This window comes from Corvus cornix, chromosome 3 (assembly GCF_000738735.6).
Source record: "Corvus cornix cornix isolate S_Up_H32 chromosome 3, ASM73873v5, whole genome shotgun sequence".
In the NCBI taxonomy this organism is placed as follows: Eukaryota; Metazoa; Chordata; class Aves; order Passeriformes; family Corvidae; genus Corvus; species Corvus cornix.
In genome coordinates, this window is record NC_047056.1 from 51,992,398 (window position 1) to 52,136,194 (window position 143,797).

Genomic DNA, 143,797 nt, shown 5'->3' on the forward strand with positions numbered 1-143,797 from the left:
AATACACATGGCATACAGTGAAGCTTTCCCTTCAATAGTATTTGATTTAGTTTAGCTTAGGTTTTAATGCCTGGTCTGATGCTGAAGCCTCCATCAACTAATCCATTTTGTTTTCTATTAAAACAAGAACTGGTCCTTGAAAATACCTGCACTGAAACATTTGTCTTTCCCAGGACAGTCTGGTAATCTTTTGTTTATTACTGTATCCCGCAGCCGTAGGGAGGAGAGAAGATCCAGCAGGCAGGAATTGTGCAGCAAGATTGATTTATTTAATTATTTTACAAACTCTTTCATAGACTTTTTCTTCACAGTCTAATTGGTCAAAGGATCAGCCACCCTTGGGGATGATTGGCTAAAATCCTAAAACATCCATTGTCAAAATATTTTCCTACTATACCATAAACAAGGCTTTGCAAGGTCATAGGTGTTCATAGTTTATAGAACTCTGCTGCCTCTTCTGTGAGAGAGAGAAGTCTCTCAGGGGCTTAGAAAGAAGCAGGAAAATTTCTTGCTAGCAGCATTTTTGTATCCACATTTGTTACTCTGTGTTAAAAGTCAGTGAACACTTGATAAAACCTTTACATGCATTTCTCCTTTTATCAGTTGAATTCTTTAGCCTGACCATTATTATACTAGAAACCCATGGTTATAAGCTCCAGGACTAGTTCATTTTAATCTGTTCTAGTGGGTTTAATAGTACATGTTATCTTGCCACTGTTCATTCTGCATGCTGCTTGTAGGTCTGGGAGACCTCCCCGTCAAAAATGTGCAAGCAGGTTACAATGTTGAACTGCTTCCTTCTAAAGCCAGTGGGTGAAGAAGGTACAAGAAGCCACTCACATACTAAATTTTGTCATCACCCTGCAGCATCGACTTTTTCACCTTAAATAGATTTCTTGCCTTCTTGCACATAGGTGCAAGCGGAACAATTTCTCGTGGTCATCAAAAGATCTGCAAACAGCAAATAGCCTTTCGAGTCTTTCAGCTAGCAACAAAAATATGGTGTTCATTTTATCTTACCTTATCTTATCTTATCTTATCTTATCTTATCTTATCTTATCTTTCTAAAGGTTTCCAGATGAGACAATTTCCATCTTAAAACATCTTCCTCATGAGGGAAGGTGGAGGGGCAGGTACTGATCTGTCTGGTGACAGTGACAGGACCCAAGGGAATGGAATGAAGCTGTGTCAGGGGAGGTTTAGGCTAGTTATCAAGAAAAGGTTTTTCATCCAGAAGGTGGTTTGCCACTGGAACAAGGTCCCCAGGGAAGTGGTCACAGCAGGAAGCCTGATGGAGCTCAAGAAGCAATTGAACAACGCTCTCAGGTACACGGTGTTTCTTGGGTGAATCTGAGGGCTGTCCTGTGCGGGGCCAGGGGTTGGACTTCAGTGATCCTTGGGAGTCCCTTCCAACTCAGGACATTCTATGATTCTGTGATTTCGGAGTGGTTATATCAGCTGTGAATCACCCACATGGATGATGGAAGTGTCATCCCTGCTGCAAGCGTGCTGACATGACAAAACCAACCCAGTGCAATTAGGAGAGGAGCACAGAAGACACAGGCACACGGGCATGAATCTAGGAAACCATCAATCTGCGTTGGTCTTGCACCATGCCTTAAAAACTTCCAGTGCTGAAGAGGAGGAGCTCACGTATTTTAGCTCTTCACTATGGCTGAACTTAGAATTTTGGGTTTAATACAGTAGTGAAGCCGGTGTCTGGGGGTCTCTGCATCTCAATGCATTGAGCAGTAGAGTAGTAACAGCTTCAGTAATCCTGGCAATTCGCTATGCAGTATTAATATTTCAGTGTGCACATTTTGTAATACTACATGTGCGGATTGTGTGTTTCTGCTGAAATTTTGTGAACCTCACTGAAAAACTGCCATTAAATGGCTATACTATAAAATACAGCAGAGAAACCCAGCTGTAGTATTTTATGCATATTCCAAAGGGCACAGTTTAACCTGTCAGGTATCTTTATTTATATTTATGTTTCTTGCCTGTCTTGTGAACCAAGGTGAAGGGGGAAATGTGAAATAGAAAATATGGAAATATAGAGGGCTTTTTGGACATTCAGAGGACAAAAAGTTAGTATCACACAAATTGGCCTTTTAAAATTTTATTAACCAGCTCAAATAGCAAAGGATATTTATTTAGCCTTACTTTTCATCATACAAATCCTCTTTAACTCTAGTAAAATGATATACTTGAGTGCGTTTTACCTCAAAGCTTCTTGCTCTTCCTGTATATATATATATATGAACCACTTCAAAATTGTCTGATTCTTTTATGAAAGTAGAATAGATTTTTTTTTCAGTGTGGTTTTAATTTTTTCTTTTTGTTATTGAAATATTTTCACTGAATTATATTTTAAATTAGCAAAGATAGACAGATTTACTGTACTAGCTGACCCATGTCAGGAAACTGATTTTACAGCTGAATTCACATTTTGGCATAATGATGTGTTGGAGACACTATGGAAACCTGGACAATGTTGGTATCCTCTTCATGAACTTCCATATGAAATATAATGTTATCATTACTTTTTGAAACAAAGGATTTTTAAAGTTGAATTGATATAAAACAAGAACAAAAGCAATTTTAGGTTCATAATATCTTGTTAATTATTTAGCTATTCATCAGCAATATTGTTACTCAAGAACAAAAATAAGGAATTTATTAGAATAAATGTACACAGAATGTTCTGAAAGCTAATGGTGTCCTCACCAATGTCTAGTGGCAGATTTTTTATAATGTCATGTTATAATGTCCTGGGTTTATTGGAGCAGTATTTTATGCAACCATTGCAATCTGCAAAGATTTCAAATACTGACTTACTGCAATGAAATATCACCTTCCATTTTCTGCCCATGGTTTAGATAGATGTGTGTATATAGCTGTGAAGCTCAGAGAATTGAAAACTAATGTGGAAAATTGCTGCGAGGTTTGCCTTACTGTACCTTTTAAAGTTCCAAAGCCTCCTCCTTGCCATCAAAAATCCTGGCTGTCTTCATGTTAGTCAAAACCTAAGCAGATGTTGCTTTCTGTACCAAGGCCAAGGATTGTATCCTCAGTATATTCCCAGGGAGAGACTTGTCTGAGGCTGTTAACAACTGTTAAACAGAAGTGGAACTTCTTAATATTGGCCAAATAGAAAATCTGTTGGGAATGAGTTTTGGACCATGTATTTATTTGCAGTTCTTTTTTGAAGTAAATTGTTATATGAATGTAAAATTTGCTTAAAATCTATTTAAAATCAACTGAGCTAGCTAGCTGCAGAAAAATGCAATCAATTTAAAACTACAAAAGTTAGCTGTTTTGTTAAATTATCTGGGTCATTCTGGAAATCCTGAGCCTTACTTGTAATAAAATGAAAATAAGTGCATTATCAGCAATTGTGTTAATTAAAATATTAGAGAAAGATTGTGTAATTTTGATGACTCATGTGCAATGAAATCATTCTATCTGCCAAATAACTAGACAAGTCTATTTTATGGAAGACAATCAAAATAAAAATGAAGGAGGTTAGTAATTCTCATGGATTATTATGCTGTGATTCCTTCCGAGATTTAAATAAATTATTAAGAAAAACAACAAAAAAATTGGCTCTACTTGGAATCACACAGACATATACAACTGGTTTGACTTTTCATACACCCAGTAAATGGGGATGCTGGTGTAGATATCCACTTCAGTAGCACCCAAACTATCCATGGTCTGAATGCAGTATAAATATATTTGTGCAGTACTTGTTTTACTGTGATTATGAATCTGCAAGTACACAGCCTATAGCCTGAAGCATGTAAATTTGCACAGTGCTGTTCCATGCTACACAAGATGAGGGGCAAATTTATCTCCTGAGATGATAGAAGTATATCTTCACCACAATGCATTTCAAGCCACAGCCATGTTAATAATTACTGTTCTCTCTTGCAGAAAGACGTTTTTGCTTTTCCAGAAACCTGAGCTGGTCTGTGCAGCCCTGTGCATTCTGCATCTCATTTCTTGCTCCAGCATGAGCTGTGGAACTGCTTTATGACCTCAGAATGCACCATGTACTTCTGTCCTAAAAGTAAATTGTACAGGAAGCAAGAGAGGGGTAGGAGGTATACAGACATTTAAAACTGAAGTTAGTCTCAGCAGGGAAACCAGAATCAAGAGCTGTCATTCTTAAACAGTTACATGGATCCAAATATCGTAATCATATGTATGGAGAGACTGGATGGATGGATTTCTAGTGCTGTTGGACAACTTCTCTCTAAAGTCACATTCCAAGGAAAGTTTTCAAATTAACTTTTGCTAGAATTAGCACAGAAATTTAATCTTACCTAACCATGTCTTATAAAACTTCAAAATGATCTACAAAATTTTAATTTTTTCCTTGTGTGTATTAGGGTACAGTTTTCAATTATATCTTCTCACTTCATTTTTTTCCTTGGGATTCTTGGCTCATTGTAAAAAGTAAAAAGTTTGGATTCAGTAAAAGCTTTTTTAGCATTATAAAATATGGAAAGGAACTATGACAGAAAATATGTTGGGTATGATCTTTGCCATCTACAATAATAATTCTGAAAATTGTATTCACTCAGTTAGAAGAGGGTCCTGTACTACAGGCATTATTGCCACTCAGAATTAGAAACAACAACATAAAATTTGGGTTCTTTACAGAAGCAAGGCCAGACCAAGCAGAAATATCTTACTACTCAAACTTACTATTAATGGAAATAAATAAATCTTGCATTTACTTTTAATGGAAGTAAAATTTCCATCTTACTTCCATTTAAAATGGAAGCATCTTACAACCATAAACGTAAGGTGGATCTCAGTAAAGTTCACAGGTCTGCTGCTCATTGTACTAGGACCAATTTTTCTAAAAGGCATTTATACCTGCAAAGACACAATACATAAAGTTGCGAGTTATGGAACTAACTCAGGCATACTGAATTGCCAAAGAACTTTTGAAAGATTATCAGAAAAATAATACTTTCTCTAGAAAAGTGACAGGATACAAACAGATCTGCCAGCATAAGCAGCACTCTTTTAAAAGATAATGAATCCTCAGTGCATTCCAATCATGGAAAAAGAGTGATAATTTATTCTGTATACTGAAAGGCAAAGAATGAGTTTTGGAGTGCTGCCTCAGCTGCTTTCAAATCCTAAAGGGTGAGAAGGAGTAAACAGGAGTATTCTTATGTCTGAATAGCAGGCAAAACATATGCCATAAAAGGCCTCTGGAGCTGAAAATGGTCCCCCAGGGAAAGAACTCAGAGGGGAGATTTGGTAATATAATCATAAAAGACATTGGGGGAAAATAGAGGCCTTTTTGTTGTTTCATAAAAACAGAATGCATCTACTTCTCTCCCACAGTGCGAGTGAGCCTTTAACTCTGGAAAGGTGTGATGAAAAATCTGCCACACCTTGGCACAGAGCCGGGATGCTCTGGCTCTACCCCTGGCTCTTCTCTGACAGTGTTACAAAGCTGCCTTTCTTTCACCCAGAGAGGTCTGCAGCAGCCAGCTGACCGTGCCAGTCTGAATCTCTGCAGGGAGAGAGAGCCAGAGCACAGTCTCTGCAGTCTCAGTGTGGCTCTCCATTTGGAGACGGTCGGTGGTGCAGCCCTCCAGTGGTCAGCTACTTGGTACACCTCTGCAACAACTGGACCAAAATCCCAACTCTGTGCCATTTATAACTGAACCACGAGGCACTGCATTTTCTCCATCGCCTCTGTGTATTTCATGGCCAGTACCAAAACAGATCTGTCCAAACAACTGACCTTTGGTTGATGTTAACAGTTAATAATCATTTCACAAAACATTTCCATGGTTGTTTTGGTGGAGGATAAATGCCACAGATGTCAAATCTCTATTTTTTGACAAAGAAATTCTGCTAAAAATTGTGCGAGTGTAACCCAGAAGAAGAAATTCAGTCTTTACACTTTGTAATAACAGTTGTGGGACAATTAAAAACAAGTTAGTAGAAGCTGTCAGGCAGGAGTGCCACATGTAGCAGGAAAGCCAAGAGGCTTGGAATAGCTCCACTGTTCTCTAGGGGCTATTTGAACCAAAATGTGCTCTTTTAATCCACTTTGCCAATCTAAGTAAGCTTACACATTAAGTAACAATTAATGTTGAAATTGTTTTCAGGATTTGTTTGGTTTGGTTTTTTGTAGAAATCAGCTAGTGTTGGCCTCTTAGAGAAAAAGTAGGAGAAAGTAAGGTTCTACAAATAGTACTATGATGAAAGCTGCTAATGAGTGAGATCCAAGAATCAGCTGGATCTATGAGGATTAGAGATGCAACACAGCACATCAGAACTGCCATTTTCGCTCAGGAGATGGAGCAGTTAGTGCTCCTTAAAATAATAAGGAAGATAAATGGGCAGATCCCTGCAGTAAATCTGCATGGTATGTCAGAGATTAGCCATGTGGGTTTATGGATTTGCGAAAGCTGCAAAAGTGTAAGCATAGATAGAGTGAACAGAGGGGCAAGTGTATGTGATGGAGACAGAGAGTCTGGAACAGCAGCTGAAGGTCAGAAAAACTCTAGAGGGAATGAATCCGTCTAGAGCTGTCAGGTCAAGATCTCCTACTTCAAGTGTCCTGGGTTTCATGCTGATGACCTGTCTGTAGGTCAGGATTAAAATGATAACACTGTGCTCATGAGGAGGCAAGTGCCAAATAGCTGTTCTGTGGCAAGCCAAGCCAGAAAAAATCTCTACTGAAGTTGGTGCGGTTCGTATGTGTTAATGTGTGAATGACTGGAGAGTCTAGACTTGTGACCAAGATGAAGTATGTGGTAAGTGATAAACTTGGAGTTTCCTGGGCACACAATTGAAAAATCTGGTGGGTTTCCAAATGCTAGTTTTAATGACTGTGGGTTTGTTGCACATTTGTGGGAAACAACATAGAACAAGTCCCAGATAGTTCCTGAAAGCAGCTATGGCAATAATCCTTCTGGTGAATGGACTGGGTTCCATCTTAAAACATTTGAAGATTTTTGCCTCTCTATTCAAAATGAAGGTGTACTTCTTTGGAAACTAAACACCTCCTGGTGTTTTACCACGTAAACTCATTGACTAATACACACAAATCATCTCTTGTCTTCAGTGACATGAAGATTGGTGGGGTTTGCAAGTCTCACTGTATCCAGTCACCATATTTGCGGCATTATTTTGGATAACTCGAATTTAGTGTCTTGTTTTGTAAAATAACTTTAGAAGCATTGCAGCTGTATTTTATTGATCATTATCCCTTTTAAAACCCCCATGGAAAAAGTCTTGTCAATACCTCTGTGTAGTTTTCTATTATTCTCATGAAGATTTGTACTTTTTCTGTTTTGTTTTCCTGCTGTTTGTTACTCTTTCATACATTTAAGTTTCTTGTATAACTGACTGTCCTCGTCTCAGGTATCAACGTAAGTTCCCAACCTCTCTCCATAATAGAACTCCCCTGTAATCATGTCAGATCTAAAAATCTGTTGTTCCAGAAGTCACACAGTGTCCAACTCCCCAGGGTAGTTCCTACTGTGAATACATTTCGGTTATAAAGACCAAAATCTCCTTCATATGGTACTTCAACCATCTGATCATTCTTTAGCACTTTCACTGTTAAGTAACACGAGCATATCACTGAATCTCATCTAAATCTCTGAGAATAGTTAGCTGGTATCTAATTAAATAGGAAACATTTATTGTAAGAACATTAGGGGAAAAGAAGTGACAGTAAAGTAAAAAAAGAAAAGACTAGTTAGCCCCCTGCTCTGCACAGTCCTCCCCCAAAAAAAAAAGAAAAAGTCAGTGAAGCAGAGACCAGTATTCAAGGATATCATATGGCAAGTAGGAAATAAAAGAAAACATTTTGAAAAATGCATACAAGAGGAAGAACATAAAGAGCAGGACTGAAGGCTAATACCAGCATCAGAATCAGGCAGATTTATGAGGAACCACAGGCCTTTTACTGGAGGAAGGACAGGAAGGAAGTATTTCTGCCAGGGACAAGCACCTATTTCTAAAAAGCAATGAAGAATTCACTCTTTGTAATAAATTTCAAGACTAATGCTCTTCCAAGGTTCCTATTTAATTAAAACCAGGCTGACAATTCCCAGACAGAATACAGAGGATCTTCAGTGATGCCATCAGATTAATCCTTCAAGGAAGTGCTGAGAGAAATAAAAATCAGGATTTTCATGCCTTCCTGACAATGTTGACTGGATACCACTTGCTATTCTCAAGCTACTCTGTGCAGGAGACATCTATACCATGATTCCCTATTCAAGTGATAAGAGAGATTATTGCTGCAGAAATCCAACAGACTTTTAATATTCCCTTAATGTACATTTTGTGTGATCTTTATACATTATAATGCTGACAAAAATGAATCCAGCTTCTTCTGGGTTTGAATTTGCACTGTGAACAATACAATTCTATTTTCTGTCCTTTCCATCAGTCTCCTAAACATAACGTAATACCCCCCTCTTCCTCAGATAGCAGTCTCTCCAGAAGTCAAATTATACTCATTTTTTACTAATTACATTTTAAAGTTTGGCGCCTTAATATAACCATTATGAATGTAATTTTATTGGCTCTTAACTCTGCCAAAAGCAACAAGTATCCATTCCTGTAAAATGTGACATGAACTGTTAATTAGACTCAGATGTTCAGCTTTAGTTTCCCATTTTGGAGCTATTAGGAACATGCTAATTGTAACACAGCAGGTACATAATAATCTGAAACTCTATTTCATAGCAATTACAAAGAAGTCAAGATAAATGTTTGAATTACAAATGGATTTAAAAAACATAGCGTGCTTAATGACTGCTTACACATATTACAAAACTTGACTGTTGCTAGTAGTCAAACATTTATACAAGTTGTACAACAGAAGATGCATTTTGATGAGAAGACAGGGACATCTGTAGTGTCACTGCATCTTCCAGCTCCATATATACAGGACACGATAAGCAAATGTCATCCTTGGTACAGAAGATGGAAGCATCTTGCTCCTAATAGTCACTGTTCTCTGGCGCCATACAGGCACAAGTGTGACAAGAACTGACAGGGGGCAATCATACCCATAGGTTTGACCGACCTGATGACATTACAGCTCTAGAAATGTGTTAGGAAATACCAAGATGACTCAGTATTTCCATCTATTGGAGTTCTGACAGCTTTGTGGCAAAGTGCTGCATTGAGTGTGACTTTGATGTGGAGTAGCACTGCTTTCTACTGGCTCCAGTAAATTCAGTAAGCAGAGTATTCAGAAATAGCTCTGTCCTTCTTAAGATTGAGCATTAAAGTTGTTTATTTCATTAGTTGTAAACTGAAAATTTCCAGGTGTTGGGTTTGTTTCCTTCTTTCTTTTTCACCTTGCCATCACACTTCTGCCCAAGCTCAGAGATTTTTTTTCCCAAGTGACTGTTTCAAGGGAAAGAGACGCAGCTGGGTAACCACAATAATTTAAACCACCTTTTATTACAAAGCAGCCTTGAACATGAACCTACACCTTTACAAGATAAGCTGATATCACTACAGATAAGAATACTTGTATATCACCATAACAGAACACTATGTGCTGCAGCAAGAAAAGGGCAGATCTCTAGCATGCAGACATTCAGGTTCATTAGAAAAAAAAAAAAAAGGAGGGGGTGGTAAAGCAGTAGAAATATTTTAAAAAAATACACACACAAGCTAAAAATTTTTTCATAGGAGGCATTACGTGAACTAAAATACCTGCTTTTTCTGAAGGACCACATTTTGGCTAGCTTGGATCCTCTGTGCTATCTTATGAGAGTTTGATACATTTCTGACTGTTTCCTGTATCTACCAAATTTTCATAATTCCCACTACATTTTATGATGCCTTTGGTGAATATAAATTTCATTGGCCAGAGATTCCAGGCATGATAAGAAAAAAATCTCAGTACTGGAACTTCTTTCAATATATAGTGGGCTGGCTGAGGCCTTGCAGGACCAGGAGGGAAATGTTCAGAAAGATGTGACCAAGGAGTGTAAAGCTCTTTGAGAGGGGTGACCTTCGTATACGCGAATTAATAGCAACACCTCTGACATTCCCCATGCCTGAAAGGGAAATATCATTCAATGGCATTAGAAAATTTACAGAAATTGCACTTCTTTTGTGATTTCTGAACTTTGAAAGTGGAGTTGGAACAGATTCAGAAGGGGTTTCCTCGCTTTTTAGAGTGTAACTTTTGAAAATGTTACTTATTTATTCTCTTTACTCTTCCATATGAAGTCAGTGTTAACACACTTAATTGTCTATATTTACTTGTCATATTGAATTCCTCTGAAAGAGATTCTTAATTTCCTTGGGATATGGAACATTCATGGCTCCTTTGAGGCTATATCCCTAATATGCCTCCTGCCTTACAATGCTTAGCAAAGCAAAACTTCCCATGTATACTCATTATTTTTTCTCTGCTAACAGATACAAAGTGAAAGGTAATTTCTTTCTGCTTCTTGAAAAGGTTTTGTGGTAAATAAATAGTTGTATTTCACCTAACTGCAATATAGAGCAATATGCAAACTACTCAGAGTCACACAGAATTGTCAGCATTATCAAAGGCTGCTGACATGATTGAACTGAAAACAGATACTCTGACCTCATCCTTGATGGCTTGACACATTTTCCCATGTGCAGTCATTTAAAATCCAACCAGAACCCTGGTAAAAGTCCTTTCCATGTCTGCTCAGTGTCACCCAGTGCTCTGCATATTGGTAGACTTCGTTTAGGATTCCTGACTAAATTTATCTCCCATTCCCATCACTTTTCTGAAAATCAGCTCCTTGGCATCTCTATAGCAGAAACTGGGAACGTGTAAGTGGAAATATATTAAATTATCTCCCCTTTTCCCTTTCTTTTGCAATAGTGTTGGTAGTAAGATGCAAGTGTGAGTCAATGTTACAGCTTTCCCCAGAGGATGTTGCCCTCAGTCTAATCCTTTCATTAGAAAATATATTTGATGATCAGATCCTATTGCTTAAATCTGTTTCTTCACTGTGAAATCATAAAAATGTAATAAATCTGTTTTAAGAAATAAATATTTAAAATACTCTTAAAATTCATATTAATGGAATTCTGAAAGAAAATAGCATGAAAAAGGTAAGACAGGAGTTGCACAAATGTAACAGGGTAGGAAAAATGGAAGAGAAGCATAAAATAAAAATGAAGCAGCATTTTTCCCCCTCTCCCCTGCAAATGGTAGAGCAACTAAAAGGAAGCAACAGAGCCTGAAAATCACAGAGCAAGCATAAGAAAAATGGAAACAGACAGAGGAAATTAATAATTTCCTGTACAACCAGAACAATGTTTTCAAGATAAAAAATCAGCTTACAAATGAAAACAACAAAGGGAGAAAAAAGTTTCTAGAGAACATTCTTTCTTCTTGAAATGCTAAACAGCCCAGATTCTCTCTATGTTCTGAAAGAAACCTTTTCAAGAAAAAGCTTTGTGATTGGGCTGTATTTAGCTAATATATTTTCTTGGGGGTCTTTTTATACAATCAAGTAAGTCTGAAATGTATAAAAATATTTAGCTCAGTAGATATATCAGAGTAACTGTTTTTCATGTGGGTACTAGGAATAGACAGCTAGAAAGCTCTTTGCATAAAATTATGTGTGCTTCTTTATGGTAGTTGTGTTATTTGCATTAAATAGCAAGTTAAGGATACATTATATTAAATTATCTAGGACATTATTAACACATGAATAAAACATGCTTTTGATAATGTAAGGTAATACTTTTGGTCTGTGAGAGTCCCTAAAATTTAATGGAGAGGAAAATACACTTCAAGGAGCAAAACACAGCATGGGCCAACATACAGTGCTATCACTCTGCTCACATGGGTGATACTGATTTGCATCAAGTGAGGGTTTGGAATTAAAAACTTCCCTTTCCCATTGACGGTCACCAAGAAAAGCAGATGCAGATACTATTTAGGGACACCAAGCGATGTGGTATAAGACAACTGATCTGTGGCCCTTGAATCTCCTGCACTTTGTGAGCAACTCCTGAACAGCTCCCACTCCTGGGCGAAGTCACACAAATAGCAGTGTGGTTTTGACGTCTAATGGTTGCCAAGCTGTACAAATTCCCAGCTTTGGGAACAGCTGAGCCAAGCACAGGCTAATGAGTCTGATACCAGTGGCTGTCATGATGCCCAAAGGGATTTCCAAGCATACACTGCAGACCTCACGAAAAACATATGTCTTACATATATGCATTTGGGTTTAGGGTCACAGTAAATGGCTGGCACAGGCTAATGGACAAAGTCTGAGGTCAGTGAGACAGAGACTCAAGGCAGACAATTTGTTCAGGCTTCAGATTTTAATTCTCTTGCACCACTGGAAAACTGGCAAAAGTAGCTTCAAGCTTGTTATTCGAGAACTAAGCGCTCAGTCAGAATCAGCTAAATCTGTATTTTTCCTTCTAGCTAGGACTGTATCAGAGATAAAACTGCAACTAGTGCAAAAGAAGATAAGAAGTGTAGGGTTACTTTTTCTGTGCTGTTGTACTTCAGTACTTCTGAATGTTAACTTATTTTGATGATCACTAAAAGTTTTAAAAACAGTTGCAAATTAATTTCCTGGCCAGAGGAAAATGGCAGATAATTTGTATAGCCTGTAGAGCCTCCCACTAGTCATGCTTGACAAGCAAGACATGATGAGTTTCTTTAGCTTCATTTTCCCTACTATTTTTACATGAAAATGAGGGAAGGATGTGATGTGATTGCAATGCACATGTGAGAAAAGGAGAGGAGGCACTGAAATTTTCCTACTTAATTAAAAATCATAGACTTATATAATATTGAACTTCGGTCTACTGTAGATTTTAATTCTTAAAACAAATTGAAAATAATTTCTGTTTAAAAGGAATGAAAACCATAGAAATAAAGAATATATAGAAAATTTTCTGTTTGCTTAAGATTGTAAGGGATATCATCTGTCCCTTATACTGATTACACTGTATTTACACTGAGCTCTAATCTTCAAAGCATGTGTTGGCCCTCAACTCATCCCGTCAGGAGTCCTTTATTCTTAACAAAATGTAATACTAAAAGAAGTTGATAATAGTACCAAATGAGGTGTCCCAAAGAATTTCGTGGATTTTTAGCTAGATTTTTAGCCACAAGTCAGTCCCAGCAGCTGTCTGAGTTTACTTCATAAAGACAAGGAGTTCAAGCCTGAAGAATATTTTAGCCACTAAAGGCTTTTACTGATGCAGCTGCAAAAAAATTTCTAGATTTCTGCATTATTTATCTAACATTCAGTTCTGAGGGTCTTTGGACAACATTAGTGGTGGAAGCCATTGGAAGTCAATGAGACACTTTTGGGGTTCATTAAGGTAGCAATTCTGTTTAGCTTAATTATGTAATGGAAAGATGACACAAATACTTTGCACAAACACAAAAATATGCAGGGATTACAATTATTTGTCTTACTTATTAAACCTCCTATTTGGCCTCTTTGTTACAAGTTTAATTTTATAAACTCACCATGCGTGTCATTCCATGAGTCATGGAGTAGTTAAACTGGTAGACTACATATAATTTTCATCTCCTGTTGGAGAATTTACTGGGATTCTCCTGTATGATTGGGTGTGTGTTTTTGTTTGCTGAAAATGCTCTGAAACAGTGTAAAACAATCAAAATTGACAGCAAGTAAAACACTGGGGGGTTGATTCAAAGGTCATTAAAATCAGTAGAAAGTTTTCATGGATGTCGCAGTTTAAGACATTACAACAGTAATGCAGGTGACACCAAGTTGGGCAGGACTGCTGATCTGATGGAGAGCAGGAAGGCTCTGCAGAGGGATCTGGACAGGCTGAATCAGTACACCAAAGCCAATTGTATGAGTTTCAACAAGACACAGTGTTGGTGACTGGCCTTGAGTCACAACAACTCCATGCAGCACTTGAGGCAGAGTGGCTGAAAAGCTGCCTGGTGGAAAAGGACCTGAGGGTGCTGGTCAGCAGCTAAACATGATCCAGCGTGTGCCCAGGTGGCCAAGAGGGCCAATGGCACCCTGATCTCTAACAAAAACACTGTAGCCAGCAGGGCCAGGGCAGGGATTTTTCGCCTATACTCAGCACCGGTAAGGCCACAATTAGACTCGTGTCAAGTTCTGGGTCCCTCACTAAAAGAAAGACACTGAAGTGCTGGAGCAAGTCCAGAGAAGGACAACAGAGCTGGGGGAGGGTCTGGAGAGTCAGTCCCATGAGAAGCGGCTGAGGGAGCTGGGATTGTTTAGCTTGGAGAAAAGGAGGCCCAGGAGAGACCTTATTGCTCTCTGCAACTGCCTGAAAGGAGGCGGTAGCCAGGTGAGTGTCAGGCTCTTCTCCCAGGGAACCAGTGACAGGAAAAGAGGACATAGCCTCCAGCTGCACCAGGGGAGGTTTAGGTTGGGCACCATGAAGGATTTTATCACTGAAAGAGTGGTTAAGAATTGCAACAAGCTGCCCAGGAAGGATGTGGAGTCACCATGCCTAGAACTGTTCAAGAAACATCTAGACAGGGCACTTAGTGCTGTGTTTCAGTTGGCATGGTGGTGTTTGTTCAAAGGCTGGACACAGTGATCTTGGAAGTCTTTTCCAACCTTAATGAGTCATTTCCTCTATGATTCTGTGATAAATACAGAAGAGTTTTATAACTTCATTTTAATTGTGAAAAAAGTTTAATGGATTTGTATTTGTTGTTCTGAATTATATTTCTGCCTAATATTCCTTGAGTATGAAAAAAATAAAAACTCTGGGGTTTTTTGAATAATTTTAGTAAGATGAAAACTCTTCAAGAAAAATTAGAGTTCACATTGTTTTGCCTACAAAAAGTGAATATACACCACTCTGATGGAAACCTGATAAAAACAGAGGATGCCATAAGAGGCGCCCATGATTAAGGTCTTTATTATAGAATTGTTATTACAGTTGCCAAGGGTGAATGACTCTTTGCACGCATTAAGTACAAAGTTATTTTAATTTTGTTTATACTTTCAGTCATACTGTCTCTATACTTTTTGATTAGACACTCCTGAAATGAGTGCTATGAATCCATCAAAAAATCCAGTTCTCTGGAGTGAGGAGCTTGTAAGACACTTTATTTCACACCTCGAGGAAAAATGTTAGTCATCATTAGGGCTTACAGGGAAGTGCTTACAAGAAAATTAGCACCATGAAAGTTGTCCTTTAACTTACCAAACAAGGTCTGAAAGCAGAAACAGGAGAAGACTTAGGTAAAATGGACACAATTTTTTTTCCCAAGCCTATATTTGCACCCCTCAATAAATAAATTTTTTGATAGAATTTGAAGAGTTCATGTAGTGACTGAGGATATAATAGATTTTATAAGTTTTGTAGAAACAGCATCTTCTTAGGTGATGCTCACTAAAGTCAGAAAATAACAGAATTAAGAAGAAAGCTGTCAATAAACAGGACAGCGTAAAAATATTCAGTGCCTCATGTTTTGTTCATAATATTATATATGGTTATATCCATGTATTTATATATTATATGTATATTATATTTTATACCTAAAGAGTACACATACAACATAAAACATACATCTATACACACATATGCATATAATTTGATTATATTGCATGATATATAACATATCAAAAAGAAATTATATACTATAATCTGCTATTTGGAGAGAGACACACTCATATACACATACACCTATACATGTTCTGCATTTATGACATTTGAAATCTTGACCTTTACTTTGATTTGAGTATCTTTGAAACTTTGATCAAAGACTCTTCTTCAGAAAGACTTGCCTCTGTAAAAAATCCCTATTTCTGGGGATTTCATAATGCTGGGAAAACCTTTATAGTTTCATAACATGTATGCGTATTTTCTTTGCCAAATAGGAATATTTTTGGCCCAGTTTTAGGTAATTTTTATTAACGTTATCACTAGTAAATAGTAACTTGGCACATAAGCAAGTACTAAACCAGTGTGCGGTGAAATTTAAACAGCCAAGACCAAAGTAAGAGACAGCAGGCAGGTTATTGGCATAAAAATGTTTCTAAATTAAGAACACTTAGAGTAATTTTAACTGTTTCCAAGAGTCCAAAACTCTAGTAGCTGAATCCAAAATAACAACTTTCCTCTGAACCTTAATGCTTTGGCTTCAAAGAGCTTTGATTTATTAAAACACACACAAAATAAAGGGGATGGGGGTGAAGGAACTTTTAAAAATATTTCAATATTCCAAATCTTTGCTGTGTGTTCAGATAAATGCTTATATGCTTTGCTCATGAGTCTCTGTGCTGAATTTCTACCAGCAGCAGTTTGTTGCCATAAGAAGAACACCACAGACGAGAATATAGTGAACCAGGTGATAGAGTGAACCATGTACATCTGTTTGTCTCTGGAGACTGGATTGCCTGTATGAACTGGGGACAAATGAAACCAAATATAGCTATCCAGTGTTAGTGTCTGCCAAAACCCAACACAATTTGGCTAATTCTTTCCTCCTGATATAATTATCTGTTTAGCTGAAGAGTTACCATATTCATTATAACTCTGAACATCTCCTCAATCTATATTAATTATATAGATAATATTATTTAAAATGCAGAGCTCACAGAGTCACATCACCAGTCAAGGAAGCACATTAGCCTCAGGCTAATTGCTCAAGTAAATTGTTGGGCTTCTGTATGTACAATTTAGATCATAATTCTGTTCACAACTTGAATAATCACTAACTTTGCCTGAGTTATCCTTTCAGTATAAGTTCCTATTACTGCTTGAAAGAGGGAATTTTCTCCTATGTGAATAAAAAAAAGGTTTTATTTATCTTCAGGTGTCTGTAATTGGAAAGTCATTCCCTGCTCAGTGTCTGTGCTTGTTTATCATGAAATGGAGGCATGATAACAATGAAAGTAGAAACCAGTATGCACACAGATTTAATGGGATCTTGCTTTATAAACCATTTGTAAATCTAAGCAGCAAATGTATTCTATAGCATAAAATGGGACAAATGGCAAGTGATAAGCCAGTTGCAATGCAAAAATTACAAAGCCAATTATATCAGTTATAATTGATAGAACAATAAGCACAGAAAACTGCAGATATATTTAGTTGATTTTGTTGACAATCAACCAAAGTCTAAGTTCATGAATTTTAGCCTTGCAGGGAGGATTAATCTAGATGTGTTTTGCAAAGCAGACTGATAGAGCATTTTCCCTTGCACAAGAAAAAAACATCTTATATATCTGGATACACTAGAAAATCATAAAGCACATGGATAGAAGTGGCCATAATTCTTGACACAGTAATTAAAAAAAAAAAAAAAACCTGGTTTGGCAATAATTCCTGCCATTCCAGATGAGGCAATTAGAACCTCAGCTTAGTAAAAATTTTGTGCTGTTTAAGCTGGCTTATGAAGTGGGTCAGTGGTAAAGGGAAACACGCTATATCTGCTTTAAAATCAATCATGCTCTGTGGGGGGAAGCATGGGACTCTGGAATAGAAACATTAATTAGCAGATTCACTGAAATCAGACAAAATCAGATTTAACTCAGGATACATTTTCAGTGGAAAGATGTGTTAGAAACAAGATGTATAGCTATTTTCTCCAGCAAACTTTTTAATTCTATAAACTCGTCTTGTCACTGGTTGCAAATTAAAATGGTTTGTCTCCTTAGACTTCTCAACACCACTGTAAACACACCTCCCCAAACATGACAGGTAATCTGCACAAATGATCTTCTCTGCTCAGTAGAATTATCTTCTGTGGGAAATGACAGAGCCTGGTGCTTTCTCTGCTTGTACTTCACATTCCCTGAGTTAATTGATCCTTCAGGACAGGAGGCACGTTCTGATCTATTCTTGAAAACACATTCAGGTTCCTTTGAAGTCTGTAGTAGTGCTTCTGCTGACTTCAAACAGCTTGGAAATAGCTCTGTTATGGGTAAACAGGGAAGAAAAATAAGGTGAGCAAGGAAAATTAGCTTGAAAAAAAAGTACTGTTGGTACTGATCTAGAAAGAAAACATATACATGACACAGCATGCGATAAAAGGGTGTTCTCATGTAAAAGCTGCGCCATAAACAATCAATTTTACATGCACAGGCATTTAGGAGGAAAATTTCAGCAAAATTATCAAGATTGCAAGTGGTACATTGCTGAAGTTAATGCTTTAATATAGTTCCCTACTAAGGTAATGTTTCCCAGGCAAGTTTCACACCAACAGACCCCTCAGACTACTGCTACCATTACTCAACCCATCAAGGCTGACACCCTGGAAGCTGAGTGCACCCAAGACTGCCCCTGAACTAACATGTCCTGCCTCGAGACAGCACCTCCTGCTGTGGATGTGACCTCCCACACTTGCCAGGCACAGCTGCTGCACCATGTGAGGTTGCGTCCAATGATAAATGATAAATTAGGAGACCCTGCCTTGGTCTCCATTTGTACCACAAGCATGCTTTCAGGCATATGGAGCATTAATAATCCATGGTATCTGCTGCTTCTGAAGATATCAAATTGACTGAGGTTTCACCACAACCGCACAAATGTTCCAGGTATCCCTGGCTGCTCCCAGTCTGCTCAGATCTGCCCATTGTAAAATGTGTGCCCTTCTCTTTGTACAAAGCCTTCGATAACTACAGAAATTAGGTAACCTTCTGCATGAAGAAGTATTTGCTTGACTAGGACAGTTTTCTAATTCTAGGCTGTTGTTTTGAAAATCAGAACCTTAGAATGCAGCAATTGTGCTTTAAAAAAAAAATATTAAAAATACTTCCCAAGGCTGATTTAAAGACATGGGGTAATAAAGGGTAACTCTGCATTGCAAATATTTCGTTTAGAAAGCCACACTCACAATTCCAGTGCTATAAGCAAAGTCCTGATGTCAACTACAGTGCTGTTCTGACTGTCCATTTGCTCAGGTTTTGCATTTTGGAGCAGAAATTAGGAACAGTGGGGTGTATTACCACTCTCCTGATTATATAGCTGGAGGATATTTACATACATATTTGTATATGGAAGCAGCCTTGCCCCATCTCCTTCAATATGCTTTATGAATTGATCAGTTGAACTGGCAAGTGCTATTGCCAATTCAGACATAAAACCATTTTCCTAAGTATTATCTCCATCAAGCTTTCTTATCCTTCTAAGATAAATCCTTCTCAGTGTAAACTGACTGTTAGGAAATGACCATGAGAGTTTTTGCAGGAAGAGAGGAAAGGAGAGAGAAAAGTATTGCAGGAGATGTACAGAAACCTATTTCCCCTTTTTGCCACTACAAATTTACACACACACATCCCTTAGGTCTCTTCCATGTATTGCTACTGAATACACAGTACACTGGCTTAAAAAGGTAGATTTGGAAATGCTGATGAAAAACCTGAAGCTAGGAAGAACTAGCCCTTTCTTTGGCTTCTAGTATATCTTGAATTTCTCTCAGTTATTTTCATATTAACCTCAGTAATTTGAATTCAGCCAACATGTATTCCAGAAGTAATTCAAACTTCATTTGAAGATCTCAAGAATAAGTGTGATAGTAAAAATGTTTTTCTTGTTAATATTTACTGCTTAACTTGGTGGTTTGGATAACAGAGTAATTATGACTTTTGTAAAAATGTACTTAATTTTCTCATCTAAATTTTTCAGCTTTAAGTCCAGAACATTTACTTTTATTACATTTTACTTTGTTTTTAGCAAGCTGGAAAAATCCTAAAATACATACCATTTTCTCTTCCTGAAGATACTTTTACAACTGAATCATATTGCCTCTCACACTTCCCTAAAATATACAAAAGAAAAGTGAACCCTTCAATTATTTGGAAGAAAGCCATGTTTTACAGACCATTCATCACTTCTAGTCTTAGACCCTCCCTATGTGCAATGTTTCACAATCCTTCTAAAAATATGGATAGCCATGGGATTCAGTGTGTTCCTTCCACAGCAAAAAGCCATTTACAGAGGTTAAGCCATGTATTTGCTAATTCCCTCCCTTTATAAATAAGGATAACACTAGACTCTTAGTCTAACGTGTACATTGGTATTACTTTTTTTAAACCTAGTTCTTGGTTACTGATGAGTATATTGAGTCATGCTGCACTGAAAACCAGTCCTAGAATGTCTTCAATGGAAATTCCCTCACTAGGTACTCCATTCACCTGTTATTTCTTATTAATGACAAGGTTTGAGAGCTTCAGGTCAGCTCTCATCTAATTATCTTGTGCATAAATGCCAGATTTCAATCTGAAGGTCATAAAGTACAAATCAAACTGCTTACTCAAAGGCTTTGTGTTTTACAGAGCTTTTACCAGCCAAAGTCATTATGTCAATTCAAATTCATCTTATATATTGTAAACCAGATATACTCTGGGGTCATTTGTTAGCTTCTAGGGGGTTTATTTCTGTTGTTCTTTTCCCACACAGGAAGCCACAGTGGCTGCCATTAATAGTCTTCTCTTTTATGGATTGAATCCAGTCTGAATTTTTCTGTTATTATTCCCAAGTAGGCTGTGACTCTCCAAGCAAAATAATGTCCAGTCTGCAGGAGAAGTAAAACAGCATTTGATGCTGGTGTCAGAAAAAGATCAGGATTGTTAATCAGTGTAATATATGCAATAGCAGCCAGCACAGTGGATTATCTTTCTAATTCATTGAACCTCCAGGAACTGGGAAAGTTACCACCAAACAACCTAGACACTGCACAAAGACTTGCACATCACAAGGCACCCTTCCACTTAGTAAAATTTTATATCAGTGGAAATGCAACCCAAAGGTTTCACAGTTACTTACCTGTGACCTTATACCTGATTTTGTATGAGCTCTGAATCCAAATGAAAAATTTGAATGATAATCACATCTTTGCTTGCAAACTTTGAACACTATTGATTTTGCGCTTTAATTTTTGTCTCAGTTGTATCAGTCAACAACAGCTTTTGAATGTATAAGCTTGCTTGTGTTGCTATGGTTCCCTTTGCTGTGCTGAGCAAAACCCTGTGAAATGAATTTGCATTTTGCTGAGAGAAATATGTCTTTTGCTTCTTCTCACCAGGAGATAATTCTTTGTGATATTTCAGTCTCTTGCTGAGAACATTGTCTTAAAATTGCAGAGAATTAGGCTTTTTATGAGGTGACAATAACAAAAAATAGATGTGGTTACTCTTAAAACGAATACTATTTTTCACCAAAATGCTGTGTGGAAATGTAACAAAGATTATTTCATCAAGATAAAACAAGAGGAATCAAGCAAAACACAGGACACTGTACTTAATATTTTGTTATAATGCAATAAAAAGGACACCTCAAACTTTGTTTTCTTCTTTTTTTTTTCCTTTACAGATAGAGACAGGAAAGAAAGAACTATGGTATTGGAATAGGTGCAAGGAAGTAAAGAAAAATTGAAATGCCTTTTATTTTTGTAACACTCTACTAGAAATAGGTCAGTTATATATCAAAGAAAACCTTCTCATATTTTAGGTTTTAACCCCAAAATTGAAAATAGAAATAGGCTATTGCTTCTATATAAATTTTGTAAGCCAATATTTTGTGTTACTGTTAATACTGATATAATCTAACTAAAGTGCTTAAATCATGGATTAGGGAATAAAACTCACAAAATATCTACATCTCCTGAAATGACTGAATTTACAGAAAAAAGAAAATCCATTAACTGCAAAACTATGTGATGGTTTGCCAAGTTATTGAAAATGCAGGGGTATGATTTTGTTACTGTATCAGTCTAGAATAAAAAGGCTGCACCCCAGAAGTCTAAAGGAGGCTTGTCCTGGATTGCAGTGTATTCTATTACCATCCTCATGAGCTGTTGAAACCAGGTGGGGCAGTGTTTCCTTGCCTCCTCCCCCCCTTTCTGTTAATGGCCCATCATTGTCCTGCTGCATGACTCAGAGATAACTCCCTCCTGACCATCTTCTGTTAATGAGCCTAATCAACACTTGGCCTCATGACTCATTACCCCATTGTGAGATGCTCCACCCAGAGGGAGGAACCAAGCATTCCATCCTGGATATAATCTGAGACTCTGAACACCAGAGACACCCTTTCCACTGGCTTTCTGAGGACAGGAGCTATACAGCCATCACTGGACCTGCTGGGGAGGAGCAGACCCTTTTTTCTACAGGATCACCACTTCAGGAGGACTGCAGCCACCATTCTATTGGACTGCTACCACCACCCTGACTAACAGGGTGTCAGGTTGTATCCTGACTCTGTCAGTTTAATCCAGTGTTATCTGCCTTTATATTTTTTTTCCTCTTTTTATTTCCCTATTAAATTGTTATTCTGACTTGGTGTCTCCCACTAGTTTGTTTTCAAACTAGTACAGGCTCACTGCTAGGATCCAAGTGAGTATGCAAAGGCATCTATATATCTTGAGGATATATGACTTGCTCCTCTTCTTAGCAGGCAAATAGCTGACAGAATCTGTAACTGGAGCCCGCAGGACACTCTGGGTTTTCTGCTCATACAGGCACACGTATTGGAGTGCTGTTGCTACTGTAACTTAGGGCAAATTAAATGCTTTTCAAAGCAGAAAGGAAGAGTTTAAATTCCTTGCCTTAATGAAACATAGATTTTGGAGTGACAGGAGCTCACATTCTTGACACTCCTTTTCCCTCATCCTTTCTGCCCTGGGGCTAGTGAAGCAAGAACTGGGTATTCACAAGGTAAAGTGGGAGCACTCTTTCTGGTGTTAACAGGTGATGATGCTAGCATGTGGAGCTGCAATTTTTTGTCAGAAGGGCAGAGAAAACTTATTTCTTACAAGCCATCATGCAGAGGAAAGTAGACAGCATGCTTCAAGGATCTCTGCAAAAGGAAAGGCTGTATTAATAAGTGATACCTTTTAACAGTAGGGAGAAATGAACCAAATCCAAACATAATTTGAGATTTAATATTACATTCCATAATACTTAAAGTGTTTTAAATTATTCTTTGTAGTATCTGTCTAGTAGCTTGAAGCTGCTTAATATTGTAGGTCTAGCCATCAGAAGATGGTGACATCTTCAGCTCAAAATGAGAAAAGCTGATGACTAAAACAGCTATGTGTGGTATTGGAAATATTTTCCAATGCTAGACTTAGACTCATAACACCTGCAAGCCCTACAGTATCAGAAAACATTGTTGGAGTGTTTGTGCCTAACACAGTTTCTCTTCTCAGACAGAAATCTGACAGTTCATGAACAGAACTTCACTCAAGCATAAATAAGAGCAAACATCCTCTTTAGCTTCATGTTAAAGGTCATTCTTCTTCAAAAGCTGTCAGGTGCCTGATCACATCCAGCAATTATTCAAGTAGGTAAATCAAGATTTTGTCATTCAGGGAGATGATAATAGAACCACACTGATTAATGTAATTAAGTCTAATCCAGCACAAATTTAAATAGCAGAAGGAAAGATCAATAATGCCAATGTATCAAACATCAGGTCCAATGGTATTCATCGGCAAGGCAGATTATGGCATCACAATGACTGGAATTATCCATTTATTTCAAGATAGAATTTACATCTCTTTATCAGGGACAAAATATCAGTGCTTAAATTTTCTGTTGTAGAGAACTGACTTTAAAAACTGAGCAGACTTTTAAAGTCCTCCTGAATTAATGTTATTTCAGGTTTCTCTGCTACATCTGTTTTTTCACCCCAAGAGATAGAGTATTATTTAAGCCTTCATTAAAAGTCTTCATTGGAAATTTCTTAACAATATAAAAATTTAAACTTTATGGCCCCTTCCACAAATGTGGTGCTGGTTATTTGCACAATTAATACAAGAGCATGAAATCAGATTCTAAGGAGCTACAGGTTCAGGAGAAAAGAATAGCACAGAAAGTGCTTGGATGTAACACAAAAGAACAAGAACAAAATGAATGCACTTAGACCAATCAGATAAACATGTGATTTTGTATCTCTGTGCTCCTGTGTGGGTTATGTATGCTTTCCCTTTCAGATGTCCCCTTAGGCACGTTGCAGGTAAGACTGCATTTAGCTGTTTGTTCACTCACCAACACGCTTCCCAAAAGGCAAGTTTGTGTCTGATTGTTTAAGACTTTGCTTCTGCTTTGAACATGTCTAGTTCCCTTCAAAAAACAGTCTCTAACTCCCCATCCCCCTTTATAGAAGACAAGTGAACTATTCATGCAAAAAAGTGTGTGTGTGGTTGGGAGAGGGGTGGGGCATTAATTGAAAAGGAAGAAGGAGGAAGAAGAATTATTTTTAAAAAGGAATAGGAATAAGTATAGGAATAAGAACAATAAAAAGAAAAAAAATGAGAATGAGAATAAAATTACATAGTACAAGATATAGTAGAAGTAAATATTAGAAATAAGAGTAAGAAAACTAATAAGAATAAAAAGTTGAATAAGAATTCTACCACCACCAAGAAGACCTGATTAAGACCATCAATGAGACACTGTTGGGACCCACGTAGCAGTGAGGTTTTCTACTTAATCTGTCACTCACTTTCTCTCCCCCCAGCTCCTTTCTATTTCTTTCTTTCTTTCTTTCTTTCTTTCTCTGTCTTGCTCGCTCAATAAAACCCGTGCTATGGACTTTGGCACATAGCCTCGTTTGCACCCTAATTCAGGCAGAGGCATTTCTGATAATATTAATAACCAGATCATAACAAGGGGCTAGAAGCCCACAAATCTGGGGGCTGCTCCATGCTACTTCCAGTGGGATCAGCTGTGGAAGGGGTGCTGGGTGTGGCTCTTTGTGACACAGGCATGTTGTGTGAGGGCCCTCAGTGATGAGGGACATTGTGTTGCCCAGAGGCCCTAGTGACATGGCACATGATCAGGTACATGTGGTCTTTGTCACTTTGTTTATTTTATCCCAGTTATCATAATTATTGCAGAATTCTGAAGCCAGTTGTTATTAAAGCCAGTATTATTAAATTTGCCTCATAGAATACACCCTTCGCACCATTGCCTGTAGCAGTCTTTGAACCCTGTGCCATAATTTAAATATGTCAAAAATAATTCTGATTTTTATTTTCACCTGGCATTCCCAGTTACAGAGGTCACCTAAAGAAATGAGTCTACCACTCCCAATGGTTACTCTGTTGAGCTGTGAAAAAATTTCACCTGCAAAACTGAAATTAGTGAATGAAGTTGTGCTTATACCATCAGTTGAGTCCTCACTCAAACAGGGACTGTTTTGTTTTTGTTTTTTATAGATGTATTATAGACATCATACTAACTATTTATGTACATAAGTATATAGGTTTTTTCAATATTGTCCTTGCAAACTATATTTTTCATTTTTTTGTTAGCTTGCAAGACCAAAGTTTTAAGAAATGGTAGTGCAGAATTCTAACACTAATAACATTTAATTAAGTAAAAAGATGATTTAAAAGAAGAACCATAAAGATTTAAGTTAAGAATGTATGTTATTATAGAGGAAAAAATCAGTGTGTTGAAGATGTCAAGGAATTGTTACGCAACAATAGATTAGAATATGATTTTTTATTAGTAGGTGATAAATATTATCAATTGGTTGATATACCATACAAAACTAAAAACAAATTCCGTGGAAAACATAAAATATTTGGGAATAGGTTGCTTTAAAATGAAATTGTGACACTAGAAGGGAATACAAAGAGCAATAAGGATGGGTGAGACAGATGGGATCAAGCCCCTTTTTTTTTTTTTGTTTAGCCATATGTTGCATTAAAGAATATATCTTCACAAGATGCCTACATTAAGGCTGTGATTTCTATTTCATGTGCTGGTGGCCTGAACAAATAGCTGAGCTCAATTCTTTCTTTTTGCTTCTCTTTAACTTTTTGAAATTGTCCCCCAGGGCTGTTAATGAGGTCACTGTTAACAATATAAAAATTTTGAAAGTTTACAAAGCTCATTAAATGTGTTTAAGCAAGTCATTTTTTCTTGTGATTTAACCTTGTGCCTGAATTTCTGTAACATTATACAAGTCTATTATCTGTGAAGGAGCTATGATGACTAGATAAAACAGATTTTTAAAACTGATTTTATTTTCCTTTCATTATGACGCAAGCAATTCAGTGAGAAAAGAATGCTGAAACTCTCTTGTTTCAGTTTCCAGTTCCTTGGTCCTTGAAAAAGGCATTTCCATGGTGTGGCAGCTGAAGTAGAGCAACTAATCCCAGTGATGGAAGAGCATTCTTGTAGCTCTCATATGAGTTAGCAGACTGTGGTAAAGAATGGTAGGAAACCAAGCATGTACCCTGAGCTGGTATCCTGGTAAGAACTACTGAAAAAACCTAGTTATGTCTCTGCTATTCCATGCAATTCCGTGGCCATGATTAACAACCAAAGGTTTTGCCTTGGGGCACAACTGAGTGTCCACTGTGGAAAATAAATTAATAAAATATCTAGAGTGAAATAGAGCAAGAAAATGTATATTTCTGTTACTAAAAGATGAATTCCATCTCCCATGAAGGCAGAAAGTTCTCCTTGCAAAATCATTAATACACCTCTGGGATAAGTGGCCTGAGTCCTGTTAAGCAGCTACCTCTCCTCAGATTGATTCTATTGATTCCATGACTCTGTTTTTCATTTAAACATTTGACTGAAGTGTTAATATTTCAAAATTGAAAAATGAAGTTCTGAGTTATCAGCATCAGTGCATTGACAATTAATGCAACTTGTTAGATCATTTTGTATCCATGTCTTATTTTTATGAGGTTGTCATGGTCACAGATGGCACCCCCAGCTGTGGAATCAATGATTTCAACGCAGTGAATACAGAGAAAAGAGCCTTCTATACACACTTAGAAACTTGGTAGCTAGAAAAATTATTTACCACAGTTTTTATATCATCATTTGTACAAACTGTTATTTAATTACTCCACTGAATTTTGCTGAGCCTTAAAAGTAATTCTAACTTTATCATACTCCTAGCTTAAGCAACAGGAAACAACTGTTGCTGTGTTGATGTTAATTATTAAAAAAATAGCATGTACTATCTTTTCCTGACACTTACGTTTAGCACAATTTTTTCCTCTTCCACACAAAAAAAATGTTTATTCAGGGAAGGACATCTAGAAGTTATAAAGTATCATGTATGGCTTCCTGCTGCTGTGCACTGATCTGGGTCAGCATGAAGACTGTACCGGATAAGACCTGGGAGGACACAACTACGCTGCTCTTCTGTGCTAGATCCCTTCCTGCACTGCAACTGGCAGTCTAGTGCAGCCTAGAGCAGCTCTAAACTTGTTCTTCATTTGAAGCAGTTTTCTCTTAATTTGTACTGCCTCAAAAAATGAGCTGAAATGTAAGAGACCCTGCAACACACTGTCCAAAGATTATTGGCTAGCAATTAACTAATTGTCTGGCAGGTGGTTTTTTGGCAGACAGATGTAGAAAGACAACCAATTTGTTCTGCAAATAATAAAAAACTTGTAGTGATAGTGAGCAGCTGCCAATGGATTAGCATCTGGAGCTTTCAGCAAAGGCACACAAGGCTTCTGTCCAATTCATTGTTTGAGCCTGCCTCTTCAAAAGGTAGTCTTGGGAGTACTTCTCTGCCTATGTCATGGAAGCTGTTGCAGGAAATACCTGCATGTTCCCTGGAGCATGGTTCCTGGAGGATTTGGGCTGACTGGTTTTCATTGACCATGTACTGAGAGATGACGGTATCCACTACCCCCTGCTAGAATCAATATATATCATCACTTTCAGAAAATTAAGGTATCAGGTGATTTGTGCATGATCTGCAGGTTTCCTCCCTTCCCAGTTGCTTCCAGGAGATGAAGACTCCAAAGAGTGCTGCGTGTGTCAGGCAGCATCACCTAGAAATAAGCAACCTCTCTCCTTGCTCCCCAGCTACATCTTTTTCACAGAAAACAATATACAGTAAATTGAAAACAAATCAAGCTGACACGGCAGCTGCCAGAAGTCCCACAGGTGCTGCATGGTTTTATCACGCAGTCATTACCTCTTTGTGCAGCTGTCTTCCTTGAAGCTATGAGAGCTTCTGCATGGCCAAAAGGCATATGTGACAGCAGCCTAGACACACGCTCACCAGGTAGCTCCAGCTTCTCCTAACCCAGCTCCCTGCCTCCAAAGTCACTGCTGCCTGTTCCATATTTTCAGGCTAACCAATCCCAAGTCACTGGTTGGTTTCATCTACCTATCCCAGCCTTTCCTGTCTGTCCTCTTGCATCCTCATGACTTTATGACAGCCTCTTGGCGTCTCCCTCTTCTTCACAGCTGGTCTATCTTTTAACACCTACTTCATTCTAGCTAATGCTGCCAAGCAAATTAATCACTTCCCTCCTTCCCCTTCCATTTGCTTTTGTCATTTACTCAAAAGTCAAGATGATCACAAGCAGATTGCTGTCTTTTTTCCAGTGGGTAACTCTTGCTTCAGATTTAGGATCTACCATTCAGTACACTGTGTGGAAACCACTCGTGGTCCACATTCTGCTAGGATTGTTGGCTTCCCTGACAGGTTCAGTGGAACAAATGCTTTATAAAAGCTAAACCAAAGGGTGGAAGGTAAGATGGGAGCATATCCTATGCATGTTAATCAGAAATCTAATTGGAGAATTATCAGACTTAAACTCATTGTGAATCTCCAGAGAGTGTGGTAGGTTGGAAGAGTACACTACTGAAAAACATTTAGGTGTTGAAGTTCACTGAATAGGTTTCACCTTCTTGTCTACTTACCGCATTGCTGCCCATTGTGATGCTTTCCTGATTTTTAAAATCCCAAATAGGGCATTCAGGGAATCCTTCCTCTCAAAGATGACCATTTTCTTGTGTGTGTCTTAGACAGTTGCAGTCACTTCAGTCATGAGTAATGGACTAAACCCCATGTACTTATGGTCCATCACATTGCTGTTGACACACCAAAAGAATGCCCCTTTGCCCAACAGAGAATATTACTCTTTCTGCAGGGCTGACAGTTCATTTATTTCTCACAAGAAAAATCCTCTCATTGCTAATATTGATGAAAAACCATCAGCATAAAAAAAGAGTTGGCTTTAAGCAAACAGCTAGAGGATTAATTACTTGAGAGAAACATATATTTGGACACCTTTTGGGTCAGTTCTGAGTAGATGAATGCTTTGGAAATCCTGCATCAAAATAGATTATATTTTCTGCAGAGGCAGAATATCTGCCAAAAACTAGTAAAAAGCAACAACTCTGCTTAAAAGTACTACATTAAAAATGTCTGAAAAAATGAGGTTTGAGGTTCATTATGAAGTACTATTCTGGGGAAGTGAACTGGCAAAAAGTTTGAGAGGCCAGTTTTTAGGGGATTAAGTAACTTCAAATCCCATTCAGATGTGTCAACAAAAAGTTTAATTCCTCATGGGTTGCTACCAAAATGTGAAATTCACACTCTTGGAAAAAAAAGCCTTAATTGGAAAAGGTACCACAGTATGTACTAATCAACCCTCTTCTTGACAGTCATTACAGATATGCCAACAGCTGAATGAGCATGAAATCTAGGAACAAGGAAACTGCTGAGAGTTTTGGAAATATAAGGTCCACCTGGGAAAAAATATTTGTTATATGTTCTAGGTAATGAATTTTGTACTTAGGGGAGAGGACTAAGGCTAATAATGCAAACTAGGGACTAGGCTTCTGATTTTCCCCCTTCTCTTTTATGTAATAACCACCTTTCTGCATATTACTCTTTCCCTTTTTAACAGCTGAATAAAATACTTTTATAGATAGGGAATGAGAAATCAAGCAACATGCTTTTTCTCAGTTATCAAAGACACTTTTCAAGTGAAAGCTGAAGCATAGTTTATAACATTTTTTTTTGTTCTAAGTAAGATTTTATTCATCCTGCCAAGAAAGGAGGGAAAAAAAGGAAAATATTTCATAAACTAATGTTTATATGGTTTAATGATACATCTACTTGTCAGCTCAGTACAGGTGACAGTAAGTCTAAGTTTATAAAATGTTCTTATAGAAATAAACCATCAGACAGGTAAAATTCAGGCTGTCAAATCTCACAGTGTTATTTCCTGAATGGTAAATCACTGAGAGTCATAGAGTACACAAAAAGTAACCCATTTATTCATCAGCATTTACAGAAATGAATAAGAGTTATGTAGTAGATATTTTGAGTAGGACATAATGAAAATATTTGCCTAGCATTACACTTAGGCTTAGAAATAGGTAACATGACATTATTTTTATTAGCACTGGTTTCATCCTGCTAATGTTTAAAACACCAAGAAAGAGTAGGAACCTTCAAAGGTAGTGCATGTACACATATTTACAGGACAAGTAGATAAGCCGGTGAAAGAAAAGGAAATAAAATGGATGACACATCTTAAATACATCATGCCCGGGAAAAGACTGCACTGTTGCAGCTCTGTTTAACCTCTTTGTAAGCAACATGGGCAGTGGGATTGAGTGCACCCTTAGCAAGTTTGGCAACACCAAGCTACATGATGTAGTAAACAGGCTCGAGGGAAAGGATGCAATCCAGAAGGACCTTGAGAGGCTTGTGAGGGGGACCTGTGCAAACCTCATGAAGTTAAACAAGGGCAAGGGCGAGGTCCTGCACCTGGGTCATGGCAACCCCTGGTATCAGTACAGACTTGGGGATGAACTGATTGAGAGCAGCCCTGCTGAGGAGTACTTGGGGGTGCTGGTGGACAAGATACTGGATATGAGCTGGCAGTGTGCACTTGCAGCCCAGAAAGTCACCCAGATCCTGGGCTGCATCAAAAGCAGCATGGTCAGCAGGTCGAGGGAAAGGATTCTGCCCTCTGCTCTTGTGGGATACCACCAGGAGTACTGTGTCCAGCTCTGGAGGCCCAACTCAAGACAAATGTAAACCTCCCGTACTGAGTCCAGAGGAGAGCCACAAAGTTGACCAGAAGGCTGGGGAACCTCTCCTACAAAGAAAGATTGAGAGAGTTGGAGTTATTCAATCTGGAGAAGATAAGACTGGAGAAACCTTGTAGCAGTTTTCCAGTACTTGAAGGGGTCCTACAAGAGAGCTGTAGAGGGACTATTCACAAGGGCATGTAGTGACAGGACAAGGGGGGAATAGCCTTTAACTGAAGGAGGGTGAATTTAGATTGTGTATTAGGGAGAAATTCTTTTCTGTGAGAGTGGTGAGGCACTGAAACAGGTTACTCAGAGAGGTTGTGTACTCCCCCATACCTGGAGATGTTCAAGACCAGGTTGGACAGGGTTTTGAGCAATCTGGTGTAGTGAGAGGTTCTCTGCCCATGGCTGGAAGTAGATGCTCTTTAAGGTTCCTTCCAACCCATTCTACAATTCTATGTAATTATCATCTCCATGTTCATCACACTGGAGTAGTGGAACATGTCAGCAGTGACCTGCACTATAACACACCTAAAACTACCCAGGACTGGATGTGTGACTAGGAGGGTGAAGCCATACAAGCACTCAGAGCCAACACATAAATATTTTAAATCAACAATTCTGATGAAATTTACTGCTGATCATCATTTTCACCAGGGCAATCCATTTAGCATTAATTCTTTCCAGCACTTGTGTGTGTGTGTGTGTTAAGGGAGTGTTCGGACTCTTGTCGTGGGCCACAGTTCTGTTCTCCTGAATGGTACCCAGAGAGAGCCTGTGACTGTCAGGTGTATGTATAAAGGATTTTGAGGGAGGTGTAGTTTATCCATCAGCAGTTTCCAATCTGTGCATAAGACAAGCTATAGATGATGTTTTAGGGAATGTAAGGTCTACTCAGCCTAACCACACAGCCCCAGGAGGGACTAGAGCACCAGCACATTGCTGCCTTCATATCTTGCATGCCTGAGAGCCCTGAGTACAAGTTGTCCTCGTGTCAGACTGCTCAGCTGGTGTCCACTATGGGACACATACTGTGGTTGTCAATTCTCCCAAGGCTGTTTTTTTGAAGCAAGGTCAGGCTGTCTCAGTCAACGCAGAAGGAACATTCATGTACCAGGAGCCTGCTGCTTCTCAGTCTTCCTTGGGGCCCCAGTATGAGGCAGTTTTTGAATGTAAAAACTGGAAGAAAGGTATTGAGATAGCTTTTGCTTTCCACAATAGTTTGAGAATTTTTCCAGACATGATCTGCCCTTAAAATTTCCTTTATCTGCTGTCAGGAAAGTAACGGTGTCCTATTTCAGTAAGGCTTTTAAAACAAATATAGGACCTCTTCGGTCAATACAGGATGCTGGGATTTACTTTTAAAAGTAAATAATAGTGTTTTAAGGTCCTTTTTGCCTACCTTCTCAGCTACTTCTCTCTCTCTCTGTCATACTTCTGATAAAGTGCTCATCCAGATCACAGTAAGGGTCCTACCACAAAGACCTACCATTCTTTTTTAAAATAATCACTAAAAAGAGAAGTTTCCTTTTTACTCCTTCTGTATGGTAAATTTTAGAGACTAGCCTTAACATTATTGTATTCTTTCTTCCTGGAAGGCATACCAGTGCAGTAAGAATATCTTGTATTTTTAGGTATTTTCCAACTTTCAGGTCTGAGTGAATGTCCTACCTATATCCCAGCTTCATATCAGCACAAAACTCTGTAACTTGCTACATCCTCCGGCACATCACAGACAGTAGTCTGCAGATGGCTTCAGGAATTTTCCTTCCTAAACACCATAAACAACTTGTAGGCAAAGTTAGTTCTGCATTTCCTGTGAAGTCTCATATATTACCTCTTAAGACTTAAAAGCTGGTCTCAGATGCCTTCTTTCCCCATCCATAAAATTATAATCTTATGAGGACCATTAAATTTTCAAGTTAATGTTCTGTCTTCAACTCTCACCATGGTGAAAGTGGGATTGTCCTGTTATTTGCACCATGGAGTTTTTCCAGAAAGAGCAACACTAACTGCCACAGGAATGAGGAAGTAGAGGAAAAGCCAAGTCTTATTTATCGCTGTAGCCTGGGGGTGTAAAAACAGTCTATCATATTCCTCCCTTTTTCTTTTAAGGCTTTTCTATCATGATATTACTATATAAAAGATTAATTTCTAGCTTTGGGGTGATTTTTTTCTTTTGTGGAGTTGAAAAACTCAATTTAAATAGGAAGAGAAAAATAGTTTTTTTAACTGCTACAGCACAAACTGCAGCATATGAAATTGTCCAGATGTTTCTCATGGTGTGAACAATCAGAAAGTCCGTGTGTGCATTACATTGCAATACACAATTAGAAATGCCTGCTGAAAGGAAGCAAAAGAAGCTCCATCTCTGTCCAAAATCCCCAATGAGGGATGTATTGCTAGATTCTTCCTGTTTGTTCATGTCACGCTTTACCCATGCATTTCCTATAGAAAGGACTCCCCTACCGGGAAGATCTGCATATACAGCATCACATTTCTAGTTCCCCATACCTAAGAAAATACAATGAAGTCCCTGAAGTATGCTTCCTCCTGGACTTTTAAGTCTAGGATGAAACCAAGGCAGGTTTTCAGAGTAATGTCTCCTATTTTGGGGGATTTTAGGGACTTCTTCTCTGGTACCTTCCTATTGTCTTCTTTCATTATTTCCTCATCCCATGACAGAGGAATTCCTCCTTCTGGGTGAGCATGCCATTGTAGCACCCTCATAAGGGCATGTGTAATGCCCAACTTGTTGGGCATGCTGAGCAGCTATTGAATTGCACAGGAAAGTCTGCAGGACTGACTGATCAAACTTTTCCAGACAATGAAGGGAGCTTTGTTTTGAGTTATCAGTGAAGCATGCACTATAGTAGTGGTACAGTATTCCCTGAGATACTCAACCACTTCTGCTTTCAGCACAGGTCTTACAGAGGTTATGCCTTTCTGTCCTGGCAGAACACCATTATTTGCAAATTATGGGGTTCTTCTGTTAATGAGTCTTCAAAAGCAAGAAGAATTTTCCACCTTCTTTTCTGCAACAGTTCTGATGATTATGGGGAGAAAGGACTGTGTACAGAAAACAAAGTGGGTTCATTTATGATTGCCCATAAAACACCTTTCTTATAATTGCAGGACTGTATAAATATCCAGGGATTCAGGCTGTGCACAACTCTGGATGAGGGCATAGACATATACAGAGCAAAACACTGTAGAAGGTGAATTACACATCTATGCTAGGTGGAGTAGGTTGCAAATAAAATGAACACCAATTCTGGAAGAAATGTCTAGACTACATTTGGATGAATAATTACAGCCAGATGAAGCACACACTTAATTTTGATGTTAACTTCATTACATTAAATTAATATAATTAATATTTAATATCTTAATTGATTTATCAAAAGACTGATAGTGATTTGGTTTTGTGGGGTTTTGTCAAGTGCATTTTCCTGGTGAGTCCTGTGCTGTCAGTCATCCCCACTTCTGACCAATGCCATAAGGCAACACACTCTGAAGGGTACAGAACCCCACAGCCGTCCTATGGGAATGTCTACTCAGCAGTATCAGGTAAGTGATTTATTCTGGCTCTCTGCTAGGTGTTTATGGCTTGTGACAATTTTGTATCTTTTCAAACCTATTTGTCACTTAGTGAAAAGGTGCGAAACAGCTGCATTGCAAAATGAGTATTCTCCCATTGATTACACCCTCCACAGTATTTTCTACTCCCTTGTCACACATTATTTGCCACATTTTAGAAAACACAAGAGAACACAGAAGTCACAGACTTGACATTTTCTCTTATTCTTTATGTGTACTGCATGCAAACATTGATCCAACAGGATTACACGAAGGACAGGGGCAAAAAAGGAAAGTTTCAATCTATCTGACATGTCTGAAGGGTGTACCCAAGGACGGTACCTGCTGTGTATGTTCTTGCTTCTGTAAGAAGAGAAAATGTTTTTGCATTAAAACTTTGTCCTGGTTCTGCCATTGTGCAAGCTCTGGGAAAATGCTGAAGTGTTCTGATGTGCCATGGCTTCACTCATTCGGTGTCTGACATTAGACTGTGTCAGAAAGAAACAGTCTTTATTTTCATCTGACAGACTGATGGAATAAGCACTTTTGCTTTCTGCCTTTCAGTCAAATTACTGTGTTGTGCTTGTTCATATCAATATTTTTCACATTAAATAAAAGCCATACATAATGTTGCTAAATATAAAGGCAATTCTCTAGTAAAAATTCTCAGCATACATGACAGATCCTTTAAAAATTGACCTTTTACACATATCACTTCCGCATGGGGACAGTCAAACAGTTTCCTTGATTTAAGATTTATGCCGGAGAGTTTGAACTGGGCACTTTGGGTTCACAGAATCACAGAATAGTCTGAGTTGGAAGGGATTCTCAGAGATTAAGTCCAGCTCTTAAGTGAATGGCCCATAAGGGGATCAAATCCACAACCATCACGTTATTAGCACCATGCTCTGACCGACTGAGCTAAATGGAAATGTTCTCCTCAAAACCAGAAAATCTCTGGCATTAGGCAAAAACTCTGATTTTTCTCTGCTTTTTTGCTTGGATTCAAGAAGTACTGTAATTTTTCTTAAAAGGTTTATAATTTCACATAAAATGTGACATTTTCAAGAAAAATTGTTGATTTTTTGTATAATTTCTTTTCTTGGGAAGAATTTCCATTTTAAAGACAATACTAGTGGAAACCATTTCACAGGACACTTGAGTTTGGTTTTCAGTTGTTCTTTGTTGTTTTTCTGCTTCTGTGGGAATTATAGAAGCTAAATCAGATGAATAAATGGATTTTTAACAGGCTTATTACAATGAACACTTGCCAGCATGTTCTCAGCTTGAAAAATAAAGCTCTTAAGATTTAATTTTTAGCAGCCTTTCACCAAAAGTAAAATTTAATTAGAACCCAATTATACTGAAATTGAGGTAACTGCTGAGGTAGTGCAATGGATACTCAGTCCCATTTGGTCTGATTTATAATCCACAAACACTTTGAAGAACTGCCTTATTGGTTTCTCTATATTTATATGCATTTCCTATTAATATGGATTAGAACTGCATGGCTGCTTTGCATGTATTTGAGAAAAAAATTTAAATAAAATCAGATAAGGATGTCTATTTTACTATATATTAACTATGGCTTTACACTGCCAAGAATAAACATGCATGAATTCATGTTATATTTCAGGGCCTTGAGTTTCTGTTGGAAAGATAAAGAGGAAAGTAAGAAAATCTTTCAGAAACACCAGTATCACATTAATTCCTTTGTACAGAAAATTAATTACATGACCAGAACTTAGAGTAGAAAGCATCTTCATGCTCTCGCTACATAAGGCACAATGTAACGTACAAGAAAATGGAGGATCAGAAGGGTCAAAAACAGTAAAGAAACAGAGGCCTGAACAAATGGCCCTTTTTGACTCATGCTCTAATAATTCTTGGTCAAATTTCAAGTCAAAAAATGCTGCAATTGCTTATTTTTTAATGTTTAACAGGAAATGTTAATTAAATGGTAATTAATTACCTACCTGATTAGTGTTTCCTACAAGGTAATTTGATGTGGACTTAGGTTAGTTTTCTAAGTTCAAGTCATTTTCTCCAAAAATCATTTTGTGTTTTCAAAATGGTTTCTGGAGGATAATAACCTATATTTTAAGAGCAATCTTCTGGATGATCAACATGATGATAAGATTTGGCAGGTTACCTAAATGGCAGTAGAGTAACATGTACTAAATGTTGTGTTACGAGCTAAAAAAACTTTCCTTTTTTTTTCATAATGGTAAGCTCCTCTGACTTCCTCTTATTCTCTTACATACAAGAGGCTTACATATTTATTGTATCTATTTTCTCCAGTTACACATCTGATTGCAGATCTGACATGTCAAGGGAGTTGCCAACAGCTCTGCTTTTTGGCAGCTCAATGTCTCTGAATGCTGATACCATGCGTCACATGTAAATTCTCAGATCACACTTGCATCTACAATCCAAGCACTGCCATAGACAGCTGATGAGTGTTCCTAAGGAGAAGGAAAGACTCTACAACCCACCGTGTAAACAATACTTGATCTGCAGCATTCATACAACCACAGAATTGTTAAGGTTGGAGAAGACCTCTAAGATCATCAAGTCCAACCATCAACCCAGCAGCACCACCACGTTCACCACTAAACCATGTCCTCAAGTGCCGTAGCTACGTTTTCTGAACACTTCCAGGTATGGTGACTCCACCCCTTCCTTTGGAAGTCTCCTTCAATGCTTTACAACCCCTTCTGTGATTTTTTTCCTAATAACCAATGTAAACCCTCCTTGGCACAACTTGAGGCCATTTCTTCTCATCCTGTCACTTGTTACCAGGGAGAAGAGACCAACACCCACCTGGCTACAACCCCCTTTCAGATACCTCTGGAGAGTGATAAGGTCCCCCCGAGCCTCCTTTTCTCCAGGCTAAACAATCCCGGCTCCCTCACCCACTTCTCATAAGACTTGTGCTCCAGACCTTTCACCAGCTCCATTGCCCTTCGCTGGACCTTGTTCCAGCATCTCAACGTCTTCAATTCAGTGCTTGATTACACACTGTTGAAAACTACTGAAAACTCCTTAACAATGTGCTCCTTTTTTTTTAGTCCAATTCAGGCTGTCATTATAAAACATGTTACATCTTTGAAGAGCAGTTCTGAAGTTGGTTAAATTCCTAGCATGTGCTTGTCCATTTGGGAGTCTCACAGGGTGTGATCATCAGCACACCGATCCTCCCATATGTACTGTGTAAGAGGACCATTTCCTCCTCTCTGCACGTAGTCTCTGTTCTCTATTGCACTTCTGGGCAAAAGAGTCAAACTGGGAATTTGCATCTGCTCGGGTTTTAATAATATTATTCAGAAATACATCTTTATTAGCTGAATTTCTGGTCAGCCACTGCTAAATCCTGTCCAGGTATAAGCTGATTTGAAGCTTTGATGTTTAATTGAAATGCATTCTTGAGCCTGTTGTTAGTACTGGTCAGTATGCTGGAACATGCAGCCTGACTTCTTGTGATACAAGCTGTCAGGGTGATGCAGACACTTTGTTCCAATAAAGGCTAAACCCACAAAACTGCTCTTCTCTGTAAACAACACACAGAGCATTCAAGAAAACCATAGTAAAAGGTCATTTTGTAAGTGGCAAAGCAAAGATCTCCAAAATAAGCACATACTGGATTTACAGTGACCCTTACAATGTTTAGCTCCTTCCCTGTGCAATGCAGAAAAGTGCTAGAGGATTGGAAGAGTTTGTGGTCCTAGAAGTAATGATATGTCTCACTCAAACATTAAGAAAGACACACCACTGATTTTAGTCTTTTCTTCTTTGTCAGCGCTCTGATCCACAGCTGAACCAGGCTTCTAGAGCAACCATTTATCATAGAATCATGGAAGGGACCTTAAAAATCATCTATTTCCAATCACCCTGCCATGGACAGGGACACCTTTCACTAAACCAGGTTTCTCAGAGCTCCATCCAACCTGGTTTTGAACACTCACAAGGATGAGGCATCCACAACCTCTCTGGTAAATCTTTTCTGGTGCCTTCCCACTTTCTTTCAGTTTGAAGCCATTCTCCCTTGTCCTATTGCTATATGATCTTGTAAATAGTCTCTCTCCATCTTTGTCACAGGCTTTTTTTTTTCCCTTTTACATCTGGGACTTCACCTAACTGTCATGACTTTTCAAACATCATGGAAAGTGACTTGGTAACTACATCAGTCAATTCCCTCAGGACTCTGGGATGCATCTCATCAGGTCCCATTGACTTACATTCAAGTTCCTCAGGTGGTCATGAACATGATCTTTACTCACAGTGGGATCATATTCATTATATTGAACTGTCTTGAGATCATATACCCTTAGTTCTGAGTATAAATCCAGACTTTCAATCTCATACAAAAACATGCAAATTCTAGTTTGGCTCTTCTAATCTTCTCCCTACATAACCTTGCAATATCCTTATATTCCTCACAAGTTACCTGGCCCTGCTTCCCGAGATGATAGATTCTCTATTTTTCTCTAAATTCCAGCCTAAATTCTCTGTTTAATCAGGCTGGTATTTTTCCCTGATGACTTGTCTTTCTTTCTACAGTTGGGGGCAGCATGCTCCTGAATATTTAACAATTCCTTTTTAAAGCACATACAGCCTTTCTGAACTCCTTTGCACTTCAGAAATGACTGCCAAGAGACTCTGTCAATCAGTGTCCTAAACAGGCCAAAGTCTGCTCGTTGGAAGTCCAGGGTGGAAGTTCTGCTGGTACCATGTTGCATTGGGGATACTGCAACACGCATATATCAAACCAGGAGTCCCGTGGAAAGGAAATATATATGGACAGACAGATTCTTGATAGCTGTTTCAGAGAGATGTTTATTCCTCCAGCCGCATGGCCGGAGCTCTGCCCAGGAACTGTTCCAGTCACGGGACCAAGGGTCCTTCTGCCCGCGCAGGGGAACACAAACCAACCAATGGGAACGAGGCTGAGCAGGGGCAGGGAAACCCCGTGTCTGTGCCCTCAGGGCCCCTCTCCCAGGGCTACACGGCAGGGGAGGGACCCCAACAGTACCCCTCCTTATTTCACCCAGTACTGAAACTCTAATGTTTCCTGGTCACTATGCCCAAGACAACCATGGACTAGCAAATCACCCACCAGTCCTTCTTTGTTCACAAAAAACAGGTCTAGCAGGACACCTCCTCTGGCAGGCTCATTTACCAGCTGTGTTAGGAAGTTGTCTTCCACATACTCCAGGAACTTCCTACACTGCTTCCTCTTTGCTGTGTTATATTTCCAGCAGACATCTGGCAAGTTGAAGTCACCCATGAGTACAAGGGTGAGCAACCATGAGACTTCTGCCAGCTGCTTATAGAATGCCTCCTGTCTGTTCGTGCTGGTAGGGTGGAATATAACAGACTGCGACCACCATGATGTCCACCCTGCTGACCTTCCCCCTGATCTATGCCCACAGACACATGCAGTTCCACCCCACCACCTCTCCTGCTTTGTCTGTCTCTTTGGAAGAGCTTATAAGGTATCCATTGCAGTGCTCCAGTCATGAGAGTCATCCCACCATGTTTCCATTATAGCAAATACGTAGTTTTCCTGTTGTACAATGGCTTCCAGCTCCTTGTGCTTGCTGCCTGTACTGTGTGCGTTGGTGTAGATGCACTTCACGTGGGCTAGTGGTTTTGTCCTCTTACAAGCCTGCTACCCCCTAGGCTGATCTCTAGTGAGCCTGGTCTTATCCGTTTCCCCCTTTGAGCCTAGTTTAAGACCTCTCTGAGGTCTTAAATCAGACTTGAATGAGTTAAGACAAGACAGACTTAAATGTGTCTTGAATGAGTTAAGAAAAATATCTATGGGGCAGGTGTGTTGTAAAGATTTGTGCTGTATTGTAAGTGGCTTTGTTGAAGATAATTATCACATCACAGCGTAATGCTAAATGAGATACCTCAGGTCGGTTGAGAATTTAACCATATTGACATTTCAGGATTCAGCAGTGTATGTAATATTTCTAGTATTGGCAGGGTGGAGTGAGAAGATGCTATCAGACTTATTTTGTACTAGCTCTGGTCTATAAAAAAATAAATGTCTTACACTGAGGAAACAGTAATTACCTCTATTCTCTCATTTTTCAAAGACTGAGAAGGGATGGTAGTTTTCTCAGTCTTTGAAAAAATATTTTTGAAAGAAACCATCTCAAAACACAGGAGGGGAAGATAGAAAAGAATTGATGTTTCTGAAATAAGAAAATTTTCATAACAGAAAAAAAAACCAGATGGCATTTTAACAACTGTTTTGGCATAAATCTCAATGTAGTATGTGAAAAGCTGACATGATCTTATTTACAGATTTCCTTTGTTTCTTTAACTACAGTTAGAAGAAAATACTTCATAAAATACATTCTAGAATCATTTTAATTGTTAGCAAGCAGAGTTGTCTGAAAATAGCTTTATACATACAGCTGTACTTATATACAATGTGTACAGAAGCACAGTAACAGACTTCCAAAATGTGCATATTGGGTTAGCAACACGCCTAGTAAAGCTCCAGACAGATTAAATAATTCCCCCACATCGTGCTACAAGAATTTTAGAGGAGCTATATACAATTTAGTTTACTTACTTGAAACATACTTTAAATATTAAGTCTGGGAAATAATGAGCCAAAACTGTGCTGATTTCCTGACAAGAAGGAGTTATAGTCTACTTCGGAACACCTTCCCTTCACAACAAAAAGGAGCAGACTGTAGCTTGTCATTCTGCCAGAAAGCTGGCTCATGCTGTCCATACCACACACAGCAATTTAAGACATTGAGTGGAGAGCATGAATCAAACAGAAGCATCAAATCTACTACAAATTAGATTATTCTTTTTCCGGTAGGGCACCTGTATCATCTGGTAATGCCCACATCACAAAAATTCATTTAGGAAATAAAAACCACAATGGATTTAGAAGTTCTGTGAAAGGCTATGCAGCGTAGAAAGATTGCCAAACACAATGAGGAGTAAGGAACAAAAAAACCTCAGCAGAAATAAACAGAAAACTTGATTGCAGTCAATGATATACATCAAGAATTGACAAAGGAAGACTTTAAGCTTTAGTGCTTTGCAGGTGTAAAATCTGTGTGAGTAGAAAGGACTCAAGACTGATCAGAAGAGCAGAATCCAAAACTTTATTTGGCATCCAGGAGGAATTAGTGGTATAAAATTAAAAAAGAGTTCTAAGAACATGTGGGCTCACACAGAACTAAGGGATGAAGAAAAAGAGCCAAATGGAGAAAATGGATGAAGCAGTGTTAGGCAGTTAGGGATGTGTCCTGGTTCCAGCCAGAAAAGGGTTCATTTCTGCAGTAGCCAGGAGGGACATGGCCGGAACCCTGAGGTTATTCTATACCACCTCATGCCAAAGCAGGGGGTGGGGGAGGGATGGTGAAGTGAGCGGCCCAGGTAGCGCCAAGTTCCCCATGGTGATCACTCGCATATGAATCCTTCACCTCTTGTTACTAATTTTAGTAACAGTCTGCTATTAATATTGGTGTTGCTACTGTTTGTTGCTTATTTCATTGCTGTTTCTAGTAAATTATTATCATCTTAACCTTTGATATTTACCTTTTGTGCTTCCAATTTCTCCTCTCCATCCCGCTGCAGGGGGAGGGAGAGAGGGAATGGGGAGTGAGACAGCGGCGCATGTTTCAGTGATAACATGTGTTTCAGTGATAACACTAAATTGGGGAATGCCATTCCTAAACTATGACAGAGTGACAATTTTCTAAACCATTCCACACAGATTTACAAGTTCATATTAATCAGCTCCTTTGTATAAAGACTTCCAAGGAGCCGCTGAAGCCACAGGGCAACTGCAACTAACTAAAGTAGGCCATATGGAGCCAGCCTACGCTGAACTTAATAAGTTTTCTCATTTGAATGCTGCACACAACTGTAAGTACATTGCATCCCCCTATAGGTCTCACCAACTGGACCATGCTGGTTGACATTAAGAACTTCAATCTGTTACTTTCCCTGTTGAGTGGTTACAACTGGGGGTTTTTTTTCCAGATAATTAGCTAGAACACTTACAGATTACATCAATATAACTTCTCACTGCTTTAAAACTTGGGGTAAAGATATAACTAGGCTTGAAGAAAGAGGAATTGAGAAAGAAATTTTGTACTTCAGGTGGTTCACAGACTTACAAACAGAACTAAATAAGAGCAAGTGTATATTAAGGACAAAGAGAACAGCAAACTGATACACTGCATTAGCACTTCAGCTTTTTGAAATTATAAGACTAGCAACTAATTCTGAAATCCAATCTAAATTTCTAGTGTACTCTCTAGTATTCACCTTAAAGAAGTCACTGCAGAAGTCACTACAGGATACAGTGTAGTGACAGACACTGTGAGCACCTTCTCTCTGGAGCTCAGACAGAAAAGCTAACGTCTCACCTGGCTTGGGAATGATTATTTGTCAGATTCTATGCCACTGTATAAGGGGGGAATCATCTCTGACACCCCCCTCCAAAAATTTTATATGAACAGCCTTGCATAAGTAGCAGCAATAAGCTTCAGTCATTGTGTCTGTTTGACTACCTGTGCTGACATATGAGCTGATTAAAGAAAAAATAAATTAAAAATTAAAAGTTTAATTGAATCCAAAATGCCTAACAATCCTAATCAGCAATGCTAGCAGATACCACAGAGCTAAAATCATGCAAAATCTGTTAAAGCAAAACACAAGCCTGGATCAATATTCAGTTAAAAATACATATTTTCAGATCAGAAAATCTATACCTTTTAAAGCAATGTTATGTCAGATACACTGCTTTCCTTTATGTTGAACATATATTAGTATCTCCTTTAAAGTACAATATGATGCCAGTCAGTTTTGTTTTCTCAATGAAACATACTGTTCATTCTATCTAAGAGTCTGACTAGGTGTGAAGTAACCTCAGATTGGCCAGAATTTAACAGATCCTCTCTTCTGAAGACTGTCAAAGAACAAGTGCCAGAAGTGAGTTACAAGCTGCAAAGGAGAAGTTCCGATTTATTCCACAGTCAAAAATCACACCCATTAAATCATAATGACATTTCTTGTTTCAAGTTGTGCCCATTCAGTTGTGTCATGGTAGTTACTGGGTTCCTGGTATTGCTTTTCAGGGAAGTCATTTGAATGGCAGAAGAGTTGCGCAAGTGGCTGGCAGATCTCTCTTTCTGAGCTTTCTTCCTGCAGCGAAGCTGGTTGTTGAAATGTCTTCTAAAACTCTCACTGAGAAAATACAGTGCAAATGGGTTGACACAAGAGTTGCAGAAGCTTAGCACTCGGGCCACTAAGGTAACAACCATATGTCCCATCGATGGATCGATCTTATTGTAATGAAAAGATCTGTACATGTATAGCACATGGTTAGGAAACCAGCAGATAGCAAAGAAGCCAACAAAAACTAAAACAATTTTTGCCAGACGCTTCCGAGTTTCCATCTAAAAAGATGAAGAGAACCCAAATAAACAACAGTGAATAGAACTACCCCACATAACAGACTTAATTAAAACTTGTAGCATTTTGTTCTATATTAGCGTTAACAATTATCATAAGTAAGGCCAGCAAAAATGCTTCCTTTGGGGCCTGAATTACTTTTGCTATCTCATTTTACTTTCCTTTTCCTCTTTCAGTTTACTTTCAGTGAAAGATCTTAGCTGTTTGCAGTTACCGAAGTACACAGCAAGAGTGATTCATGACCCAAGGAAACACTGGCTTTTAGCCTGTAAGCATGCACCAAAGGATGTCATGAAATGTAACCTTTTCTGACAAAATCTCAGTGCTTGGCTTGAATCTTTGGTTTTAGTTAGAAAGCTATTTAGAAACTGTTGGCTTCAAAATCTAGAGATATCATGAGATAGATGTTTACTAGGGTGTTAGCTATACAGTGGTACTTATATCCCTTTGTTTTTCACTAAAGGTCTCAGCTTGCACCTCTCTCCTAGAGAAACCACCAAAATTGCATTACACTGTCTGAAGCATCTTAATCCCAGAGTAAGGTGAAAGGTTCCATTAATTGCAATAACATCACAAAATGCACCTTAATTGCAGTGCTAAGGTAAAACAGATTACAATGTAGATACTTAAAAGATGGCAGGACACGAGCCTACACAGTGGTTCCAAACTGAGAGAGGGAGATAAACTGGCCAGGTAGAAGGCACCAGAGAGAGGCAGAAAGTTTATCCATATTCCTCCTAAAAGATTTATTATGTATATCAGGCATGAAAATGTTGCAAAGAAAGGAAAGTTTTCTACTCTGCTCAATTTTCTGGGAAAAAAAAAATCAAGTGAATTTATTCTAACAGTTTTTCAAAATCTGTGAAATTAAATGGTTTTCTTAGGCCTATCTAAACAAAAAACAGTGGGGAATTCAAAAAAGATGGGAAAACTCTAGCAGTCAAATTTGGTAGCGTTTGCATTCAGACAGATTGCAAGAACAGACTAAGAGGTGCAGAAATATAGTGTGAGTATTACACTTGGCCTAAAGAAACATGAGCTGATAGCAAGAGTCTGAATTTATTTCCTCTTGCTGGGAGATATGCAAGTACACCAGAATTTTCTGTTCTTCTGAGCCTCATAGATTAACAAAGAGAAAAAACTAAGTAGAATGAAAAAATATATTCTTACTTTGAAAATACATGTGAGTACAGAAATGTAGTATAAATTAAATATTGTTTCCATCTAGAGGGTTCAGCCAAAAGGCTCTCTATATTTCACAGGAAAATAAAATAATACATGAGGTGCTAATATGTATGCACTTTTGACAAGAAACAGACTAGAGTAGAAATGAAAAGGACATAAAGGAATGTAGTCTTTCTGAAAGAATATGTGCATTTAAGGAGATTTCTGTGAGTATGAAAGTAGTTTTCTAAATTACTGGCAGAGAAAACTGTTCAAAACTGTCTAAATGGGCATAAGTATTTTTCTCTATCAATACTAATGCTTTTGCAAAGTAGTTGAGGCACTTTCATTGCAAAAGCTGTTGTTTGTACATATTTGTGCTCCTGCTAATGTTGCTATCTTATTGCTTCCTGTGCCTTACGGGGAAGATTGGCTTTGTCCAGCATTTTAAAATGCTTTGTCTCAAAGGCATACAGAATCTATACCGAGAGTTTTATAGCATCTATAACAGAAGGGATATTAGAAAAGTGCAAGTTCAGTATTGTATCTGAGAAAGTCAAAAAAGAATCGGTTAATGCTCTATGTTTACATTTCCAACACTCCTTCATCCTAGAAGTCTTAGATCCCCTAAGTAAAATTTTCCCTGCCTATGTCAGTTTTCTCATTTCCAAGCACAAATAAAAAGGGACAATTCACAAAACATTCATGTAAGATTTCTTTCCTAAAATGACTGCCTATAGAAATAGGTGAAGTCACTGTCATTAACTAAAAAACATCATTCCTCGGTAAGAATACAAGTAATGGTTACAGTAACAGCACATACAAACATATATACCAATTTCATTTACTGTTAGGAATGTGCATTGATGGCAATGAATTTATAATTTTCCTTGTTCATATTAATTTACATACTGGGCTTAATACCGAGTAATTGTGAAAACAAGGAAAATTTTCAGATAATCCTTGGCTTAGTTCACGTGGAATCTGAACTAATCCTCTGCAAAATCCAACAATTTGGATGTTATAATTCCTTGAGTTTCATTTATAAATGTATAAAGCACACAAATCTTTTACTGGGATGTAAAAAGCAAATGGCTTACCTGTCTTTTGGAATGCTCGCTGTGTTCCCCAGGGATGTTGTGAGCACTTTTTATTAAACTCTTTGCAATATGATAGTAGTAGATACTAATAATAACAAGAGGGACAAGGAAATACACAAGGAAAAGCAGCACAGAATGGATCTTTGGGTGCATGTCATCTGTCATGGGGTATGGTATGCATGCTGTGAAAGTGGCATTATCTGTGTCATTGATGTGAGCCAGTTCAGAGAACACTGCTTCAGGAACTGCTAGGAGCATGGAGATTACCCAGATGGCAGAGGCTTTAAGACAAGTCCATAGCACTGCACTGGAAGTCTGGATGTCCATGGGATTTACAATTGCTTTGTACCTGAAATTGATCAAAATGCAGATGCAAATTAAAAGGTATTCAAATTCAAATGGGATGCACAAGGTTACTTCATATCTTTGATTAGAATAATGCCATGTTTTTTCTTATTTGAAATGTCAAGGGGCTTGTAATCATTCTTAATCTAATTGCTACCTTTTTTTGTAAACACTCATCAGAGGAGGAAAAAGGAGCCTTGGATACAACCTATGGCTGTGTCCTACGGCCCATTCTGTGCCAGTGTGGTGACAGTGAAGAATCAGCCATGGCTCTACCCTTTCCTGCTCCAAACACCCCCAGGAAATCTCCAGATGTGCATCCTACATCCCGTACTTCCACCTGACTCTTGTACCAGCACATGATCACTTAGTGTTTCCTTCCTTCTTTCCTTGGCTCCTGTAGCCCAGGGCTCTCTCCTCTGCCACCACAACTTTCCCACTCTAGGATGCTCCCAGCCCCCTCAGGGGAATGTATGCATCTTCATAAAGTCAGGCATAAATGACTCCCAAGGGCCTGTGCAGGAAGTATTACTCTTACATAAACATTTCCACATCAATAGTTGGAAGCTGCTGCTCTACACTGCATTTTGGAAAACTGTCTCATAATGTATGATTGCATATAAAACTTTGTGGAATTGATCATTTCATAGCCCTTGCAATGGAAACAGGAAGAATTGCAGAGAATGGAAATTTCACACTGGAGCACTGTAAAATAAATTAATAGAAGTAGACTTTGGTCAGGAATCTTTTTATTAAAAAATAAAAATCATTGCAGGAAGTGATACAAAGTCAAACTTTCCACAAGAAAATGCTCATGCTGTAAGGACAAATATAATTTGAGAAAAATATTTCAAGGATACCTTAAAGTTCTACTTAGATCTTTTATTTAATTTATTTTTTTAATGTAAGTAAATTATGTTTTAATGTTTTTATTAAAAACAAAACCTTAAACAAAACATTTCATTTTGTCTAAGTTGTGGCAATATGGAAGCTCATGGGATTTTTTTAACTTCTTTAATTTTTTTGTTTCTACTTTCAATTTGATTTGGGATGGCTGGGTTTTTTCTGAAAGAGCAGAAGTCTTGAGAAATAGAAAAAAATTACACTTCTTTAATATCCAAAGAAAATTTTACCAGGAAGAAGGGAGTTGGGAGAGATTCATACTCCAGGTACATAAGTTTGTTCTTCCTCAAGTGTTTGTAGTGAGGGGAGAAGTACTTTCAAAGAGTGATTCAGATTTTAGGTATATTAAATCACCCCCTAGGGTGCTTATTTTTTTCTCTGTTAGCTACGCAATGAGCTTAGGTTAAGGAGAACAGCAACTTAGATGCCTCTTCTTTGTGATAAAATTCCATATCCATGCCTGTAGATAGATATACATGCATACAGATGTATAAATATGTACAGGTATGAGCACGTGTTTAAATACTTCCCAAGGATTAGTTTATGCCCAAATATAACATGGATGCTGAAGGGAATGCTGATAAATGGAGCTGTGATCCCAAATACCCCTTAGGGCTAATTTGCAGGTCCTGACAGATAGTTTATAGCCCCCCAACACCTTAAGCAGATGTTTGCAACTGTCTATGCCATGAAAATGTCTGGAGCAGAGCATTGTCGTGGTACGCAAGGAAACCTTTCCGTCAGAGAATGTGTGAGTCAAAACGTGCCTTGGGGTCCTCTTTCTCAGGATTGTGATGAATTGTTTAATCACTAAATAATTAAAAATAATGGCTATTAATGTTCATATCCTCTCTCAATTCAGAGAGAGTTTTTAGTTTATTTTCACCACAATCATGGAGTAGAAAACAAAACTCAGCGAACTGTGTCTGTTAATTTATATTTACCATTTCTGCTAACACACAGTGAGAAACTCCCTGGACACCAAGGTGTAAAGAAAGCCTTTATACTGCCATAGGAAGGACAGAAGCTTCTGCACAAAGCATGAGTACTCCCCAGCACAAACTGTGACCTTATTATTCAATAATTGCTTCCTATTGCTGTCTGCCTTTATTTCATTACATAAAGACAGACCATCTATTTTTGAGGTGACGTCAAGTCCTTGCATCTGCTCATTTTTTTGAAAAGTTTGCATTCTTAGGGAAGAGCTGGTGCGGGGGTTTTGGGGCGGGGGGGCGGGAGGGGCATTGAATAAAAATAGTGGTTTGTACTACGGATTTTTTTCCTCTCCTTTTCCATTTCATTGCTTCAAAATATTTTGACCACAGTCCTATTGTATCCTATGACCCAAGAAAATGACCAGGTCACAAATAATTGTTTTGGCAGCAATTTGGCCTAGTTAATCTCTAAATGGAAGACTTTTTCAGAAGTCTTTACATTAGCAGAGGATGTGACACATATTGGTACTTTAGCATATACTGCTGTTTCAGCAAATTGTATGCTTTTCCCTGAGCCACGACTTACTCCAAGTTGGAAGGCATTGGAGCAGAGTGCCCTTTTTCACAAAACAGCTGAGTTTAGCACAAAAAAAAAAACCCTTCTTTTATTCTACTTGCTACTTTACTGACTACAAGGTGGCACTTTTCTTCCTAGGACTCAGCCCTCACAGTACTCAGTGTCAACGGGAAGAAAAATGCACTAAATGCTTTACAAACCTGTCATCTTGTTTATATCTTTGAAAAGCTATAGAGTGAAAAGAAACAGGTTACAGATAAAATGAAATGTAAACTGAGTGTAATGAGAAGTGTTCCCAAAGAGAAAACCCAACTTTTTCCTTTATATAAAACCAGTGTAAGGCTAAAACATACTGCCAACCATTCAAATTACAAAGACCATATGTTCTATCAATAAAAACCATGTCAGTAAATTAGACTAAGGGTGCAAATTAGTCAAATTAGTAAATAAATTCATCTTTTTTTTATTTGACTGATGAAGAGCAAATTATACGTTTCCATGAAGTTCAGGAAATAATTACAAATATGCTTTTGATTTTAATTAAAAGCCTTCTTGTAAATTCCGTCTTCCTATATCCTCTCTCATTATCACTGCTGACAATGGGACCCAAACTCGGGAAACACTTCCTGTCTTTGGAGCTGTGGTTTCTGCCAACAGACACCAGCATGAACTTGCCCCTTCTCATTCTGCAGACTGATTTTCTTTTGTATAGCATTTTTTTTCCATTTTAAAGCAGTCTCCTCCCTTCTACACAATCCCAAAATAAATTGATGAAAAGAATATCCTCTTCCTCCAGAGTTATAACATTTTGCTACCTTCTAAACTCCATTCTATTTTACCTACCTCTCCTAACCTTTGTTTTCAGAGACTTTCTAAAGGTATTTCTCAGCTGCAATTTAGAATGGAAGGTTCTATTCCTGCCTCTCCTGCATCCAAAATGCAGTTCCCTTCCCACACACTTGATTTCAAAAGAAGCTGCTCCTTGACTAGGCCTAAGCTGTCCTTCCATTGCTTTGCTACTTTTTTTCTAGAGCACTTTGTTGTGATGATCTTAAAAAAAATTTAAAAGAAAAACCCAAAACAACTAGACAATACTTAGGCAGCCACTGGAAAATAGCCTACCATTCTAACTAGATTTGCCTCAATGTCTCCTTGCCCCTTGGATTCTGCATGGTCTTTTGTCCTTAAAAGCCCTTTAGGTCAAGGACTTTATTCTTGTTACTTTTTATATAGTACCTACCACAAATAGGACCCTAATTTATCACCTAGTTTCCTACATGACATCATGTAGGATGAAAATAAATTTAATCATGAAGTGTCATAAGCCAAGCAGAGACACAATTGAGGCAGGGCAGATTCATATTACTTTGCTTTGATTTTCATTTAAATCGTGAAGCTGGAGGAGTTGGTATTATTTGCCATATTATAAATAAGCATTTAAAGCGATGTTGCTATGCCATACTTCTACATTTCCTGCAAACTAGAGTAATTTATCAAAACCATTCATAAGTTAGTTTTTAATTGTGTCCCTGCAGGGTGCTTTCAAATACAAAAATCCTAACATAAAAGCCTATAAATAAATCTGAAAAGGAAACATGGTTGTATGGTCAGTATTTGCTAAAAATACTAATATCATGTCCAGTTGTTGTCCACTTGACTACGGTAGAATGAAATTTTGGATGGGACCAAAGCCCTTTTCCTTTTATGGGCAGTTCAATTGGCCCAACTCCAGTTGAATCATTAAGAGGAGAACAATTTTTCTAGCTGAAAACAGTGTGGGATCATTTGAGGTCCACTGTTGTGGGAGCTTCTTTCACAACACACAAATGAACTGAGATTTTCATTGTTCTATTTTATTCTTATAAATCCTTGCAATGTAAAGCAAATTTCTTTTTTTTTTTTTCAGGTAATATCAATATTTTTATTCTGTGCTTATCTCTTGAGAGCAGAGAATTGTGTTCACCCAGGAACAAGCATCTCTGAGGTCTGATAGTGAATATAATGCAGGCTAGAAGACCATGTGTAAACACACTTAAAATCAATGTCAATGACATGTGTTCTGTGTTTCTCAGGGGGAAAAATCTTAAGATTTTCCTAAGTGGGAAAAGTTTTCCATTCTGTAAAAATACATTCTGTTGAGCCAAAAACTATCAATAACGCTTCAACGCTTGTTGATGATATCTCCACCCTGAAAAGAATCAAACCAGAAGTTTCCCAGGATGGTGGAGGTGTTTTTTCTGCATGAAATACATTACCTGTCATCCACCCAGTGTTTCAGAGGATAAATTTTCTCTTTCCTTTTCATTTTTTCTTCTATTTCTACTTCTGCTTCTTGCTAGTCACCTCACATTAGCCAACTATGCTTCTTACAAGCTCATGCAAATCTTGCAATGCTAGTTCATTGCCTGCAATCTGAATTTTTAGTTCTACTTCTCTAAAGCTATTCATTTATAACTGCACTAGTTAAAAGCACCATCAGTAATTTGTTAAATTCTGCTCCTCAAAGCAATATTAGTAAATTGTTTCACCGCCTATTATTCAGAAAAGTTCTTATGTGTCAGTATTGCCAGCAAATTTATATTTAAGTTTGATAATTTCAAGTCACTGATGAACATATTTTTGCATATCTTAAGACAGACAAATAGGTCTTCATTAGAGTTGCAGTTTCTCTAAGTTTCTACTGTGAAAAGACAGAGGAAAGGGGAGGGGAGGAGAGATGGAGGGAAGGGGAGGGGAGGAGAGGAATGAGGAACCCTATCTAATAAAGATGCTACATCTGTATGAGTAAACTAAACATTGCCATAGCCTGTTTTTAGGCCTGGAGGCCAAGTGGCATTGCCTAGACATCCATGACTATTTAATTAATCTCTTTAATATCCTAGTACAAGACCACCACATCCAAACAAATTAGGCAGTTTACACTTCTGTTGGTAATGGCCCCTGGGCTTGTATTTAATCCTGAAACATGCCTAGAAATCCTTTAGGAGAATACTGATTGACCCAAGTCAAAACCACATCGTGGACCTCTCCAAAACCATTTTGACAAGTGGCTGACTGCCAGTCCTCAGTCCAATGGTCTGATACTGTTGAATATGGGTTTGTACATATATAGATAGATATACACAGACGTATGTATGTGCATAGAAAAAAACCACACACTTTCAGGTGCCTGAAAGCATCATCCAGAAGCCTCACACAATGGCTGGCCCATCCTAACCCACTGTGCCCATTTGTTCTTGACTTTCAAAATAAGCAAGCTGTTGCATTTCCTCTGCTGTGCATGCCAGGAGCTCCCCAGATTCCACCTACTCTGTTGGCACCTAAGCTTCATTACAATCCTGAAGCTAAACACAACAAAGTTGAGGAGTCTGATCTCAAAGTTATGTTTAAATAGTGGCTGGGGCACACCAAAGTCATCAGCCTTCGCAAAACTGCCACTGCAAAGGCAGCTCTGGCACATGCCTCTCCAGGAACAAAATGGAGCCATTCATGCAGCCAGGGTGTCTGGGAGCCATTGCCCATGCCTGCTAGACAGGGGCTCAAAATTAACATTTCACCTGTGAGGAGAGAACCATATTCTTAGCCCTCTGCATCACACAAACCACTGGATATACTGTTTCCCACGGGGCAGCATAAGGAGGCTTAGCATGTGTATTCTCTTGGCTTCTATCGCCTTTCTGGAGCATCTCATTCCAACATTAATTTGGAATTCTGGATTTTGGATTCTGCTCAGGAGGGGTGGATAGGATGAGGGGAAAGTCAGTACCTAGGCTAGATATTAGGCATTAAATGCGCAGCCTGGACAAGCTTACGTACTGTTTGCTTTGTCCCCAAATTATCTATTCTCTTTTTAAAAAAGAGAAAACCACAACTAACCTTGTTTAATTCTTTCAGGGTGTATATTCTCAATATTGAAGAGTCAAAGGACTCTGAGAAAAGAGAAATCCATTTCTCCAAATGGGCTTGATTCAAATCCCCTTGATATCCCTACCCTTAGGCTGACAAGACAGAGTTGCATGCTTGTCTGCATACTTACTGTGTGCTTACTGCATGTCTTCCAGCAAAAATATCTACACCTACTTGAATGAAAAGGATCTCATAAAATCATCACTGCTGGAGCAGAAGGTCAATAAAAACATCAGTTACAGAAACTAAAGTCCCTGGAAGAATAAATCCCAAGTGTAAAATATGCTTAGTGCCAATTTACCTTTATAAAATTTTTGCTGTTGATGAATTCAGTTATATCCAGGCCATGGCAGATAACATACTGTTGTGGAGAACATTACATGGTCTGCTGATTTTTAGAAATCTTGCAAGCCAAGAAGAATTAAATAACCAAACCTCTATTAATATATCTAGAACAGACTTAGATTTTACCATTTGAGAACCTAGAATTGAAATATCTAATTTCTAAATTCAAAAATCAGCAAATTCATTTATTTGCTCCAGTATTATCATGTAGAAGCTCTACTCTGTCGCTTTTAAATGCATTTCCAGTTCAATTTTATTTGTGACTTCTGATCTTGGTCTGCCCTGAAATCAGTGTAGATGGAAAATAAACAAGTACAGACCATGGTAAAAAAGGAAATATAAAAACATTATAGAGGGAAAAGTTAATACAGCAATCCTTAATATACAAGCAATCAAACCTGGAGCCAAAACACAAGCATGAAACTATTAAAAAAAATACTGTGAAAAGCAGTTGGAAAACAATGAAACAATATTTGGGATAATCATGAGATAGAAAAAATAGAACTTTGAGGTGTAATGACACATATCAAAATAACCCATTTCTCTGATGTTTGTACACACACACCACTATGTAAGTTTGATATATGCTCATGCAAAGCTGGAAGTACACAAATCTACATGCAGCAGATGCAATTATGAAAAGCCTATGTGGACTGTTTGTCTTGTAGTTATTTTCTCTGATACCTGAAAAGTTGTGTCAACTTAATTCCAAAATACACTTCTCTTCAATGGACACCAAAGTAGGTTTCCTCTTATTTCCACAAATTTAATGAACTTGTAAGAACTTACCTGCTATTTGTAATTACACTGTCAAATTGGGCTGAATCTCAGCATGGATTTAGAAGTTGCTAGTGGAACATGTTTAGACCTAGGGATTGGGACTGCATATACCTTGTTTCATTAATACATATAAAAACCCATAAAATAATGTAGCACCAGAAATATATAGTCTGTATGAATAGCCCTGCAGCAAAACTCATACAATAATTACACAAGTTTTTCTATAATTAAACAATTTAAAATGAAGATTCAATTAAATTATCCTTTTTCAGGAAGATATTGAAGAGTTCCATCACCCTGCACACATATACAGAGATGTATTATTTTTTCTCTAACAAATTAATTATGTGAAATCTTTTCACTGGAGACAGCATAGGTAGAGCATACCTGATCTTTGACATCATTTCTGAGGATCTGCTAAATGAAGACTTGAGCACTCCAACAGTCCAATTGGTATTAACCCATTGCAGCGTAGTAGATAAGGGAATTGTGTACAACGTTGTGCTTAGGGGCAAACAAGATAAATGAACGGTGATATTCATGTTTGTTAAGAATTGGGCTGGATCTGCTGTTTAGCAGCTATTTTGTCTGTCACAGAAACTGCCTTTCACTGAATTGCTCAAAGCAGCAGGAAACAGGAGGGATGCTTTTGAAGCCGTTTCTCTGGGTTTAGGTTGCAGCCTACAAAAGGCAATGGGACACTGGCATTTGCATTAGTTAAAGCAAAGTGGCTGCTGCCAGCACAACACGGGCACTGCATTGATCACTGACTGGGATGAACACCACAGCCATTTCTCACTTTGCCTTCCTCAGTCTAAGCTGTTTCTGTATGGGTTGGAGAGCACACACAGGACAGGCACAAAGGCAGGAGTTTAACAGATGCATGTGTCTGTATGAAGTTTGAGAAACAGTTGCCTGACTTGGGAGGAAAACATTATTTGCTGAGAAATCATTTTCAGCTGTGCAATGACAGTCACAAAAGGAACTTCTCCAACAGCTAATTTGAATTGCCTGGCTTGGAAAATATTACCCTAGAATCATTAACTCCTTAATCTACTCCAGTCAAAAAATTCTTTCTGCATTGTTGGGGAGGGGGTGGTTCTGCCATCTCCTTTTTTTTCTGGAATATTTTACATCATATTCCTTTTATCTGCATAAAATGGATATAAATTAGTTAGAAAATTTTAAGGTGAGGACAGGCTTCATTGTTTAACTTGACAAAGGTGTTCTGGCAAGCTTTATTTTGTGAGTCAAGTTTGCACATATGAACTAAAAGGCAAGTTGAAAAGTGTGACAGATAAAGCTTGCCAAACCTCTCAAATTTCTTTTGCATTGCCTGTTACTGCATAATTATAACCATACTGCTACAGCCTACAGTGAGAGAAATATCTGGACCATCATTTATTTTAGTGTACTTCAGTAATCCATTCATTTAATACATTGACCTCAAGAGTTAGGGTTTCTAAAATACTTACTTACAGATCTCATAGTTCTACTTGGTCCATCTATTTTTGTTTTCCCATCTACTATACACAGCTAAGGCATTGTTTTTCCTCTTATACAGATAATTTTTCATTTTAGCTGTGATTATTTTTTCTTTATTCTTTGGTTAGTTAAAAGTAATTTTCAAGATGTCATTTACTATTACTTTCCCCATAAGGACTCCTTAGTCCCTGAATTTCAGCTATTAGAGCTCAAAAGGAAATCATGTCCACTTTCCTGCTTCACTACTTTTAATAAGGAATGAGGATTTTATACTATTTCAATCATTGTATTTCAGCCTGAATCAGCATCTGCCATAATAAAAGAAGAAAATATAAATAAATGCTGGGAAAAGTAAAAAGAAATTTATTAAGAAAGTAAAAAGAAATTTATTAAGGTGACATTACTAATGAAAAACCCAAAGAAGTTAATAGGGCAGCTTTTCACACTTCAGAACATTTGCAGAGTCCCCAAAAAAGGAAGAGATAATAGACAAGCAAACTGAGCCAAAACAGATTTTGTTATCCAATGTCATCAGAAGTCAGTACAGAGTGCAAACTTGCAAAAAACATTTTTGGTTGGTTTTTTTTTTTTTTTTTTAATACAGATTGCAGTCTTCGAAATCTAAAACAAATAAAGACATTTTTTAAAAAATAGAAGGATCAAATAATTTAGCAATGCAAACCTATAGAATACATTTTAAGCATCCGAGGCACTGTAGTTAGCTCTTTAAATATGAATTTAAGTTTTCAAACTGTTACCTGTTAATCAAGTATTTGTCCCATCAAAGGTGTTCTTATGTCACATTACTTAGGAAGAAAGAAAATACAATGCTATTCCTGTTGTAGTAGTGTGAGTGACAGCTTTGCTGTCTCCATTAAAGTGCAGCAGAACTGCATTAGAGCTAACACATATAAACCCTTCATTAGAAATAAAATTCAATGTAGAAAAAGAAACAGAATTAAAATTAATCCTATTTTTACAGACCGCATAAAAACCAAGGCATAAATGACAGCTAAAGAGAAAAGAAAAGACTATGTGGGAGAAATCTAAAGCTGTCTGAAGGGGCTTCTATTTATTCCCCCAAAGGCTATTCACTCCAGATGACTTGGCATTTTGTGGGTACCACACAACAATGCAGTAATGGCCAGAGGGGCACATTGTAGTGCCCAGTCTTAATTCACTGCCCCCGAGCTGTCCACAACAAGGTTAAAATTCGATCCAGACCTCTAACTCTGAAAAGCATCCTGGAAGCACCTTTCCACACCTTCCCTATGGGCCCAGTTTGCCTTCTGCATTAAATGTATGGTCCACCATGGACACAAACTGGAAAAACACTTCATGCAGCAGTGAGCAAGTTCACTGGATGGTTCAAATCAGGTTCATCCCTGGCTTCTGCCCTTTTTGCAGTGAGGAGATGCTGGCACACATTTTCTTCATGGATGCCATGCTTCACTCCCTCTGGCAATACTTATCACTGCTTTATTTTTATCCTCCTTGTCAAAGACCACACCAAGTCCTGAGACTTTCTCACCAGCATCCATTACCCCTGGCCAAAACTGCAGTCCAGGGACCCTGGAGAAACAAGCTCATCAAGGCCCCATTTTTCATTTCTTTCCCCACCACATATTTAGAAAGTGCATCCCTGGCCATCACCCACCAGCTCTGGGCACTTTCAGGGTGTGCTGAGTGCTATTGGGAGTGTTCTGTCCTACACTCCCCTTAGTTCCCCTCTTTTTTTTTTCCTCTTACATTTTTGTCTTTCAGCCCTCTTCCTTTTCCTTATTTGTCATCCACTCTATTAAGTTTTCTCTTTCTGTTATCCACCTTCTCTTTCTTCCTTGGTTTTATAAACAAGAGAAATATTATGGTTTGTAGAGGTGATCCAGTTTCTCCACAATAGAGAAAAGTCAGTGGCCATGAGGGGCAGGGTCGCTGTCCCTACATATCTCCTGTGCGGCAGTGAGAAGGGACAACTGGCTCAGCAGCACAGCTCCTGTGCTGCCTTCTCCATCCCATAGGAGAAGGACACTCCATACTGCTCTGACACCAAAACCCTGCACCGTCAGGGCTACCACTGCATGATCTCTGCTACCACCACCCCCAGCTCCACCACTGACCTGCCCCCACATGTGTAGGGCTGCAGCAGGGCACCACTCCCCACACCTGGCAGCCAGACCTCCAGGAGCTCAGGGGTGTGAAGGACTAGCTGCTATTCTTGTGATGGGGATGAGCAACCTCAGGCAGATATGCTGCTAAACTCCATCTGCAAGTCTGCTCTAGGGAAGTCTGGAAAGTATTGTTAAAAATTACATATTACATTTGTACACACACAAAAAAAAACCCAAATTAACACTCAAATAATCTCAGTACAAGATAATGAAGCTTCCAAATAAAAGGCACGATTGTCACACTGAAAGCATTACTGATGCTGAGAAGGACATCTGTGACAAAAAAATCCATATGAAATGCATTCAATTAGTACTACTTTTTCTTCCTTATAGCTTCAGTTTGTTGGCAACACTCATTCAGAGTTTGTAGCTTCTGTAGCTACTTCTGTTAAATGTATCACATACATGGAAATTGTCATGCAGAATTTCCACATAAAGTGCTAATTAGACTGTGGAAACAAAGACAACCTCCTTTATCCCAATTCACGCAGGCATGCTGCAAAGAATCCTAAATATTCCTAAATCTGTTCTTTAGTGTAATCAATATCTGGCCTTCTATACAGTCTCATGGTAAGAAGGAGCAAAAAGCAGGAAGGGCTTAAATTATCCTATATTAAAATGTACTTTGAGCAATATCTGTGACAGAAGAGGCCACTAAGAAGACATTGTGTACCAGACCAAACATGCACTGGATTGTAATGGAGCCCTCTTGGTGCCATCACTGCTTACAAACTGCTAACATCCTATGCTAGATTCACTTATCTGGAGAAAACACTGCCCCCAGCCGGGCCTCACCTCCTCGGGACCTCTTGGGTGGAGGATGCTGCCACCACTTCTGATCTGCCAGCATAACCACCCACAACTGATCTAGTTATGACACACATTAGAATCTGGCTACAGATTAGCGTGGCAGAAACCCCTCCACGCCAGTGCCTCCCCTCTAGTTCAATCCAAGTGTTATACAAAGACCATAGATTTGACTCCAACCCAAACTCCCCTGAAAGTTCAGCCAGATTCGCTCAGGAGACTGGTCTCCAAAGTCAGTGGCTGACCTTCTAACTGGAAAATAAAAGTTTTTGTTTTCAGTAACCAAAAATAAAACTACAAAGGTTAAAGAAACATTGTTAAATTACTGGTATTAACCATTTCTGACATTGGCATATACTGTGAACTCCAATATGATGGAGGAATGTATTTATAATGAGCTTATTAGGTCTCAGGACACAAACTGTAGCTGTTTTCTAGTATGTGCTATTCTAGATGCACTAAGTGTAAACAGATTCAGCATTATAAATTCTTGAATCTTTACTGATATAAAAAAGAGGATATAAATTATCTGGAAAATCAATGAATGCTCCAAAGCTATATAAAAAGCAAATTAATTAATCCTTAAACATTAAATCACCAGCATTCCCTCACATAACATTTCTCTAGAGAGATGATCTCCACTAAGTTCTTCCCTTTTCAAATAAGACACCAGAAGATTTTAAGGAGTGGAAATAGAGCAGAAAGAGAACTGCAGAGTTTCCTTGGCTCTGTAAGGACAGATTTTTAAATACTATTTAATTGAGGTAATCAGAGAGTTAGAGGTGTTCACTTTAGGTATGTTTTGCAAGCTCTTCTTCAAGACTATAATCCATTTTCACAAGTTACAAAGTCTTTATAGATGAGTATGTTAGGTCCTGATTCAAACACAACTGAAATTAATGGTCAGTGAAGACTACCCTCAGGTGGAACTAAACAATTTACTGAATTAGCTAAAAAAAAAAAAAAGTTATCCTCTAGTAATGAAAATAAAGGACTAAAAGTTTTAAAGAAACATTATTGTAAGTGCGAAGATATATTTCTATATTTCAACCCTTCACATCATGCACCAATATAATGCAGCGGCTCAGTTCAAAACTCAACAAAAGAAAGTGGGAGATTTTCTATGGAAAAGGAATTAAACATTTTCATTTCTGGCCAAAAAAATTTGCTTAGATAAAAGAATAAGAATAATTTCATATAATTTAGGTTTGCAATTACACTGCAAGATTTTGTCTTTCAGAGCCTGAAGCATAGTCCTACAGCCACTCAGTTGCTACAAATTCCTTAAGTACCCATTCACAGTAATTGGGAGGAAAAACTGGGGATCCAACTCTTTGTTTCTTCCTAATTTGACAAGTACTGGAGAAGAAAGTGTTACTTTCTAGTTTGTTTGGGGGTATTTTTTTTTAACTTTTCAAAAAGTTCAGAAGCTAATAAGAATAGTTTGAACAAAAGTTTAAGACTGACAATTACAAGAGAGCAATTTGGTGTCTCTGAATTCCCAGAAGCTAAACTAGTTCTGATGGTCACCTCGGGTAACCTACTCTTCTATTAAGGCACAGACACATATACACACACACGCAGACACTTTCTCAGCAGAAGGAAATAAATTGATTAAAAAATACATCTGTGCCTAACTTGGTTTAAGTCACCCACTGCCTGTTCACATAACACTATGACTTGGCAAGGGTCATATCTGGCATCTAAAACCTTACTCTAATGAATGAGATTTCAATATATGGACTGTTACAGGACCATCCCAGAGACGCAGAAGACCTAGTTCTTGCAGCTAACACCCTGGAAGCTGAGGGCCCAGGCACAGCCATTTTCAGACACCCTTTAATTTCAATTTGCACCACTTGCCATCAGTTAGTGAGAGAAGAAGAAGCATGGACACCTCACAGGTTGGAATGAGGGAATTGCAAACCAGGGATACATTATCTAGGGGCGTGATTTACCTTTCATCTAGCTCCAGCTGGCCTTAGCTCAAGTTGCAGAGAGCTGAAGTGGCAGCCCACCTTTCCTACCTGTCAGCACTGAGGGCAGTGAGGGTGAAGACAGAGACACCAACGGAGGTGAGCTGGATGACAGGGATGAGCTTGCAGCCCACTTCCCCAAAGAGCCACTCTTCAGAGAAGTACCGGGAGGCATCCACAGGCACACAGGTCACTAGCAGGAGCAGATCGCCAGCAGCAAGGCTGGAGATGAAGATGTTAGGCACGCTTCTCATGGCACTGTTGGAAATGAAGATCTTCATGAGGGTGATGTTGCCCAGCAAGCCGACAGTGATGATGATCAGGTAAAGTGAAGGGATCACACAGCGGATGATGAAGATGGCCGTGGCTCTCCCCGGGGACAGCAGGGCTGTGTCGGGCGCCAGGTGGACACTCCCATTCTCCCCGAGGGGCACTGCTATGAGCTCGGGCGGGGGCTCTGGCTCCATCCTCCAGCTTCGCGTGGACTGAAGGTCTCCAGTGCAAAGTGCAGTGGGAGACACAGGAAAGCTTCACCTCTCTCTCTGCAAGTCAACCAACTTTCCTCCCTTCTCTCCTGCCTTTCTTCCTCCCCCTTCTTTGCCGAGTTTTCTCCCTTAAGAAATGCAGAGGAATGTCCGCCGGCGCAGTGGCGGGGAAGGGAAAAATTCCCATGCACTGCCCCTCAGGTGTTCAGACAAGACTCTCCCGGTCGGCAGGAGATCCTGAGCCTGGGGGGCAGAGAACGCCGTCGGGACAGCCGCCACCTGCCCGCGTCCCCGGGAGCGCTCTGGGTGCGCCGCTGCGGCGAAGGCGCGGTCCGGCCGCCCCCCCGCGCCCGCGGAGCCGCCAGCGCTGTCCAGCGGCGCCGGTGCTGCCCGGGCCGCGGGGACGAGGGCGAGGCGCAGAGCGAGCCCGCTCCTCTCTCCGCAGCACCGGCTTATACCTGGTGCCGGGAGGGGCCGCCCCGCCCCGCCCCGCCCCGCCCCTCCTCCTGCGAGTGCCCGTGCCCTCGCCCCAGCCCCTCGCCGCCGAGGTGGATCTTGCGGTGAAGGGAGAGGCGGATCCCGGAGCCGCCGCCGTCCCCGTCCCGCGGGGTCCCAGCCCCTGAGCGCGCTGTGAACGACGCGGGGAGCGGGAGGGGCGAGGGAAGCCTCTCTCCCCGCCGCTGCCCACCGCAAAGCAGCCCCCGCCAGGCTCTGCCCGGCAAACCGGAGAGCTGTCCGACACGTCGGAGAGAACGCGGGATCCCCTCCGGAAACCCCTCTTTCAGCATCTTATCCAGGTGAAACCTCAGTGCTTTGAAACGCAGGGTGGCGGGGAGCAAGGGGCTTGAGAATGAAGAGATTTTATTGCTGACATCCAGCTGTGGGTTCTGCATAGATCCTACTCAAAGACATCAGCTGTGTTTAAAGTTTTAAGGTTTGATTTGTGAAGCTGCATTTCACAATGGTCTCGACTGTGGAAAGGGGGACAGGTGATGTGTTTTATGCATTACTTACTCTGCAAATGGTATAACAGTACAGAATGAATGTTGTTTGACTCTTTGAAGATTAGCATTTGTCCCTAATGTTTCTTGCTTTTCAGTGATGTCTTTTACTTCCGGGTGTCTGCACATGTATAGGCTTTCCAAACAGCTCCATCTGTTTCCAGCAGAAGCCATGAATGTAGGTAGCCGTGTAAATATGCTGAAAGACAGGCAGACCCACTGGACTGAAGTTTTCAAGATAAAATGTTAAGGCAGAAGAATAACAGCATTTGCCAGTAACGCGTTTTGCAGACTGATCCCTTTATTTCCTTTTCTCAAAAGGGAGGATGCATGAGCCTGTAGACAACTTGCTTGTTCATGTTACTACCAGTTCTCTTGAAGTTCTGTGGGTTTATAACAGGTCTATGGAGAGTCTGACCACTGAAATATCAGAAGCAAAGGATGTCATGTGTGCATGGCCTATCCATGGCATGCTGTCTAGTGCAGGAATTAAATCAGTGATTTTTTCTTAAATAAACTTTTACAAAGATTATCAAAGAAAAATAATTAATTTTTCTTAAAAGTTACACCTCTTTATATCTATTCATTGATCATTGTGACGCTTCTCACGTCTCTGAATATATAAATGCGTTCAAGTCGTGTAAACTAATGATTCAGATAATGCTAAATAATTTGTTAGAACCCAAGCAGTGCTAGGCCTCGGAAAGGATCAGGCTAAATACTTCACCTTTAGCACTAAGCAGCTCATCATAATCATCACAGAGCTCCTCTGGAGGTGATTCTTGTTACTGATCAAATTTCCTCCACACAGTTTTAAATTCAACTATGCTCCCTCTGAGGCAGCCTTACTGATAGCTTACACATTTATCTAAATTGCTGTGACCCTTTACTTTGCTGAGCATACATGAAGTTTTCTGAGGTCAACAACAGTCATGTTTCTGCTAACACTCCAAATCAGTCTTTTTGGTTCCCACTGGCTGGATCCAGTATGTCTTTAACACTGAGGTAAACTTCAACACTGAATGTATGGTCCTTTTGCTAATTTGTATGGAAATATGTTTATATATGAACAAACAATATGATTCCCATTGGGAGAATAGTTTAAATTCAACATGTCTTTAATATTGATTTTCTTGGGACAAGAGGAAGTTGAGTCTTTTTGCATGAATATCAACAAAAGAACACTTTAAAAACTTCTATTGGTATAAACTTATTGCAGTTTGCATGGAGAGAGGTGAGACCCCTTGCTTTTTGTTGTACACCACCACCACTCCTACTGCTGCCTTTCAGAAGAATTTCTTCTATCCTAGTAAATTTTATCTGTCCTTCAGTTAACAGGATGAATTCCTAAGGCTGAGGAATTAGAAACATTTTCAGTGCAAATTTATCAGTGCAAATTTATATTCCTGATTTTTATCAGCATTTGATTTTATCTAGACTATATTTTTCATAACTCTGAACAGCAAGGAAATCAGCTTTGAAGAAAGTGAGTGTCTCCAGCTCAGGGAAAACAGAAAGTTAGATTATGCTTCTAATGTTGTTCAACAGATGCCTGTGTAAAGACAATGGAATACACTTGAACAGTATGAATATAATTTCCTGCAGAGGTGAAAAGGCGTGTGTGGGGAAGATCCACAGACTCTGACACAAACCAGTCAGAATTGAGATCTCCACACACAAACTGTTCATTATTCTCTTTTCAAACAAGAGTCCACCCATGTCTTTAGATGTTATTTCAGATTACAGCTAGAGACAATTTCCCTGTGCAGCTGTGACACAGTACTTGGCACAACAGTGAGGGAGAGAGTGCCACAGGTAAGTCTCCCCAGTGGGAAAGAAACTGGACAAGCACAACCAGCCACCACAGATGGAGTGCATCCGGGAGTCCAACACCATGGGGCAGAAACCACAACAACCTGGAGGCATGAGAGGCAGATCCAGTTCATCAGTAATTCCCAAATGTAGGGACTCAGAATCAGTTCACGCAGGAATGAGGAACTCCAGGCATCTCACAAACGCCCTCTACCGAGAAGTGGGTCTCACAGGAAAAAACACTCTTCATGCATTTATGCAGCTCAAGGCACTTAGTAATTCCAGGGCTAATTCCAGATTTGCACATCACAACATGTGTAGTCCCTCAAAGAGCCAAGCGTATCTGCCACCAAAACTATCTGCAGTAAGCAGCCTGTAATTATCTATGTGTACTTGCACATTAAATGAAAACTGGGTTCAAGTGGAGCCCTGGAAGTGATCATGTTTGAAGGCCTGATCTTCAGTCAAATATTAAAAAGAAACAAGGCAACAACCAAGGAACAAATACTACTTGATTTTAAACACTGAGCATTAGGAACCAAATCTTCAATAAATTTTTTAGTATCACACATTAGATCAGTAGATACAGTTGGAATAAGTGGCATGTATTGTAGTAAAGAGTAGCATCTTCCAGACAGTCAAAAGTACAATAACTCATGTCCCTCATGTTTTCTTTCTTGTTACTTCCATAGAGGCTTTCTTATTTTGATGGAGGGAACTCTGCAAACAAAAATGGAAATTCAGGTGCTTCCAGTACTAGACAAAGCTGGAAAACTAGCAGAAATGGCTTTCTCCAATATTCAGACATGCAAGCTCTCTTTTGGCAAACAAAACTTTATCTTATTGAGGCCAATTCAATTTTTTGTAGCATTTTCATGGTGCTTGTTTTATTCATGGCATGAGGATAATAGGTGCCATTACATTTAACCACATTAGTAAAGCAATGAATTGGGTGCTTAATGTTAAATGTGCAGCTCATCCCTCTAAGCTCAACTGCAGCTTTATGCATGCATTTAGATTCCATTTGTTTTACTCTGATTATTCAGTAGGACTTCAACTCATTAAAAGGTTAAACAGCACACCACTGAGCTGCAAACTGAAGTCAAAAGCCAGGCTTCAGGCTCACTTAGAAACAAATGTGATATCAACCACTTCCATCCCATTTGTCCTTGATAGACAACTAACACACAGTTGCTCTTATAGACTCAAAACAAATAATGATTTTCTGTCACGGAAATCCCAAGGAATGGCTTGAGTTCCCTTGGCAGACTGCACTCAAAAGGACTGCACAATGCCAGCTTACTCTACTTCCATCTCAAGTTATCCTCCTAATGTGGTGTTACGAAGCACATCATTGAACACGCATGACAAAAGAAAAACATTGTTATTAGTTCCTCCTAGTGCGAAGATAATGGAATTCCTGTGCTTGAGCTCACATGACACTGGAGCCACTTCAAAGAAAGTGACAATTTTATTGTGGGCCCATTCATCACACTCAGTGGGGTTTCACTGCAGACACCCATGGGGTTTGTATTGGGTTTATCTGACAACCTCTCCAGAATTAATTTTTTTGTATTTCAATGCAGCTGCATTCCTTATGGGTTCCTAGAACAAAATCAGAGCACTGCCAGCTAAGTCTTCTTTTAGCGCTTTTATCACAGGACAGAAATTCAAGTTTCTATACTGTCACCGAGGTTGATTGTTGATTGTCTTATATTACACAATCCAGTCAGGTAAGTAATCATGTGATTCTCACCAAAAAATAAAAATATACAAAGTAGCATTTGTATAATGCAGATTGTTCCCTAAAATGTGTTCTGAAATATTGTTTCTATCTATAGTGGAATCAAATGCTGAACAAACTTCATGGGTTCATGTTCATCAATTGATGTGCAAATAATAACTACTATACCAAGCATAATAAAAAGCATTGAAAGATCCATCTCCATTTCAAAACTTGGAGTTGTTGCGAACTCCTTTTGTGTTTTTAAACATTTCTATTTAAAGAGATCCTAATAAATACAAATGCAACGATTTTTGAAGTACACTCAACAGCAGGTTTTCAATAGGCAATTCACATTTTAAAATAATTAAATTATTGAAATATTACTGATATTAAACATGCTGAACTAATTTAGTCATTTCATAGTATTGTGGGAACACTAAAATTGCATTTGGATGATAATTAAGCTCCATATGTATTATGTATCGGAAAACAATTCACTGTAACCACAATCACTGCGTTTTGGTGAAGGTTAGTCACACATCCTGAGAACCACAGTACTTTATTGCAAATCACACACCACTGTGAGACATTACTGCTTTTAGTTCATTTGACATACACAAACCTCAGCATTCTCTCTATGCAGGAGAGCAGCAGACTGCATTATAAAAAGCTTGGAAACCCAGTCTGAGTGCTACCAATACAGCACCTTTTACAGTACTCCAGGAGACAGACATTTCATTAACTGCCTGAACTAGGAGCTGAGTAAATAACCTGCACTTATTGGAGCACTTTTCACCTTCTTTCTAATTTAGCTACTTCAGTAGATGCACAGTAGGTTCCTTTACAGAGGGCATTCTGATGTCTTACAACAGTTATTTCAACCATGTCATTAATACAGTCATTGAGGCACCTTTTAGAGACACAACAGCTAAATCCATACGTAAAATGAACACCAATTCCCATCACTTCCCTTCTTCTGCCTATGTTTCCATGCCTATGAGCACACATGACAGGGGGAACAATGCTTTTTGATACATCAGCTTGAAGTCATGCTGCAGCCAGTTACAAGGGAGGCTCTCTTTTGAGTTTAGAGGCAAAACAGTAACTACCCCTCTCTGGATTTGGTGACTGGATTTCACTTTCCTGTGCACGCCAAATAAACTACTGCATACCAGTGAGTGAATGACAAATTAGCATTTCCCCTTTACTGGTTTCCCATCTCCATCCTTCCTCTCTCCATCTTCCCATAGAACTCCCACTGCATTCAAACTACTGAGTTGAAGTACATCCTTGCGGCAATTTACCAGTAGGAGTGTCTGTCGCATGCATGGACTCGCATGCACAGCTCTTCTGGAGCTCCTTCAACCTCACATATTGAGTAGGCTGGCAAATTATTAATAGCAATTATTGCCATTAAGTTATTTGTAGCAATTTTGAAGTGGTTAATATTTATTTGTATTAATTCAATTTCTGTTTCTTTGAATTCAGAATCGTGGATCTACGGCTTCCAAGTCCTGCTGCATCCTTTTTTTAGTGGACTTGGTTAAAAAGTTAGTAAGATCTAGATGCTCCGGCTAGCCGGGTCTCGGATCTTCCCGCCGGCGGCAGCTCCGAGAGCGCTGCGCCGGGGCCTCAACCGGGACGAGGATGGGGACCGGGGCGGGGAGCGGCTCCGGGGCCGGGCGGGGGTGATGGTCGGTACAGCGGGTACCCCGGGGTGGCGGTGAAAGGCCGGCGTGGGGCAGCGGGGCAGGGGCAGCGGGGCAGGGGCGCAGCCGGCGGCGGGGCGGCGGTGGCGGCCGGCGCTGCTGACGGTGCTGCCCGGGGATTATCGCCGGGCGCCCGCCGGCCCCGCTTTTGCTGCGCCCGCTGCCGGCCCGAGAGCAGGGGCCCGCCCGGGGACAAAGGGCGGAGCGAGCCGGGGCCGGGACCGGGGCCGGGGCCGGGGCCGGGGCCGAGGCCGGGGCCAGGGCGGGCTCCGGCTCCGGCCGCCGCCCACACAGGGCACCTTCCCCAGCCATGTCCCCCAACTACATCCGGAGCTTCTCGGAGGGATGTGTGAGTACGCGGGGGCGCCCCCTGGCCCCGACCGGAGCGGGGGGTCCGGCCCCAAACCGCGCGGGGACCCCGCCGCGCCCCCGCCCCGCGCACGGGCCGGCGGTGCCGCCCGCCTGCGCTCTCGGCCCGAGCACGGGGCTGGAATTGCCCCTTTGGGGAAGCTTTAATTTGCGGGAATAAGTATGGCTCTAAGCATGTTTAGGTTTGATGGTGGCACGGCGGTCTGTGCTTTGCCATCACCTGACATCATGTGAATGAATCAGTACAACAGCAAAACGAATAGACTTTGGGTCGAAGCGTTCAGCTCCGTCTGGCGCCTTCTGCAGCAGCGGAATACAGATAAAGGCAGTGAAACAAATGAACTGGCAAGTGCTAGACAAATTAACATTTATATAAAGTTAGTAGGAACAATAAAGTGTTCTAAGACATTATTTTGTTAGAGAGCTACTGCTCTCTAGAGCATAGACAAACTCTCTCTTTTTAAAACAAGTAGAATAAAATAAATACTTTGGATAGTGAAAAAAAGCCAGTAGACCTCCAACAATAACACTGTTCATTTTTATTTTTTTATGTTGAATGAACCCTCTGATTTGCAGCTCAGGCCGCCAACGGTAATTGGTCAATTCCACACTCTTTTTTTTGGCTCAATTCGAATGTTTTTCCTTGGTGTTTTGGGCTTTGCTGTTTATGGAAATGAGGCCTTGCATTTCAGCTGTGACCCAGACAAGAGAGAGGTTAATCTTTTCTGTTACAACCAGTTCAGACCGATAACTCCTCAGGTAATTATCTTTTTCTGTTATTTTTTCATTATAAAAATCCAGTGTTAAGAAAGTCAACTGCAAAAATTAAAACGTGATTGTTCTATATAAGTACTAACTGACTAATTATAGTTAACTAGGCTAATTATAACTAGATTTTTGATTAATATTTTCCTTTTAATATTTTCCTTTATCAGTGACTAAATAGGGAGCTGTGCTTCCTTTCCTTCAAAACAATCCTCATGTTTCAGAAACCAACTAAACTTTTCAAGTCAAAACATAACTGCTTTTTACTTTTATTGTCATCTAAGTGCTTATACATTTGATATATATTTAAAACAGACTTGCAAAATGTTCCAATATGCATGTGTTTTAGCTGTCCCAATGCAGTTGTAAATGATCTGACAGCTACATTTCTGCTACATTTTAGGTTTTCTGGGCATTACAGCTGGTGATTGTACTGGTACCTGGAGCCTTTTTTCACCTTTATGCTGCTTGTAAGAGCATCAAACAGGAAGATATTCTCCAAAAGTCATCCTACACCGGTTTTTATATATTCTCTGTTTTCTTAAGGATTGTCCTTGAAGTTGTGGCTTTTTGGCTTCAGATTCAGCTCTTTGGTTTCAAAGTGAACGCAATCTACATGTGTGATGTGGGAGCACTTGAAAAAAAGTTTAACATTACCCGGTGCATGGTGCCAGAGCACTTTGAAAAGACGATTTTTCTTATTGCAATGTACACATTTACTGTGATTACAGTGATCTTGTGTGTTGCTGAAATTTTTGAGATCTCATGTAGAAGGCTAGGTTTCTTAAAAACTCAGTGATGTCAACCACACGTACTCATTTACCGCCCTGTCCACCTACAGTCTTGTAACAATGATTTCAAACCACAAATCACAAATCATCTCCTGGCCTCTATGCAGTGTTGCAGAGGAGAACCACACTTATTATTACTGAGGCAGATAGTCATTTGACCTGAACTCCTTATCTAAAACACTGTTTTAGAATAATCTTTGTTTCCATGTCAAGGCCAAAGGCACTGAGGTCTCCAAGAGCAATATATTTTCATGACCTGCCACATACGATAGTTCTGCCTCCAGGGGAGTGTCTGTGTGTGTGGAGAAGGTTATTTATAAACACACTTCTATTCACAACTTTTCTGAACACATGCCATTGGAGCTTATAAGGTCATTGCCCTTTCAGGAAAAACTATTGCAAATTTCTTACATGTTCTTATGGCTTGAGAATTGAGCAATAATGGTGGATACTCTCTGGGTACCAGAAAGCATTCGAGCATCTTCCCAAGCAGTGCCACTGAGATGCAACCTGCATCTCAGCCCCCAGGGGCAGAGACTCCTGGTTAGGCTGTGGTGACAACATATCCATGGATACCAGCTTCACTCTGCAGAGGCTCAGCTACTGTCACCTGCTGGCTCAGAATCTCCTTCTAAAAGTGAAAGAGTAGCATGGTATTCTTTGTGCTGACTGCAATGCCTTACCCTCCTGTTTTGGCTTACCACGCAGAAGATTTTTACCAATTTAGTATGATCACATTTTGAAGGAGGAAAAGGGCTTCTTGACAATTTTGCTTAAGTGGCTTAGAAGTGTCAAAATAAAATCTCGGAAAAAAGCCATTCCTAGGCCCAATCATGACTTGATTTCAGTGAGTTTTGCTTGTGTGTGACTGTGGAATTGAGCCCACAGAATTTTCTGCTGTTTGTGTCACATCTAACTTCTTCTTGCTGTGACTAAAGTTGCTAGAATAACAATGAAAAAAGAAGTCTGCATATTAAAATTATTCTATGCAGTAAGTGCATTTGGTTAGGTTAGGTGTCAAAGGTATATAGGTATCAGATGGTTTTGTGTGCAACAGTTTCTTCTTAAGAGCTAATAAACATATTTAGAAGTGATTTCCTTGTGCTGAAGTGAGATAATGGAAATAAAAAAGATTTCAGAATCAGAAAGAAAGGAGAAGGTAGTTTCCTGTATAAAATATCTACACACAGCAATAATAACAATCAGCCATTTTCCATTCCTTTTTCAAATATAAAAAGCTGGGATCCTGGTAACAGAATTTGGGTCATTTCAGAAATGTTTAGAAAAGTCTGGAAAAATTCTTACCAAATGTTTTACCACCAAGTGTTAGTTAATAAGTCCCAAACACAGTTGAATTATCATAGCCTTGCAATTCTCACCCACAAAAGTAATCCTGATCACACAAATGGCATTGAAAGTTTTAGGTGTCTTGGATTTGATTGAATCTGGGCCATGTAAAACAAAGTGAGCTAAAACTAGGTGTGTGATTTTTTTTTAATATGCTGATCAAGAACAAGATGATATATTTCAATATATTAAAGCATTAATATTATTTTTCCCCCATGGAAATAAGTTACATGTCGTAAATAAATGTCCAGTCAAAGCTATCAGATTTATGCAATATTAAATTAAGTATTTGATATTTGCAAGCATTGCAAGTGGAATAAAAATCACTGTGCTAACTTCTTGTTTGCATAATATGCCATGTTCTTTGGTTAATACATGTTTAATTTTTCACTGTATATGTCAATATCCATCTGGAATTATTATTGCAAACTGAAACTTGTAATCTCAGGTAAAAAAATATTTTTATTTATAAAAAAATACAGCATATAGAACTACTAAGAAAAATAATTTACTTTCACGTGCCAGGTACAGTTGTTATCAATGGTATACAAATGCCACTTAATCAGTTATTTGTATAATAATAAAATAACTTAATCACAACCTTGTCAGTATTCTCCCTGGTGCTTAATATGTCATTGCTTGCTGTTCTTCTGTAAATTTCCAAACACTTCAGAAGGGTCAGAGGAGTGCCAAAACCCCCAAGCCCTCAGGACTTCCTTAAGTCCCTGTTACCATCAAGACCCTTGAAGAACAAGTACTGGCATGGGACTGCCTGAGGATCCCTTGAGTGCTTTAGGAGCTGGATTACCCACCACTATGCCCTTTCCTTTTGTGGTCAAATTCTGGAACATATTAAAAATTTTCCTTCTTCCAAATGAGATACACCACCAATATTTTTTTCTGCATTTCCTGTGGAATTAAAATTGTCAAATTCCTCAGTTTTTCATTTTAAAGAAAAAGTGCATTATTGCCTTTTAGTGCAAATGTTTTTCTGTGCCTGATTCTGCTATTAGTTTCTAGAACACGTTGATGGAGATATTATATCCATGTAAAGAAATCATTTCCCTGTGGCTGTCAACACTCCTATTTCCTATATTTGCCATTTGTTTTCCTGGCGCTCTTTGTATTCTCAAGTGTCTCTAAACTTTCTTTTGCTTAGTCTTCCAAACTCCCACCACTTTCATGCTTATTCACATTGTTTTCTATCAGCTTCCTTCCACCCTTCGTCCCTCTGAGATTGATATGCCCTCACGCATTTCTCAGTGTTGCGTTGATTTTTGCTCAAATGCTTAGCAAGTCTTTGAGATGATCACGAAGGCTTATTTTTTTCCTTGTTGCCATTTAGAAAGGAATTATGTAATACACTTGGGGATTCTTTGATTCAATTCTATTTCTTTACACAGCGAACATGAAGTCCTGTCTCCCAGAACACTGAGGAAGCATTTTTGTTGCTTACATCAGGTTCGCACTGTAAGTGCTTTGACTTTTTCATTGCTTTCCACCACACTCCAGCCACCTCATTTTCCCAGATAGCACTCAAAGCAATCCCCAGCTCATGTGTTTGCCGTCAGTTTTGTCTCTAGTCAGACATCATGACCATTTTAGTTCTCACTTAACAAAGAGCTGTAATTGTGACATGATTGCCTTTACATCAAAGGTATAGCTGCTCTGGGCCACCCAGATTCTAGTATAGCACCACAGCATCCCAGTCCTGCAACCACTCCTTGTTCTGTTCCTTTCATGGATTCCTTTCTTCTGTTCAGACATAATATCCTTTCTGTTCCCTTTTTGGCACTCTCCCATGTCAGCAATGAGACAATGCAGCCACCTCTCCTACCCTGTGCCTCCATCCAACATGCACCTTTTTTTATGCCCTGGAGCATCGACATTCTCCTCCCCTGCAAACAGACACTTTGAGATCAAGAACAGGTTTGGCAAAAGGGCTGTCTAAAAGAAATTTTAAAATAGTTTTAACAATGTCATCGGAATGAGATAATAGACACTAAAATAATTTATATTTCAATAACTTGTGAGATCCATTTGAAACTATTTTGTTTCAACAGTTCACATTTCTTTTGCTGTTCTCATCCCCTCTCTGCAAAAGCAGAAATCCCTGGTGGTTCCTCAGAGAAAAAGTTATCTGGGAAGTGGTGGTCCTACAAGATGCATGTTCCAGGGTTGACAGGCTTGCTGACAGCTGGCAAGAAGCAGCCCAGTCCTATTAGCCAGGCCATGGTAGCATTGCAAAATGTGGAATATGTAAAATTTTCTTAAGAAAGGATTTTTTTTTTGATGTTTAGTCTTTCTATACATTCAAGCCTAATCAACAAGAAGGGAGATTTAATCCGTGAAAACAGATAGCAGCTAGCAAGCAAGCTCTAAGTGATGTCCAAGTGTTAGAAAAACAAATCAAATTGGTAGAAGAATTGCCTCATTTACCAGGTTTACATTGTTTGCCAGGTTTAGAGCTTGGCATTCTTCATTGATCTCAGACCCAGGGGGAGGCTAACAAATCTTGGGAAGAAGGTTGCCCACTGATAGTTGACACAAGGAATGCAGAATTTACAGGCCACAGGGCCATTTGGCAGAACTCACAAAGTCAGGAAGAAACTAATAAGGCAACTCAGCAACTGTGCTGCAATCAGCTCTCACTGGGTAAAAGGTAGTTCTGGCAGGGGGAGATCCTGACCACCAGCTGATGGACCAGAGACCCAAGAAACAAAATGACTCAAATGAGAAAGACTAAGCATGGTCACTAATTAGCATAAGAAGCAAGAGAATCATCAACTAACAGAAGACAGAATACTAATTGATAAGAAAACTATGTTAACCTGTAACCTTTGTTTGCTAAATGTATTAAAGTGTTGATAGTTGGGGTGCTTGATTTATGGAATACCACCAAACACCCAGGCTGGTGCAACTCTGAATAATCAATGTCTCTCTCGAGTGTGTATTTATTGGCATACCAGGTAACTGATCTGATTTTTGTGGACAACAGTTTTTGGGGATGAAGGGCAGAGGCCAGGATGTAAAGGTGCAGTTCAGCCCCCGAGGGCCTCCCGGACCTCTGGTAAGCCTTGGCACAGCCCAAGGATAAGATGTTTCAGTCTGAGAAGGGATTTTCCTTTCAGGCGTACCTCCACAGGCCAGGTCTGCACAGCTCTTTGGGCTGACCTCCCAAAGGAAGGGAGGCAGAAGGGATGGGGAAGGCGTCACTGCTCAGCTCTGGGCAGCCGGGGCTAGGCTGCCATTCCACCGCTGGGCCAGGGAGAAGCCCCGGCCGCCCCGAGGTCTCCAGCCCTTCCTCACGGCTGCTGTGGGACGCGTTTCAAGCACTAAGGGGCCACGCAGGTGGCGTTCGAAGCTGTAGCTCCGCATACACGGACGGACGGACGGACAGACGGACGGCCCCGCCCGCCCCCTCCCGGACAGCAGGGGGCGCTCTCCGCGCCCCGCCGCCCGCCCGCCCACGGCTCCCGAGCCGGAAGCGGAAGCGGCGCGCGGCAGCCCCGGGAGCGAGACCCGGGAGCGAGACCCGGGCGCTGCCGCCTCCCCCGCCATGGCGGCCTCGGCGCTGCCCCCGCTGCCGCCGCAGCTCAAGAGCATCCAGCACCATCTGCGGACCGCGCAGGAGCTGGACAAGCGGGAGCCCGTGGTGGCGTACTACTGTGAGTGAGGAGGCGGCCGCAGCGCCGCCCCGCCGGGCCCGGCCGCCGCTCCCTCCCGCGGCCGCCAGCCGCTGCACCGGGCGGAGCGCTCCTCCCCTGCCCGCCCGGGCTGCCCGGGGGATGTGCGGAGACGGGGGGCGGAGGGAAGCCCCACCTCTGGGCGGTGCGGGGTGGTCGCGGTGTGCTCGGCTGCCGCTGCAGCCCCGCTCGCCTTTCATCCGCTCTGTGCTTGCGGAGTTAAAGGCTCTTCGCAGTCGTAGTGCGTATTCGGCAGCCCGGCTGCGTGCGCGTACGCCACCGTGCAAAGTGGCCCTGATGGGATAGTCCTAAGAAGTATGGCAAGAAATAGCATTCAAGAACCTTTTCAGAGTTTTTGTCCTCCGGTCCTGTGTAACCCTGAATAAGTATTTTGAGTCTGAGAATCTTTAGTTCTGATAGTAGTTCTTCCCTTCCCTTTTCTTTCCTTTTCTTCCCTTTCCCCTTTCCTTTCCCGTTCCGTTCCTGCCCCGCCCCGCCCCGCCCATTCGCACGGGGTCGGGGTTCTCAAAGGGAGTGAGTGGGTTGCTCTTTTTCTACTTCTTTCACCGAAATGAACACAGCAAAACCTTACTGTAAATCTTGCAAATTAATATGTAGATTTTTCAAGCTAATATGGCTTCTAAGCTAATTAAGAAATGCAAGCCTGCTGTTAAGCTTAAATGCCTGTCACAGTTAAGCCACACTTGGAAAGTGCCTAAGACTAGCAGATCACCAGAAATGTATGTTTATGTTGTCGACAGCCCACCCTTAAGGGGAAGGAAGGTGTGTCATCACAGTGTTGTTTTTTTTTATTGAGATGCGAGGTTATTTGAGGGGTTTACTTGGCTTGTCTTCAAGAAGAATGAAATAAAAAATAGATGTAGAACTGGTAGTTTTTCTTTGTAAGGTGATTTTAATTTAGAAGAATGAAATCTTGACATTCAGGTTTCAGATAGCTCTGAAAAAGCTGTCATCCGAGTGACAGAAGAATAATTTTACCTTTTCTGTGATACACAGGAATAGTGTGCTAACTTGGAGAAGTGCAACCAGGAAGGTGAGGTAGCCACATTTTAGAACACTGGATGTTCTCAGTAGTACTCTCTCTTTATTTACTGGAAAAACAGGACGAGTGGCACTGCGTGTGGCAGGAAACACCAGCTAGGTCAAGTTGCACTGAGTTTTTTGTTGTTTGTTTGTTTTTCTTTATTTCTCTGGGTTTTTCTGTCATTATTCTGTCATTTTTCTGTCATTCTGTCATTAATAACCTGTCTGGCTATACAAGAAAAAGATATGCATTAGTGTAGGTGATAAAATACAAGTCTATTTTAAACCAGAAATGTTTTTAGTGTATGATCTCTACTTTTCTTTGTGTTTTGCATTCTGAAGCTTAAGTCTTAGCGTAGAGGGAAAAAAAGCCCGTGTTGGATAATTACCATTTCCTGTAAAGTCGCTTGCCTTGTCTGTCCTAAGCAGTCTGAAACTTTTTATTTTTTCATTTGAGTGCTTCAACACATCTGATTCATTACTGAGTATAGCAGAGACTGTATTCCAGAGATATCTTTTTCATTACAGTATTACGTAAAGTAAAAAGCACTGATACCTCTTTTTCAAGTTAGGTCTTGCTCATTCTTCTCCTTTGTGTATTTAAAAAAAACAAAGGATCTTTGTTTTCACCAGTGTTCCGCTGATGACACTTACTTCCTCCCGTGGTGGATGAGTTTGTCTGGATTGATGAAAATGCATTACTCCTGTTCCATAGTTGTTTTTGTCTTCATTTAGTTCTGGCTTTGAAGCAAAAGTAAGGTTTATGAGCCATTAATTTTTAACATTGTGGGTTTGGAATAATTGCATGGAATCCCAAAGTATTAATTATTAATATTGCTACTATCAAAAAAAAAAAAAGTACTGCATATACTCCTAGCATGCTGTGAATAATAAAAGCTTTACTGAAAAGATAAATTTTTAGAAGTGTAGATCTGGGGACACAAAAAATTTTCAAGAATACCTTTCAGATAGTGTTTTGAAAACGCTTCTCATTAGACACATCACTGAAAAAAGTGAGCATCTCTTTGTGGAGCCTTTGAAATGGGTTTCAGAGGAGCTCTATACGTTTTATATAATGTATTGTTTGGAAGGAATGGAGTGAGGAAAGCACTGTGCATGCTAAGTCGTGTGGTGTTGCCTGTGCTGGCACTTCTCCACCAGCCTCATCTGCAGGCACATGCCTGGCACCCTGCATGTCCTGGGACCAGGAGGCTGGTGAGGCACGGCAGAGTGCACCCTGTGGTGAAAGGCCATGCGATGGGACAGTGCTGCATGTTCCATCACAAGGCTGCTTTCACAGGCACCCTGTGAGGGGGAGCATTGGTTAGCTGGTGGATGTAACTATCAGTCTGAACAGTGATGTATTTATAGCTTTGGAATGTTGCCATACGTGGTTCATACGTGGAAAAAAGCTTTGGTCACAATACTATTAATGTTGCCATGGTACAGTAGTTTGCAGTATGGGCATATGTATGCTAGGTTTTGTTTTATGTTAATTTTAGTTAAATTCCTCTATTATATGTCTAATAATAAGAGCTGTGACACAAATTAATTTGAGCATCAGAAGTAAGTGCACTCTGACAAGATGTGTTTGCAACCTAAAATAATTGCTGTCTATAGCTTAGCAATAAAATTGTCAGAGAAATTACTGCTCTCATTACTTTTTTGTCTCTCATCATAGGTGATATAGGTGTACTCTTAAAGCTGGGAATTTATATGGCAGTTACATGTTTTATTGGCATACACTATTTTAATTTTTTTTCCTCTTGTGTGCATTTTAAGCATTAAGATAGCATAAATCAGTAGTGCCACCTAAAGAAAATGCTGTAGTCCTTCTCTGGTCTCTCATTCCCAACCCTAGAGTGGTTTGGAAGCAAATGTTAATCTAATTGCATGATGAAAAACAATAATAAGCTATTTTTCAGCCAGGCCGATTCACTGCTGCTTAAGCAACTGTGTTCCCACAAAGACGAGGAACAAGACACAGTGGCTTGGGACAAAGGCAGGACTCCTGCTTTTTTGGTATTGCTGGCATATGTTGATTTACAGAAACTGTAATTTAATTCCCATTAATCCGTTTTACACAGTTTAAATAGCTGCAGCAGGGATTATTTGTCTTTTTCAACAGCCACATAATTTTCCACGTGAGAAATAAAATGTTGAACATTGATGTTCTTGTACACTATAACACAACACTTTTTGTTGTGGTACTTCCACACTGCAAAAATTAAAAAACTGGTTTATTACTGGTAATCCTGTGTAATCCTTACAAAACCTTCATGCTTAACCTCTTTTTTAGGTAATCAGATTCAAAGCAGAATATGATCAGTAGCTTTAGATGTTGTGTGTAAACTATTACCTTTTTATTGAAGTAATTAAAATATATTTTTTTCCTGACAGTATCTACCATAAATTAACATGGTTGTAACATTTGTTCTACCCAGAACACAGACCGTAGAGAAATAAAGAAACCAGGTTTATTTTTTTAAAGCTTTTAAGAGGACATGATCTCACAAAATAATTCTTTTAAAGAGATTAAACACTTAACGGTTAATGTAAGTGTCCAGCACTGCAGTGATCTACCACTTTATTTTAAACGCTTTCTTCCCCATTTGATACTTTTTTTCACTTTTGTATTATTTGTTAATCATTAAGTATGTAGGTATTTCAGGTTCAGTAAAGGTCAGTTTATTCAGCAGGTATAAGGGAATACTAGAAAAGAATGCTACATTGGTTGCCTAGCAAAAGTCAAGTAAGTAATTGGTAGTCAATAAAATAACTTATGTTAAAAACTTACATGAGTCTTACTGTTTGACTACTTTGAGATGTTATTTTGCAGACACAAGGAGGCAGGCTCTGATTTAAAAAAAATCTCTGGCCTGTAATAACTGAAGAAATCATATATCCAAACTGTGGCAGTTTGACTGATAAGTTTGGGGTCTTTTTAATTGCAAGGTTTGAGAGGTAGCTGTATCTTCCAAAAACTTCAGGTTTACAGTTTAAAGCAAGATTTTCATTAATGGCTGTTGTTTCAGCCTTCCTGTAGCATTGTTAATAATCTCTTTGCAAAGATGATTGGTAGTCTATACTTACTGAACATTGATGTTCTAATTCAAAAGTATTGAGAGAATGCCAGTGAGTTGCCAGAAAAGGACTGATGTTTCATGAACAATGTTTGGATAGCCAATGAATCTAACATGAAAAAAAATATGATTCTAGTAATTTTCAAAAAGCAAAGTGTGGTGATTTTTGCTTTACTAAACATCAGCAAATAACTGTATAAGATCAGTAGATTGGTTCTGTATGAAAGAGGTGTGAAAAAATGCTTCCAAAGGATCATACTCTTGCATTAACCTTTCTGCGTTTGTGAGATCAAGCAGGAGAGGAGCAAAAGAGACAATTTTTTTTCTGCAACTAGTTGACAACCTCTTGAACCAAAAGTCATTCAGCTTTTAACAGAAATATCCCTCTGCTAAATGTGACTGGCTTTTCACATTCAAGTGTCGTCAGACACCTATTAAACAAGCTTCTCTTTGCATAGAAATTATATGAGTTTATTATTATTAATATTATTATTACAGAAAAAATAGACTGTAAAGTTCATGGTCTGACTAAGATTTTGGGAAATATAGTTACTGTGCAGTTTTACAACTCAAATACTGTTGTTTTTTACTGATCCTTCCTTAGAGCAGAGGACTAATAATGGCCAAATATTTTAATTGAGCTTTTAAATAATTCAACTTTTTATTGTATCTTAATGCATTTCGAATGATTAATTTAGAAGATGCAAGTAATTAAGAATTATTAATAAAATTAAAAGTAACTGGTATTTGCTGTATTTGGAGAGATTCAGCACATACTTAATGATTTTGTTTATTCTGGGACACTGTGCAATTGAAATGTTTAAAAGAATGTGCTTATAACATTCCATATCTAGTATGATCCAATTCCTGATCCTTCCAGTTTAAATACTCATCTTTTGTATTAGTTTTGTGTAGTCCATTTGTAAAAGTACATTTTCCATATTCTCATATTGCTGGTGGCAGAATACTATTTTGTGGGCTACCAATACAACAGATGTTTTAAAGGCTTTTATTAGAGCTTGCATACAGAAGAATAGATTTAATCTCTTCTTTACTCAAGGTAAGTTAAAGTAGTCAGATATTTAAGTAAATAGCAGTTTCATAGTGTACTGTTAGACTTGTCTTGCTTGTGCTATAAGCTAAAACTTTTTCTCAATTTATACTTTTCCCTTTGCTTTCTATTTTTTTCTGTTTTCAGTCTTTGTTCGCTCTGATTATTTCAAAGATTTGTAACTGGGGAAGACTGTGCTCTTAAAATTGTTTTGTCTGTGCAGACAGAAAAACTAAAAAGTGTTAGGAATGACAAAGACAATTATATAAACCCCACAATCCTCAAAGCAAACTGTGGGTGGTGGCAAAAATTAAGATGATATTAACTCTTGTGTAGTATTTTTGGGCACTTGCTTTGATTATATAGGAAATATTTTAAAATAATCTATTCTGACAGAGATAGGAATGAGAACATAAAATAGAACAAGTGTACTTCAGAGTTCGAAACCTTTTCTGAATTACATGTATTTGTATGAAACTCATAAATTTCACTTGTATGGTAAATGTAAATGTGTAAATTTAGTGTAAATATACTAAGGTGCCTTGTTTCCGGCACATAATTCACCTTTTTTTGGTATATATTTATTGAACTTGAACCTCTGGAAGTAGAATTAACAACTGTCTTTTCCTGCCTGAGGTTTGCTGCTGCCTTTGAAGAAGGGATGCATTAACATCAGTATTCTGATTTGCAGAAACACAGAACTGTTGAGGTTGGAAGGCTTTGTACATCCCCTCATGCAATCCCCTGCTCAGAGCATAATCACTAGGGCAGGTTGGTCAGGACTGTGGGCAGGCAGTTTTTGAACATCTGCAAGGATGGCGACTCCACAACTGCTGGGAGCAACCTGTTCCAGAGTGTGATTACCCAGACAGTAGAAGATTTTTCTTATGTTTAAATGGGATTTCTTGTATTTCATTTTGAGCCTGTTGCCTCTTGTCCTGTCACTGGACACCACTGAGAAGGGTCTGGCTTCGTCTTCACTCCCCACTGCCCCCCTTCTCACGTAAGGTATTTACATACATTGATAAGACCCTCTGATTCTTTGCTTTTCAACACTTAAACAATCTGAGCTCTCTTCCTCTCCTGGTGTGACAGATGTTCCTAGCTTTTCATCAGCTTTGTGGCCCTTGCCATGTCTCATCCTGGGGATCCAGGACTGCAGGTGTGGCACACTAGTGCCAAGTAGAACAGAAAGACTCCTTGCCTCAACCTGCTGGCGACACTTCTCTTGATGCAGCTGTGGATGCTGTTAGCCATTAAGGTCAGGAGTACACTTTTGAAGCTTTCAGTTGATGCTGCCAGCCTAATGCCTTGTCTTTTGCTAGTTTCCTTCAGCATCATGTAATGAAGAGAGAGTGTAAGGCCAAGTTTGTTTGTTAGTATGTTAAATCTATTTTTTAAAGTCTTTGATTTCAGACAGCTTGGACTTAGCCAAGTAGAAATACCATGTATTTATGATCTGCATGCAGAAATTATGTGATTGAAATATGACACATTAATGTTCATGAAAGCAAGAATAATTCATTTTTATATGAAAATATGTTTCCAGTAGTTTTGAATTTGAGTAGAATCCAATTTAATGTCCTTGTTTGTTGGAATTGTAAAAGGAAGAGAGGCCCGGGGACTCTGGCGGGGGGAGGAATGCAGTCCAAACCAATATGGTTGATAAGAGCAAAACTCCATTTATTAGCAATCCAGAGGCACTTATATAGTATACCAGCTTGTTAACTCTTAAGTGGCTTAAAACTTAGCAAAATGCATTTCTACTTCTACATAATTGGACTTACATTGGCAAGATTCTACAGTTATGTTATGATTAAAAGAATTCAGAGTTTACCTCCCCCTCTCCAGGTCTTACCTGAACAGCTGCAAATCTTCAAGACTCCCTCTTTGTTTCTCAGGTTTGTTTCTCACACGAATTTTTCTCACACAGAGTTTTTCTCACAGGCCTTTTGCTTGCAGGCCTATTGCTACAGTTCTTTTATTGATCCCATAATTCTACCAATAATCCATGCCCCTGATCCTTTAATAATTGCAACACTTGTTCCCCTTGCTTCCCACATTTATATTCTAACTGTTGGCTTCCTGTACCAAGCAGTTAACAAACATTTTTCTGTCAGTGGTTTGACAAAGAGAAGAGGAAGATGTAGAATATGAATGAGTAATAAATTACAGCCTGGAAAAGCTTTCATCCCTTAATCAGAATCAAAATACGGCTAAAATTTATTGCAATGTTATTTTTTACTATTTTATGTCACTTTGTTACTATCAAATGTCAAAAATATTCCACTTGCTAATAATTTATTTTCTATGCTAGAGAATTAAATACACACAGGGAAAAAGAAGTATAATCTTTTGATCCTGTTAGAGCAGGAAAAAGAAAGATGGATAGTAGGACAGAATTAGGAAGATAAAGAATCAACCTATTGTGCATGCTTGCTGGCTGGAACTTTTGTTCTCCAGTATTTTTTACTTGGCACAAAGTTAGTTTAAAATGGGAGCGAGGGGAGTTTCAGTTGTTACACAAACATAAATCTGGAGTGACTTACTGTGTATGAGGAATGAATGTCTGGCACATACTAAAGACAAAATACTTGCTCTGAAATTGTGCTGTGTATTAGCAAAGGAAAAATAACGTGGTATTACGTGACATAAATAAAGGGAGAGAAGTTTCTGTAAAGCTCACTGTATAATTCCAGCCAGCACACCCACACTTAGTATTTACTGAACAGAGATTAAGGGCAGCAAATCAAGATGTATATTTTGTAGTTGTCTTGGCATAACATTTTTGTGAGAATGATTACTTGCCAAGTCTTTATGAATTTGAAGATAAATGTCGTGTCTGCAAACTGTCTTAGTTAATAATTGGCAAAACAGTCGTGTCTTTGTTGTAAAATTACAAATTACTTTAGCTCTACTTATAATGTTATTTAATATTTAAACATTAGTTCTATGTAGCCTCCTTTACCTCCTTAGTACTTTATGCACATACTATACTACTTCATTGGCCACATAAAAGTCTTTTTTGCTACTTGAATAGAGGGGGGCAAAAAATAGTTGTATCTATTATAAAGCTGAGTGCATAAAAAAAAAGGAGGAGTAATTTCATTCACCTATTTGTTTCCAGATATTCCAGATCTTCGTCATAAATAGTGAAGAGAGATAAGAATTACAGGTCGTTTAATTCCAAGATTGTCTACGTTCTTAATATACTCCATTTTGGCTTTAAAAACTTGAAAACTTTTGCAGCTATAATGTATGGGTTTAGTTCTCTTTTACATTAACATTTCCAGAAGCTTGGCTGTTCACAGAGGATTTTTTTTTATCAGAAGTTCCAAAGCAAATGGCTCCTGTAAGTCAAGTTCTTTAGTTTTAGCAGTATATCGCTGGTCATTAGGGACATGCACTTTAAACATTTTTTTCAATGTATACAGAGAAGTTCTGAAGAGAAAACCAAAATGATTTTGATGTGAAATGGCCTTTCAAGTGTGGTATTCTACAAGGTAAAACAATGCATTTGTAACACAGAACACTAGGAGGATTTCTTTTGTGGTGTCTATACCCTTCAGGAGATTACCTTCCACTTACTAGAAATGGAACCACTTCCATTAAAGCAAAAGCTTTGGGACTTATCAAGCATAGTAATTTGCAATATTACAGAATATTGCTTTTGCAATATTACAGAAACCAGAACAGCTGTATATAATGTAAATAATTTGTTTTCTTTTAGATGCGGGGGAAGGGGGCAACTGAACTGATGTCACTGTTGACTTTCTTAGTGGAGATGTTGGAGGCGGTAAACTTTTGGCCTCTTGCTTACACGATATTTGCTACTGAGATTACCTGTCAGCATAAGCATGGAGGACAGTTCTTTGACCATTAATTGCCAGTTTAAAATTTGACTGATGATATTAACACAGGAGAGGTATGTTTTGCTCTTGCTGCTGAAAATTTAGTAATGAAGTGAGTTTGCCCATTTGATACAAGTTAGGCATGAAAAGCACGTTATAGATTTCCTTCACTGGGTGAAAACATATTTTTCAGTTATTACCATGTATCTTTACAATAAGTAATACCTGTGTGATTGAGCACTCACAAAATGAAAGATATGCAAGAGAACCCCTTAACTGGCAAAGGCAGTAGTATCAAAACCAACAGAGTCTTACAGATAGCCTTCATGTAGAATACTTGGGACATTTCAAAATTAGAGCAGAGAGGATGACAGAAGACACAGATGTGGAAGAACTTGCATTTGGAAATAAACTAAAATTTTTTCCTTAGGAATATGTTATAGTAATACTCAAAAATTGAAAGAGTAGAACTGGTAGATGCTTTTTCTTGTTGTCAGCAATAAGGCAAAGGATTGCTGACTGCTTTCAGATTCATTCCCATGTTGCTCTTCATACAGATAATTTCAGAAGCAAAATTTCAAAGCATTAAAAGATAATTATATTTATTTCAGTAGTGTCTTCAAAGATACATACCGCATTATTTCCTCCTCTTCCAATTTTGTTTTCCTGTTTTGTTTAAAGATAAATACCACATTATTTCCTCCTCTTCCTATTTTGTCCCTAGAAATCTCTAGTTCTTTCAGTTTTTCAGCTGTTTCACCTTCTGTTTGCTTGGTAAGTTTAGTGATAGAGGTTTTCAGTCTTAAAGCCCTACTTTTGACTAGAGCAGCATTGAGTAAAGCAGTAAGTGTACCTAAACATACTTAACATTCTGTGTGTCACTGATGAGATTCAAACTGTGGAGAGTTTTCTTCTGTATCTTCAGTTCATTGAGTGAAGCTGATGTTCGTGGAGATTTTGACTGGTAGTGTCTGGTTTGTGTTTTCTGACTTAAGGGTTGCCTCATTTTTCATTGCAATCAGATGGTTTTATCAATGGTATCTGAGCCAAGACTACCTTTTGGCACTGAATGTTACTATATAGTGATGCTCTGTCAATAGTCTTTTTTACAGACATCACGCTCATTCTTGATCACCACTTACTTGAGAAAAAAGGAATAGCTTTTGCCTTTATCTCAGTGACTGCCTCAGCAGAGGCCTATCTCTGGGCAGGTTAGTCCTTCTTTCAAACATATAAAAGTACGTGAAGAAGTGAGCATGCAAAAATTCTGGACTTCAAAAGCTTTTAAAGATCACAGTAGACTTTCTTGTTAGGGTAAAGTGTGCTTTGACCTTTTGCCAGTTAATAAGATCTTTCAGGAAATCTTAACAATTTCTGTAGGCAGTGCTACAAATTGGGACTTGGTGGCTGCATGTGGTAACTGTCTCCTATGGTCAGTTTTGTGGTACAGAGATGTAATTGCTGTGCCAGGTGGAACACATTTAATCTTATCTCAGGTGACATTAACAGTCTATCTCTAGGATGTCTCTGTTCTTAGTATCTTAGAGCTGCTGCTGCTAGAGCACCTTCTTGCCTTCTTGGCAGTCTGTGCTGTGGATAATAGTCCTTTGATCTTTAACAACCTAAGAACCTTGGATACCTTGGTCCTAGGAAGGAAGGTTAGGAGGAAATAGTGTTGGTATGGAAGATTGCTTGATGTCATCCACAGTGTAAAGTTACATATGGACAAGAAAAAGATGTTTCTTATCTGTAACTATTGTTCCCTGACACGTAAATTTCTGTGTGTTCAAGACTTGTTCTGCATTTGTTCATTGGGGTGCCTGAAGGAGTCCTAAAGTCTTTCTCAGCCTCTGAAATCCTAAGAGGGGAAAGGGCTGGCTTTTCGGGGATTCATACAAAGTGTACAGATGTCACAGTCCTGTAAACAAACCCCTTTGGATATTAGTGAAGAAAAAATTATCTGGCATTCAGTATTTAAATGGATATATTTGCAATGAGAGTAAAAAAAATCCCCATACAGGTTAACACAAGAGTAACAGTTACAAATTAGAAGTACTTTTAATTTTTAAACTGATCAAGACTAAAGATATTTGCAAGATCCATTTATATGGAAACAGAGTTCTTTTTATGTAAATGAGTTATGGACAAGATCTGAAGATGCATACTTCAGCAAGTAAGGTAAATCTGTATCCTATAATGACCAAATACATTTTGAATTTGTCACCCTAATGCATATCAGTCTAAAATGAATTTATTTGCCTCTGAAAATATCTGATCTTTTCATTCATCAAAAAGAGGTAACTGATCTAGATGGCTCATAGGTTTAGCAACCTTGTGTTAATTCTTAAGTTTTATATTGTTAAATTGTATCATGAAATGTGTTCAGGGGAGCTTACAATCAAGTATGTACTTAAAATCAATTTAATCAAAGATTGCGCATTAGCTCCTTGTCATGTGATGATGGTATTTTAATTGATAGATGACTTAATATTAATTTTAGTGCCTTAGATACAATTCTCTGTATCTTTCTGTGTTTGAATTTCTTTGAAATCTAATTTCAACTTTACATGTGGTGTTTTTAATGTTTAACATTAACATGTCAGCATCCTGAAGATAAATAAGGTGGGCTTAAGAGTACCTATCAGTAAGTAGCTCAATAATGATGTTGTCACTTGATGAGACCTACACAGCAATTCTTCCATTTGTCATGGTCAAGTGTTGTAGTTGTTCTTAGTCTTTATTAATTCCTTTAGTTTTGTTCAGGACTTTCACATGGTTGTTCTTTACTGGAAACTTGAATACGAAGATGCTAGATCCTTTTATACATTGTAATAGTAAAACTAGAGAGGCGTTGGAGAGCAGAAGTATTTTGTTTTTCAGAAGAATGTCTTTAAATAGTTGGGCAACCCAACGGCTTTAACATTGAAAAGTTAGTGAGCTTTGCAGTCCCGAATAAGGAACATACACTTTGGCTTCAACATTCAGTTGTATATGAAATGGGAAATACTACTTTAAAAATCCAGAAAAATTAGCTAAATTATGGTGCTCACCAGCAGAATCTAAGTAAGTTTTAGAAAGATACCTAATTTATTAGACAAACTGCTAATAGATGGAAAAGGCAGACAAGCTTTTGAGCATATGTTTTCTTCTGCAGCAAGCATCAGGATAAGTGCAATGTGATGACAATTGTGTAATATTTGTGTTTACTGAGGTAATTCAAAGGGAAGAGGTTCTCTCTAGTGTATGAAGAGATGCTTGGGAGGAATGAGATACTAAAGCTGTGAAGCAAGTAAGGATTACTTGCAGAACTCTGTGTCCTGCAAGAAGAAGGACATGGGGTATTCCATAATAACTACTTCATGATAATATTTGGTGGAGTTATGGCTTTTGACTCTTAAACTTTGCATTTGAAGGTGTTTTGTAGGACTCCCTTGAAAGTCAGAAGGGAGAGTTAGAGGAATGGGTTTCTTGTGGGAAATGTGGGAAATCTGCATTTGATTACTGAATGTTTCTGGCCATTTTCCCTTCTTAGTGTGTGTTAATCCTAGTAAATAATACTTACTTGGGTTTGCCCACAGTTTCATGAAGCCTGTTAAGTTCTGCCATGTGCAACTCTAAAACTCACGGATTTTTCATAGTAAAAAGATAACTTTTAATCAGAAGATGTTAATAATTCATTTTCAAGATCTTAATAAAAATGCGTAACTCTTCTTGCAGGGAAAGTTAGATAAAGTCTGTTTTGTCTGATTTGAAGATCAGGTTTGTGTCTTGAGTGTTTTGGTGCTATGTACGCACATACATGGAGATAGGAGATGCTTAATACCATTTGTTCAAGTGTTTTAAGGCTAACTGGCTTCTGCTACGTGAAGTTCCATTTATATCCATACACTCTCTCAAATCAATTTGAAGTTCCTATTTGAGAGATTTGCAAGTGAGGGTGGTGGTAATTTATAAAAGCACTTAATATTGATACAAACATCAGTTTGAAATGAGTGGGAATAGACATTGGGGAAAAATAAAGCATAAACCTCTCAAAAATATATTCTAGTATCTCTGCAAGGCCAAACCTTACATTTCACTGTCACTGCTCACTTGTATTGGAGTCAGTACATGGTTAAATCATTAGTTTGTCTTTCAGGTGTGTTGGGGGGCATTGCTTTGTTTGCTTATGGGTTTTGCCTTAGATAATGACTTTTGGTGGTTTTTGTGTGTTTTGTATCATTTCAAGGTCGTTTGTATGCAATGCAAACAGGGATGAAGATTGATAGTAAAACCCCAGAATGCCGTAAATTTTTATCCAAACTTATGGATCAGTTGGAAGCTGTAAGTAGAATTTATTGCTTTCCTCAAAAATGATCATGATATTAATTTAATTTTCATTTAAACTTCTGTAAATACTGTCTCTTCTCTGCAGCTATTCTGCATGCAGGCATACTGTATGAACCTCGGTTGTATGTAAGAAATTGCAGAAGGATTGGAAGGAGATAAAGCTGTATGTGCATGCACATAATTGAAATTTTGCCGTAAGATTTCGTGTAGACAGTACAAATTACAATGCTTTATTTGTACATATTCTCATGACAAATCATAATTCATTATGAAGTTAATGCAGGTGTTCTAGAAGACTTTTTAAATTGATTTGCCTTTGATTCCTTGAAGTCTTAAGAGTTACTTTCACTGCTGTAGGGCTTAACAGCCTAGTCCTTGGATGCTTTTGAAATCTTTAACCTAAACTGTTGTATCTAGGGAGCTTTTTAAAATATTCTTTAAAAGACGAAGATACTTCTGGTTGTATCCTGTACTGGAGATTGGAGGTTTTATTTTATGAATTTTTGTAAGCACAGTCTAATCTGTGTGGGTAAGGGTCTATGCCATTCTCTTCTGAATGGACCTGATACTATTAAAAACCTTTAATAAAACAAGAGTTAAACAAAGAAAGGTGAGATTGTTATGCAGATGGTCAGCTTATGTTACAGGAACTGTTTATGTTCGTACCCTGTAGTTTTCAGTATTCTCGAGGGAAGAAGTTTGTTGATTTTAAGTTCTAAGTGCTCATTTGGAAGCAGAAAGTAATGTTGAAAAATGAAGCAGCGGTTCTTTTTTTTGGTCAGTATTGGTGATTCCATCCAAAATCTAGCAATGCCTGAAGAGTTTGTGTGCAAGTAGTACAACAGCCCTCAGTTTTGAAAGATGGATGACTTAGAAGTATTCAAGGCCAGGTTGGATAGGTCCTGAGCAACTTCATCTAGTGAATGGCATCCCTGCCCACAGCAGGAGAGTTGGAACTGGATGACCCTTAAGGTCTTTTCCAATCCAAACCATTCTGTGATTCTTCAGGAAAAAATGAAACATGAACCATTTGTCCTTTTTTTTGGTAACATTTAGTTCTTGCTTTTTTTATCTTTTATTTTTTGCAATGGAAAATTCAGTGTACAGTGACTTCTTGGTGTGTTATTTCATTGGATTTTGACGTCATTAATGGGTCTGGGGTTTATGTTCAAAGGGAAAGAGATGGCAGGAGAGGTGAGATTAAAACTCAATAAGATTTTGCTCTTCATTTCCTAATAATTGTTGGAATTTTCTGGATTACCTGTGGTACTGAAGCAGTTAATGTCCAGCATTCAGTTACCCTTTCTGTTTCAAAATTGAAAAGACTAAAAAAGCAGCAAAAATCCATAGTTTCACCTTTTGGTTACTGGTAAGATTGTCTGTGTGACAACTGACGCACAAGTATTGAAGATTCTTCTATCTGAGTGGTGGAAGGACGGAGAAAGCACTCCTAATCAAGTCTAATAGAGCAGTTTTGGGGCTAGGAAGTTCGGATTTATGGAAAAGTTGGACCCCTGCTGTTACTTAGTAGCTGCCGTTTCCAGTCTGTTCGTAACCACCAGGGGGCGCAGAGGGGTGCGGTTCAACTCTGTCAAATTAAACCTAAATGCCTTGATTTTTAGGTTGAAATTTTGTATCAGTGTTTAAAACACCAGTACTGCTGTATTGAATCACAGATTGTGTGAAGGATAATTTCAAAAGTAAACATCTTGGTTAACTGTAATACTTTTAGAAATGCAACAGTGTTAGTCATGTGTTTGAAATTATTGAGCATCAGATCAAGTATAGGAATCAGTTATTTTCTGAGTGTGAGGTATACAGATAGGTTGGGGAAATATATGTGTATACCAATAGCTTTCTTCCTGAGTTAACTTCAGTGTTTGAGTGTTTCATTTGAACTTACGAATTCTGGTACTTTTACAAGAGAATTACACTTTGTAAAACACATACTTCTTGAAAACTACATAGAGTAGTTAGATGAAAGCCTTTAAATTTAAAGTTCTATTTGGAAAACTTATATTTAACTACTGAAATCAAGTAACTTTTCTGGTAATGTCCTATGTCTTAGAAAGTTGGCAGCAGTCTAAAAAACATGGAAATGCTGCCTGCATGATTAAATTTTCTTCGCACGCACAGTGAAAAATAACTACCATTCAGAGATTGTTTTTAAATCTTTTGGCAAAATAAAGGCTGCAGGTTAGTATCATGCAGTGTTCCTGTTTTTGTTCTCTAAGGATAACCTGAGATTTCCTTATGTGCAAACAGTAAGCCTATTCAGAAGCTGTAAATCCACCTGTTGTAACTGTTGGAGGGCTGTTTGCTTTACTGATTTTTATTAGGAAACCTGAGGATTCTTGTACTCTAACATCTTTGAAAAGAGGTCTTTGAATTGAAATACACTGCTTACACTGGAAATTCCAGTAAATCCATAGGTCACTAGATCGGTCAAGGTAGGGCTCAGATACTTTGAAACATGTAATGGACTGCAGTGAAATAACCTTACAAGGGGGAAGATACATGATCACTCTGATCTACAGCACCTTTGTAAAGCATGCATTACTTTACCAGTTGAACTGTGTTGAATCCTGACACAGGCTTCAGAATACTAAGGGTATTTCAGATACTAAGGGAAAAAATATCTGTTGCTATTTCTTCACAGTATTATAGTTGTGTTTATTTTTAACTTTGGGGGGAGGGGGGTGGTTTTTATAAGCATTTTGTGACTGAAGCTTCAGAGCTACTCATTCGTAATATTTCTCTCTTTAAAAGAATGTGCTTTCTCTTTCACATGCTGCTTTTAGCCTTTGTTATGTTGGAAGCTGTAAAACAAAGCATAAGTCGTTTCTTTTTAAATTGTACTTGACTTTGTTTAAATCGGCAAGTTCTTTTGTGTTTGGAGAATTGCTATGCTCTAATAAAGTGATTAATGTATTTTTCCAACATTTTTCAGATGAAAAAGCAATTTGGTGATAATGAAGCAATTACTCAGGAAATTGTTGGTTCTGCTCACGTGGAGAATTATGCCTTGAAAATGTTTTTGTATGCAGACAATGAAGACAGAGCTGGGCAATTTCATAAGTAGGTGAAAATCTTTGGGTTTCTTATCTGAGTTAAGATACTGGTCAGGGAGTGTGCATATCCAAATGCTCTTTAATTTGACTGGAAACAAGAATTGGGCTTTAATATATTGTTTTTCTCTTCTGGAAAACTCCATTTGTTACAACTTTTAGGTCTCTAACTTCACACATTAACTGGTATCCTTCCCCTTATATTCCTTACAGGTTTGGTCGCCTACTGGCAAGCCTTCTAAAATTGCAGGCTAATATTGTGCTTTATTTACATCACGTGTGTTATAGTTTCTGTTGATTAGTGATAGTAAAATAGCTGTGATGATCCGTTATGTAGTTTGGTTTACAGCAATTACTACAGCACATTCCTGTGTTTTTCTAACCTGATACAGGATTTCGGATGTTCTACATAGAATATTCTGAACTAGAAACTAAGTGCAGAACACGTAACCAGTTTTAAAAAGTACTAAACATTTTCTGCACAGTAGTTAGGAGACAATCAATATATTGCTAGATTTAAACATTGTGAAGCAGCTTCTGTAACATCAGATTAAAAGGAAAAAAAATAGCAATGTTTGGCTTGAAATAAGCCGGTATGATCTAAGATGACAACTCCTAAAATGTGGTTCTGAGAGACTGACATTACCAACTTAGCAAAATGTTTTCTTTTTTGCAGAAACATGATAAAATCCTTTTATACTGCAAGTCTCCTGATAGATGTTCTAACGGTATTTGGGGAGCTCTCTGAAGAGGTAAGTGTCAGGTATATGAGTGTATTATCTGACTGCTTTTCCAAGCACAGACGTTGCTTTTATAATCCATGAATATAAATTTCAAAGAGCATAGGTTCTAATAGTGTAGCCAAATACTTGTTAGTAAGCCATAAAGAATCATGCTAATTATTTCAAGTCATATGTGAAATGCTAGACATCTGTTAGAAGATGTTTCATGACAAGTATCAGTTAGAAATTCAAAGTTCGATTATTACTGTGGGACGCATAGCATTACATTGAGTAAGTGGGAATACTTATAGGGGAAAAACGATGCAAGGTTCCTGACTTTTCCCATCTTCACATTTTTCCATGTCCTGCTTGACATTCACAGACTTGACATCCTGTATGTAAATCCCCAGTCTGATAAGTATGCCTAATGTCCAGTCATACTTGCTCAGTTGTTGTGGCTACTTTCATTTGTAAACATTGGAAAGAAGGTAAAAGAATGGTCTTGATAGTGGTGCACTTCTTGAGTACTATAGGATGTAAGTGTAGATACTAAAGATAGGTCTTAGCCAAGCGAAATGCTTGCTGAAGAGTTCTTACAAGATTCTCCCATTTTCTGTAGCCTGAGACTATACCAATCTAAAATTTTCACCTTATCAAGAGGCACAAGTAAGTTTGCTTTTTGATGTGTTCTCTTAAAACTGCCTGCTCTGCACCCTGACATCCTTTACTGGATCCAGTTATAACACTTCCTAGAAGCCAGAAAGTGAATGCACATTTGCACATTGAATTGGACTGAAAAAACCCAATCTTAGTGTGTAGGAATCCAGTGCACAGAACAGTGCACTGATCCATTGACTCCTCAGAGTACCTGAAGCAATCCTGCTTTGAAGATGGAAGAAATTTTTACAAATGTCAGTGCACAATGCTAGCAGTGGTATGTTTTCTACTGTGTGTTGGCGTTTTTTACTGTTGATGCTGAAAGGACAGAAATGCTTTGTAATTGGAAAGAAGCAGAATTCTCACTGTGTTTAATTGCTGAAGACGATAAAAGAGAGCATACAAGAAACACAGAAAAGATTTGCTCTTCTGTATAGCATCATTACATTTCAACAGTTTCCTTATCCATTCTCAAGGGATGATGGGACAGCTATGACTTGACTGTCTTAGACTTTTGCAGAAGCTTTTGTTTGCCTGAAAAACACTCAGCCTAATACCTGGTTATATAGTATGACATCTGTATTCAGACCACCTGCCTAATTTTTCAATAGATAATTGAAATTGCCTTCATATGTATCGACTATCAACTATTTAAATCAACAGGAAAAGGCATAGAAAGCAGATATTTGAAACCTAGAATCAGATGTTTTTAAATGGCAAGTGATTGATTTTTGGGCAGTAGGAATGGATTGTGTCACAGATGAGGAGTGGATGTTCTATATCTCCATATTAGAGCTAGGCAAAAGGATTTTCTGGAAGATGTGTTTTACAAGACAGCTTAGATGAGATCAGTAGGAAGCTCTGCAGTAGCAGCGTTCTTTTTGTTTACCTCAGTAGTAGCATTCATTCAATAGGACGGCCTTCTAAAAGGGACAGCAGTGATGTTAAAAATAAACCAAAACCAACAGCATTTCACTTCAGTTCTGGAACGATAAGCTTTGCAGTTGGGATGCAGGACAGACATCAAACAGTTTGTTCACTTCTCCTCTCTCCATCCAGCATCTTGGGTGTGAGGGTTGGGGGTGCTTGGCCCATCCTTAAATATGCTCTCCCCAGGGCACCACCAGATGGCGGAGGGTCTCAGCTATGTCCCGAGGTGGGTCCACTGGAGCTGTTTTTATCCAGCATGGGGCAGCCCTGGCCTCTCCTGACAGACACCATTCCTGCCATGCTGAGTTGCCAGCACCTGGGATGGACACCTGATACAACAGTGTCCTCACACTTTATCAAAAAATAATCGCCATATTAGAACAGAGGGGAGATGTACAGGCTCTTAAATATTGCGTAATAATCTTCTCTAAAAGTACCGTACTCTGGATGTGTGTTTTCTGCATTTTGTGGCTTCTACTGTGTTTGTTAAAAATAAAGGAATTTAATCTGTAACACTGACTGACCAGAAATGATTATTAAAACAAAGTTTAATAGAAAGCCATGTTTTCCAATTGCACTTTTCCTTTCTGAGGTGGAGTGAATGCATTTTAATAAATCTGTCATCAGAATAGGCTTTTTTTCTGGAGAACATCTTATTTTCAAAAATGAAGACCGTATCTTTCTCCCGGGGTGCCTGAGCATCCTGGGTGATACAATGTATTAAATAAGAGCAAGGGAGCTTGCTGGAGATACCCTTTGCATTTTGTCTCTCAACCCTGTTCTAGATGACAGTGCAATAGGCTTTGTGAAGTACAGTATTGAGTTTCACTTCATTAATTCTCAGAAACTTTGGATTTAATTTCCAAATTAATTTTTAGTTTTTTAATTCAAAAGTTAATTTTTAAAATTTTGGTGTTGATGTGAAGCATGCTATCATAACGTGCATTGTTCATTTGGGCAAATTATTCTGCTCATCCGTCCACATTTCTCATCTGTTTATATTCAGCCTTGTTCCTTGATTTATATTACCTCATAACTGTCAGAACTGGTTGTTTTCCATACAACTTTTGACAAAGTAGTTGATTTGCATAATCAGTTTAAGATTTCATGCAACAATTGAGAACTCTTCCTGGATTATTAAACAAATACTGTTGTAACAGTCCAAGGAGATATAAACTGGTCAATTTTCATTTCATGTTTTGATATGTTAAAAGTTGTACCTAGGAACAGTAAAGTATATTCTAAAAAACAAAATGGAAAATCTCAATGTCACAGAATATTAAAAACAAATCACGTTAATCTGCAATTACATCAGCCTTTCTGTATTCATGCTTTTAAATATATTTTTCAATTTTAAAACAATATAATTAGAAAAGATTTCATATTTCTGATCAGCAGCAGTATCATTTTAAGTTTCAAGTATTTAAAATAAATAATCATTTAAATTTGTGGAGATAGGAAGCTTTCTTCATTATTTCATGTCAGTAATTACTACACAGTGCTATGCCTTTCATACTTTCATATACAAGACCTTTCATGGTCTTGGTATAATTTATTTCCTTTTCCTGACATTTCCTGCACTAATTGAAGATCTCCACATTTTCCTTTCATGCTGAGATCTTGTTAGAGCTGTTCTTTTAATTATTTTTTTAAATTCACCTATTAATTTTACACGTTGTGTATCTTTAAAAGGGTGTCAAATGACAGCAGAGAAAGTGGAAAACATGTTTATATTTCTCTTTTGAATGCATTAATTCACAGAAGTGAGTGGTTAAAATGACTGGCCTTTTCCTTCCCCCAGAATGCCCAGCACAGGAAGTACGCCAGGTGGAAGGCAGCATACATTCATAACTGCTTAAAGAATGGAGAGACTCCTCAACCTGGCCCCATTGGACTGGAAGGAGAGAGCTTTGGTACGTATTTCCCTTTTCTTTTTAAGAGAGCAGAGGGCTGTGCCAAGGTGAAGTGGTGGTATGCACAGTTCTTCAGGGAGCACTCCTTAGGAAGCACAGCTTCCCCAGTTGATGTTCTGATGCCTTAAATCCATTCACAATGGGCTGCCTTCTACTACTTCTTTTCAGCTTCTCCTGCTGTTATTTTTATTGGACCTTACTGTGTGATTGACTTATTTAATAAAACTTCTTTTTCTTTGTAGTGGAGATTATTATTTTCAATACAGCTACTCTCTAAGAAGTCATTGTCAGCTTTGGGCCAGCACCATACATTTCTTTAACCACAGACCTTCTGTTAAATCTGTTCTGTAAAGTTATGATCCTTTTGCCAGTTTATCCTGTCTCAGAAGTTAAGTAGGAGTTGAAAGTGGACTGATCATAAGTGAATTCAACTTCAAAGCAAAGATCTGCTTGTGAGACAACCCCCTTTCTCCCTGTGTAATAATGTGGGTTTCAAAACAGGTTTATGGCCTACTCAGTACATACTGAGTTGGATTTTCTGCCTCTTTCTCACTCATCCTCCTTTTCCTTGTGTTTTCAGTTGTTCCTTCTGGCTACCTGAGCTCCCTGTACAGGATTCCTCGAGGTTCCCACTTTATCTAACAGTTAAGGAGGTGATTTCTAAGGACATCCACTTAACCAAACTGAATGTGTATCAGAACAAGTTGTTTTGCTTTCAATAGTGATCAGTTTCATTGGTTTTGGTAGTGACCAGTTTCTTTGCTTTTCTCCTCAATGCAGATTGTATACAAATTTTAAAGGTTGATCTCCTATGAAATAGGATGTCATTGAAATGGATATTTTCACTATGCAAATTAAAACAGACTAATTCTGCGCAATGACAACCTGTGTATCATTCTTCACATACCTTAATGGAACAACTAAGAACATCAAATAATTTGTTATTTTTCTTCTGAGCTGGCATGTGAGACTTTGTGGGCTGTCAGTTAAGTTGATGCTAATTTATCTCTTAAGCTTGAATTTAGTAATACAAATTTCTCCAAATAAAAAGGGTCAATAAACAAATCTACAGTGCAAGAGGGAAAAATCTAGCTTGTAGAGCATGGCTTGTATCTAACCTGTAGAGCCACCTTATTGAGGTGGCTACATAAAGGTTTGTGAACATATGTATTAATATAGATAATCAATATATTTATACATGCACACACATATGAATTATACATGTATATACACATAAAAGTAATTGTTTGTTTGTTTACATTCATTTGTGTTTGGGGTCTGTACCTGAGTCTTCAGTGGATTTTGAAGTCTGAACTTGTAATTTGCTTGTCGTAAGTTACGAGTAGGCTTGTAATTTCCTACACATTAGTTTTATTTTAAACATATCAAAACATTAGGAAACTAGTTTCTCTTCTGGTTCTCAATCTTTTCATCATGCAATCTCATATTTTAATTCTTCTCCACATTGTAATTTATATGTCCTAGACAGTGTTGCATTAAAAAAAAAGTATATTACCTTTTTTTTTTTTTTTAAGGAGAATGTGTATTGAACATCTATTGCAGCTTATTATTATCTTTGTAGTGTCTAAAAGCCTGGGTGCCAAGTATAATTTATTTTCAGTATCCTGGATAAAATACTGTTAATGTATTAGTACTCCAGAAACACTGTAACATAAGGAAATTCAAATACTTGTGAACAAATACCGAGTATGATAGTTTTATTTCCAAGCTACTTGTTTATTCTTGTTACTATGTTTTCCTAACCTAAAGACACCCTACTTAAACACTTAAACACTGGAATGGGTATCTTACCCACTGAAATATGCTTCAGTCTATGCACAGCTGTATTTGAAGTGAAGTATTAGCAAACTAATTTCTTCTTCAACATACGACCTTTGCCAAGGCAGTTTTCTTAATTGTCCATGCAGCTGTAGCAAGAGATACTTGGAATGCAACTCCAACTGCAAACATCACCACATCTTTGTCAAATTACACCAGGTTGATGATTTAATGGAGACTGCAACATGTGAGAGAAAAATCTCTTGTTATATTGAGTGTAATGAATAGCTCAGTTAAATATTTTCAGCCTTAAGATGAGTGCTCTTTAGTGGTCTGGCTCATAGTGTGGTAAAGCTGACCTGATTACGTGAAGTGAATTATGAATTTTAAACAACTACAAAAATAGAATTTCTAAGTAAACATTACAAAGCTTTTGCTTAAAATCCATATGTGCAACCTGTAGAAGCTAGTTATTTCTCAAAAGCAACAAATAGGCTCTTTCTTGATTTTATTAATGCGGAGAGGTAACTAACTTGCTCTAGGCTACAAAAGAAACTGTTGTAGGAAGGAAAACAGAATTCAGGCTTTCCTCAAATCCTTGGTATTCCTTGCAGTTCATTACAGCTGGTTATGGGAATTGGTGAAGACTCTTGCTTTCATTACCAGGTTATGTCTACATGCAACTTAAAAGGGATGCAAATGCTGAGTGAATCAAAATTTTAACATCCTTTTTGATAGAGTGCCCGCAAGATCTGTAATTTGCCAATATGTTGTTTGGTTGTTTTGTTGTTGAATTGTATTTCATGTAGAGAGATTATTTCTCACACTCCTATTTTCTGGGAAGTGAAATGAAAAATATGTGTTGATGTTTATTTTTGACAGTTAGCTCCATAGTGTAGGTGTCCATAATGTTTCACAGAACAAGACAAAAATGTGATGCAAATTAATTTTCATGAGAAGAATCAGTAAAAAAGTGTTTCAATTCTTGCTTTGTGCATCATAAGAAGAAAAGCAGTATTGTTTGAATGTATGACTGGACCTTCCCCATTCCTTTCTGCTTGCTCATTTTCTTCCTCCCCTAGCATGTGGAAAAAGTCTGTTTAAACAGAGTGAAACTAGGTCTCTGTAGCTTGACAAATTACCATTTTTTTCCGAAGTGTTATTTTTTTTGTGATTCTTGAAAACCATACTGTAACTCTTGGAGATGTTTTTACAGTAACATAGGCATGCTTTATGCAGTTCTGCTGTTGGATTTATGGATGCTTCTGTCAGGATGCCACCATGGAAACCTTAAAATGACACGCTTAATTTATTAATGCAGTTGGAATACAAGTCCTAGAGTACACATAAAGGTTACTTAGCATTAGCCCTAGGTCATCCAACAAGATTTTACACTGATGGAAAAAAATGGAAATAATGAAATATTTGAATATAAATGGTCATGATATAGCCACAGTAAATACATTAAATGTAATCACTTTCATTGCAATATATAATATGTAGGCTACATTTCCATTACAGACTTTCAGAAAACCTTAATAGTTCCATCTAGTAAAAAGAATAGTGTGGGAAGCTGATGGGTTTTTGAGTTCATTTCTCAATGTTGGGGGAAAAAAAATATTTGTTTGGTTTGTTTTTTAAAAGCAGTGTTCAAATAGAACCTTACATTGTGAATCTTTTAGCAACATCTCAAGCGAAAGAGAAACAATGCAGCAGAATGAAAAAAAGAAAAAAAAAAATTGATAGATTATAATTCTCTGAACTCAATAAAAATAGGAGTCCACAGAACTGGAGGAGTCTGGACTCCTTAAAAATAAAAATGTTGCTAATTTTATATTTAGTGCACTGATCTGCTGTAGTTGTCGTGATCAGTGCTTGCTTACACTAGAAAAGGGAATGCCATTAAGCCTTGAGAATCCTCTGTTTATATAAAAGTATCTTTGGATGGTTGGTTATGGGCCTCGGATGATTATTTCACAAAGCCTTGCCTTCAGTAAATAAATGATTTTCAAAAACACAAACAAGTGGTCTGGGTATACTGTAGCTCTGCAGAAAATTTAAAGAGCTCATGGATTCGTTATGCTGGGATTCAAACACGAAGGCTGATGAGGTTCCAAGACAAAAAACTCAGCTGGAGCCGAAATGAAATGTAAAACAATTGTGTCACTGTTCCACAGCCTAGTATTTCAGCATCTTTAAGCAAATTGTAGGGAACTTTGAATTCTAGGTTATTACTGCTGCATGAGAAAATAATTTTCTGATTTTTTAGCGTTCATTCCCTGGGAAATTTTTTTTTTTTCAGTTATATTATGGATGTTCTAATTACAGAATTTAAAACCTCTGTTGACTTAAAAGGATTTCAGGCTGCTAAAAGTGAACATTTATCTGGCACTACTGTTAAAAAACTATTCACAAATACTGAAAGTGGGTATCTTAAAATGTTTCTGATACTTTAGTCTTTGATAAAGAATATTTTAAGTATTTGCTTTCCAGAAAGAATAGTTACAATGCTTTTATGATATTTGGGCACTTTAAAGACCTAAGAAGACTTAATTTAAACAAAACTACTTTTATGTTTAATACAGTTTTAACATTGGCCAATTGCATAATGAGCAAATCAAACAGTTGAGCTTAATCTTTTTGTACAAATAGCTGATTAAAAAGTAGATTGCCCTTTTGTGAATTTGCCTCTTGCCAGCACTGTCATTACAGGTGGTCACCACTTCTAACTTTTTTTGATTGTTTTTAACATTGCGAGACTTTAACCCTTTGAGTTCATGTCTTCCATGGCCAGTGTTGCCCACAGCATTGCACTGTTACAGCAGTGAGTAGAGACCCTGAACTATGCAGTGCGGAAGTTGGAAACTGAAACTGGGAATGGCTTGGAGAGAAGATGGGAGCAGTGCAAGAGAGGCATAAATATGGGGCAAGGGGTTGCAGATATGGGACATGTCAGTGCAGAGAAAGAAATCAGAATTGCCTTGAGAACCAGATAAGGGCAACAGGAAGCTGAAAGGGGAAGAATAAAGGAATACATGCATTAACAGGTTAAATGTGGGTATGAAATTGCAGGTAATTCTCATAGCTGAGATACTAAGCACAGTGGAAGCATGTTTTCTCTCACTGCATCATTCTTAAAAATGGCTTAGAAGTTTTTACAACAGCTTTCCCAAAATCCTAGCTTCCAGCAGACACCCAGCTTGGAAAATTCAACTTTATGGCTAGAAATTGACCAAGCTATAAATAATTGGTAACAGTGTTACAAGTAATATTTGGCAGCCTCACCTTCAGACAGCATGATGAGTGTTGTGCATAACTATTTCATTCATTTTATGTATAGTAAGCCTCTGTGGTTTTGATAATTTTTTTCTGAAACGGTTTAATTTTTTTTTCAGTTAACACCAAAACCATTGAAAAATACAGCATTCAAACAATGGTTTCCTATCATTACATTATTATTTAAAAGACAGCAATGTTTACTCTTGAATCTCACCTTTTGCCAGTTTTCAGACATTTAGTTTTATTTCCGTGCATGTTAGCCACATGATATTGCAGTATGAGCTACTAACAAAAAATACAGCAAAAGAAAAATCTGGCACCTTAAGATATTCTTTGTCTTCCAGAAACCTGTCAGGTGTTCATTTGCATGTGTCAGAAATTGTTCCATAAAACCACAGTGTATTTATTAAAGTCCACTAAAAATTTTCTCATGACAATACTTGATTTTACTCTGCTTTATAGCCTTTTATTTTAGTAAATCTTATTGTGAATTACAAGGTGTTCAGGCATTTTTCATAAAGGTAGCATGCAAAGTTTTTCTGGGAGGAAGAAGGACTCACATGGGAAGCAATTCTGATATTTGTAATAGTAATATTTTTAATAGTAGACCATTTAATTATTAAGCAGTAGAAGTGTTTGCATAACACATAGTCTTGTGTAGTTGAAGATCAGTGTGGATTTCTTAAAAAACATCTCTTCTGCTAGCTCTACACACATACAAGTTTTGTGCTCCCATTTTTCTTTTGTTCCCTCTCAAGCACTGACTGTTAAAAGAAGCAATTCCCAAAACTGTGCTTGTTCCATCTGACATCATTGATATAGGTGAACACATACACAGTAAATGGAAATTAGTTGTTTTAAACTGAACTGAATTCAAATGAAAGAGCAGGAATCAACCATATATTCTAAATTAACTGGATCATTAGCCTTTAAAGTAATATTAAATAAACTAGACCAGAATCTTAAGAACATGACTAGATTGAAAAATATGTATATTCTTTGTGCATGCTATGGGATATATTGAACCTTGTTATTCTTATAGCTCATTATGTGCTCTAACTGTTCTAGATGCAATTACGACTTAGCTAAGATGCATTTAGTTTCTTGTTTGGTATTACTTTCCCAAAGTTCCTCTTGGTTTCTATTTATTTGGGATTTGATATGGGGTAAAAGAATTGGCACTGTCTAGCCTTTCATGAAGAGTTTGTAAGGCAAATACAGTTTTCCATATTCTGGTTCATGTATATGTTAAAGTGTAAGTTACTGCCTGTTTCTAGTAACTTGTTCAACTTCTATGGATGCAGTACATGAAGGTATAACAAATTGTTCTAATGAGACAGCTTATTCAGATCAGTAAGGAAATGATTCTTCAATTTGAACAGAAGAGATCTTTGAAACTATGTGAGTTTCTAGATCTTTATTGTATGGTATGTTGCTTTTTACCTTTTCAAATCAACTCTATGTGATTTGGGTTGATGTTTTATGTCACACTGTGTGGGGGCAATTTTTTTAGCAATAAAAATTTGAAAGGAGGTTTTAAGGAAAGCCAAAGCTTTCAAGTGTTTGTACATAACAGTTGCAGTAATTCTTATTTTCTGTCATTTTAGCAGATGCTGAAAGGGAAGAAGCGGGGTCGTCTTCTGTCCATGGTGGAACAACTCAACCATCATCATCATCATCATCTACATATGAAGCTAACAACATACCAACTAGTAATTACACTGGCATACATATACCACCAGGTGCCCATGCACCAGCCAACACTCCAGCTGAAGTACCTCATAACACAGGTATGTCCAAATCACACCTCAAAAATCCATGCCTTTACTGGGAGATGAATTCTTGCCCAAATTCTAGTCCATCACATATAGAGTAGAATAACACAGTATTGTGTGGCAAAAGCACCTTCATAAGCTAAAATGTAAAAATGCCATTTGAAATATTTTTTAATGTTTTTTTAAAATATATAAATCGTATTTTGGAGGACTTCTACAGAAGACATATATGGACTAAGAAAGTGAAGGTTCTTGCAGACAATTTTTTTGTCTTCTCTTGAATCAGTAAAATGTTGCGTTGCAACATCTGTACTGTAAAACACAATTTGAATATTTCACTTGATAGATGAAATTGTATTCCTTCATTTCATATGTAGCTTTCTCTGTGGAGACAGGCTGCTGTTCTTCATGTGGAAGCTTGTCCAACATAGTGTTGAAGTTGCTACAACTCTCTAGTAATCATGCCTGATGTACCATTCATACTGATTTGGTTTGGCTTGTGCTCCTTTTCCCATGCAAGTGCTTTAGTGTGATTGACTTCAGACAATATTATTAATGGGAATTTTGTCCCTACTGCTAAACATACTGGCTCCTACATCTTTCTTATTATTATGTGTAATTTTTGGACCAAAACCAAGTTCTTAAAAATTACAAGTTCCTTCCCAGATGCTGTATTTAAAAAAAAAAAAAGTATTAAGTGATTGGTAAATACAACTTTTTACCTTAGGGGAACTTTTTATAATAATCACAGAATAGAATTATTAATTAATGATTAATAAGAGTAAAATGTTGAAAGCTCTTCATTTCAAGCCTGATGATCAATTATTGTTCAGATACATTTTTATATTATGGAACATATGAGATTTTTGTCGCACAATCCCTCCTTTTATTTTACTTTCTCATTTTAAAAATGCTTCACCCTATGAAGAGTTCAGGATGCTCTTTTCTTCAGCTTTATCAAAGGGAAATCCTTCAGATAGGTAGGGGATTTTTGGGTCTGTGAGGGAGAGTATGGGGGTTTTTTTACCAGATCTGAAAATTACAGAGTATGTGCCTTGTTGGAATACATGAATTCTGTGCATTACATAGTTTTAAGCCCACCAGTCATTCAATGGAGTGACGTAATTTAGAAAAATTACTATACCCTCTTCCTACACAGCAGATGTTGTAGAAATAACTATACCAATCTGGTGTGTTCTGGACATACTGCAAAAACACAGTTTTGGAGCAAAGCAATTGAGTGTACCTAAAATGGGAATACAGATACAAGAATGTTTCACAGCATAAAGTGCTGTTTCTTCTTCTAGCACCACTATTTCCCTTTTAAACTTAGCTCCCTTTTTTATTCTCACTAATTGTTTTCAAAGGAATTAGGAAGGAGACAGTTTGCAAGTGTGAGGTGACAGGCATGGGGCTTTAAAAATATAATAATATAGACTGCCTCTGGTATTAGAATGTAGAATTCAGATTTGAAATATAAAAGTTTACTCACACTTTTCTTTAGCAGGTTTTCCTCAATACACTAGGGTAACCAGTGTCTCTTGGACTAGTATTTTCTTATTTTTTAGTGCTTGAAATTTAATGTCTGTGAAATCCTGTAAAGTGGATGACAGACTCTACGTTCTTCTGTTTTATTTTGTAAAACATTCATATTTGAAGTGAAAGCATTAAAATTATTGTTAGAAATTTTCAGAATTAGTAAGCTTTCAGCTGCTAAATTTGAAAATCAGTAAGTGTACCTGTTCTGTTTTGTTTGCTTACTTTTAAAGCCAATAAGTAAGAATAATCCAAGGCCATTTTTTTGCGTTGATTTGCAGGAGTGACAAGTAACACCATTCAGCCTACTCCTCAGAATATTCCTCTAGTTGATCCTTCCCTTTACAGCGCTCAGTCTTCAGGTAGGCTTGTGGCATTTGTATTGTTGTACATTGACGTACTGTGTCCTCTGTGTCTCCCCTGCACTGAAGGAAGAAGTTTGAGAAATATTGTCATTGTTACCTGAATGCTATTCCAGAATTTTAAAAAGAATGGACAACATCTAAGCATTGTGTTGCTAAGAGTTTAATAGTTTCTGAAAGCTGTTACAATATAGTGTTGTCTGTCTGACTACTTTGAACCAATGAGCTATCATTGTGTAAGGCGTTTTATTTTTCATATTGTTGCTTCTCAGGTGAGGGTCTGATATACTTTGCAAAGCCTATATTCCTGATAGCCTTGCTAAATTATATTTTTTGTAATTAATACACATTCCCTTTACTTAAAATTCATTCTACAGGGTCAGCATGTAAGTTACTTATTAACTTCATAAAATAATTCATAAAACACTCAAGTTGTGTTTTCCTGCAGAATAATTGTGCGTGCTTCCTGACTGTAAGTAGTACCTGTGTTAAATGAAACAATTTATAAGGTACTGCTAATGATGTTACTTTGATATACCATTAATCAAGGCTTTTATCTTCTAAGATGTCGTCTGTCTTTGGTGTTGAAATCACTGATAACCTATATCATATGTATTTTATGTCCGCTTGCATATTCCATGCTTTGAAATGTACACATAAGGGCTAACCTTAGGGAAACCACAGCCTGTGGAAGAGTAGTAACTGACAATAAAGCTGGAATCATCCTAGATTCTAATTTGAACACTCATGTACATTTGGACAAAGAGTTAACTCTTTTCTAAGAATTTTTTTTTAATAGAGAAAATAGTATTAAAAAACTCCGTAAATTACATCTGTTTCTAATAATCCGATTTTTCTTGGCAATATAACAAGGATGTTGAGTGAGGAGGAGGTCTCGAAATCCTGGTACAAAATCAGTTCACATTCTTCCCTACAGTTTATCCTCATCAGGGAAAGCTGATAGTATACATAATTGCTATGATAAGTTCTAGTGCTAACCACAGTGAAACATTGTCTGTTATGACTACAAAGTTTATATAGGTATGCTTTTGTATTTTATAACTTACAAATATTTAGTTACTTTATTATGTTGTTGAAGAGTGTGTCTGTTAAAGTAGCTTTCCTGAAAAAGCATTTTTGCTTCAATTGAATGCTATAGTAGGAATTCAATGTTTAACTTGTTTTTAGTCTGCTGGCATAAGAATGCTTAAGGATGTTTCCATTTTAATGTACTAGAAAGCCATTTTTATAGAAGATGTCTTAAAAATAGAAAATTTTGCCACTAATAGAGCCATATTAACCTCTAGTATTCTTCTGAAGAGCAAAAGGTACTATAGGTGCTGTAGTTTTTCTGGCATATTATTGTAATCACAGAATCACAGGATAGCTTGAGCTGGAAGGGACCCAGAAGGATTGAGTCCAACTCTTATGTGAATGGCCCATACCGGGATGGAACCCACAGCCTTGACATTGTTAACACCATGCTCGGGCCAACTGAGCTGGAAATAATGCTTCATGTGGCAGTAACTCATTTCATTGAAAACAACACCTCAGACCTGTAGCTGAAACATTGAAACTTGGTGATAGTTTTTGAGTTTTGGGGACTGCTGTGGGGATTTCAGTAGCTCCTTAACTGAAATGGCTCAAAGTTTTACTTAAGTTTTGCCATAGTAACTGCTAGTTGGAAGGCAGATTTTATGGTGTTTGGAAGCAAAGCTTTCATGTTTAACTAGTTTAACATGATCTTCTAGACAGTCATTGTAACAGGTTTTTTGGTAACTACTCTGAAAATTTTAGTCATCATTGTTTCTTGGTTTTAATGTTCGTTTCTGGTTGTCAAAAATGTCATAATTTTGATTGAAACTTTAATTTTTTCTTAAGACATTCCATTATTCAATATCTGAATAGTATCAGTGCATTGCTCCCTCTTACCACCTTCCTGAGATAACCTGGTTTAATAAGTACATAAATAAAAAGGAATCATGTTTATGAGAACGCGTCGTAAGTAATATTGTGTAATTAAGAGATTAAGACCCTTGCTGAGCGCCATGATAAATCTCTAACGTGATCTAACCTGAGTATTTGCATGCCTGCATTCCTCCTCTGCACATCAGTTGTGTCGCTACAAGTTTGAGTCTTGTAACAGCTCAAAGTGTTACATTCTTATGAGGGAGTGCTGCAAAAGTGCACCCAGAGAGGTGATAGAGGTCATACAGTAGGTTCTTGGTTTGAAAGCTCAGGAAACAGTGTCGGTTACACAGGAGTCTGAGAGGGCGCAGGGGATGTGTCAGCAGAGGTACAGTGACAGTTTTGTTTGCATGTGTGGAATTAAGAAGCTTGAGAGCAGTGGAAAGTGTTTGTCCTTGCCTGTCACTGTCTTGTTGTGCATTCTTCTCCTCATGCTACTGAGGAGTCCTTTCTATGCCAACAGTGGCCTTGTTCTCTAACCAATAAGCAGATTGAGAAATGCCTGTATCTCTTAATGGATGTACAAAACTGTGGGACCCAAAAGCCCTCCCCAGTTCCTGAGCTGCAGTATACATATCTGGGCTAGATCCTTGCTTCGTATTGAGGTACATACCATTCCTGTGGAGCAGAAGTTGCCTTTGGACAGGAAGGAGGGATGGATCAGTGTTGCTCTCCATCCAGTAGATGTGCAGAGCTAGCACAGTGCAAGGTACATTTGTTCCATGATTTAGAAATTATGTCTGTGTCTATACTAACAAATTATACATGCCTGCAAATATTTGGCATGGAGAACAGCTGGCACAGAACCTCTCACATCCATACTATTAAACTTTTAAACCTAAACAAGGTAGCTCATGAAGACATTGAATGGTCTGTAGCTTGCTCTGACCACAAGTCGTGCCCAGGAATTGTTTGGGAAAGTTCTAGTTTTCATGGGCCAAAACCATACTGGAGTCTGTTCCAGCAGTTTGACACTGCAGACTGTCAAGTTTGAGTGCTAAGACGCCTTCCTTGGCAGTGTTGAATGTGGTAGTCTAGGCATAGCCAAACAGGATATTCCACATATTCCTGCAAGACTCTTTCTTGTAGTAAGATCAAATGTATATTTTAAAAATTAATTGTATATTTTCTTTGCTTCCCATAACATGGGAGAAGCCATTTGATTAATACTGTTATGAGAGAAAAGCTTTTGGTGGAGAGGAGTCAAATATTTTATCAAAGGAAGATTAAGTTAAAGGAATAGTGTTCTTTGATTTTTACTCAGCATTAATTTTTCAATAGTTGTCCTGTCCTGTGGGAACAAGTTTCAGAGTTTAATGTTGACTTTTGAAAGTGTCAAAGCTTTTGCATTTAAGCATGGGTTAATGTGTCTGACAACAGAATGTAGAGTTACACAGCGACTTCATGTACGTGTGCGTGCACTTCTCTGGTGTAGTTTTCTTAAAAAAATTTATTACCCCTGGATTTTGCTAACACTAAAGGCATTCATAGTTGCGCTACATGGTTTTTGTAAGATCTTCTTACATTGCCATATGGTCCCTTCCACAGGTGGCATAGTATAAAGAAAGCATTTGTCCATTGTAGTTGTATGTATAATATAATGTTTGATATTCTACACACAAAGTAGAAATAATATTTTGACATTGAATGTGTTTTCATGATCTTAAAAAGAAATCCTTGATTATATTTTCAGTGATTTAATGGGAAAAAAGAGTATCTTGTTTCAAAAACCATTTGTTACCTTTGCCATCACTGTTTTTATGCACCAATTTGTGTGATTGAAATGTTCTTAAATCAACTGCGGTATATTTGGGCATCATAAAAAGGAAAAACATCTGATGGGTAGAAAAGGATTCCAGAGAGAAGCAGATATATTATGTAAAATGCATGTTACTTTCATTCTGAAACTGCTTTTTTTCCCCAAAATTATTTCACCATCTCTAGTCAAATTGTTTACACTTTGTGTTCATCTTAAACTAAAAGAATCATGCCGGATTCCATATTCCTGACATGTTTCAGTAATATAACTACAGTCCTAGTAATTCCAGAATAACACAGAAGCAGTTTGTTTCAGAATAAATACGGTATACCTTTCCTATCTTAGTGTTGTTGGGCTTTTTTAGAGCCAAAAATCACTGGATACTTGAGGCTGGAAGGGACTTCAGGAGGTGGTCTGGTCCAACCCCTCTACTCAAGGAAGGGTCGTGTAAAACCAGTCACTCAGGACCATGTCCTTTGTGTCTCCCCCTGCCTGTGCACTCTCCCGGTGGTTTAATTTGCTGCACTGAAGAAGTTTGAGAAAAAATGTCACTGCTAATTCAAAAGATAGTTTTTGAATCTCTCCAGGGACAGACACCACAACCTCTCTGGGCAGCCTGTCCCAGAGCTTGGTCACCCTCTGAGTAAAAACTGTTTCCTGACGTTCAGACAGGACCCACCTGTGTTTCTGCCTCTGGTCTTGTCACTGGACATCACTGAAAAACAACCCATCTCTGTCCTTTGAATACTCTCCCTTCAGGTGTTTATATACATTGATAAGATCCCCCTGAGCCCTCTCTTCTCTGAGCAGTCCCAGCTTTCTTGGCCACTTCTTGTATGAGAGGTGCTCCATTCCCTTAGTCATCTTTGTGGCCCTTTGCTGGACTGTCTCCAGGATGTCAGTCCATCTCATTTTTGCTGAGGAGCCCAGAACTGGACACAGCACTCCAGATATGGCCTCACTAGGGCTGAAAGGGACAGGATCACTTCCGTTGAGCTGCTGGCAGTGCTCTTCCTACTGCAGCACAGAATGCCATTGTCTCTCTTCACCACAAGGGGAGATTGTTGGCTCATGGGCAAATCAGTGTTCACCAGGACCCTCAGATCCTTCCCTCCAAAACTGCTTAACCCTTAGAATATGTAAATTAAAGTCAGTTACTAACTTTTGTTAGTAAGTACAGTCATTACAGTACAACTATACTTTTGATGTAAGTACAGTCATTACAGTTAACTTTTACGTTATTTTGAAAACTTAAGAACACAGAGCTGGTTTGTTTCTATTTTGCTTTTCCATTGTGAGGTGTTGACTTCAATAGGAGCTCAGGCTCCTGAGCACATCAAAAGCTCAACCTTCTTACTGTATAAACTTTGGTTTATAAATTTTAAATTATTAATTTTTTTCCCTCAAGTTATGTCATAATAGCATCTGAGGTAGATTTCATAATAAATAAGGCTTTATGCCAGCAAAACATTAATAGAGCTCATACTGTAAAAATAAGATTAGACGGGTGAATTTAGGCTTGCTTCCAATAAATTAGTTGAATACTGGACTGATTCCTTAGCCAGTTTTTAAAGAATGATTTTGTAGTTTCTTTTGGCATCATAGCATGAAGCTACTTTCTTTGAGGGGAACTTGGTCTTTTTAATTTCTTAAAGATGTTCAGTAATGTTGTCGCAGATTGACCTCAGCTGCTTTTAGTCTGTGACTTTATTTAGGTTACAAAATAACTGAGATGTGTGCCTGTGTTTATGCACTCCCTCACATGTATTTACTCACATGTATATGTATTTTAAGAGATTTAATGTGGCTTCACTTACTAAGCACTAAATTAATATACATTGCATTGATAATGAGCCCACCAATATGTCCCTCAATGGTTATATTTATTTGTTGAAAGGAAAATAAGTAGAGTTCTAGAGCATATTTTAAAAATTGATAAGTTTAATCTTCAGAGTGCTTATCTTTCTGCTTTTTATATGGGTAGGGTTATTTTGAAAATCAGCAGACCAGTCTAGTTTTTAATATTCCCAGGTTTTTTGGTTTTTGGTTTTTTTTTTAATTTGTTCAAAAGCTGTTCTTAAATAATAAGATTAGGGGAAGGAAAAGCAAATATAATAGACATTTTTTGATAAGAACTGAGATTCTTTAGTAAACATTCTCACAGTATTGCTAACAACAGTTCTATTTTGAAGGAAAGGATCCAGCTAACTACAGTTGTGCCATAAAATATGGTGTTAAGTATATTAATGTAGTTGCTTAAAAGTAAAATGTACTTAGAGAGCTTAATCTTTGTTTAACTATATTTTATGTAAAATATATGCTGTATTTAAAAATGCATTTTCTCTTAATCTGTGAAATCTGTTCAATGCTTATAAGATGCTGTGTGGGAAATTATTAAATATATACATAATCATTAGTGTTTTATAATTATTTATCCGTGCCCATAAAAATCTATCATTTACAAGTTAAGTTTTTTTAAAAGAACCTGAGGAAAGATTTTATAATTTGTCCATAGATTATTGGAGTGGGATGGGATTAGCCTTAAAACTCCCAGTGAATTTGTGGGTGGAAGGATGTACAGTAACACAGCTGTGCTTTATTTTGCACCCACATCACTGATACTATTCACATATAAAATCTTCTGCCAGTTAGGGCATAAGTCCCTACTATGCCTTCTCCAAGACTGAATGTGTGTGTTTGAGAACTACAGAATTCCTAAAGTTTTAACTTACATCAAGAAAATACTCGGATTAATAAATAAAAGTTGGTTTATTCTATATTATGGGAATATCTTTTGCTAGTGTTCTCCAGTGTTAAAAAAATAGGCACATTTAATGACATCAATCTTTCAGTCTTCTGACATAAATTGGAAATGTAAAAATTATTTGGAAAAATGGAAACATAAAATTTGTTGATGAAAATGAAAACACGCCAGTGAGAAATGTTTCTACATTCTGAAAAGTTATTCCAGTCGAGAAGGAACAGTTTGTAACTATGTATTATTCCTGAAGAGAGCAGAGTAATTATGCTGTGGACACAAAAAGCACTGTCCTTGTTTCTTGCAGGTTGTAATATGATTACAGCTAACTTAATGTCATGTAAAAGCTCTACTTTGCTGTCTTAGATGAAGAGCAGATCTTTCTCAAAGGTATTGGCTTACTTTTGAAAGGCACTGGGTCGTGCAAATAGCAGTGTTTAGAAAGGTCCTCACATTTTTCAATAGCAAAGAAGTTAAGCTTTATGTGAATGGAAGGAAAAGAGAACAGAACAGAAGAAATACTGTATCTTGGTCTTTGTAATACTACCACAAATATTAGCCTGGTTTTCATAATATTACCACAAATAGAAGTAAAACATAAAAATCATAAGAAAGGAAGCTTAAGTCAGATTTCCTTTGTAGTAACTTTGTAATACTTATATTTTTGCAGGAGAAGTCCGCTTGACTCCAGAGGACTTTGCCAGAGCTCAAAAATATTGCAAATATGCTGGCAGTGCTTTGCAGTATGAAGATGTGAGCACTGCTGTGCAGAATCTACAGAAGGCCCTCAAGTTACTGATTACAGGCAGAGAATGAAGCTTTAATCCACCAGATTCATGTCTTTCACCTAAAGAGCTAACAGTTTATTACTGTACCTGTTAAGGAAGTGGAGTTACACAGAAATTCTTAATCCCATCATTCATGACAATGAAACCACTGTTTCAGTGTCAGATTAGCAATTAATGGTACAGTAGGAATCTCTGTTTCCATTTTACAGACAGTAGAGCTTGAAACATGAATGCAGTGGCTTGCTGTATACAAAATATTGAAGAAAGTACTGTGAACACCAGTCAAGAGTTAGAATTCATCTTGCAATATTTGGATTATCAGAATTGGAAAATGCTGACTGTAAAAAACTTGAGAATTAGGATGTTCTGTTAAAATTCTTACTCTTGTTGTATTATTGCAAACAATTATTTAATAGGTATAATAGCTTTAAAATGGTAACTAAGATTAGTGCTTTCCTCCTGAAATGAGAGCATGTGAGAAGGCTGACAGGTCCATACTTGGAAGGACTTTCTATACTTAAATCATTTCGGTATTTGTATTATCTGAGACATGAGTCTAAGTTGAGAAAGTCTTGAGGATCTTCGTATTTCATTTGAAAATGTGCTGGAAAAAACATCTCTTGATACTTCAGAGGGAGTTGTTTTGATGGTGTTCCAATCTAATCCCCCACAGCTGTATGGACTACTACATGTATTCTTGATTATTTGTTCTTGCTCCTTCTGTGTGAACACTTACAATTTTGTATATGTATGGGCAATTAAGAGAAAATACTAATATTTATCAACAAGGATCCTGAAATTGGAGGCAGAGATTCTAAATAACATGAACTTTCAGGAAGACTAATGTCAAAACTGTTCCATCTTTTTAAGAGGCTGGAAAAAAGCTTGTTCTTCAGCTATTAAAGCACTATAGGTTTGTCTCTGGTATTAGTGTCATAGAGCTTTGTATTTCCAACTAATATTTTTCCTGTCTGCTTTGTTGTGAAGACTTTTTGGACTTGGGATTTAATTAAAATATCTTGGAAACTGAATCTTGAGTCTTTGTGAGGTCTACTATTGCAATAATAGAGCTCTTGATTGTTAAAAATCCCCCCATGCTGTTTAAAAGAAAGAATACACAGTCTTTTAACTGGCGTGACATAATAATTGAATACACCATAAAGCATGTCTGATTTATGTAATAATTTTAATGACATTTTATCTGATCTCTTTGTCTTTCCAAGTTGCTGGATCAAATCCATGTTTTTTATAGCTGCACTGCTTCGGAGTGACTAAAATAAGTCTTATATTCAAAGCAAAAAGATGAGGAAAAGAAAATCAAACATAAGCATGCATTAAAGTTTAGCTGGTTGTAACCTTTTAAGAGTGTAGTGTCTTTGACAGCAGATTTGAAATGGGTAATATGAAACTTGTAAATGTATGCTTAAGCACTTTAGTTGACTGAGATTTAATAGATAAAATGTGATATTTTTTGTGTCGCTTTCTGATATGGTATAGCGTGCTAATCTGGACAGTAACTTGGGTTAGATTTTAATTGTTTGGGGAATTTAGAATAAAACCATCTGAAACTTTTTTGACAGTAATGCTGTACAGACCTGAGCAGTAAGTCTGTATTTTGTACAGTTTTTCATGCGAAATAGATTTCTCACTTCAATATCAAACTGAATTACTGCAAATTCTTGTACGTATATAATTGTTGGTTTACACTGTAGCATTGCTATAAAATACATGCAGCATTGCTATAAAATAGTCAGAAGATGCTTTCATTTCAGGATCATAAGACTATTTTCTAAAACCAGCTTCAGTCCCCAGAACTAGTAGGAAGAAATTCAGTTTTCCTATTTCTATTTATAAAATAATGAAAAGAACTTTGGGGCTTTTGTATTACATGCAAAAGTAAGTAAGCTATGATATAATGCAGTATTGATTTGAGGCTTTTAAATTAAAATTGTTGGGGTTTTCTGTGATTGAATGATCTGAAGTGGAAGTACGTAACTACACTTGAAAATGAAAATTTAAGTATTTCTTAACGTGTATAAAATATTTTCTGTTGGCCATGGTTATATTGAACTTCTTGGTTCCTCTAGGAAACCAGGGAATCATCAGCAAAAAAACAATAAGTAATGCAAAATTCATAAGCAATTTTTTTGACTGATCATTTACACATCTGTTAAACTTCTTCTGCCTAGAAAGAATTTGAAGTGTTCCTGAGGAGAATGGAGATGAAAATGCTAATACAAAAGTTTAAGAATTTCTTAGAGAAGCTAGCAGGACATTCTTTCTGAAAATAAATTAGTGTTTAGGAGATTTACTATATAAAATTTCATGTAAAATGGAGCATATCCTAATACCAGCCTTCAGACCACAATACCTGACATAGCCTATTGAGTTCTATTTTGCATAAAATTATTTTGCTGTGATCATTTATTTTTTAATTGAGAAGTTTTCTAACAGCTCATAAAATCATGTTTTAAACCCCATCTTTAAGCTGCTAATTTTTGATGTAACAGACTGAATATTTATCATCCAAACTGATGCCTAAAGTAAATTATAGCAAAGCATTTCCATTCCATTAAGTACAGCCTCTGGGACAGCTTTAAATACAGCAGATAGCCCAAAACCAGTGTTGCAGAACAGTTCAAAAAGTGTACATATTTGAAATGTCTGCGGAATGTAGGTACATAGGCTATAATTATTCCAAATTGGAATTCATGGCAAGCACTGAAATTTATGGCCCCATTGTTAAATATTGTGTGAGCTTTTAAGTGTTGACTGATTCATTTTACAGTCACTCTGAGTGACAAAGTATCAACACATAGCTTCTCTCAACTGCTTCCCCACACAAACAAGTACTAAATATTAGTATTAAATAGAGTGCTGATTTTGTTCCATGCTGCAGTTAACAACTCTCAGTCTGACTGCCACCTACGTACTTGTTGGCCATTCTCCTTTGGGTTGTGAGTTCTCAATCTTCTAAGTCCTGCCTAAGAAAGGAGAAGGAGGCATCTGTCAGATTTTTATCAGGTATTCCATGTTCAGTTTTGCTACTTATGTAAGCTAGAATCAAGTAGCATAAAGCTAATTTCTTTGTAAATCTGTTTTAGTAAATCTGTTCAGTGTTTGTTACTTAAAACACTTATGTTTTTGCAGTTCTTTGTATTTTCATCTCTCTCCAGGGAAAGTTCAATATTATACTTCAGGAGTCCTGCAGAAGTCTTTAAAAAATGTGTTGCAGAAGAGGTCATCCTTTATGAAACAGTGGAGATTTTTTCAAATAATTGGATTTACTAATACTGGAGGCAGTGTTCTCACATTGTTGAAGTAATTTCAAGTGGAATTGTTAATGATGTCCTTTTTAAGTGAAGTTTCAGAAGCACAGACCTAAGTATGATCACATGCCAGAATGTGATTGTAACAGTAGTATTTGAGACTATGTAATACTGCCCTACGAGAAACTAGCAACAGAGAAACTTCCTGCCTGAAGCAGAATTGGGGGGTAAAGGTGGTTTGTGTGCAGGCACATCTGTGCATGTATAACATAATGCATATAAATTCAAGGGTATAGGACTGCCTTTAAAAAAACAATTATTACCTTGTTTACAAGTATTGGGAAGGTGTCAGATATAAATATATAGATACTGCTGACAAATTTTGTACTTAATGTGAGGTTTTAAATGTACTAGTTTAGGACCAAAAGTTAGCACTTAATTATGTGGTATTCCAAATGAATGAATCTTTGGTTTTCTTCTTTTTCATGTTGACAGTAAAATAGGAGCCCAGTACAAAAAGAATGAGAACACAAATTCAGAGGAAGTTAAATTTACAAAAGATCAAATGTACTTTCTGTTATTGCAAAGTCTTTGGAGTAATGTTTTGATTGAGATTGGAAATTGCCCATGCTTATAAAGTGTAATTCTTGCGTACTTTTATAATATCCATTGTCGTGCAGTTTATGGAATTAGATCCTGAGCCAGGATATCTGGACTAGGAAAACCTAGACTTTGATGCCAAGTTTCTAAACCACCAATGCATCCTGATACTGACAGCAACTGTTCTTCACGATCACTTCAGAGTACTTATTTTTAAACGTTGGAATTTTAACCAAGTTTGCTGGGAAAAGGAGCAATACTTCTTTCTTACTGCATCATCACCTTTCAGTGCACAGCTGTGGTAACGAGACAACTGGAGAAAACATGAATTTCCATTAGATACTCAGCAAGAAAAGAATATTAGTGCTGCCAGCAGAGCTCTCTTTGGCTTACAAGAGTATTGGAACAGTCTGATTATAGACACTGTTGTAATGCCCTAAAATGATCTCAGAATAGGAAACTTAGAAATGAGTATTGAAAACAAACTTGAAAGAGAGAAGACATAAGCCAAGGGAGAAAAAGAAATTGCATTCTCCACAGAATGAGAGGGGGCAGAGAAGTGATTGCAGAAGAAAACAGAGTAAGTACTTAAAATCCTACATGAAATGGGAGCAGGACAGTGACTGGAATGAGGTTAGAGTTGTCAGATTTCTTTAGAACCTTGAAAGTGATGAGTAAAAATGCTGGACCTCAAGGCAGAAGATTATAGGGGGATAGGAGAGGTGGAAAGGAGCACTAGAATGACAGGGAAAAAAACATACCTTTTTTTTAATGCAGACTGGAACAAATGTGAGTTACGGCACAGGAGAAAGTTAACCTAGTTGACAAAATGATAGCAGAATCTTAAGTCTAGCCATAAAAGGGAAGCAAAAAAAATACAACTTGACAGCATTCTGGAAATGGAGAGGAGTAGATCCTGCCATCCTATGAATCCATGCTCATTAAATATGTCATATTTATTAAGTAATTAAAATTGACTTGGTGTGCCCTTTTGGAGAACATGAGAGATTGCATAAGTTACTACATGGTATCTGCAGAGAACTACGGAGATCTGTTTGCCTTAAACTGCTATCTGCTGATATTGTGCTTTCATTCCTGTTTTGGTTTACCTTCCCATTTTCAGTGTCTGTATTCAATCTGTGGTGTTCCCATAGCTTGGGGGGAGGTTGCTGTAGTTTAATACAATGCTAAGTATGAGTGATAGCTCACATGTTTAGGCATTCTTGGGTAATTTGTGAAGATTATCTGGTCTGGGTTTTAGCTGCTATGTGCTATAAAGAAAGAGGTAGTGATTGTACTTCCCTTCTGAGCTTCAGAGGCTCCTTGGCAGCAGTATGACTGCAACATCTAAAGGATATATGGAAATTACTCAGAGCCATTTTCCAAGTCAGAGTCCAACAAACTAATCTCTAGGAGTTTGGAGACCTCCAGCTAAGCAGTTGATGCAATTGTAAACTTTCTTTGCCTCAATTAGCCAATCTGTAAAATGGGCTTATTTAGATTTAACACTTACTAATATAGTCAGGATTTTTGTAATTCTGACAAGTAATGACAGGAGAAGGGCTGATCATTATACCAAGTTCCCAAAATAAACAGAATTTTTGGGAGAGGCAGAGAAGGTATTAATTTTTTTTTTTTTTGGCCTTATCTCAAAGTTTACCATCTTGTTTTTCATCTTGTTTTCTCTCCCCTGTCCTGCTGGCAAGGGAAGTGATAGAGTGTCTTGGTGGGCACCTGTTGTCCCACCAAGGTCAACCCACTACAAGAAGAGATGGAAAAAAACTTGGTAGGATAATTTAGGGAAAAATGGGCAGAAATTAGAAGATTTGATATATTAAAACATTGTAGTTGTAAATGACAGGCAGGAATTTAATTAGAACAGTAGCATCTAATGCAAATCTTAAAATGTTGAATTTATCAGAGGTCCAAAATAACCTCCATTCTATAATACTGAAATAAGTATAAATGCAGTAATAAGAACCTTTAATGCAAGGAAGCAATTGTATTAAAAAAAAACAAACCTCTGCAACTTTAGGCCTGCTATTTTAACCACAAGACTAAGCAAGAGGTTACTTCAGATTATGAACAAAAGCCTTGGAAGTTCAAACATGGGTATGATAGCATATAGTATGTTTCCTCCTTGCCCTTTCATTCCTCCCCTCACCCCAAGTGGTTTCAGACACTGAGTCTTTAGAAATGAATGAAATTAATTTAATTTAATTTACTTAAAGTAATGCTTGACATAAGGCTCTAAAAATACTTAGATGGAAATAGATTAACATGAGAATTGAAAAATATATTAAAGCTAGTGGAAAAAGAGATTGCAGTAAATTCTAAATTATTTTCAGAATGGAAATACAGAGAGATCAGCCTAAAGACACATACTGTTTCATGTATCAGTGACTTAGGTTGAGGTCACCATCTAAGTCAGATGTAACTTGTGGATGAGGTGAAGTTGGGAAGTGTTGCAAGACCTGCAGAGAACTGGGGGAAATTCTGTGATTTTAACTGAAACATTAGAATGGAGTGAAACTGAGAACACAAAATACCATGTAATTCACTTGGGTTCTAACAAGACAGTGTTTTCTTATTAAAAATTAGGATACTGGAAGTTGAAGCAATACTGATCATAATGTGAATTTAAGATGCATTGGATGAGATTGTATCAGTACAAAAAGTACACTATCGCTTACAGTACTGGATTTGATTCTGATGATTGTTATGAAAGTTATTTACCAGTATGAGATGCAAAGAAAGGCTACTGAGATTATGAAAATCTTACTTATTGAAAAAAGATTAACCATAGTTACAGAATGGCTTTCTTAAGGTATTAATGATGAAGCATTTATTTTAAGACACCTTGATAAATCTGTGGATTGGATTGCAAGACTGAAGTGATTCTAGAGTTAAAATTTCAATTTGTCAAGTCAATGGGCTTTTGGGAAAATTTTTCTGATTTCTGCTCTACTCTAATGGTCCATCTCCCAAAATACCTGGAAATGTTACTATTAAAAAAGGTATTGCAGGACTTGAGACATTGTGATGACCTGGTGTCTTACAGTGCTTTCCAGTGGGAAAATGTTTTCCACATAATTTATTAGGCCTAAAGTTGTTACAGTACTTTGTAAGCATTTTTGTGAATAATAGTGAGTGTGGGGTAGAATGAAGAGATATTTTTAGGTTGTATTTAATTATCAATACCTAATGTATGTTTGCTTGTGACTGTGAAAGATTATCCACAGTCTGCATGCTTCTCAATGCAAACACCTTTTCAGTTTGCAATATGAAAAGCTTTTCAAAGATTGAGATGTATAGCATATTGTCGAGATACTGCTCAAGATAGAGTCCGTACCTCTTGGTGTGAGTTCAGCTTCGCAGGAACGAGCCCATACTGAAATCTCTGTAAATGTGGTGTTAAAAACAGCAATATTTCTTTTGTGCTGAAGTTAAGTGTATCAGCACAGTCTTGGGAAAAATACTTCATTTAGTGTCAATACTAAATCTGTGTTTGTAAAACAGGCATGCAGGTACTCAAAATTGCTGCACTTGAGCTCAACAGCTTTTGAGAATAGAAACCACACACATCTGGCCTTTATCCTACACTTAACTTGCCTGGGTAACTCCATCCATGAGAATGGTCTTATTGAGGCAGTAAGAGTGCTCATGTACGTAAGTGTTTGCTGTGTTCAGAAAGCTTTGCTTGCTGTTGAGTAAAATACAGCAAGAACAATGGCCATGGCATTAATGAATCCAGGTGTGGTATGCTGATAGTTCTACAGAGTGGAGGTTCTAACCTCATAATCTTTATACTGCCTTTTTTTTCAGCCATTTTTCTGAAACTGTCTGTTAAGACTTAAAGTAGTTTCACGAGATTTTTGCAAGCAAGTGGCAGAAGTATTTTGCAAGGATAGTATGTTTTATCAGTCTGTATCTCAGTAGGTTCCTTTATCATCACTCCAAAACAAGGGTTTTGCTGACTGGGACTCACTGGGTGGCTAGGTTCAAAATACTCAGAAAACTAGGAACTTTGACAAAAAGAACAAAAGAGTGCAGAAGAGGCTTGTTTTGTTCATGTGACCAAACACAGTAGCCACCATATCTACTGCTGAACTGAGTGGCTTTGTTTATAGTAGGTCCTGTCAAGCACTTGGTAACATTTGAAGACTTGCTAAATAATTTCCTCTGGCACAAAGCAATTCTCATGTGACTCCTTGGGCTTCCCAGGAGAATACCAGAGCATGTGCATTAATGTCTGCTCTGTGTGCATCTTGATTCCTGAAGAAAATTTATCATGCAGTGAGAAATGTTTAGCATCTGTATAGTGAAGTGGTCATTTTGATAAGAATAGCTACTTGATATTTTTTGTCACTAGGGGACCTCTCTCCACTCTAAAAAAATGTTAAATCTGATCTTTTTTGTGGAGTGCAATTCAAATTGTTTATTTTCTGTGTTGTGACTTTGACCTAATGTCATTTTAGATGCCATTTATCCCCAGTGTTTGACACCTGGTAACCTCAGACATGTTTGAAATTATGAAACGTTTTTTTCTTTGGCTGCTAGAACTCCTCCCATGAGACTCCCATTCCCTTGTTAGACTTGCTAACAGAATCAGAGGCTCATCATACGTCATTTTAAAATGACCATAGCAGGTACTATTCCTGAAGATGCAATTTAAATTACAAAGTTAATATACATGCAAAATAGAAAATGATAGATAATTTAGGGGGACTATTCATAGTCATCCTTTTTTCCAGCTATGCTCAGGGCAGTGCCCAGTAAAACGACTTGATGTGGAAAAAAATTTCCACACAGAAGTGGACAGAAGAAAGGAAAAATTAACCCAGATTCTAAAATTAAACAAATGTTGGAAGTTTGCATCTTTATTGCTGTGAGTGTTTGGGGAGACATGTATGCTTATTTTAATACTTGTAAGCTTCTGGTTTTATTCTGTGGGAATATGTGCTTCATACTTGTGAGTTTAAAAGAAATTATAGAGTTTTTAATGTAATTAATATTTCTCTCTGGCAAGATATAACTGAAACAGGGATTTTATGTATTAGAAGTCTCACAGTAGTAGAATATAAGAGGGGCAGGGAGTGGGAAGGGAAACTATCCCAACACAATTCACTCATTCTTCAAATATTTTTCTTAGTGGATTACACAATTGAGTCATTTGATTGTCCAGAATGAGAGATTTGCACAGACCTTTTTTATTCAGTTTTTACTAAGTTTTAATGTGCTCAACTAATTACTATTGTACTTTAAATTGTATTTTAAGATAGAGGCAAAGTAAAAAATTTAGGAAGTGTTGATGCAAATTTATTTGCCTCATAAACATTCAGCATAACACATCCATTTCTATCTGGCATTTCTTTAAATGCTACACTTGCCACCAAATGCAGGTTCATAACCTGTGTTACGGCATTCACAAAAAAGCCAGCATTCTTCATGATCACACTAGAATTTGTTGCAAGCATTCAGCTATTAAATGCAAATAAATATTTCTTCAATGATACCCTTCCCTCGCACCACAAGTTTTGATTAGTGTCATCAAAACAGGGAGAGAAGAAAATTATTTGATTCAATTCTACGTGAAAAGAAAACTAATAAAGTTCAGTGTATGAACATTGGTCTCTGTCTTAATAATGTCTGATTCTATCGTATCTAATTTAGCATCTAGATGTCAAATTTTCTGCATATGGGAGGAGAAATGTAGAGCTATAGGTGTCTTTGACTTAAGTGATGAAATTAGCACTTCCATGGGAACAAAATCAGGACTTTCAGTAAGTGTGTGGAATTCTCTGCAGAGAAGATTATGCAATATGAGTATTTATGTGGAATAAAAGTTATTCTTTCTATTCTGTTTACCACTGTGACTGCTTTCACTTGCTGTTCCATGCATGCAGCCAGCGTGCTGGTTGCCATGCGTCATGAACAAGTCACATAAACAATTTGAAAGCAACCTAATCCCACCCCTACAATGTGGCAACAGGAATGGCAGGTACTTTAGACTTGTCAGTAGGGGTTTTTTACTAACATTGTGTTGTAACAATTGTGTGAGTTGGCTGGTGAATGACTGGCTTTATTCTCTTGAGATGGAGCACACTCATAAAAATGTGTGCTGGTTTATGAATTGCTGCAAGCGTGATTTCCTGAATCCATGTAACTGCTACAGGTATGGTGGGTTCATGGAGAAGGGACAGATACTCTCTGGTGACATGTGATTGCAGAGCATGGAAAACACAAGAGAGGAAAAGGATAGGGGGGAATAATTTGAGGATGCTGGAGAACTTACATCCAGGTTGGCTAAGTGGAAGAAAAGATGATTAAAACAAAAACATACTCTTAAAAATCAGTTCAGAGTTTCAAGACTTAATTTGTTGTGAAGATTTTAGCTACAAAACTGTGCTCCCAAAATCTTTTAAGACAGGTTCAAAGTCTACAAAGACCAAGTGTCATAAATAATTGTCATGATTTTGTCCATTACCTTTACAATACCAGGTTCTGGTATCTGTGGAGCACGCCGTATAAAAGAACTATGTATATATTATTAAGGTTTTTTTCTGTCACATTTTCACCTGTACCTGTATTTGCCATTTCTGAGATTTGCTTGGGAATGGAAGTTGTAATTGATAGGGGCTGACATACCCCTATTTGGGCACTCATGGAGAGTGCAGTGTTCTGCTTGTGCTGTAACATTAGCATGCTCCAGAATTTTTTTTTTTCCCCCATCAGATATAGGTTTCCACAACTTCTCACTTTTTGTTTCAGGTTGGCATTCTTATCCAAAGCAGCCTAGGTCTTGCTGGAGTGATTAAAAGTCAGCAGACTAACCAAAGGTGATTTTTTTTTTTTTCTCTTTACTGTATTTTTCTTGAGCATCTTATACAAAACAGGCAATTCGTAAACTGCAAGGAGAAAATTTGCATTGCTGTATATGAATTTATTCCACATTGGCCAATACTGTTTTTTCAGTTGTTCCTTCTACTATAATTTTGAGAATATTATTTCTCAACAGGATACATCATTGTTTATTTTCTCTAATTACAGTTTGGGATGTGACACTTGACTAGATTTGCCAAAATGACAATCCAGTGAACCAAGACTAGTTTAGGGGGGAAGGGGCACAAATTGGTATTTTGCAGTGCAGATTCCATTTTGATTGGGTTTTGTTTTCTTTTAGGAGGTTCTTGGCAAGCAAAACCTGAGGTTGCAAACCCCGTTAACCAAGGAGGGAGTTGAAAGCAGGTCATTGTGTCAAGCAGCAACCCTGAGCTGTGCCTAACTCCGTTATTACCCTACGTAACTGCTGCCTGCTTTCTAAGTAGAGGAATTCTCTATTCAACAGGTGTGCTGGTTTTTTGTTTCAGGATTTTTGATTTGTTTGTTTTTGTCTTTAGTTTGGACTAATTTCTTTCAAACTGGAGTGCTATTTTGAAAACAAGATTTAATCATGTATTAATTTAGTCTTGGAAGCTGCTCTGATGGATATACAATAGCAGCACTTCTGGCCACAGTACGATGCATTGCGAGAGAAACAGGATGTAGGCATGCCAGAGTTTTACAAAGCCCCCTTTTTGAAAAATGGGAGTGTACAAATGTGTTGAAGTATATCCAGTGTCAATTAAACTACAAAGGAATGGCCATCCCTTTGCAGACTAATTAGACTTCCTACTCTTGCTGATTTGGAGTCAACAGTTATTCTGTACTGCTTCCTTGGCAAAACTAGGAGGCATGCAGAGAAGAGGGTCAGACAGAGCTTTGCCTTTCCTGCCTTCATACAGTATCTGAACCTCTAAAGGGAGAGCTGTGTATTTTTCTGGTTTTATGTGATTATTTTATGAATGATCACTAGCATGGAACTAGCACCAAAGAAAAAAAATCTACCCTTCATGTTTCTATGATCTATATTATATCTATATTATAATATTTAAAGTTTTAATTTTATTTTACTGGTAAATTCTCATTGAAGTACTGACCCTTCATCTATTAAGTATGTTGTCTATTTTCTGTAGGACAAGCTTAATGAAACTGGTAAATTTCAAGAAAAGTTTCTGTTAAGAGGAACCAAATTCATAAAAGGTTCAACAATCAAGTGCTTCTTGCTTCACCTGATACAATTTGTTAATCATAAAATTTATTAATGGTGAAGTTCTAGTATATTTTACTGTATTCCCAAAGGAATATGTCATTTGTGTACAAAAGATTACATTAATTTGTCTCCAGAAAAGAGGGATCACCAAGCATGAAGAATTATATATATTCTAATATATGTTTTATATAAATGCAGGACCTTTGATCCTGAAGTATACTAATGCAGTAATTTCAACACAAATTATGTCAGTAGTGAAGAAGGGAAATACGCTGGGAAATAATGTATTCCCTCCCAGTACTTTGAGGGCAGGGTATCTGGGTAAATTCTACTTTTCATAGCCTGTCACGGGTTCTAAACTTTACAGAAACACATCTAAGCACTCAGCATTTCTAGACTATACAGGAGACACACAGCTTGTTCCACATTGCATTTGAGTTATCCAAAGGCTAGGAAGAGAATCATAGATCATAGAATCATTAACCCAGCACTGCCAAGTCCATCACTAAACCATGTCCCTACCATTCAAGCAACAACCATAGCATGAGATTTGTGTCCAAGGTTGCTTTATAAATCTCTCTTATTTGTTAATAAAGCTGGTGCAACAACATTAGAGACCAAATAATCCATGCCTGTAATTAAACTAATATGGTGATTCCTGAAATTCTAAACCAACTCTTCATTATTGTTTGTTCTTCAAATTTCATACTGCAGCTACACTGGTGTTTTGAGTTTTAGCTGTGCTTTAGGCCTGGCTGAACACGACACAAGGTGTTACAAATTAAGGCTCTGTACTACCATACATGGTGGAAATTATCACAATGAAGAATAAATAGTATGTAAACGAGTAAATGAGCGTAGTAGAAACAATTGTATTGTCCAAGTGAAATAAGGAATTTCAGATGGTACCTCCTTAACTCTCTAGAATGAAAATATTAAAATTGCATCTTTTTAACACACCAATTCTGGACAGATACACAGAAACATAATCTGAGAATCACAACAGGCAGTGTAACCAAATAAGTGGGAGTTTTAATTGTCCTTCAGTTTCTCCCTTTCATGACTAGAGAATTTCATGACCATTCTCACTGGGGAGAATCAGCTTTAGTGACATGTCATGAGGTCAGACTCTATTAAACTTACTACATGTGTAAGAAGAGGAAAAATTGTAAGGCCATATTGTGAATTCTGCTGATGGAACACAATATGGGGCTGCATGAAATTTACGGCATGTTTTCACCAATCCAGAATTAAAGATTCACTTTTGTCATTGTTCATATTTCCACCTTTTCTTACATCAAAGTAGTAAGGAATTAATTGAAATTAATTATTTCATATATGACAGTATGATACAGTATAGAATAAAACTTTAGAATCATCATAATCCATTCTAAAATGCCCCAGAGAAGCAAAACCTTTGCATTTCACTGGTATGTAGTATTAAAACATCTCTTTGCAGAATACCAGGCAGATTCCAGTTCAGTTTAAATTACCTGTCTGCCCAGGTTGTTCCGAGGACCAACTCCCATGTACCCCTACAGTTCTTAGGACAAAGTGAGGAAGCCTCAACTATGTGTGGTCTATGAGAACTGGAGTTGTAAGTGTGTAGAATTTAGGGAAAGAAATGTATTTGTAAACTCTGGTGTCTTCATAGTTACTAATCAAACACTGTCCATTCCAAAGGTGGCCTCCTGGTTTGATATTAACGTTCCTTATCTCAGTGATAGTTTTGGTGGCACTGATCGCTTTCTGTAGATAAATTCTTTGCATAGTGGTATTCTCTGATATCTCCTTTCAGTTGTTTCACCAGAACTGTTGATGTTGTCATCTTACACCATAATCTTGCACAAGCATGTGGAGAAAAAAAATCAATTAAGTAAGTGAGAATCTGATCCGTAAGGTATTTCTCTTCAGGTGACTTGAGGTAGATTAATGGCTTTGTTTGTACACATATTTTCCCTGCTTAGTATCAAATATAATAGCACTATCATTTATGAAAAATTATTAACTGAGTACTTGTCATGTGAATTTACATCCTGTTTCCTTGCCACTTATCACAAAGCTTGAGGCAATACGCCATTTCTGGTGTTCTGTTCCCAGAGGAGACAGAGGTGCTATAGCTGCGGCAAACGTAAACCTGGCAGACACTGGAGACAAGGAGGGGGAAGGAAGTACGTTAAGTGCTTAAAGGTGGGTAGTGTAAATATCATTTTCCCACTCCCCATGCTGTTGAAGTCCCAAATATTTAGACCAACTGATAAAGCCAAAAGAGAGCTCTTTGTTTCCATGTGCAAAGCAAGGGCGTATTTTTGAAGGCTGTTTAGCTTCAAGTGAGGGGTGTTATTGCAGCAAAAGTAATCATGGTCTAAGTTACCTTGATACTTCTAACACAAAATTGTGGCAGCTTGGGTTTCAGCATGGCTGGTTACCCCTCCTGGCCTAGGGATATAGGAGTGCTAGTATAGCAGCAGCAGCCTGTGTTGCAGTGCCTCGCTGCCAGCAGTGCTGCAAGTAGTTGCAGCAAGTCAGTCATGGTACTTTCTGGACCAGGGTTTATCAAAATGTTGGTATCTGTGTGTTACTGTTTAAGTAGTCAGATTATGCTTAAATCATTAAATTAGACAGGTTTCTCGGAACAGTGAAGTAACAGTGTCCTCAATTACTCGTTTATCCATCAAATCGAGCATTTTGGTGATGCCCTTTACTGGATAAGAGCTTACTTGAGGAATATTATTTCTATTGCACTAAGTCTGCGTTTTCTACTAGCAAAGAAATTTTAGTTGCTCTGTTTTTTCCCCTCAGATCAAAATGGCATTTTTACTGCTATACAATAATTGTTTAATTTTGAAACTAATGTGCACTGAAGCACCTTTGGAGCCATACCAAATCCAGTTTAGCTGCCCAAATGTTTCCTGTTTTTCAAAGAGTGTGTGCAAAAACACTTCTAACAAATCATATGTAGAGAAGTATTTGGTATCAGCTATGCTTCTGTAGTAGGTCTCTCTAACAGAAATGTAACAAGTGTTTTCTTTTTATATTAAGTTACTTTTAAAGTAAAATTTTCCTGTGAATTTCCTGCACTTCAGATAAGGTTCTTTTAAAATAACTGTGTTTTGAAGGAAGAAGAGAATTTATGAGCTTTTGTATTTCGATACTGATGTGGAAATTGTGCTAAACCAGTAATTATAATAAATGTAATTTCCTTATCATATAGATACACTATGGCTAAATGCAAACACAATTTTCAAACACAGTGCAGCCAAAATTCCACACGATTCACTGAAGTCGTTAGCCAGTGTAGCAAATTTCACAGTGTATTCCCATGACAAGCTGCACTATATTTTCTTCACTGCTTTCTAGTTTGCATCTCTATATAGAGGTAGAAACATTTATCTGTCAAAGCTAGCTTTATCCCAGAAAGGTGAAATTTCTGAAAGTGCATTTCTAATCTTCTGCTCCAGGTGATCTGTGTGCCATCAGCAATTAAGTTTGAATCTGAAAACTTTGCTGAAGCTGTATCCAGTCTGCAAGAGGTGCCTGAATACCTGTTAGGCATAGAATGTAATTAACTCTAGTCCAAAAGATTTTTATTTTCTTTTTTTTAAGTGAGAAAAGATGGATTTTAATTATAACTTGACTGTTACCTGAAGAAATGGGGGAGATAGAAGATTTTACCAAAATAAAAACCCCAACAAACCAAACCAACCAACCTAATCAATCCGCCCATATTTGTGCTAGGTGTTACAGTTCTCAGCTGTACTTGTTTAGGCTGTTTAAAGACATGCTTTACTTTTCAGTGGAGCCTGTTTCTCTTAGTTGCACTGTTAGTCTTTATTTGCTGTCCTTTGAACTAAAGTTGAGTTTAAACTGTCTTTGTCTAGACTGCAGCCATCTCTTTATAACCAGGATATTATTATTATAGTTATTAGTTCTAGAGAAGATAAATAACGTCAGTTTTCGAGGAAACTGTAAAAAGCAGTAAACACAAATACTTTCATTAACAACAGTGCTCTGACATGAAAGATTTGTAAACAATAACTGGAAATAGTAAATTAGGCAAGAGAAATAAGTCCTTCCTTAAAACTGCCTCTATGCTGCTCCCTAAGTCTCTTCCTATTGTGGGACTGCCTGTTTGTATTCATTTAATTAAATCTTGGTGCTGAGGGCTCTAACAATTATAGCCTTGTTAATGACAGACAATAGCAGAGTCTTCTCTTTCAAGTATCCTCAAGTTACATACAGTTTCAGAGACTTTAATATTGGGAGGAACAGTGTATCTGTTGTCCTGGCTCTGGGTTTTATTGACTAACTGCTACATCAAATCCAGTAATTCAGTAGCTGATTTGGGTAGTTTAGATAGTATTTGGTAATAGATTTCAGTGACACCTTAGTGTCGGATCTGTATGATTTCTGTTTTTGGCAAAACTATGTAAGCAGTCCCATCAATATAATACCTTTCAGGAGCATCAATAGGCTTTTTCACTAGCATCTGGAGGGAGCCCTCCCTCCAGATGGATGTGCATTATTTCAGCATTAGCAGATGAGTACTGTGGTATGATTCACCAGTTGTCTCAGTTGATGACATGCAATAACCTCTTTTTTTTTCTTTTCTTTTTTTCTTTTTTAGTATTCTTTACCTCTGGAATTATCCTTATATAATTTCCCTCTTTTTTTTTTTCCTATCAAATCTTAATGAATAATACTGTGTAGCATTTTTAATTTGCAACTGCCAAATTAATGAACTGGTGTAGATTGATAGTTGTATCTAGACAAAATAAATGTCTTTTACAATAAAGCAAAGAACTAAATGAAACCCAGGATGTGCACTTGGATCCTATGTATCCAGTGGAGTGCAATGAAATCAGTAACATAATTAAAATATTGCTCTGTCCTCTATAAATTATATTTCTAATGGAAGCCAGGCAGTATATGCATATATGAAATAGCCTGCACCAGGCATTCCCAATAGTGGAGAAAATTGCAAATCACTTGCAAGTTGGCAAGCACTACAGCCACCTGTAACCTCTTCCAACAGAAATTCCAATTATTAAAAAGAGTTCCAGCAAAAGGAGGGACAGCCTGAGTCAAGATGAATTAATGGAAAGGAGCACTGCCCCTTTCCACCTACTGTAAAAAACACAGTTATGTCTACATGTGTTGTTAATTTCCAGTATCTTAAAATGTGCTCCACAAACAACTAAACTCTGTATAACAGTATTTTGGATTGGAAAGCCTCAGCTTTGAAATTCTCTTGTGCACAAATGTCAGAGGGATTGACTTGGAGCAGTTAGAAAAAAAAGTCAAGGTAGTCTTCAAACATGGACAGAGAATGATACCTACTTACTTGCAAAAGTTATATTTGATGTAGCATCTATTGCAAAGTGAAATACTGTCACCTTTAAGAGCTTGGTGCTTGAGTAATGAAATGCACTTTATAAATTGTTTCTCATGGCTCTGTAATGTCGGTAAATAAAAAATGGCCATCGCATAGGGCCATTTTAGGGGAGAATGAGAAACTTAAATTCTAATTCTGAACAGTGATGTATTGGCAAAGAATTTTTTTTTTTGATTTTATGAACAGAGGGGTAGTTGGGGACTTCGACTTCTGAAAAGTCTGCTGGAAATACAGTGGAGCAGAGAGGAAACAGTCTGGAAGTATCTGTCAAAAAACAAGTAGGTTTATTCTGGCATATTCTCACAGTATCTTTCAATTTCAGGGGTATTTACATTTATTGCAGAGAAAACTATTCGTGTGACGAGGTTATAGCCCTCAAAAAGGGGTCAAAGACAAACCTTCATATCTCATCCTTGCTATGTTTCACAAATTTTATTAGGTGCATGTTTGCTCAGTGGGAAAACATGGTCTCTAAGAGTTTGCATGTTGTTTCCACCATCCTTCAGCTGGAAACCTAACTATTAACGGGCTACTACTTCGCATAATGGAAACCAGAGATATTTCTCCACTATATCATTAATTTATTTCCAGTTAAAGTTGGAGGGAGGGTTCTTGCTGACGTGGCTGGTAAAAGACAAGATAGAAATGTTCATCAATACCATACTCAGATGAGTTCTGTAGCTCATACTAAGGGGAGGGTTGTGTTGTAAACTTTGGGTCCTGCTGACAAATACATCCAGATAGAAGGCAGAATCTTGGCACAAAATAGAGAAAACAGAAACATAATTTCTTACAGTGACAGGATAAACTCAAGTAAATTTTCTGTTCCCATGTGCTAATTTGTCATCTGACAAAATAAAGACTTTGGAAGGAAGCCCAAAAGTTTTAGAAGCTCTCCTGAAAGACACCTAGACTAGAACAACAGTCAAGAAAATGAATCTCATGAGAAAGACAATACCAATAGTTTAACCTAGAAGGAAGGGTAGTACCGACTTTCATTCAAAAAGGATAGCTCTAATTTCTTAAACTACACAGTGGAAGATTATATGCACATGCCTGCCATTGCAGGCACATGAAAGAAACATGGTCCCCAGCTGTGGTATAACCAGAGATGTTTATTAAAAGTGTGCATAGCTTTTATAATATTTTCATCATCGGGTTAGAATAGCGTGAGCCTGGATAGGCAGTAGTATAATTATTAATAAGTTTGCTAACCAATAATTAAAAACTTCTTTACATCTCTCCTGCCTCGAATGAATAGTCTTTTCTTCCTAACTAAATGTTCTTTGTTCTCTCAATTACAAGATCCCTTTGTTTTCTTTCCCTACATGCCATCCCATTACCACCTGCAGAGAGTAAAGACAGTGTCCCATTAAGGCTTTCAGATCTTGAAAATAAAAAAATCTGAATTTTGGATCATACAGATGCATATGTAAAAGAAAGATGCTCTGATTTCCCAAGAGTGCTTTGTGCCATGGGGTTTCTTGAGAGGGCTGCTGCTGGAAGGCAGAAAAGGGAGCATCTTAACTTCTTGTCTTGTCCAGGCTGTCTCAGGCCTGAAAATCTGGAGGAAGACATTGAAGATTGCACCATTGCTCAAAGCAAGCAACCTTAGGAAGGGTGAAGAATTTTCAAATGCTTTATTCTTTTTCTAATTTATGTACAAGATCCAATGACCTGACTTTGGCATCATCAGGTTCTAGATGGTGTTTGTGAATGCCAGTATGGGTAGAAGGTCTTAATGGGATGTTCAGTACAGTCACTCCCAGATCCACCACGAAAGTTTGGGCTGTCTTGAGATCCCATCATGGAATCTAGCAGCTATGCCCTATGCAGTTTTCAGTAAATGTGGCAGGATTGCCACAGCAGTCAAAAACCTGTAACAAACATGTTTCAAAGGCACTTGGTAGAGAGAAAGATTAAGTGATATGCATTGCAACTGAAGGAGGAAGTGAGATTCAGTATCAGAAAGAGGTAAAGGTGAAGATTTAAGCCCTATTACAACCCCTGCCTCATGTCATTGCAGCAGCAGGGTCTAGTCAGGAAGGTGGATATAATTCCGTGAAGGGTAGGATGAAAACCCACTTGGCATCTGAGTGAGTTAGTGCTGTGCTAACGGGAAAACAAGCGGGTTTGATTATGGCAGGACAGCTCAGAAAACCATTCTGATTCCTAGGAGCAGTGAGGGGAAAGAAGCCAGAAGAGCCCAGCCATGACACATACTTATTTTAGGGAATAGTATTCCTGAAGGCTGAGACTTCATTCACTATTTAGGAGGGGAGAGTAGAAGGGAGATTGAACAAGGCGGAGAGAGAATTTCTACCTTGAATTTTGAAACTGTGTAATAGGAAATTGAGACCAAAGGATGACTGCCAAAGCCATTGTAGAGATGGATATGTTATTGTCTCCATAGACGTATTGTTGGCTTACTGTTATACTTTCCAAAGCCAGATTCCTTCTCCTTCTCAAATTTTCTTTGTTTAGATGCCAGTATCATTCTTAAGAGAGAAAGGAAATACAGCGATTGTGTGGGGTCTGTTTCCATCCTTTGCTTGCTGTGATTGAATTAATTTGTGGTCTATTCTCTTTTTTGGTAATTCTGTGAAGGAAAGAGTAGAAGTGGATGACAAACTAACAAATATTATAAATGGTCATGACAACCATTACAAGAAGGTTTTCCTTCACTCATTTGGTGGCCATTTGAGGGATGTCTAGTCACTTTATTTCTGTGCAGACAACATAAACTGCCCTTGGCTACTGAAAAGACCTTCTGAAGAAATACTGGCAAACCGTAGACTATCCACCACTTTAGAATAGCTTCTCCTGGAGTAAAAGGAACTATGTGACTCTAAAAACAATAAACTGCGTGACTAAGAACAATATCATAACAAGGGTGTACACACAGAACTTGTGAATCATTGGTTTATGATCATTCTGATTAGATTAAGCCTAAAATAAGTGTTTGCACCAGGAAACTGCATTTTCCTATCTTAAAGCTTATAACAGGGTATGTCAAGAGTTATATATCAAGTTCTTTAGTACTGAATTTAATTATTCACTTCACATTACACAATCTTATATTTAAAGTGCCATACCTGATAAAAAGGCTTCTCATTATTTTGAAAAATGGCCGATAAACATGATCCTGCCAGTTGCATAATACGAATTTGGGTGCAAATGCTTATATATATGTACATATAAGTGTAACTGGCTTTTCATTAAAGTAAGCCTCAGTTTGGATGGAGGAAGATTTTGCCTGTGTTTTCTCACACAGTTAACAAAATCAGCAGTGATTTAGCCACTGCTGGAATTTCTCTTTAGTAGCTTTAGTTAAGGTCAAAATTGTACCTGAAACTTCCTGAAAATTGCTTGGGTTTTTTTTTGAAATATGGAGGAGCATTCTTGCATATGAGAAGTGGAAAGGTAAGATGGAACAAAGTGTTTACAGTGGCTTATTAATACAAGAAGGGGACTCCAAAGCTGTTGCAGATGAAACAGTGCCAAATTGAGAGCAGCTCTGAGAAGAGCTTTGTTGGTGGATGAGGAGCTCAACATGAGCTGGCCATGTGCACTTGCAGCCCAGAAAGCCAAGCATGTCCTGGGCTGCATCCAAAGCAGTGCGGCCAGCAGGATGAGAGAGGGAATTCTGCCCTCTACTCTGTTCTTGTGAGACCCTACCTGCAGTGCTGCATCCAGCCCTCAATGAGGCCCTCAACATAAGGAGGACATGGATGCGTTGGCATAAGTCCAGAGGAGGAAAATGAAGATAATCAAGGAGCTTCAGCACCTCTCCTATGAAGACAAGCTGAGACAGTTGAGATTTTTCTGCCTGGAGAAGAGAAGGTTCTGGGGAGACCTTACAGCAACCTTCAAATACCTAAAGGGAGCTACAAGAGAGCTGGAGAAAGTTTTATAAGGGCATGTAGTGATAGGACAAGGTGTGATGGCTTTAAACTGAAAGCAGGCAGATTTCAGTTAGATATCCTGAAGAATTTCTTTACTGTGAGAATGGTGAGGCACTGGACCAGGTTGCCTAGAGAAGTGAATGTCCCATCCCTGTAAGTATTCAAGGTCAGGCTAGATGGGGTTTCGAGCAACTTGATCTAGTGAAAGGTGTCCATGCCCATGGCAATGGGGCTGGAACTACATGCTCTTTAAAGTCTCTTCCAACACAAACCATTCAATGATTCAATGAATTTTTTTTTTCTTATTGCTTGTTAACATAAGCTTCTAATAATTGATTTAGCAAAAGCATAAACAATTAAAAAAAACGAAGCGAAACACTTTTCCTTCCCCTTTCCTAGGTTCACCTTCAATCAAATATCATTTCTGTACTCTTCCTGGTTTCAACTTCCCTCATTTTCACCATCTGATACTGTCCCAGACTCTACAACAAGGCACTGGATGATATTGGCTTTGGTGAATAATGGTTACTTTCTGGCACTCCTTGTTTACTCTTTCTCCTCTACTCCTCTTCACTTGTTGTCCTCTGCGCCAGCATGAGTTACTCACACACCATAGTCCCTCTGGGGTGTCCCTGATCTGACATAGGTTGTCCATAGCTAAAATCCTTCAAAGCCATAACTCCTTCATTGTTGGAGCACCTCCTTCTAAGACTGGATCTCCAGCCATGTCCCAGGCAATGTCCCCTTCTACTTTCTTCCTCTGTTCCTCCTTCCCCTAGCATCTACTGCTCTTTCTTAAATGTCTGAGCACAGGTGCTGAGCGCTCCCCTGCATTGGTGTGAAATAGGTTACCCCACAGGTTTCGGAGCCAGAATGAAGGGTTGTCAATGTGGGTTTGATAAGCCAGATTAATACATCCTTCTCTAAGAACAGCCCACAGATTGGTTAAGTTCTACCTTTCTTTCAACTGGCTTGTGCCAGCTTGGCTCCCGCATTTACCAGATCTACCTGCAGAGTCTGAGGATGCAGTGAGGCAGGCTGGGACAGAAAGTGTGTGAAGGAAAAGAGATGCTGTGGTCTGAAAAAATGACAATATGGGAAATCATTTGCCCCAACAAGGAGGAAAGCAGACTAGGAAAAAAGAAGATTTAAGGTTGATATCCACTTGCATTGCTCTAGGCACCACAGGGAAGAGTGCTGTTAATTGGAATGTGAAGGAGGCTGCAGGACGGGGTCTCCACAGTGCAGTGAGGATCACGGGAGGAAGACATTTTGTGAAGAGGAGGGTTGGAGATAAGACCATACTGTAGGTACCAAAACTTTTCCAGACAATTTCTTTCATTGTTGGGTATCAACACCGTGGGGAGAAAGTCCTTTATCTGTCAAACAGAAGAAAATTTTGAAATTTTAGTGCATCATGGCTGTGAGAAGAATTGTTAAAAGGCTACATGTGCCATGGTTTAGGCAGCTTGAAATACAAGCAGAGACACATAGGTAAAGCATTAACTGAGGGGAACATAGACTATTGATTAGACAGTGTTACTCTCACTTGGATTCCAGATCTTAACTGTTGTCTTGGTGATTTTACTCACTGGGCTGTGCAAGACTAGTTTTTATAACATCTGTAATTTAAATGAGTAATTCTATCATAAGCTAGAGCTACAATAATAAACTAGGATATATTTATATCTATATAGAAACTAGTGGATTCTTAGCTCCTTTATTAAGGTAATATTTTACATGAGCAACACACATATTAGCAAGATTATTGTTTTCCCACATTATTTTCAGAATACAGCACTTCTTTTATAGTGTGCATTTATGAGTTCTCAGTTTCTTTCAGTCCCTGTGCAGACAAAGGATTAATTAGTTATTATTAGTTATTACTCAATACACACATAGACATACATATGTGTGAGTAGTTAGTACAAGAGTTCCTCTTCAGAGAAACTGTGTTATGACCAAAATATATTCACATATATCCTAGACACACACACACACACACACACATAATACTCACATGGTCTTGCTGTTTCTTATGCAAAGCAAGTAGAAAAGGCTTGGTGAGTTGCCAAGGATCTATTGCCTCGAGGAAAAATAAACCCAAAAGCTCAGGCATTCAAGTCTACTATGCATTTAAAGTAAAAACCTGTTCCATGTTAAAAGAAACCCAAATCAGAGGACCCACAGTGTCATCAAGGCTCATTTCATCTACTAACAAAAGTAGAATATAAAAACTTGCATCCAACTTACCTGCAACAACTTTTGCATTATTAACTAAAATTGAACTGAGTTTGGTCCCATGCTTTAATAATCTAATTGTAAAGACTTTTTTTAGGCATGCCATGATAAGGCAACCCTACGGTATCACCAAATTATTTTCCTGCTAAGTCTGGGCTTGGGGCGTGGTGAATGGGTCACAGTCAAGGGATTTTTAAAATTGTGCTTCCTAACTGCTTTTAAATGATTCCCACCAAAAAAAATGTTAGTGGGAAGCTTAACTTTGTATTTTCTGAAGAAGAAAGCCTCAAGGGCCACATTTTTTTTCAGAAGCTTAGACAGTAATGTGTAAATTGCACGTATTTGCTGACACTGGGAAAGATGAATGTGCTTTCTGGCTCAGAAAAGGACAAATGCTTTTCTCTGCACTGAAAATTCACAGTCTGTATGAACTTGCTTCCCTGTACCAGTTTTTGTTAAAACCTGGTTTTCTGGCAAAAATGATCTATTTGTTATTTCTTAAAAACACTAGTATGTCACATTTAATAGAATAAATTTAAATTTAATACAATGCTCACATTTGCTGGGTTTTTTTCTGCAAATTGACTTGAACAGAAAATGCTTGAGGACAAAAATCCACTGATGGTCTAAAGAATACAATATTTAAGAGCTTGCAGTGCCTCATATGATTATTTCAATACATATCCAGCCTATAGAATCATAAAATCATTTTTGCTTGGAAAAGACCTCTAAGTCCAGCTGTTTAACCAGCACTGCCATGCCCATCATTAAACCAAGTCCCTAAGTGCCATATCTCCGTGTTTTTGAAACTAAGTCAGTGTGTTTAATTCTGGTCTAGTATATAAATTGTTTTCAAGGTGTTGGCCCCCTCTTTGCAACAATTTTTAAATTTAGTGTAATTAAGAAAATATTAACACTTAGAGTGTTTAAAAATATGAAAACCAATGGAAAATTAAGAGCAACATTGGTCAATATAAATTGGAATTTCTTTCTGTGTCCCCACACAAAACCAGCTTTTAGAGGGATGTCTTACTATAATCTCATTAAAAAGAGCATTCAATAAAGGGATATTCCTTGGTTCTTAATATTCCCCAGCTGGATAAAAGGGAGGGGTAATATTGCACATTGTATCGAAGAGGATGTCCCAGTATTAATCATCAGAACATTTCTGAACAAGTAGAGAATAGATGCTGATGGGGAATGGGATTGTCCAGTGTGCACTCTGACATTTAACCCAAAACCTTGTTTATAAGGATTGTCCATGGGTTCTAACACCACTGACCAAATCATACGTTCTTATATTTTGATTGTTGTCACTGTTAGTAAAGAGTGTTTAAAACAAAATGTTTCTCAGAAGTGTACTCACATTCTGTTGAATATTTGAGAGCAAAAGAAAAATTCAGTCTTTTCTCCTGTTTCTTGCCTCCTGACCTTTTTTTGGATGGGGGATAGTTAGAGCTAAAAAACAAAGGATAGAAAGTTTCCTCTCTTCCAGGAACAAAGCATTCTGAAATTCCCCATCTCTTTCTGTGTTTATCTGGCAAAGCCCCAGATTCTGTCACCAGTATTTACCCTGCACAGATCCTTATTCACAGCTTAATCCAAAGCCTGGTGAAGTCAGTGGGAACCTTTCCCTTAACCTCAGGGGTAATCTGCTCTGCTTGTGCAGGCAGAGCAGTTTCAAATTATTTCCACTGCTGATTGCAATATAAGTACTGGTTGAAATCAGTAATCTGTCCTGAGATCCAGTGTTACAGCTAAGATGATGACATCTAAAGAAACAATTATGCTCTTTCAGTTGTGCTTTCAGAAGCTTAAGTAGTAACAGCTGCCAGAAAAAAACCCCAACAGATAAATTACTTTACTGAGAGTAAAGAAATTAAGAACAATGTTACAGCTTCAAGAGACTGTCATCAATAACCATCACTGGAGGCATCACAATGATTCTTCTTGTCTTTTGAAATGTCTATGTCACTGAAAAAAAGTTATTTAGTTATTGTAATTCAGGAAAAAAACCCCCACCTTAGTTTTTGTCTGGAGATTGTTTTTGATGATAGAGGAAGTTCTTCTGATATAAGATAAAGGGAGAAAATTGGGAGAGCAGCTTAATAGACACTCCTCTTACTGATTTTGTATGAATTTGGGGTGTTCAGACCTTTCTGAATCTGAGCTGGCTATTCATGGAAACTCTACAAAAAGTCCCATTTAAGGTCTTGCTAACTATTGAACCAAGTGGTGTTGGGAGCCATTCCAGGCAGACTAGTGCAAATTCAGTTCCATTTTCCTCATTAGCTTAATGGATGTATGCATTCAAGCTCACAAAAAAAAAACCAGAATGAGAAACGGAGGAAGAATGTAATGATTGTAAGTTCATGGCTTTTAATGATTTAGATTGTTAATCCTTATGATACTTAGTATAGTGGGCATTACCTCTACACACACATTCTCACATAATGTGTGTGATACTGAGGAACAGTGGTCTGAAAAGTATAGTTACAGTGTTAAAATATTCCAAAAATACTTGCTTGCAGTGTATGAACTCCAAGACCAAGTTTTTTGCATATCTTTTTCACACCCATTTTATTTTGATCTAATAATTTTACTAAACTTAATGCTTATTAATTATTTTTCACGTTTTTCTGGTTTTCCAGTTCAATTTATTGTTTTCCTTCTGCACCTCCTTCCATCATCTTCCATTCTTTTCTCACTGCACTGTCCCTTGCCTTTTTTTACCCTGTAGCTGTATTTCCACTTATTTTTTTTTCCATTATGTGGCCCTGCCTGTGCTTCTTCTGTACCTATTTGATTCATCCATCCAGTCTTCTTCCACCAATTCATTTTCAGTGCTTCTACCATTTTCCCTGCATCTTCCCTCTGAAATTCCTAACTCCTGAGATGTTCTGTATCTTCTTAGTCACCCTTAGATGTTTTTCTTGTGCCACCTCATACACTCACCCTTTTTCCTCAGTAGTGGTTAGGGGTTTGCACTCCTTTGTTTACACGTGCCTTAATTGCTAAGATGCTGTGTGAAATTCCAGTGCAGGGTGGAACCAGTTGCCTATTATTGAGCAAGAAGAAGGTGGAAGTGGAGTGCTGTGTGCTTAGGGGGCAGAAGGATGATTAGGAAGCCCTTGTGGGGTCTGTGGACATAGTGCTATTTCCTTTTTCACCCTCCAAAAAGGCATGAGGAAGTGAGGGCGGAGAGGAGACAGGAAGGAAGCATGTTTCACAAGAAGAGAGAAAGGACAGCACCCAGAGGAACACCCACTCTCAATATCTAAATGCAGTCTTTTATGGTAACATCATGTAAGGATACACAGAATAACTCTACTAATGCATTAGTATTTCTAGCACAGTATTTTAAATCCTAAGGCAGTTATTTGAAAGTGGGATTCCAGCTGCAGACCTTTTCCTAGAAGGATTTTGGGGCAGACACTGGTGCTTTCCCAGGTCATAGAGCTAATGTGTTTTGTCCCTAAGGTGAAAGGTATATGCTTCCCATAGGAAAGAGGTTGGCTCTTACTGCAGTCCCGTTCATCTCTCCTCTGAGACTTTAAGTAGAGATCCCAAGGCAGATGTTTGGAGCTATGACGTGATGATGGTAAAACCAAGTCATTGAGAGCTGGACTCCAACAACTTAGGACATAAAAGAACCTGTATATGAGATCATTGCTTTAGGGACATATTTGAGCTGCTGAGTCATTAACTCAAACTGGTTTGCCAAATACCTCTAGTTTAATAAATTACTGTCTATACTAATGTTGTGAAATTAATAAGCAGCACTAGCATTTAACTGCCCAAATTTCCTTTTCAATTTGAAAAAATAAATAAGTATGTTCAGGATAGATTAGACAAAGGTTAGCTGCAGGAAGACATTTCAACATCATAATGAAAATGGTGTACTTCAAAAGAATTACTGTATGTTTTTTAATCAATCTTTGTGGCTTATCAAAAAAGGTTTATTAAACTAAGTGCAGATATTTTCATACAAGGCATTTCTTTTGAATGTTCTTTAACCCTCTGCATTCTCATGATTGCCTACTGCCAGTGAAAATAATTTAAAATGGCAAAATAAGAAAGTTAAATGGGAATGATGTTCAAACATATTTAAACTTTGTGAATTTTGAATATTTATAATTGTACCTGTATTTACATTATTTGTAGTGGTTTCTCTCTGTCACTGTTTCTTGTAATAGATTTCAGAGATTGAGTGTATATAAGTAATCAGTACTTAATATTATTAAGAGAGTTTTGCTCATTTCTTTTTATCTCAGAAGTACAGTAACCCTAGTAAGTGCTATAAAGTATGATTTAGAGCATGTAAGAAATAGCAGCTCTCATGTTTAGCCAGACCTTACATCTGAAATACGAAGCAAGCCACAGGAACACTGAATCATCCCCAGCTCCCGTGCTGTGGGATCTGTCCTCTCCTCCTGTGTCCTGGCTGTGGGCAAAGCTTGCCCCTCACTTCAGTAAGTAATCGGTGATTTCTTGCCACAGGCTGGAATTTGCTCTGGGAAAGCCACCATCTCTTGCTGCAGTTGCTTCACTAGTGAAGGCTGTCCCGTGCCTTTTAAACCTCAGCCCTGGGGAGAGGGTTGTGGTGTGGGGAGGTTTACACTGCCAGCTGCACTTAAACCCTTCCTGGCAGTCAGGGGTACAGTTGGCAGGATTATTTTGTATATCCATATAATGCCTAATACTGCCATATATCCCTAATGCTTAGGGAAGTAAAATAAAAAGTCCCCAGGTCCTAGGAAAGACTACAGGAAACACCTCTACTGAGGGTAGGACTGGTCCATATTTCCCAAACAAAAGAAAAACAGCACTTAAAATACAAGAGAAAATTAGAGGTAAGGGGGGTTTTGTCTTCTTTTTTGTCTTTTTTTTTTTTTTTTTTTTTCACATAAAGGCTTTGATTGACTGTTCTAGAATACAGTTTGTTCTTTTTATGATGTTTGGAAAGTTTCAGTACAATTCAGGGAAATGACTGAATATACCTAGGTAATACAAGCTTGGAGTTCGTGGTTTCAGGGGTTTTTTTCCTCAAATTTATATTAATCTCACTATTTTTCAAAATACATGCAAAATACAGATTTTTGATACTTTAAAAGCTATGTCATATTTTTTCATTTAAGTAAGTTTTAATATAGAGTGAAGTTGAATAACCTTTATTTTGGAATCTCTAATTGTAGGGGGAAGATGCAGAAAAAAGGGGCAGAAAGTAGGGGAAAGCAGGGTGGAAAAGAAAGAAGGGGGAAAGAGGGCTCGAAAAAATTTTATAACTGTAAGAAGAAAACACCAAAATTTCACACAGGGTTAAATGGAGAATATGGTTTTTTCTCTTTGCATATTTTCCCATGACTTGTCAAGCCCTAATTTTGAGTTAGGGAAGTAGACATTCTTTATTTCTTTCCCCTTCCCCACAAAATTTTCCAGGACTTATTTATTCCTCATGAAGAAACACAACCTCAACTGTTTTTCTCATGCACTCTCTCTTAAATTAAGGAAAAAAGTATTGATATAGCCATCCAATACATGCCCCATAGCAGTAACACTATAATACTACACTAATTCAATTCCTGAGACTATATTGGATGATGTTTTACTATGTCTTACTACTGAAGAAAATGCATAAAATTTTACACAGGATTTAAAATATTTAAAAAAGAAAATTAAGTGTGTCTTGGGCTATGACAAGTTTAAAGCAAGGCCTACAAACATAGTCTTAATTACCCCTCACTAAATGGAAAATTCAGGGGACTGCACATTGACGTTGCAGTACAAATAGATGCAGTCTTGCTTCCATGATGACACTTACAGCAGTGTTTCAAAAGAAAAAAATCAAAACCATGAATCTAGCTCAGTTTTCACAATTAATTGAACATATTCAGATGCTGGACTAGGTCTTCTATGACAATTCTCAATTAAAGCTGTCCATAAAGCTTTGGTGAGTGTTTTTCCACTGCTGACTTCCTTTCCCTGTTTTGCAGCTGGTCTGTGGAACCGCTGATAGCTCTCATCCCCCACAGTCACAAAAACATACTCCTGTTCCAGTAGCACTCTCTTAATGAGGTTGTGCCTTTGCTTTCCAGGGCTTTTCTCACTGATTTTTACCTTTGTTTTCAATTATATTCTGCCTGTGAAAGGAAAAGAGAAAACACAAAGAAGAAATAGCCAGGAGGTCTGCAGAGGTGTGGATTACTACATCATCATATGGAAAAGTTCAGGTTTGGGTAAATACACATTAATCTAGTGATTCTGAGCTCATTTTGGCTCATCTCAGTGATATTCCTTTGAGTAAATTAATTATAACCTGTTTCAGATTAGTTGCTTTCCCTCACAGCTTTTTCTTCTTTAGTTGCAGGATGTTGTATTTGTGTCAGGTCAACTTGGAGTAAAATACGGTGGCTTAACTGGAGGTTCTGGAGGTGGGTGATGCAGTTTCAAGTGGAGCTCAGTGATACAACTTTTCAGTTCTCACCACACCCTCCTCAAGGTTCCAGCTCTGTTCACTGATAGAAGTCTATACATACACCTGCAAGAATCACAATTATTTTTAGAATTTGAGATGCCTCTTCATCTTGTGTGCAACACCTGCAACCAGGGAGAAAAGAGAACCAATACATGGGAAAGGAGATGAAGGCAGACAAAAAATATTTTAAGGAAGCTATGAAGAACTTGTTCCTACTGCTGCCATAGTGTTTTAGATTGAAAAAACTCATCACTGATGCATTTCCACTTCCCTATTAGTTTTTACGATGAGGAAGACTGAGCTCCACAGGAATACATTTTGAAAAATTCAGAAATGTTACAAACATAGCACAAAATTCACAAGGGAAAATAACGTCCTAAGACTTTTAGGCTGGACAATTATTATGGGGGTACTTTTCTGTAATTTTGCCTTTAATCTCTCTGTCAGCTCCCTTTTTGGAATATTACAGTAAATCCATGTATTTACTCAAGGGTACTGTGTAATCAATCATTCAGATATTATGGTGAGGGTAATTCAAAATGTACATTGAAAAGGTCAGGGTTTGGATTGTTTTTCTCAGATCACTCTTAATGGAAAGCACTTTTTTATTTTAATTAACTGTTCTCATACAGATTGGGGCCTGCAAGCCCAAAGCATGGATTTAATCCCTGCTCCAAATTCACACCAAAGTCTGTCCTACTTAGTTCAGCTTTTAAAGAATTCCTAATCAATAAGTTTGGGGAGCTGAAGTCTGTCAGACAAAGCATTGCCTGTATCACTCCATCATGTTCTTCAGGCTCAAGAAACTGTCTCATTTCTTCCTTGTCTCGTGGAACAGATAGTATATGCTTCTGTTATTTATAATAACGCATATGCACGGGAAATGGAATTTCAGTTCTGAAGGCAGGTCAAATTTTCACATAGTTTTGAAACAATACTGGGCTTTTTTCTTTGGTTGGGTTTTCTGTACAATTTATTGAAAACTGGAATTGCAAGGACTTTTTCTCATATCTCAAAAATGAAATTTTGCAGTAATGCTTTAAAACGTTGATGTGAAACTCATGTGGTTTCAGCCTGAACACAGGGAAAAATTTCAAAAGAGCTGTGGATAGCTAGTTAATCTCAAATGGTACTAGCTCATTTTTTCTTTCATTTTCTTGAAAGTTATAAAGGGTTTATATATTTGTATGTTTTCTGCTTTCACCCTACAACACAGCTCTTTGAGCCCTTCTTTTAAATTAATGTTACGCTTGTGTGTGTCATCTAATTTCCATTCTGCATGGAAGTATATTATTTTTTATGACATGGTAAATAGTTAATTGATTATGATTAACCTGCAATTATTTCAATTTCTATGTGATCCTATGATTTTTTTACCACTTGTGCTATTATTACAAAGAGTGATGAATGAGCTTCATGTAGTTCGCTCCAGCTTCAGTTCTGATAAGCATCCAAATATTTTGATACTCAAAACTTATCCAAAGTTTCCTAAGCTCTTGAGTCTGCAAAACTAGTCTGAACACTTAGAGAAGGGCTTTCCTCATGAGGTTTCCAGTTGTTCCACCAGTGGAACCTGATGGAAATACCATGAGGTCAGCTTTTCTTCCAGTAGTTCCAAATATTTAACATCTGGACAGAAAACGGAAGTGAGAAATTCTGCCCAGAAGTCATATTAAAGGAAAAGTTGGGTTCTAAAAATAGGTGAAGAATGACTGTTTTTTTAACTCCTCCAAACTGGCAATGCATGACTGAAAAAAAGATCAAGAATCCAGAATTAGAGATGAATCAAGTCAGTTGGCACCATAAAAACATGGCCTGCTCAGCTGAAACCTGTTGCTCCTTAAAATTTGGTTATTTGTGAAGTGACATCTGTAGAGCAAAATTTAAATTTGGTGCTGTTTTAGAATCTTTCAGGGATGAGTATTTATTCCAATCAAGTATTTATTCATTCATGAGAAGTTTGTACACAGATCTTGGCGGGAAAAGGTTTTCTTGGTCTTGTACAAAAATATCAGTGTGGTTCCTCTCAGTACCAACACTCTGTGAGGCACCCTAGCTATCAGTGTTACCTTCTCTAAACAGCTCTAATTTCAGGGTTAATCTGTTGAGGAGGTGGGGCAGTTTAGGTGGTGATGAGCTCAGCATTGAAATGACTTGTAGCCATGGAGGCACATTTTTAGACAAAAGAATTAGATAGGTAAATTATTTACCCTGTTGGTTGGTATCTATTATGTTCAAAGTGTACTTGGTGGAGATTAATTCTCTCTTGATGAAGCCCCTCTTTTCACTACTGAGCCTTTCCCCCCTGTGCTTTGTATCACACCACAAATGACTGATTCTCTCTGCATATCCTCTGATCCTACAAGCTCTTTCTTACCACATTTATCTTCCTGTTTGAACACCAGACACCAGCTCAGATTCAGGCTGCTGCTTTTTCTTTACTGATAACAACATCATCCTACAGAGCTCTTTATAGTAAGAGTACATCACCATGTAAAGTGAGCACCACTCCCAAGTTCATTCATCTGAAGCTAGAAAAATGTTATGAGGTTCCTCTTCCCCTTTAGAGAAATGAAAGTTCAGGAAGCAGGGACCTCCAGCATCCTCCCACCCCCACAGATCAGAAATGTGTGCAAAATCACCAGTGGCAGCATGCCCCAGCAGGCTAAGGTTCAGGACCCCTGGAGTGCTTGAGCAACAGTAAGGAGTTGAAATGGGCTCAAAATACAAGACAGTGATCAAAGACATGAAATGTTTGTGAAAACCACCCAAATTAATTTGCTGCCTGATCTGTCTCTTGCTTTGTTTGAGGTCACAGACTTTACAGAATTTTATGGAGTGCAGTGTGTGCAGGCACTGTATATGCCATGCTCTCAGCACTTCATCAAAGACATCTCATCTGGCACAAAGCACAGAATTTTAGCTTGTGGTAACCTCCCTGACAGGAAATATTTCATAGCCTAAGTTTTAAGTACATAAAGGCACATAGAGAAAGTACCAAATGAGGTAAATGCATGAGTGTGTTAGCCCCTGAAATCCTGAACATGCATTGTAGAAATACATTAGAGTAACAATTCACTTCATGCTTGTTTTCAGGAGACAAAAACTTGAATTGAAGAATATGTAGGTCAGTGCAATCATTTATAGGCAGTTTCACCACTTACGAACTTCAGTC

At 38.0% G+C, this 143,797-nt stretch overlaps 3 protein-coding genes across 4 annotated transcripts; 2 read left to right on the plus strand and 1 right to left on the minus strand.

The window, feature by feature from the left end:
* Window positions 1–40,717: 40,717 nt before the first annotated feature.
* NMBR (neuromedin B receptor) lies at window positions 40,718–61,064 on the minus strand. The gene is made up of 3 exons (XM_010399912.3): window positions 60,354–61,064; window positions 46,076–46,424; window positions 40,718–43,795 (listed from the first exon to the last, which is right to left on the minus strand). Exons 1-3 carry the CDS (start codon window positions 60,767–60,769, stop codon window positions 43,394–43,396), a joined length of 1,167 nt encoding a protein of 388 aa, XP_010398214.1. The 5' UTR covers window positions 60,770–61,064; the 3' UTR covers window positions 40,718–43,393.
* A 6,175-nt stretch (window positions 61,065–67,239) lies between these two features.
* On the plus strand, window positions 67,240–70,907 carry GJE1 (gap junction protein epsilon 1). Its single transcript, XM_039570039.1, has 3 exons — window positions 67,240–67,384; window positions 67,981–68,163; window positions 68,573–70,907. The coding sequence occupies exons 1-3, from the start codon at window positions 67,346–67,348 to the stop codon at window positions 68,966–68,968; spliced, it is 618 nt and encodes a 205-aa protein (XP_039425973.1). The 5' UTR covers window positions 67,240–67,345; the 3' UTR covers window positions 68,969–70,907.
* A 2,882-nt stretch (window positions 70,908–73,789) lies between these two features.
* VTA1 (vesicle trafficking 1) lies at window positions 73,790–111,682 on the plus strand. 2 transcript variants are annotated; one of them, XM_039568974.1, is made up of 8 exons: window positions 73,790–73,975; window positions 87,251–87,345; window positions 90,302–90,429; window positions 91,096–91,171; window positions 94,530–94,641; window positions 101,307–101,489; window positions 103,292–103,372; window positions 110,528–111,682. In XM_039568974.1, exons 1-8 carry the CDS (start codon window positions 73,867–73,869, stop codon window positions 110,671–110,673), a joined length of 930 nt encoding a protein of 309 aa, XP_039424908.1. In that variant the 5' UTR covers window positions 73,790–73,866; the 3' UTR covers window positions 110,674–111,682. The 2 variants fall into 2 exon arrangements, with proteins under 2 accessions (XP_039424908.1, XP_039424909.1); XM_039568975.1 differs by having other exon boundaries at window positions 101,310–101,489.
* Window positions 111,683–143,797: the final 32,115 nt, after the last annotated feature.

Bases quoted from the DNA above. Each gene is read 5' to 3' on its own strand.
- NMBR (XM_010399912.3), bottom strand. From the start codon at position 60,769: ATGGAGCCAGAGCCCCCGCCCGAGCTCATAGCAGTGCCCCTCGGGGAG. The intron at 46,425-60,353 runs GTAGGAAAGGTG...GATCAATTTCAG, and splicing joins ACTGCCCTCAGTGCTGACAG to GTACAAAGCAATTGTAAATC. The intron at 43,796-46,075 runs GTAAGCCATTTG...TCATCTTTTTAG, and splicing joins GCGAGCATTCCAAAAGACAG to ATGGAAACTCGGAAGCGTCT.
- GJE1 (XM_039570039.1), top strand. From the start codon at position 67,346: ATGTCCCCCAACTACATCCGGAGCTTCTCGGAGGGATGT. The intron at 67,385-67,980 runs GTGAGTACGCGG...TCTGATTTGCAG, and splicing joins GGAGCTTCTCGGAGGGATGT to CTCAGGCCGCCAACGGTAAT. The intron at 68,164-68,572 runs GTAATTATCTTT...GCTACATTTTAG, and splicing joins TCAGACCGATAACTCCTCAG to GTTTTCTGGGCATTACAGCT.
- VTA1 (XM_039568974.1), top strand. From the start codon at position 73,867: ATGGCGGCCTCGGCGCTGCCCCCGCTGCCGCCGCAGCTCAAGAGCATC. The intron at 90,430-91,095 runs GTAGGTGAAAAT...TCTTTTTTGCAG, and splicing joins AGAGCTGGGCAATTTCATAA to AAACATGATAAAATCCTTTT. The intron at 101,490-103,291 runs GTATGTCCAAAT...GTTGATTTGCAG, and splicing joins TGAAGTACCTCATAACACAG to GAGTGACAAGTAACACCATT.